A 102154-nucleotide genomic window follows, 5' to 3' on the forward strand; every position below is an offset into this window, starting at 1 on the left:
ATATTAAACTTAATATGGGGCTTCCAGGAGAATGGAATGTCTGCTTTACCAATGATCCACCACCCCAATCACATTTTGGCTAAAACCACTTGCATTGGCAGCTGGGTTTTTTTTGGAGGGAGGGCAGACAACCACCCCCCACTGCCGGTTGGATCACCTGCTCCCCCGGGGGACTCTTATGGTCATCCAGCCCCACACTTACCCCATCTAGGTTGCTGGCAGGCTGCGCTCCTATGGGCTCCTCCTCTGCATCATGGCAGCTTCCGCTGTGCGTCTCCTCCTTCCTCCTCCTAGGCATCCAAAAGGGTCACCTGTCCTTTCAGCCATTCAAGTGACGTCTCTCAGGGCCCGCTTCCTGATTGGCTGGGAGGAGGATCAGTGTGACAATAGTGAATATTAATTTGCTATCATCACAAAACTGGGTGGGCTCGGGGCTCAGTGCTCTGCACCCCAAGCCCTACCTTTTTTTGGAGCCTATTAGAGGTTCTGGCTCTAATCACGTGGTTCAAAACCCTCCCTCCCCATTGTAATCCATGTGTCTGGCACCCTTCATGTAGATTAGGGGCCGGGCGCATGGATGGGGGGGCACTGACCACTTGTCAAAAACAAGTTGCATTTTTCTAGAAAATAAGTGTTTTTTGGGTCTATCAGTAAAGTTGACCTTTTTTTATGGAAGGTTGATTTTAAGGCTTGAACACAATAAATGATGCTCCAAGTAGAATATTTTCCTTTTGCAATGTTGCACCACAGGCATGCATACCATTTGTAGTGTTTGTTTTAACTTTTTAAGTTAATAAACTTGTTCACAGTTAAAAGATGTAAAACAGATATCTTCAATGATTTTCTTGTTTAATATTTGTATTGAAGTATTTGCATACAAAGTTGGGAAATATGCAACATGGAGGAAAAATAATTCTTGCCACCATGCAGGGAGGACCAGTGGGCAAGAATTACAGCTTATAACAGATATCGGTACATTGACTATTAAAATCAGCAGAATCATGTGGGTGAAACAAGATGCCTTCCCTGGAAAGGCCCAGGGTTAGCATAAAAGCATTAAAAACCAGGAGATGGGAGGGAGGCAATAAACACAAAGAAGAGTAAAGAAGTAGTAGATAGATTCAGTCAAAAAAACAATGGTAGTTGGAGCGCTATGGCTGATGAGAGGACACCTCTATTGGGGGATATGGCATGTATATCACAATAGAAATAGGTAAAAAAATGCGCTATACAATTCAAATTAAATTAAAGTTCATATGTGTATCAAACAAATGATACATGTTAAAAATAGTCCAGATTAACGTGACAAAAGTGAATAGTTCCATATCCGTTTCCATCACCAAATAGCCCAGTGAATCCACCACCAACTATGGAAAGGCTTACCAGCTCCAGTGGACCCCTTGTCACAGGGGGTCAGTGAACACCTGCAGCCTAAACCCAGCCAGGACCTCTCTCCACACTTTAGGATCACTCCACACTCTGGATGGTATCAAATGGAAATGTATAGAGGGTTGCCACCGAAAAAGAAACCAAAACGGTTCCACATAGTGTAAATTATCCTTTAGGTTTATTAGGGATCTCACTCACAACAATACACAATGAGCTGACATCTAAAAGCCTTAAGTTTAGTGTGTTGGTCAGCACACATCTAAACAAACCCGATCGTTGGGAAATGAGAAGAGAGATGGTGATGTCAGCACATCACTTCGCCCACAATTGGACAGATCAATCCAGATACAGGGTAGGAGGGGAGGAGGGAAAGTCCATATATTCTAAAAGTCCATATGTCCTGGGGGCACATGGGCTCCGCCCCCAATACATACATCCGGCCCCCCAGAGGCTCCAATGGGCTTCAAAAAAGGGTGGACTCGGGGCGCCAATAGCGAATGAATATTCGCTATTGTCACACTGATTCTCCTCCCGGCCAATCAGGAAGTGGGTCGTGAGACTCGTTTCCCGATTGGCCGAAAGGAGAAGCCATCCTATTGCCCTATGAGGAGTAAGGGGAGGAGGAGGAGGAGGGAGGAGACATACGGCTGAGGAGATGCACCAGATCATCAGAGATGGGACATGGAGGAGACTAAGGGGGGAAGCCGCCACCTGCCAGCACAGGGTGAATGGGCTGGCGACCGGGGCGGGTGTGGGTATGGTGTGCGGTGGGGGCTGGAGTAACGGGGGGTCCGTTAGGTCTGCCGGCATCCCTACCGATGGAGCACCAGTCACTGACACACTTGTGCACACACTGGAAAGGCAGCCCGCTGAAGGGCAGAAGAAACTCTGTAGGTACTGAGATACAAGGAGAAAGGAGCATTACCAATCTGAGTGTAGCAATATTAAAAAACAAGTTTATTTAAAGGTAATGCACTTATTAGACAATGGTGATTCTGGGCACACTGTAACTGTCAGCGCGGTGTCATCATACCTGGTGGCGCCGGTGGTTTCCGGTGTCCCAGGCCAGCATGCGTGCTCCTTCATCGGGCAATGCTGTTGGACATCTTTGATGTGGCTAAATAGAGCTGGGTAGGCAGGCGGGCCAATGAGGGAGGGCAGCCGCCACCCTTCTCTGCACTAGACACACCGCTGGCAAGTGGGCGGGCAGGATACAAATACGAGTGTCAGATGGTATATAGGAAAAATTAATGGGTGGATCACAGTATATACAGAGGTTAAAATTAAAAATAATAAAATATGATTGGAACTAGTAAAATATAGACAATTAAACAATTACACAATTGAAATAAAGGTGTGTGGGGAAAATACATATATGGAAAATACTGCATGTGGAGATACTTACTGAGGAACGATTCTATATGAGAAATATTATTATTTCTTAAGACCATAAGGGTCCTGTGGAAAAAAAATATATAAAAAAGGGGGAGATATTAATTATTACAATTATTGGCCATGCCTAATAGGGATGGGCCGAATACCCCCCCCGGTTTGGTTTGCACCAGAACACTAGCAAACATGCAAACCCTATTAAGGTTTATGGGACACGAACATGAAAAATCTAAAGTCCTCATTTTAAAGGCTTATAGGCAAGTTATTGGCATAATAAAGTGTTTGGGGACCCGGGTAATGCCCTAGGAGACATGTATCAATGCAAAAAATATTTTTTTAAAACAATTTTTCGTTTTTAAAGGAGCAGTGATTTTATTGATGCTTAAAGTGAAACAATAAAATGAAAAATTCCTTTAAATATCGTTCCTTTACATTGGCACATCTGTACAATGTGTAGAACCTGCTGCAGGAATCCTGACATTTGTAAAGAAAAAAATGTCATTTAAACTTGCTCACGGCTGTAATGTATTGCCGCATTCTGGCAATACAGATTAAAAGAAAATGAAAAAAAAAAATGTTGTGGAGTCACCCCCAGCCCATACCAGGCCTTTCCGGTCTGGTATTTATTTTTAGGGGAACCCCAACACCAACATTTTTTAAAAAATGGCTTGGGCCCCCCCAAAATCCATACCAGACCCTTATCCGAGAATGCAGCCTGGCAGGCCAGGAAAGAGGGGGGACGAGCGAGTGCCCCCCCCTCATAAACCATACCAGGCCACATGCCCTCAACATGGGGGGGTTTAACAACTCCTTTATTGAAAAATAAAAAAATAGTGTCCCTCGATGTACAACCATTGTCAATCACGATGCCCGCCGACCCGAAAAATTGAAAAAAATAAAAATGCTTTCACCTCTGGGGAGGCCTCCGGCAGTCTGCGCGCTTTACCATTACTTATATAGACAAGGTGCCACTGCCCCCTTATTAAGCAGATGGGGGTGCCACCGAGTGATGTAGCCGGGTGGCCCAGCCCCTTGCCTATATAAGAACTGGCAAAGCGGAGAGGAGTCAGACGGCCGGAGACCTCCCAAGAGGCGACAGCGGGTTGGCTTTTTTATGCTATTTTTCTGGTCCGGTGGGTGTCGTGATTGACGATGGATTACATTGAGGGACACTACTTTTTTATTTTTTTAACAGTTCTTGCCAAGAACTGTTTCTTGTGGTTCTCACTTTTTAAAACTTTTTTGGTGAATGGGAAGGGGTACGGTACCCGATACCTATTCATCTGGGGTCCCCCTTGTTAAAAGGGGCTTCCAGATTCTGATAAGCCTCCCGCCTGCAGACCCCAGGGTTGTCAGGAAGAGGCCCAAAAAAAAAAAAAAAAAAAACATTTTATTTTCATTTCTGTTATAAAATTTTGCAAATTAGCAATTTTTGTTCATAAATTTGGGCCAAAATTTATACTGCTACATATCTTTGGTAAAAATAACCCAAATTAGTGGATATCATTTATTCTGTGTGAACGTTATACAGTCTGCAAGCTATTAGACATGCACACTGTCGAAAAATATGTTTGTTTCTCTTTCATTCATTTTTATTTTTAGTTTTTCGGGTTATTCGTTATGATCAAAATTCGATATTTCGAATAAATTCATAACTTTGGAAAAGTTCAAATTTCGCAATTTGAAAATTTGGAAATTCGAAAATTTAAAAATTCGAAAATTCTAAAATCCACAAATAAGAATGAAAATCATAACATTCAAAAGAACGAAAATCCAAAAATCTGAAAATCCAAAATAATAACTAACTAATTATCTAATAATAACTAACTATTTTAATTATAGGTTTTGGAATTTCCTTTCAAATTTGGCTGTTAGTGAACGTAACAAATACAAATTTTTTTAAAGTTACGAATCATCCGAAAAAACGAATGCCGTATCTAAAGAATGGAAAGTAACAAACTAATAATAATAAATAATAATAATAATAAGGTTTTATTATTATTAATTATTATTTTGTTACCTTCCATTCGTTTATATGTGGCATTCGTTATTTCAGATAATTTGTAACTTCGGGTTAATTTGTTACGTTCACTACCAGCCAAATTTGAAAGGAAATTTCAATACCTATAATTTAATTGTTATTAATAGTTATTATTAGTTAGTTATTATTTCGGATTTGGGGATTTCGGAAAAATTTGTTTACCAGGTTTTTGTTAATTGGAATATTTCCAAATGAAGGAATTTTGTTGAATTTAGTCAAAAAACGAATCCGGAGCTAAACTAATTACACATGTCTACAAGCTATGGTGCAAATCATAAAATATTGATCACACCTGATGTACTGACGGCCAATGTCATTTCTTGAGGCCCTGAAATGTCAGGACAGTACAAATACCCCTCAAATTACCCCTTTTTGGAGAGTAGACAATCCGAGGTATTTAGTAAGAGGTATAGCGAGTTTTTTGAACTTGTAGTTTTCTTCCAACAATTCTTTGGAAAATGAAGAAGTATATATAATTTTTTTTACACAAAATTGTCATAAAAACAAGTTATTTCTCACACACAGCATATACATACTTCCAATTACACCCCAAAATACATTCTGCTACTCATCCTGAGTATGACGATACCACATGTGTGAGACTTTTTCACAGCCTGGCCACATAGAGAGGCCCAACATGCAGGGAACACCATCAGGCCTTCTAGGACCATAAATTACACATCTAATTAAATTCCTACCTATCACACTTTTGAAGGTCCTGGAGCACCAGGCCAGTGGAATTACCTACAAAATGACATCATTTTGGAAAGACAACACCCCAACATATGAGGCATGGGCTGCAGATAGTTACTCGGGTACTCTGATGGGCTACAGATAGGTACTTGGATATTCTGATGGGCTGCAGATAGGTACTCGGGTACTCTGATGGGCTGCAGATAGGTTCTCGGGTACTCTAATGGGCTGCAGACAGGTACTCGGGTACTCTGATTGGTTTGAGACAGGTACTTGGGTACTCTGATGGGCTGCAGATAGGTAATCCGGCAGTGGGGTCCCCCACGCCAATTTTTCCCCATTTTTTAAAAATGTATATATTTTTTTACAATTCTTTTTTTTAAATTCAGCTGTGGGTACCCACTGAATGCTGAATTTTTTTTTAAAAATAGTAAATTTTAAAAAAATGGGGAAAAAATGTCGTAGGTGGACCCTTTGAATCTGGGAATTTTAACCACTTCCTGCAGCCCACCAGAGTACCCAAGTACTGTGTGCTCAGTGGGCGAACATCCCGCTGAAAGTATGTGCCCAGAAAGTATGGGTTTTAGGTGAGTACCTGAATGGGCAATGTTCAGGCCAAACTTATGCTCGGCCAAAACTGTTCGCCCATCCCAAGTGGTGCCTGAACACTGTAACCCCTCACAGTTACTCTTGCCGGGCACAGGAACGGGCCTTCTGTTAAAGACTAGAAAACATTTTAAATTACATGCACCAGTCAAACAGGTGCAGAAAAATTGGGCCTTGGGTGTTGGTGGTGCCTTAAAACTGTAAACCCTCACAGTTACTCTTGCTGGGCGCAGGAACTGGCCCCGCTGTTAAAAATTTGAAAATAAATTTGAAATTACATGCACCTATCGAACAGGTGCAGAAAAATTGGGGCTTGGGTGTTGGTGGTGCCTGAACACTGTAACCCCTCACGGTTACTCTTGCTGGGCACAGGAATGGGCCTTGCTGTTAAAAATGTGACAAAAAAATTTGATTGGGTCTTAGGTGTTGGTGGTGCCTTAAAACTGTAATCCCAACCTAGTTAAGGAAATAACCTTTAATTGTAACTGCACGCATACAATAATCAATAATTCCTATGCTTAGAAAGTACGATTTGTGATTCTATAAGTGAATATCACAAATAATCCTCTACTATCACAAATAATACTATATTCATAAGGAAGCATACGGTTTAAAAGTAATAGGAATCATTTACTGTATAATGCCAATTTGTAACTTAAAATGTTGGTGTACTCTTCTTTGCTAAGAATCTATATCCCTGTATATGCTTAAAACTAATAAAAATTTTCAAATGTAAAAAAAAACAAAAAACAAAACTGCAATCCCTCACAGTTACTCTTGCTGGGAATAGGATAGGCAGCATAGGCAGTAGGGATGAGCCGAACACCCCCCTGTTCGGTTCCCACCAGAACTTGCGAACAGGCAAAACATTTGTGCGAACACCGTTAAAGTCTATGGGACACGAACATGAATAATCAAAAGTGCTAATTTTAAAGGCTTTTATGCAAGTTATTGTCATAAAAAGTGTTTGGGGACCTGGGTCTTGCCCCAGGGGACATGAATCAATGCAAAAAAAAGTTTTAAAAACGGCTGTTTTTTTCGGGAGCAGTGATTTTAATAATGCTTAAAGTGAAACAATAAAAGTGTAATATCCCTTTAAATTTCGTACCTGGGGGGTGTTTATGGTATGCCTGTAAAGGGGCACATGTTTCCCGTGTTTAGAACAGTCTGACGACAAAATGACATTTCAAAGGAAAAAAAGTCATTTAAAACTACTTGCGGCTATTAATGAGTTGCCGGTCCGATAATACACATAAAAGTTCATTGATAAAAACGGCATGGGAATTCCCCACAGGGGAACCCAAAACCAAAATTAAAAAAAAAAAAATGACGTGGGGGGTCCCCCTAAATTCCATACCAGGCCCTTCAGGTCTGGTATGGATATTAAGGGGAACCCTGGCCAAAATCTTTTAAAAAATGGCGTGGGGTCCCCCTAAAAATCCATACCAGACCCTTATCCGAGCACGCAACCTGGCAGGCCAGGGGAAAAGAGGGGGGACAAGAGAGTGCCCCCCCTCCTGAACCGTACCAGGCCACATGCCCTCAACATTGGGAGGGTGCTTTGGGGTAGCCCCCCAAAACACCTTGTCCCCATGTTGATGGGGACAAGGGCCTCATACCCACAACCCTTGCCCGGTGGTTGTGGGGGTCTGCGGGCGGGGGGCTTATCGGAAACTGGAAGCCCAGTGACATTGTCAGGAACTACCTCCTCTCTGCCACGTACAACTCCTGGGGTTTCTGGGGACTGAAAACCATTCCTTAAAGACTGCTGTATGTTATCCTCTACATCCATGCTGACACAAACGTCCTCCTCTTCCTCCTGTGTGTTTGGTGGCCCCGCAGGAATGGTATCTGCATAAAGGGGGCCTTGAGAGGAAAGGAAGTCCTTCTCTTTCTCCTGTTGTTTTGCCTCAAGTGCCCTGTCCATGATTTCACAAAGCATGTGCTCCAGCAGGAAGACTAGAGGGATAGTGTCATTGATGCTTGGGTGCAAGCACCTGTGGCACCCATTGCTATACCATTATTCCTCTCAGTGGAGGTTTTTGAGAAGACTTGAGGTATAGTAGAGGTAGAGATCCCAGATGAGGAGCAAGGAGAAGTCTGCATTTTTTTATGATGTGGGTCTTTCAGGTGCTGTTGCCAATGGACTGCATGGCAGGTCGTCATGTGTCTTGTAAAGCATGTGCCCAAGCGGCTGGTGTTCTGGCCATGCTTCATTCCAGAGGTTGTCTTTGAGAAATAGACATATGAGTGCTGCCAGCATTGCTGCAGAGGTTGAAGGGGTGGAGGGTAAGCCTGTCAGTGCTCAGACAATAGACCACACACTGCATCAAATTGGTCTGCATGGCTGTCGTCCAAGAAGGAACCCTCTTCTAAAGGTGATGCACAAGAAAGACTGCAAACAATTTGCTGAAGACAAGTAGACTAAGGACATGGATAACTGGAACCATGACCTGTGGTCTGATGAGACCAAGATAAACTTATTTGGTTCAATGGTGTCAAGCGTGTGTGGCGACAACCAGGTGAGGAGTACAAAAACAAGTGTGTCTTGCCTACAGTCAAGCATGGTGGTGGGAGTGTCATGGTCTGGGGTTGCATGAGTGCTGCCGGCACTTGGGAGCTACAGTTCATTGAGGGAACCATGAATACCAACATGTACTGTGACATACTGAACCAGAGCATGATCCCCTCCCTTCAGAGACTGGGCCGCAGGGCAGTATTCCAACATGATAACGACCACAAACACACCTCCAAGATGACCACTGCCTTGCTAAAGAAGCTGAGGGTAAAGGGCATGGACTGGCCAAGCATGTCTCCAGACCTAAACCCTATTGAGTATCTGTGGGGTATTAATGAGCTTCGAGTTTGAGTCGAACTCATGTTCGACTTGAACATCGGCTGTTCGCAAGTTCGCCGAACAGCGAACAATTTGGGGTGTTTGCGGCAAATTCGAATGCTGCGGAACACCCTTTAAAAGTCTATGGGAGAAATCAAAAGTGCTAATTTTAAAGGCTTATATTCATGGTATTGTCATAAACAGTGTTTGGGGACCTGGGTCCTGCCCCAGGGGACATGGATCAATGCAAAAAAAAGTTTTAAAAATGTCCGTTTTTTAGGGAGCAGTGATTTTAATAATGCTTAAAGTGAAACAATAAAAGTGTAATATCCCTTCAAATTTCATACCTGCATGTTTCCCGTGTTTAGAACAGTCTGACAGCAAAATGACATTTCAAAGGAAAAAAGTCATTTAAAACTGCTCGCGGCTATTAATCCATTGCCGGTCTGACAATACACATAGAAGTTCATTGATAAAAACAGCATGGGAATTCCCCACAGGGGAACCCCGAACCAAAATTTAAAAAAAAAATGACGTGGGGTGTCCCCCTAAATTCCATACCAGGCCCTTTATGTCTGGTATGGATATTAATGGGACCCCGGCCAAATTTTTGTAAAAAAATGGCATGGGGTCCCCCTTAAAATCTATACCAGACCCTTCAGATCTGGTATGGATTTTAAGGGGAACCCCGCGCCAAAATTAAAAAAAAAAATGGCGTGGGGTCTCACCAAAAATCCATACCAGACCCTTATCCGAGCATGCAACCTGGCAGGCCGCAGGAAAAGAGGGGGGGACGAGAGAGCGTCCCTCCTGAACCGTACCAGGCCACATGCTCTCAACATTGGGAGGGTGCTTTAGGGAAGCCCCCAAAACACTTTGTCCCCATGTTGATGGGGACAAGGGCCTCATTTCCACAACCCTTGCCAGGTGGTTGTGGGGGTCTGCGGGTGGGGGGCTTATCGGAATCTGGGGACCCCCAGATCCCGACCCTCCCCCCCTGTGTGAAATGGTAAGGGGGTACTTGTACCCCTACCATTTCACAAAAAAAGTGTCAAATATGTTAAAAATGACAAGAGACAGTTTTTGACAACTCCTTTATTTAAATGCTTCTTCTTTCTTCTATCTTCTATCTTCTTTCTTCTATCTTCTATCTTCCTTCGGTTTCTTCCTCCATCTTCTTCTTCTTCTTCTGGTTCTTCTGGTTCTTCCTCCGGTGTTCTCGTCTGGCAGTGCCGGCGTCTTCTTCCCTTTGTCTTCTCGGGCCGCTCCGCATCCAGCATGGTGGGAGGCTCCCGCTGTGTGATGCTTCTCCTCTTCTGACGGTTTTTAAATAACGGAGGGCGGGGCCACCCAGTGACACAGGGACTTGACGGGACTTCCCTGTTGCATTCCCCGTGACGTCAAAGGGGGGCAGACAGGGAAGTCACCATGCGTCAGAGGGGGGCATGGTCACCGGGTGGCCCACCCTCCATTATTTAAGAACTGTCAGAAGAGGAGAAGCGTCACACAGCGGGAGCCTCCCATCATCAAGCCTTTAAAATTGGCACTTTTGATTATTCATGTTCGTGTCCCATAAACTTTAACGGTGTTTGCGTGTTTGAACAAATTTTTTGCCTGTTCGTATGTTCTGGTGTGAACCGAACAGGGGGGTGTTCGGCTCATCCCTACTGTGGGGTATACTCAAACGGAAGGTGGAGGAGCGCAAGGTCTCGAAATATCCACCAGCTCCATCATGGAGGAGTGGAAGAGGACTCCAGTGGCAACCTGTGAAGCTCTGGTGAACTCCATGCCCAAGAGGGTTAAGGCAGCTGGAAAATAATGGTGGCCACACAAAATATTGACGCTTTGGGTCCAATTTGGACATTTTCATTTAGGGGTGTACTCATTTTTGTTGCCAGTGGTTTAGACATTAATTAGACATTTTGAGGGGACAGCAAATTTACACTGTTATACAAGCTGTACACTCACTACTTCCCATTGTAGCAAAGTGTCATTTCTTCAGTGTTGTTACATGAAAAGATAGAAGAAAATATTTAAAAAAAAATGTGAGGGGTGTACTCACTTATGTGAGATACTGTATATATACGCACACATGTGTGTTTGAGCTTTGGGGTGCACATCCTAATGCAATAGGCTGCACACACCTATGTTATTCACACTACACTACACTGACTCTAAACTGCGTGAACGCATTATCCACTAACTACCTGCCTAATCTCCACTAACATGCCACACAAGGTTTCCGTGTAAGCAGCCTTATATAGTGTGGGCCGTGGATTTAGCTCCCGAGCCATGATTGGCCCAAGGCACCCTGCTTTGGGCCAATCCTGGCTCTCACAGTACATTGTTCTGTGATTGGCCAAAGCATACAGGTCAAGTGCATGCTTTGGTCAATCATCAGCAATCAATGCACTGCGAGATTACAGTGCATTATGGGGCGCTCGGCGGTGGGCGAACTTCCCGCCGAGCATTCTGTTTGTTAACGTGTTCAGCAAACACACGAACACCTGATGTTTGAAATGAACTTACGTTTGACTCTAATATAAAGCTCATCACTACTCATAAGTATAAACATGTAACATCCCACAATAGTTTGCTAGCAGACAGACAGAAACAATAGATGAGTTAATTAGCACAAATAACAATGGGCGAGACATACTTAGCAGAATAACACATAACATCTCAATAAACAGACTAGCAGGAGACCACCAGCAACAGGTGGCTTCCTGATGATATTAACATCTGTTATGATCCTCACAGTGTGAAGCAGTCAGTGTTGGTAATGGGGCAACTAGGCCCAAAACATGGATCCTGGGCCTAGATTTCCAGAGTCTGTGTATTTTGGGGAGACATGAATTGAATCAGAAACAATACCACTTTAAGGGTCCCCAGGCATACACCTCTAAAAGAGTAGTGTTCCCTTAAAAGCCAGGGACCATAGTCAGTGGGTAAGAGGCTTGCCCCTAGTCCTCTCCAAAAGCCCCTTTCTTGGTTAGGTCTGTCACATGGCTTAAATCATGAAGTTCATGGGAGGAGCAAAGAGTTTGGCGTTGAGCTGAAAAAAGGCACAAGGCAGGGTTGTCCAATAGATCAGACAAGGAGCTGTCCAGCATCTCAGGTGGATCAGCAAGAATAGACATTGGCAGATCAAGCAGAGGTCAGAGGTTCAGGCCTGGGCCCTGACAATACCTCTAACGAAGAGAATAATCTTTTTGGTTTTCTCAAAAGATAGTAGGTTCTCCTCTGGTTTCTGGAACCAGAGGAGTTTTGAGTGGGATAGATTCTTCAAGTTCTTTTGTGTGCGAGCTATTTGAGAAACAAGACAACTTGCAGGAAAACTGTGTACAGACATATAAGGAGTATAAGTCTGTGTATTGACTAGGACATTTCTTGTAAAAGAGTTGGTGTCTTTGCTGAAACAGAGAGAGGGTCTAACCAAAACTTAATAGACAGAAGGCTTTGTTTTGTTCCCCATTCTGAGTGTTGTTGAAACCCCTGCTAGAAAAACCCTTTGTTAAGGAACATTTTTCTTTAACATGAATTGATAGCACTTGCACCTTGCACACATTAGTATTTACACTAAGCAATTGACACTTTAAACTCTGATTTTTATTATTTTTAGTGAGAATATAATATAGGGATACACAGAGTGTCACACAGTTACAACCTAAGTGGAATGTAAGTGCAAGTGTTAAATAAGAAAAGGTAGATGTGGCGCTGTTCTAGGGTACAATAATTGCATGCCCCTGTGTGACACTCTGTGTACAATAATTGCATGTCCCCTGTGTGACACTCTGTGTATCCCTATATTATACTCCCACTAAAACTAATAAAAATCTGAGTTTAAAGTGTCAAATGCTTAATGTAAATACTAGTGTGTGCAAGTGCTATCAATGCACGTATGCAAGAGTAAATGAGTGTGTTGTAAAAAAAAAAACTAAAGTGATAGGTGCTCTTCAAAACCGTGCCTTAGTGAGTCTCATATATACCAAAACATTATTTTCATGCAAAAAAAAATATATATATATATACGCTGTGATCATAAATAGTCCATAATTCATTTCAAAATAAAAAAAGTAGTAAAATATATAAGAATGAAAAATGAAAAAAGTGACAGGTGCTCTTCAAATCTGTGCTCTGTGCTCCTTATAGATCCCCTATAGGTATTGCACTCACCCGAACTACTCACCCCATATAGGGGTATTTCACTTTTACAGTATCTGCCACTGTGCAGCAATCATCAGATCCTTATCTGCTGTGTCAGCTATATCTTTCTGTGCTTGTGGTATTAGGTGTATCTTTCTTCTTTAGATCCCCCTCCGCAACTCCCACATATAGGAAAGAGACATCTTCATAGTGTGATTCTGTTTTAAATAACATTTATTGTTACATAAATGTGGAAATGTACTCACATTGATTCAAATGCATATGTTAAAAAACACAGGAAGCCGGGACGATTCACGCTCAATGGCCCGAAACCAGAAATGATGCAAAGATGCTAGATGCTCCGCCCTATGCGTTTCGTCATCAAGGCATCATCTTGCTACACCATCCGGTTTAAATAGCATGTGGTGATCCCTGATTATTAGTCATGTGGCCGTGGCCATTTTTGGTTAGTCCATCGATAAATGAATACACGTGCCATCTATTATGTTATTATCCTTCCTATTGTATTAGCTTTTTTTGATGAAAATAATGTTTTGATATATATGAGTATCACTAAGGCACGGTTTTGAAGAGCACCTGTCACGTTAGTGGTTTTTTTTATTACAACACACTTATTTACTCTTGCATACGTGTATTGATAGCACTTGCACACACTAGTATTTTCACTAGGCATTTGACACTTTAAACTCTGATTTTTATTATTTTTAATGGGCGTATAATATAGAGATACACAAAATGTCACACAGGGGCAAACATTATTGTACCCTAGAACAGCGCCACACCTACCTTTTTTCTTATTTAACACTTACATCCCATTTAGGTGGTTGTACCAGTAGGGGCAACAGTTCATTTTCCATCCCATTCATTGCCAAAAGTGCAGGGCCGCCAATATATTTTACATTAAATTTGTTCTTCTCCTCAGTTTTCACAAAGGAATCGGGGGGCTTCAGTAACCAAAACTGCAGTGTTTATCCTCATGACACATCACAGGAAGCACCCTCATGGCTAACAGAGGACAGAATTAGAGAAGTCACCGGAACCAGATGGCTTGCATCCGAGGGTCCTTAGGAAACTCGGTCAAGTAATTGCCAAACCATTGTTCCTAATTTTTACTGACAGTCTACTAACGGGAATTGTACCACCTGATTGGAGAAAAGTCAATGTAGCACCAATATTTAAAAAAGGGCCAAAATAAATCCCTGGGAAATACAGACCAGTTAGCCTAACATCAACAGTATGCAAGCTCCTGGAGGGGATAATAAGGGACCATATATATGTAGATTATAAGATTTTAGTAAAGAAAATGGTATCATTAGCAGTAATCAGCATGGATTCATGAAGAATCGTTCTTGCCAAACCAATCTATTATAGGGCGTACACACGGTCGGACTTTGTTCGGACATTCCGACAACAAAATCCTAGGATTTTTTCAGACGGATGTTGGCTCAAACTTTTTTTGTCTACACACGGTCGCACAAAGTTGTCGGAATTTCCAATCGCCAACCATGCGGTCACGTACACCACGTACGACGAGACTAGAAAAGGCCGGTTCAGAACCAAGCGCGGCACCCTTTGGGCTCCTTTTGCTAATCTCGTGTTAGTAAAAGTTTGGTGAGAGACGATTCGCGCTTTTTCAGACTCGTGGCTTTCAGATCGTTTTCTGCCGTTCAGTTTGTGCTTGTGGGTTTGTATCTGCTCTTCAGTGCGTGCAAGCAAGTTCCGCGTGACTTAGTCATTGTATTCTTGTTCGTTCATTACTGTTTTTCAGGTCGCTCTTCACAGGCCTTGCTGTTCTTCAGTGCGTTCTGTTACTTCGTTCTGAGCAGCCGACCGTTTTCTAGCCATGTTTCGTATGCGTACTCCTCGTAGAGTTCGTGCTGTGAGGGGGCTTGGTGTTGGGGTCCTGACCTTGACACAAGTCCAGTCCATGAACAGGGTGGGAAGGAGTTCATGGACCAAGAATTGGTTGCTTCAGCGTGACCAGTTCTCTCATATGCCTTTGCTCCGTGAGATCCGTGAGAATAATCCTGATGATTTCAGGAACTCTCTCAGGATGACGGACCCCGTGTTTCACCGTTTGTTGGCTTCGCTGACCCCCTATATTAGCAGGCAGGATACCTGCATGAGGCAAGCCATCACTCCGGAGCAGAGGTTGGTCGCTACCCTGCGGTATTTGGCCACAGGGAGAAGCCTGCAGGACTTGAAGTTCTTGACAGGCATCTCCCCCCAGGCTCTGGGTATCATCATCCCAGAGACCTGTTCTGCCATCATACAGGTCCTGCAGAAGGAGTATATGAAGGTAAGATTTTTATCCTTTTATATCACATTTTATTGTATTTAATGTTTGCTAATATATTGTATTTCTTTCCTCATTCAATAATTACCATGATTGTAATATGCTGTGAATGTCCCCTTTGTTCTCATGCATGCTGGATTTTTATGTAATTATTATTTTTAGGTCCTTCATACATATTTGCCCTTCACTAACCTCCCCAGCATGGTGTCTCCTGGCCTATATTAACCTCATGTAGTCACTTAACAATGTATTTTATCAGCTCTATAGTAGTGCTTTACCCCAAACACCCCCTAAAATGTTTTGAAATGTTATTTTTGATTTAAATTCAGGCAGAGTGCCAGAGGCTTTTTTTTGTTGGTGTCCCCAAATAATTTTTAGTAACCCTCCCTCCCCCAACTGCTAAGTCAACTGATCCCAATTCTCTATGTATCCTCAATCATCTATCTGGTGACTGTGCCAAACCCATACACACTATACCCACCTCTTTACAGGTCAGATTTATGGATGAATTGCCCAAAGCATGTAGTGCAAGGGCCTGCCTGTATACTTTCCAGTGGTACTGTTTCAAGTTTTTGTATTCTATTATTATCTTGATAGGTAATAGCAGAATGTCCAAATGTCCTCAAATGTGTACAATGTGTATTTATATCTTTGTATTATGACACTTCTTACCTGTCCAGTGGTCTGCCAATAGCGTAACTAAGGAGGGGCTGTTCCAAGTAATACCCATTATTTAGGCATTCAGCTCTCAATGAAGTAAAGAGGGTTACCTGTCCAAGATTCCCCCCCCCCATAATGTTAGAAATGGCCCATGAGAGGAGGGGAGGGGGAATATGATAGTTGTACCTTATACTTTGGCCTTGTTAAATTCCCCTTACTAAATGCTATCTGGAGGTTGCCACATAATGTTTGTGCCTAATCTGCTTGCCATGTTTCTGTGAAAAAATAATAATGTTTATTGTTTTTTCCTCAACAGTTTCCTTCCACGCCACAGGAATGGCAGACTGTGGCCTCCCACTTTGCCCAGCGGTGGGACTTTCCTAACTGCGGAGGGGCAATTGATGGGAAACACGTCCACATCATCCCACCACCCAACTCGGGGTCGTACTATTATAATTACAAGGGGTTCAATAGTATAGTGATGTTGGCGGTGGTGTCGGCTAATTACGACTTCCTGTATGTGGACGTGGGGAAGAATGGCCGGATGTCCGATGGTGGAGTCATCGCCCAGATGGAGTTTTACAGGCGTCTCCAGAATGGCAGCTTGGACTTGCCAGCTCCAGAGGACAATGTTGAAGGACTCCCATTTGTGTTCGTTGCTGATGAAGCATTTGCGCTGGGGGACCACCTGATGCGGCCATTCCCAATGAGGACCCTCACCCCGGAACAGAGGGTTTTTAATTACCGGCTGGCCAAAGCCCGAAGAGTGGTGGAGAACACATTTGGAATCCAGGCCAGCCGGTTCTGACTATTTCTGACACCCATCCATATGGCAGAGTATAAACTGAACCATATTATACTGGCGTGCTGTGTTCTCCATAACTTTTTAAGGAAACATTCGGCCAACTATGCTGGCTCAGTTGGGCCTGAGGCCGGAATCCTACATCAAACCGCACTGACGGCGCTTGAAAGTGGCCGTCCTGGCTTGCCCTCCCTGAGTGCCCTTGATGTCCGGTTACGCTACTTGGAGTTCTTTGCGGGTAGGGGGGCTATCAATATGCCAGAAAATCTGTGAAGCCTTTTTATAATTAAAAAAAAAAAGAAATTCTTGGTGGACATTTACTACTTGTGTTTGTTTTAGCTGACCCTGACAGAAATGTGTTGAGTCCAGAAAATGTCGTAATTGTGTAACCTTATACAAAGCACTGTTGGCTGTTATTTCCTAAATGCAAAAACACATTTCACTACAAGTGCACTTGCAACTGCACTGAAACTGCACTTGTAGTGCAAAGAGGATTTGCCCTTAGGAAATAACACCCATTTTTTGCTGAAAACAGCAATTACATCACCCCAAAAGTGTTGTATTGTAGTGTTGAGACAATAATCCACACATTCTTGAGTAAGCAACTTTTTTATACCTGCACAATCACATGTGCATTTACCAAAGGGTTTTAAAAAAACCAACATGTTTGTTGTATAACAGTTTTTGCAGTAGCATTATCAAAAATCGAAATGTCCATTTCAGATAAAACAGGCCTGTGTAAAACCAACAAGAAAGCCAAAAAACTTGAACTTACAAAGTTCACATTAGGTAAAACCTGAAGGCTATATCAGACATCAGTATTTAGGAACTGGGTTTGATATAGCGTTCAGATGGGGGGAAATCACCCCTGGAAAAGCCAAATTTGGAAGATGCACACCAATTTACGAATGTCAACATGTGCTATCTGCCATCAGGGGGGATCAGGGGACGTGTTTTGGGGGAGCAAGCCCTTCCTCAACGCTACTTTATAATTGAGGAAGGGGTTGCACCCCCAAAACGCGTCCATTGATCTCCCGTGATGGCAGATAGCACATGTTGGCACACTGTGTGCATCCTCCAAATTTGGCTTTTCAAAACATTGCAAAAATATTTAAAAGATTGGACCACAATCCAAAAAGTGATTTTGTGGGGTTTTAAATTCGCCCCAAAACATCAATGATGTTATTATTTTTTTAATAACATCATTGATTTTTTGCTGTATGTTTTGCAGTTCGACATTACACCCCATGATCTCCCCGATCAGGATCTGGGCACTTTCTGATGTGAAACGTTCTGGATCCCTCACATCACGATCACCTAAAAAGAGAGAAAGAAAACAAAAACAGGTCTCAAAAATCTGCCAGCATCCATCTCTTTTACCTGAGCCTGTGGTCGCAGACACTCACCTGTTGTGGTGCCAATCTCCACCACATCTTCTTCTTCCTCCTGCTCTTCTTGGGTTGTGTTAGTTCCCCTTCTTCCAGAGGTGGAGGGTCTGTGGTCTCCTCGGATGAGGGGTGTCCCCCGAGTCTTTTCTCCCCTATTTAAAACAAAAATGGTATAATTAGCACACAGATATTTGATGGCAGAACTAGAAATAGGAAACATTGCTTGGAAGTGGGGTACAATTGTCTATTTTAGTCGAGTTCCAAGATGTATTTTTTTTATTGGCCTTTGTCAAGCTGCAATACTTTACCTGTTTAGTACAAGCTTCACAGATGGAGACCCCCCTATAGTATACACTGGAGCACCTGTGTGGCCCCCTAATAAAAATGGTGTTCTTGTGTCCCACACTAGTGCTCCAGTGTCCTGATGTGAAAACAGCTGCTCAGTGTCCTCTCCTTACACACAATCTAGTTGGCATTTCATTCTAGTAACAAACCCATCTACACAAACAACTATTTGGCATCCAAGTAGGCCCAAAAAAAATGTGGGAAAATGCATATGGCCTAAACAATGGTGTTTTAGAGGCCGAAAGAAAAATGTTTGATACGAACGAATAATGGGCCCATGAACATTAACGTTGCCCTTTTAAACTGTACAATTAAGAAAAGCATATGGAGCAGCACGAACGCAATAAAGACAGAAAGAATAGGAACACAGCACAACTACTTACTTTTTTGCAGCACTCTCCGGATCTTTCGGTACTGCTCTGGCTCTCTCAATTTCAGGTCCGACCACCGCTTCCTGAGCTGATCTTTCGATCGTCGTACCCCGAAATTCTTCTGCAGGCTTTTGATCACTTTCGCCATGATCTTGGCCTTTCTGATATTGGGGTTGGGGTAAGGCCCATACTTTCCGTCATAGTCGGACTTCTTCATGATGTCGACCATCTCCAACATCTCCCCAAAGGACATATTTGTGGCCTTAAAACGTCTCCTTCTGGATCGGGACGTGTCCGGATCCGGGCTTTCCTCCTCCTCCTCCTCGTTCCTGCAATTAGCACGCACCTGCTGTGACTCCACCATGTGCTCTTCCCCCACTGCGCCGAACGAAAAGGGGCGGGGAATAGACTAGAAAAAACGTCAGGGGTGGGCAGAGTTACACGCATGCGCAGTGTGTATAAAGCGTAACACGCGTGCGTATTACGTACGATCTGTGAGCGGAGGATGGAGCATTGGACGCGCCGATCATAAGAACGAAGGTAAGAGACAAACTTGTGCCTATACTGCTTCTACATTGAAGCCTATATTGTAACAAGATTAGGAGAGTTTTGTCTGACATTAGGCTTTGTCTTGTGTTGTGTCTTGCAGTGAACATGGATATCTTAGTGAAAGACAATGACTTCATGTCAGTATTCATAGATATCTTAAGGGAGCTGCCCTGTGTGTGGGATATTAAACACCCCCATTACAAGAACCAAGCAAAGAGGAAGGCAGCACTGGTGCAATTGTGTGAAATTGTGAAGCAGGTGATCCCCACGGCAGACATCACCTATTTGAAGATCTTAATTGGTGGCCTGAGGAGCACATATCTAAGGGAGCGCAAGAAAGTCCTGGATTCACAGAGATCCGGAGCAGCAGATGACATCTATGTCCCCAGGATGTTGTACTACGACAGGCTGCATTTTCTGGCAGGCCAGACTGAACCCAGGCCATCCCTCTCCAGTCTTCCTTCCACGCTTCCTTCCCCCCCGGCTGAGGCTTCTGACGCCCAACCTGGGCCTTCCAGGCAACATGTGGAGGAGCCCAGATTGAGCCAGGTATAGCATTCCTCTAAATATTTCTGCTTGTCCAATCAATGATGTTAACTAGATGTTAGTTTGGAGTACTAATTTAGGATTGTGATTGATGAAGCAAAACATTACAACCAAGTCCCTTTTTCATACACAGGAAAGTCTCAGCCAGGAGGTGGCCGGGCCGAGCCGGCTGCCTGATCTGCAGGTCCCTCCACCCCCCCTGAAAAGAGAAAGTGGCAGTAGGAGGAGTGCCCTAGAGGAGGCTACCGGAGGACTCTTTTGGAGGGCTACAGAGGTCCTGGGAGCACGACAGACCATGGAGGAGGACATTGCTGCCATCATTGCATATAAAATGCAGAGGATGGAGGAGGGCCAACAAGTCTTGTGTGAGGCGCTCATATTGGAGGCTCTTAACAAAGGTATGAGGGGCCAAATGACAGCTCAGACACACCTTTGCGATGGTCCTCCTCCTCCTCCTGCAGGTCCTCCTCCTCATCCTCCCTCTCCTCCAGGTCCTCCCAGTCCTCCTCCAGGTCCTACTCCTCCTCCTGCCACATCTCCAACTGCACAGCCACAGCCCGGAAGGAAGCGTGAAAGGAAGACCAGAAAGTGAGGACCCTGGATCCAGTCTGGTCGGCCAAAAAATGCAGCCTCTTGTGGTACCACAGCCTGGGGACACAGATGTCATCTGCTGCTATCTGGATCTCTGCGAATTCTGGACCAGACTGCCCTCCCTTACATATGGACTCCTCAGGCCACCAATTTTGATGTTCAAGAATTGATGTCTGCCGTGGGGGTCCCAGGCTTCGCTAATTTCTCCTGTTGATCCAGTGTTGCCTCCCTCTTTGTTTGGTTCTGAGCCCTTTATAAAGGATTTTTTTTTTCAATTATACTCTCCTATGTGTTTTACTTCAAAAAGGACAGTTAGTTTGTGAGGATTCAGGTACATTTCAAATATACAATGTGAAATGAACAAGGGACACCAACAACAAACAATCTCCTTGAGATTAAATAATAAAAGATATCAATGGTGTTGGGGTAACTTGACACACAAAACACACAAAAAAATATTCTGGAGTAAAAATAAAAATAACATTGAACAAAGATCAGCCTTTGAAAAAATTCAAACATTAAAAAAAAAAAGCTTAAAATCCCCAAAAAATTAAATAAAAAAAAAAATTCTGTCAGATGTGACAACTAATAACAATATATTCAGGGAATCCCAATAAAAAAACAAAAATAAAACTTTGTGAGAAGTGTGTGTGAATATGAGCAGCAAAACTACTTCATTCTTGTCACATTATAAAGAAGAAGAGAGTGCGCTGTATTAAACCATTTTTAACATTGCAGCGTGACGAAAGTGCTGTATCCATTGCGAACGCTAAGTTTACCAGAACAAGCTGTTCCGTCTTGGAATTTCTTCTGAGCATGCGTGGCACTTTGTGCGTCGGAACAGGCCACACACGGTCGGAATTGACGCGATCGGATTTTGTTGTCGGAAAATTTTATCTCCTGCTCTCCTACTTTGTGTGTCGGAAAATCCAATGAAAAATGATGGAGCCCACACACGGTCGGAATTTCCGACAACACGCTCCGATTGGACATTTTCCATCGGAAAATCCGACCGTGTGTACGGGGCATTAACGTTCTATGAGGAGTAAGGATGAGCCCCCCGGTTCAGTTCACACCAGAACTTGCGAACAGGCAAAACATTCGGACGAACATACGAAGCACCGTTAAAGTCTATGGGACACGAAAAATAAAAAGTGCTAATTTTAATGGCTTATAAGCAAGTTATTGCCATAAAAAGTGGGGACCCGGGTCCTGCCCCAGGGAATATGTATCAAAACAAAAAAATTTAAAAAAACCGTAGTGGGAGCAGTGATTTTAATAATGCTTAAAGTGAAACAATAACAATGAAATATTACTTTAAATATCATACCTGGGGGGTGTCTATAGTATGCCTGTAAAGTCTCACATTTTTCCCGTGTTTAGAACAGTACCGCAGCAAAATGACATTTCTAAAGGAAAAAAAGTCATTTAAAAATGCTCACGGCTGTAATGAATTGTTGGGTCTTGGCAATATAGATAAAACTCATTGAAAAAAATGGCATGGGTTCCCCCCTAGTCCATTACCAGGCCCTTCAGGTCTGTTATGGATATTAAGGACAGTTTTAATGAAGCCAAATACATCACCTTCAGCATGCTGGTGTTCTGCAGTGTCTGGATTGCCATGATCCCAGCCTATCTGAGCACCAAAGGGAAATATATGGTGGCTGTGGAGATTTTTGCCATCCTGACCTCAAATGCTGGACTTCTAGTTTGTATCTTTTTTCCAAAATGTTACAAAATTCTTTGTCAGCCCAACTTAAATTCAAGGAAGCATTTGCTTGACAACAGATACAAATAACTTTTTAGGCTGGATTCACACTATTGCAAAATGGTTGCTGGTTTCCCTGCATCCAATTCACATGTCAAGAGATTGTGATGAGATCTCTAGGGAGCAGCTCCGGTGTGAATTGCACAGGAGTCCCATGTTTAAATAGGTAAGAAAGAGGGACGGGATTTTTACGGTGCAGATTACTCAAATAAAGAAAAGAAAGCTATATATTTTATCTCTTTTTCTTAAAAAGAACAATTTTATTGTTTTACATTAAAAACAGACACATATGCCAGTTAATTATACCAATACAATTAAAACAACGTGGTCAAAAAATGGGGAATAACATGTAGGATATACACTGCAAATTCATAGATGGTAGTTATTGCATACTAGCCCGACATGTTTCGCATTAGTCGCTTTATCAAGGGGTATGCAATTAAGTAGCAAGTCATCCAATACTTTTAATGATTCTACAAAGAGAAAAGGGATGGGGAGAAAAAGGCTATTACATATAAGAAAACATTTTGCAATAATGATATACCGTAAAAAAAAAAAAAAAAGAAAAAACATAATAAAATATGTGCTGTCACTCCGAAGCATCCATAAAGGCTTACCCCCAAAAAAAAGATTGACCCTAGATGAACTCGTCAAAACCAGCGTGTACAGACGCAGCCAAGCGAGACAGCAAGAGGGCTTGAATTGCAACCACAGGGAGCAGTAAGGAGAAGCTGTTATACAGATAGAAAGTATTCAATATTGAAGAGAGAATATCATTGTGCAAAGGGTTAATTGAAATTGTAGGAGGCATAAAATTTAAATGAATATCACTTACGCCAAAAAATACTTGCAGCTGCAACCAGAGAAGTGCAGTTGAACAGCAGAAATGGTAATTGCCAAAATAGATGGGTAAAATGTACGTTAGAACTAGAAAATAAAAAATAAAAAAATAAATAATAAAATTAAAGTGAAAATGGGAGGTATTGCCAATTTGCACAAAAGATGGAGGTAGATAGTCAAGGTTAAGGACATACTCCATAGAAAGGTGTTAAAGATGATGTTTTCAATCAACATCGTAATATGAATATGCTCAGAGTATAAGAGTTTATACGGGGGATATGTAGGTAAAATTAAGACTCAACCAGAGTTCAACAAATATACATAAAACGAAAACATAAGAGCATAACTATGGAGTATGGAGCAAGGTATGGTGAACACCACCAGTCACATTACCTGGCTTAGATCTTAGCTTGCATCTTCCGGCGCTGGCAGACATGGCTGTCAGATCAGCCGGTTTAAAAACTGCTCCCCATCGGGACGGCGTGTGACGTCGCCGGCTCGATGCGGACGTGATGGCGCCACTGCGCATGCCCGAAGGACCGAACCTAGCCAGACTTCAATCCCCACAAATCACCGCGCCGGTAGAAGCGCATGTCGGCTGCTTCTACCGGCGCGGTGATTTGTGGGGATTGAAGTCTGGCTAGGTTCGGTCCTTCGGGCATGCGCAGTGGCGCCATCACGTCCGCATCGAGCCGGCGACGTCACACGCCGTCCCGATGGGGAGCAGTTTTTAAACCGGCTGATCTGACAGCCATGTCTGCCAGCGCCGGAAGATGCAAGCTAAGATCTAAGCCAGGTAATGTGACTGGTGGTGTTCACCATACCTTGCTCCATACTCCATAGTTATGCTCTTATGTTTTCGTTTTATGTATATTTGTTGAACTCTGGTTGAGTCTTAATTTTACCTACATATCCCCCGTATAAACTCTTATACTCTGAGCATATTCATATTACGATGTTGATTGAAAACATCATCTTTAACACCTTTCTATGGAGTATGTCCTTAACCTTGACTATCTACCTCCATCTTTTGTGCAAATTGGCAATACCTCCCATTTTCACTTTAATTTTATTATTTATTTTTTTATTTTTTATTTTCTAGTTCTAACGTACATTTTACCCATCTATTTTGGCAATTACCATTTCTGCTGTTCAACTGCACTTCTCTGGTTGCAGCTGCAAGTATTTTTTGGCGTAAGTGATATTCATTTAAATTTTATGCCTCCTACAATTTCAATTAACCCTTTGCACAATGATATTCTCTCTTCAATATTGAATACTTTCTATCTGTATAACAGCTTCTCCTTACTGCTCCCTGTGGTTGCAATTCAAGCCCTCTTGCTGTCTCGCTTGGCTGCGTCTGTACACGCTGGTTTTGACGAGTTCATCTAGGGTCAATCTTTTTTTTGGGGGTAAGCCTTTATGGATGCTTCGGAGTGACAGCACATATTTTATTATGTTTTTTCTTTTTTTTTTTTTTTTTTTTTTTTTTTTACGGTATATCATTATTGCAAAATGTTTTCTTATATGTAATAGCCTTTTTCTCCCCATCCCTTTTCTCTTTGTAGAATCATTAAAAGTATTGGATGACTTGCTACTTAATTGCATACCCCTTGATAAAGCGACTAATGCGAAACATGTCGGGCTAGTATGCAATAACTACCATCTATGAATTTGCAGTGTATATCCTACATGTTATTCCCCATTTTTTGACCACGTTGTTTTAATTGTATTGGTATAATTAACTGGCATATGTGTCTGTTTTTAATGTAAAACAATAAAATTGTTCTTTTTAAGAAAAAGAGATAAAATATATAGCTTTCTTTTCTTTATTTGAGTAATCTGCACCGTAAAAATCCCGTCCCTCTTTCTTACCTATTTAAACTCTGCTTGGGATGTGGTGCCTACTCTGAGGGTGTTCCCCATTTCGGAACCAAAACCTGCATAATTTAGATTCAGTGTTTTAATACACACTTATCTAAGGTTTCCGATATGGGTAACACAACAACGATTAATATGTGAGATACCTAGTATCAGATCTACAATCTTTTTCCCCTTTTTTGTTCATTAATTATTATCTTCACCAATCTTGTTTTTGTTAGAGGGACGGGTTTTGTCCTTCCCCTTCCCCTCCATTGCCTCTTTCCTTTTTCCCCCCCAACACTCCCTCATGGCAGCTTTCAGTGGCGAGGCCTGGTTAGGCCTCATGGACAAGATCCAACAAACCCATAGTTCGGGAGAGATGAGTGACAAGGATCTAGAATATATCTTCCTAAGACTTCAACGTCTTTTGGAACGCAAAGCAAGAATACACTGGCATAAGAAATATTTTATTAAATATATCGATCACAAAATTGTGCCTTGGGGATTGAGAATCCAAATCTTCCCCAATGTACGCAAGATTGACGACCCTTTAAAGGTCCAGTGGGAAGAGAACCTGCAAACTTGTTCCTTTGGGATGATGAATCTATTGTGTAAACAATATGAACAAGAACTTATCACTTTAGATGTATCCATTTTACAATGGTACAATGACTACAAACTTATATCAAACAATGCAAAATTTAAGAAAAAAGAAAATGAATTAAAGGTTCATCTAGAAAGATACACCTTGGATATCATCCGAACAAAGGAAAACAAGTTTGCACGTGATACCAGTGCCCATTCAAATGGGTCAGCCTATAAATGGGCACAAAATATCAATACCAGATCCTACAGATCCACTAGCCAACGTAACACTAGAAATGGCAATGATATGACTAACCTTTCACCTTCTTCTTCCCTATCATCTAGCCAGTCAACGGTCTATCGAGATCTGTCCGGAGACAGACTGCCAAAGCGACGTAAAAGTAACTCTGATACGGCCTCCTTGGAGTCCCTTAAAAACCGAACCGGCACTCCTGCACCTTATCGGTCACAGTCCAATCACCCCAAAGTGGCACCACCTCGCATTTCGAGTATACCCCATTCTTCGTCACAAACGTCACGTGGTCCACAGTTGTCGGCCACCCACACTATTGTATCCACAGCACCCTCCACGGCGGTCACTGCCCCTCCTCTTAACCTTAATACGGTTACTAAGGTAAGCAACACTAACACTGTGATTTCTCCTTTAGGCACACCTGTAACAGCGGACATGAAGCTAGCTCCCATTTTTTTAGGGAAAGACCAAGAAATAGCACAAACCCAGAATCTAACTTAATTTCCTGTAATTCCGATCTCACATCTAACCCATCTGAACTATCTATCATTAATCTTTCCTCGTATGCCCTAAATGAGTATGAAGAACAAGTCCTCAAGCTGGGTCTCACCTTCTGCCCTGACTCCCAGCTTGATAAGTTCCATCTCATCAAGGACCTTCATCTGTTTGCTCGCAGACTCTTATACAAAGTCATTTTTGACAAACCTCAATCAGATATATGTCCCAATGATAAAACACCTAATCTCCGGATTAATATAGAAGAACAGAGAGCCTACGAGGACTTGATGGCACTTTGGGAGGAGGGACACACGGACGACGACGCCTCCGGGTGTTTGCATTTGCCGGAGCTGTCGGTCGCCGGTGTGTCTTTCCCCCCCCACAGTCCTATAAACCAAAGTCAAAAAATTTTCCCCTCTTAAATACGAACCCCAACATCTGGGCCTTTGTTACACAGACCTCAAGAGCAATCGAAGAGTCCAACCTTCGCCCCTTTGTATCATCTAATTTAAACGCAAACCAAAAAGCTGCTATTAGATCTCTTGAATCCAATCAAAAAATAATAATTAAGCCTGCCGACAAAGGCGGGAATTTGGTTATTATGGAAATACCTCAATACATCAATATGTGCAAAAAAATTTTATCCAATCAGGATTGGTACCGTCCCATTTCCAAAACTTTAATACAAAATTTCAACACTGAATACTACAATATCATTTTTAGGGCATACCATAAAGGCATCATTGATAAGAATACGTGGGATTACCTCAATGTGAGGGACCCACGAATCCCCACGTTTTACGCCCTACCAAAGGTACATAAATCCATCGTTGACCCTCCAGGACGCCCCATAATATCGGGCTGCCTGTGTCTTACGGAAAATGCTAGCTGTCTAGTTGACAACTATCTACATCCTCACGTTACCTCCCTCTTCTCATATATTAAAGACACTATAGACCTATTAAAAACTATCGAAGATATGTCTCTCCCACCAGGCACCTATCTAGTTGCACTGGATATCGAAAGTCTTTACAATACGATCCCCCATAGCAAGGGTATCGAAATCGTAAGTAACCATCTACAAGAGAGAGGTCCCTCGTTTGAAAAATATAATGACTTTGTCCTAGAACTTCTCAACTACATACTAAGACACAATGTCTTCATGTTCAATTCTTCCCACTACCTCCAGGTGCAGGGGGTTGCGATGGGGACTAAATGTGCCCCATCGTATGCCAACCTGTACCTGGGGGGGTGGGAAAAAGATTTGTTTTCCAGGGACGACCTGACCCACTTATTGGAAAAGGTCGTCTCCTGGTATCGATACATAGACGACGTTCTGTTATTTTGGTCGGGGTCAGAAAGAGAATTATTTGAATTCTTTGAATTGATCTCTGTTAACAATTTTAATTTACGTTTTACTATGGAACATAGTACAACTGCAATTAACTTCCTCGATCTCACCATTTCAATTGATACCAATGGTAAACTAAACTCATCACTTTTCAGAAAACCCTCGGCAGGGAACACCATCCTTCACGCAGCCAGTGCACACCCTGGCCCGTTGTTGAGGAGCATTCCCTACAGTCAGTATTTGCGCTTAAGACGCAACTGTAGTAGGGACACTGATTTTCACTTAGCAGCAAAAGACCTATACAAAAGGCTATTGTCCCGAGGATACAGCCATGCGTGTCTCAAAAGGGCATATAACAAGGCAAAAATACAGAATAGAGACCCCTTATTATTTTCAAAGAAGCCCCCAAAAAAATCCGACACGGTTAGATTGATCACCCGATACTCTAGCCAACATAGAGAAATCAAAAATATTATAGCAAGATTTTGGCCTCTTTTGTCTGCCGACCCAGCAGTCAGCAAACATATCAACTCCTTCCCTGAAATAACCTACAGACGTGCCCCGTCATTGAAGGACCGTCTGGTTCACAGCCATTTTCAAGATACCCTAAATAACAACAACTCCTCCTACACAGGTATCTCCCCTTGTGGTAGATGTGATATTTGTCCCTATGTGGAAAGTACATCACAATTTTTACTTCCCAATGGTCAGTGGTATTCAATAAAATTTAGGGCTACATGTCAGACTCCAGGCATAATCTATCTAGCTCAGTGCATCTGTGGTGGATTTTATGTGGGCAAAACAAAACGACCATTTTACAAACGAATTAGAGACCACATAAAGCCAATTTTGAAAAAACAGATGGACACAGCCATTGCCAGGCATGTAGGATTGTATCATAATTTCAATCCCAGAACTATAAAGTTCTATGTTCTGGAGCATATACCACTAGACGAAAGAGGGGGAAGTGTTGATCGGACACTTCTCCAGCTTGAAGCCCGCTGGATTTACAGTCTCCAAGCCACTCACTTCCCAGGCTTTAATGAATGCCTTAGCTACAGACCCTTCCTCTGATTTAGCTGCTCATGCAATGTTCCCTGATGTCAACCCACATCTCACACCATCCTCGTCCACTTTTTCACCCACTTTCCCCATTCCCCTTCCCTTACCTTCACCCTCCCTCCCTTCATGTCTTTTTCATTAAATGACTTGCTGTTTGCATATATTTATGTTAGTTAATTTTCACATTCTATTCTGTATAACTTTGTGAAATCTGTAACTGTTGTCTAATGATGTCCCATCTAATTATGTCTTTTATTGTATTTATGACTTGATTGATATACTATGTGTTGTCCCTCAGTAGCACCGATCGGGATCGGTTGTTGTGTGGTCCTTCCGACCCGACCGGTTACTCCTTTGACCCCTCCCAGTTAGGCCGTTCCAGTCCAGTCTCGCTATGACAGCTGTAGGGGGGCTTGCCGCATCCACACGGACGCCCGGGGCACATCTTTTTGATGTGCCCATTCCGCGCCGTGCATCCCCTCCAAACCAGCTTCCTTGCTGGTTACCATCGCTACCCCTACCCGCCTCCCTCGCTCCTACGCGATCGCTGTGCGGGAGGAGCTCCCTTGCGCAGCAGTGCGCATGTCGGCTGCTTCTACCGGCGCGGTGATTTGTGGGGATTGAAGTCTGGCTAGGTTCGGTCCTTAGGGCATGCGCAGTGGCGCCATCACGTCCGCATCGAGCCGGCGACGTCACACGCCGTCCCGATGGGGAGCAGTATTTAAACCGGCTGATCTGACAGCCATGTCTGCCAGCGCCGGAGGATGCAAGCTAAGATCTAAGCCAGGTAATGTGACTGGTGGTGTTCACCATACCTTGCTCCATACTCCATAGTTATGCTCTTATGTTTTCGTTTTATGTATATTTGTTGAACTCTGGTTGAGTCTTAATTTTACCTACATATCCCCCGTATAAACTCTTATACTCTGAGCATATTCATATTACGATGTTGATTGAAAACATCATCTTTAACACCTTTCTATGGAGTATGTCCTTAACCTTGACTATCTACCTCCATCTTTTGTGCAAATTGGCAATACCTCCCATTTTCACTTTAATTTTATTATTTATTTTTTTATTTTTTATTTTCTAGTTCTAACGTACATTTTACCCATCTATTTTGGCAATTACCATTTCTGCTGTTCAACTGCACTTCTCTGGTTGCAGCTGCAAGTATTTTTTGGCGTAAGTGATATTCATTTAAATTTTATGCCTCCTACAATTTCAATTAACCCTTTGCACAATGATATTCTCTCTTCAATATTGAATACTTTCTATCTGTATAACAGCTTCTCCTTACTGCTCCCTGTGGTTGCAATTCAAGCCCTCTTGCTGTCTCGCTTGGCTGCGTCTGTACACGCTGGTTTTGACGAGTTCATCTAGGGTCAATCTTTTTTTTGGGGGTAAGCCTTTATGGATGCTTCGGAGTGACAGCACATATTTTATTATGTTTTTTCTTTTTTTTTTTTTTTTTTTTTTTTTTTTTTTTTTTTTTACGGTATATCATTATTGCAAAATGTTTTCTTATATGTAATAGCCTTTTTCTCCCCATCCCTTTTCTCTTTGTAGAATCATTAAAAGTATTGGATGACTTGCTACTTAATTGCATACCCCTTGATAAAGCGACTAATGCGAAACATGTCGGGCTAGTATGCAATAACTACCATCTATGAATTTGCAGTGTATATCCTACATGTTATTCCCCATTTTTTGACCACGTTGTTTTAATTGTATTGGTATAATTAACTGGCATATGTGTCTGTTTTTAATGTAAAACAATAAAATTGTTCTTTTTAAGAAAAAGAGATCAAATATATAGCTTTCTTTTCTTTATTTGAGTAATCTGCACCGTAAAAATCCCGTCCCTCTTTCTTACCTATTTAAACTCTGCTTGGGATGTGGTGCCTACTCTGAGGGTGTTCCCCATTTCGGAACCAAAACCTGCATAATTTAGGAGTCCCATGTGTTTTCTGGTCCGTTTCAGGTCCAAATTCAGCCAAAGATCGGATCTGAAGCGGTGAACAGGGATGCATCGAACCCCTGCTGTGAGCCGCTCCATGCGGCAGTGTGAACCCAGCCTTATAGTGATATTTAAGAGTTGTACCTACATATTAAACTTAATGTGGGGCTTCCAGGAGAATCGAATGTCTGCTTTACCGATGGTCTACCACCCCCCTAATCACATTTTGGCTAAAACCACTTGCATTGGCAGTTGTTGTTTTTTGGGGGGGGAAGACAACCACCCCCCACTGTCGGTGGATTTTCTGCACTCCCTGGTGTGGGTCTTGCAGTCATCCAGCCCCACACTTACCCCATCTAGGTTGCGGGCGGGCCACGCTCCTATGGGCGATGGGCAGCGGGTGGTAGGTGGAGGCTTCTATTGCGTCCCCTCCTCATCTGCATCATGGAGTCTTCCGCCATACATCTCCTCCCTCCTCCACTTAGGCATCCAATAGGATCGCCTGTCCTTTCAGCCAATCAAGGGACAGCTCTCAGGGCCCGCTTCCTGATTGGCCAGGAGGAGGATCAGTGTGACAATGGCGAATGATGATTCGCTATCATCACACAACTGGGTGGGCTCAGGCTCAGTGCTCTGCGCCGCAAGCCCACCCTTTTGTTGGAGCCTTTTAGAGGCTCTGGCTCTAATCACGTGCTTCATTGTAATCCATGCGTCCGGCACCCTGCATGTAGATTAGGGGCACATGGAAAGGGGGGGTGGCGCCCGTGTGCCCCTAATGGATGGGCTGCCACTGACCACTTGTCAAAAACAAATTGCATTTTTCTAGCAAATAAGTGTTTTGGGTCTGTCAGTAAAGTTGACCTTTTTTTTCATGGAAGGTTGACTTTAAGGCTTGAACACAATGAATGATGCGCCAAGTAGAATATTTTCCTTTTGCAATGTTGTACCACAGGCATGCATACCATTTGTAGTGTTTGTTTTAACTTTTTAAGTTAATAAACTTGTTCACAGTTAAAAGCTGTAAAACAGATATCTTCACTGATTTTCTTGTTCAGTATTTGTATTGAGGAATTTGCATACAAAGTTGGGAAATATGCAACATGGAGGAAAAATAATTCTAGAGAAAACATTTTAGAAAATATTTGCATCAAAACATTATTCCCATATTCTATGCAATGCATCAGCAGAATCATGCGGGTGAAACAAGATGCCTTCCCTGGAAAGGCCCAGGGTTAGCAGTAGAACCATTAAAAACCGGGAAACAAATATCATCATTCAGTGTAATGAAGGGTCAGTTATCGGGTTCTACTCTGTCCTGGGTTATATGGGGATCCTGGCTGCTTTCAGTTTTATTACAGCGTTTTTAGCCAGGACATTACCGGACAGTTTTAATGAAGCCAAATATATTGCCTTCAGCATGCTGGTGTTCTGCAGTGTCTGGATTGCCATGATCCCGGCCTATCTGAGCACCAAAAGGAAATATATGGTGGCTGTGGAGATTTTTGCCATCCTGACCTCAAATGCTGGACTGCTTGTTTCTATCTTTTTTCCAAAATGTTACAAAATTCTTTGTCAGCCCAACTTAAATTCAAGGAAGCATTTGCTTGACAACAGATGCAAATAACTTTTTAGGCTGTGTTCACTCTATTGGGAAATGGTTGCTGGCTTCCCTGCATCCAATTCACATGTCAAGAGATTGTGATGAGATCTCTAGGGAGCAGCTCCGGTGTGAATTGCACAGGAGTCCCATGTGTTTTCTGGTCCGTTTCAGGTCCAAATTCAGCCAAAGATCGGATCTGAAGCGGTGAACAGGGATGCATCGGACCCCTGCTGTGAGTCGCTCCATGCGGCAGTGTGAACCCAGCCTTACAGCAAGAAACACAAAGAAGAGTAAAGAAGTAGTAGATAGATCAATCCGAAAAACAATGGTATTTGGAGCGCTATGGTTGATGAGAGGACACCTCTATTGGGGGGGTATGGCATGAATATCACAATAGAAATAGGTAACAAATTGCGCTATACAAATCAAATTAAATTAAAGTCCATATGTGTACCAAACAAATGATAAATGTGAAAAATAGTCCAGATTAACGTGACAAAGTGAATAGTTTCATATCCGTGTCCATCACCAAATAGCCCAGTGAATCCACCACCAACTATGGAAAGGCTTAACAGCTCTAGTGGACCCCTTGTCACAGGGGTCAATGAACGCCTGCGGCTTAAACCCAGCCAGGGCCTTTCTCCACACTTTAGGATCACTCCACACTCTGGATGGTATCAAATGGAAATGGATAGAGGGTTGTCACTGAAAAAGAAACCAAAATGGCTCCACATAGTTTCAATTATCCTTTAGGTTTATTAGGGATCTCACTCACCGCAATACACAATGAGCTGACATCTAAAAGCCTTAGGATTAGTGTGTCGGTCAGCACACATCTAAACAAACCCGATCGTTGGGACATGAAAAGAGAGATGGTGATGTCAGCACATTGCTACGCCCACAATCGGACAGATCAATCCAGATACAGGGTGGGGGGAGGAGGGAAAGTTCATATATTCTAAAAGTCCATATGTCCTGGGGGCGCATTGGCCCATACATACATCTGGCCTCCTTATCTTCATGCAGGGCGCCGGACGCATGGATTCCAGGGGGGGTTTGAAGCATGTTATTAGAGCCAAAGGCTCTAATGGGCTTCAAAAAAGGGTGGGCTTGGGGCACTCCAAGCCCACACAGTTGTGTGCCAATAGCGAATGAATATTCGCTATTATCACACTGATTCTCCTTCCGGCCAATCAGGAAGTGGGTCATGAGACCCGTTTCCCAATTAGCCAAAAGGAGAAGGCCTATGAGGAGGAAGGGGAGGAGGAGGGAGGAGATGTACGGCTGAGGAGTCGCACCAGACCATCAGAGCCAGGACATGGAGGAGACTGAGGGGGGAAGCCTCCACCTGTCAGCACAGGGTGAATGGGCTGGTGACCGGGGGGGTATGGGTATGGTGCGCGGTGGGGGCAGGAGCGACGAGGGGGGTCTGGTGCGTCTGCAGGCATCCCTACCGATGGAGCACCAGCCACTGACACACTTGTGCACACAATGGAAAGGCAGCCCACTGAAGGGCAGAAGAAACTCTGTAGGTACTGAGACACAAGGAGAATGGAGCAGCACCATTCCAAGTGTAGCAATATAAAAAAAACAAGTTTATTTAAAGGTAATGCACTTATTAGACAATGGTGATTCTAGGCACACTGTAATGCCCTGTACACATGGTCGGATTTTCCGACAGAAAAAGTGCGATCGGATTGTGTTGTCGGAAATTACGATCGTGTGTGGGCTCCATCAGACTTTTTCTGTTGGAATTTCTGGCACACAAAGTCTGAGAGCAGGCTATAAAATTTTCCGACAACAAAATCCGATTGGTTAAATTCCGATCATGTGTACACAAATCCGACACACAAAGTGCCACGCATGCTCAGAATAAATTAAGAGACTAAAGTTATTGGCTACTGCCCCATTTACAGTCCCGACATACATGTTTTACGTCACCGCGTTCAGACCAATTGGATTTTCCAACAATTTTGTGCGACCGTGTGTATGGAAGACAAGTTTGAGCCAACACCCGTCGGAAAAAATCCATGGATTTTGTTGTCGGAATGTCCGATCAATGTCCAGTCGTGTTAACAGGGCATTACTGTCAGCCAAGTAATAGCAGAGATATGGGGTGGCAGCTGGAGGGCGCGGTGTCATCGTACCCGGCGGCGCTGGTGGTTTCCGGTGTCCCAGGCTGGATGGAGGAGATGCAGGAGGAAGCCGTCAGCAGGAATTCTCTGTGTGAGGGAGGCTGAGTCCATGCATGCGTTCAGAGCATGTGTGCTCCTTCATCAGTCAGTGCCATCGGACATCTTTGATGTGGCTAAATAGAGCTGGGCAGGCATGTGGGCCAATGGGGGAGGGCAGCCGCCGTCCTTCTCTGCACTAGACACACCGCTGGCAAGCGAGCAGGCAGGATACAAATATGAGTGCCATATGGTATGTAGGAAAATATCATGGGTGGATCACAGTATATACAGAGGTTAAAATTAATAATAAAATGAATAAAACATGATTGGAACCAGTAAAATAAAGACAATTAAACAATTACACAAATAAAATGGGGAATGGAGTATGTGGAGAAAATATATATAGAAAACACTGCATGTGGAGATACTTACTGGGGATGGGGAACCATTTAATATGAGGGATATTATTATTATTTCTTAAGACCATAAGGGTCCTGTGAAAAAATATATAAAAAAGGGGACATGTTAATTATTACAATTTTTGGTCATGCCTAATAGGAATGGGCTGAACACTCCCTCCCGATTCGGTTCGCACCAGAACACTGAGAACAGGCAAAAGTTCTAGCGAACATGCGAACCCTATTAAAGTCTATGGGACACGAGTATGAAAAATCTAAAGTCCTCATTTTAAAGGCTTATAGGCAAGTTATTGGCATAATAAAGTGTATGGGGACCCAGGTACTGCCCCGGGGGACATGTATCAATGCAAAATATATTTTTTTAAAACAATCTTTCGTTTTTAAAGGTGCAGTGATTTTTTGATGCTTAACCACTTAAGCCCCGGACCATTTGGCTGGCCAAAGACCAGAGTACTTTTTGCGATTTGGCACTGCGTCGCTTTAACTGACAATTGCGCGGTGGTGCTATGTGGCTCTCAAACAAAACTGACGTCCTTTTTTCCCCACAAATAGAGCTTTCTTTTGGTGGTATTTTATCACCTCTGCGGTTTTTATTTTTTGCGCTATAAACAAACAAAGAGCGACAATTTTGAAAAAAAAGCAATATTTTTTGCTTTTTGTTATAATAAATATCCCCAAAAAAGTATATAAAAAACATTTTTTCCCTCAGTTTAGGCCGATACGAATTCTTCTACATATTTTTGGTAAAAAAATCGCAATAAGCGTTTATTGATTGGTTTGCGCAAAAGTTATAGCATCTACAAAATAGGGGCTATTTTTATGACATTTTTATTTATTTTTTTACTAGTAATGGCAGGGATCTGTGATTTTTATCGGGACTGCAACATTATGGCAGGCACATCGGACATTTTTGACACATTTTTGGGACCATTGTCATTTATACAGCAATCAGTGCTATACAAATGCACTGATTCCTGTGTAAATGACACTGGCAGTGAAGGGGTTAACCACTAGGGGCCTAGGGAGGGGTTAAGTATGTCCTGGGGAGTGTTACTAACTGTGGGGGGGCATGGCTACGTGTGACACATCACTGATCTCTGCTCCCGATCACAGGGAGCAGAGATCAGTGACACTGTCACCAGGCAGAACAGGGAGATGCTTGTTTACATTAGCATCTCCCCGTTCGTCCTCTCCGTGCCATTCTGTCAACATTTTTGACACATTTTTGGGACCATTGTCATTTATACAGCAATCAGTGCTATACAAATGCATTGATTTCTGTGTAAATGACACTGGCAGTGTAGAGGTTAAGTGTGTCCTAGGGAGTGATTCTAACCATTGGGGGGAGGGGCTGTGTGTGACACATCACTGATCACCGCTCCTGATTACAGGGAGCTGTGATCAGTGACAGTGTCACTAGGCAGAATGGGGAAATGCTTGTTTACATCAGCATTTCCCTGTTCTTCAGCTCCGTGAGATGATCGTGGGTATCCCTGTGGACGTCGAGTGCCAGCAGCGTGCACCCAACCACACGGCGGCAAATTCAAAGGGACGTACAGGTACGCCCATTTGTGCAGCCGTGCCATTCTGCCGATGTATATGTACAAGCGGTGGTCGGCAAGCGGTTAAAGTAAAACAATAAAAATGAAAAACTCCTTTAACCACCTCAATACAGGGCACTTACACCCCCTTCCTGCCCAAGCCATTTTTCAGTTTTCAGCGCTGTCGCACTTTGAATGACAATTGCGCGGTCATGTTACACTGCACCCTAATTAAATTTTTATCATTTTTTCCCCACAAATAGAGCTTTCTTTTGGTGGTATTTGATCACCTCTCCAGTTTTTATTTATTGCGCTATAAACAAAAGAAGAGGGACAATTTTGAAAAAACACAATATTTTTTACTTTTTGCTATAATAAATATCCAATTTTTTTTTTTTTTTTTAACAAATTTTTTCCTCAGTTTAGGCCGATATGTATTCTTCTACATATTTTTGGTAAAAAAAATTGTGATAAGCGTATATATTGATTGGTTTGCGCAAAAGGTATAGCGTCTACAAAATAGGGGATAGATTTATAGCATTTTTATTATTTATTTATTTTTTACTAGTAATGGCGGCGATCTGCAATTTTTAATGTGACTGCGATATTGCGGCGGACACATCGGACACTTTTGACACATTTTTGGGACCACTCACATTTATACAGCGATCAATGCTATAAAATTGCATTGATTACTGTGTAAATGTGACTGGCAGGGAAGGGGTTAACACTAGGGGGCACTCGAGGGGTTAATGTATGACCTAAGGAGGTGATTCTAACTGTGGGGGGAGGGGACTGACTGGGGGAGGTGACCGATCGCTGTCCCTATGTACAAGGGACACGCCATCGGTCTCCTCTCCTCTCTGACAGGACGTGGATCTGTGTTTACATGCACAGATCCACGCTCCTGCTCTGTTATCCGGCAATCGCGGGTGCCCGGCGGACATCGCGGCCGCCGGGCACGCGCACCGGGTCCCGAGCGACCCGGCTCGGGAGGGCGAGGACGTCATATGACGTCCTCCCAGAACAACAGAAGCATCGTCCCGCCGTCATATGACAGTGGGCGGTGGCTTAGTGGTTAAATATTGTTCCTTTAAAGTGGCACATCTGTACAATGTGTAGAACCTGCTGCAGCAATACTGACATTTGTTAAGGAACAAAAAGTCATTTAAACTTGCTCATCGCTGCAATTTATTGCCGCATTCTGACGAGTGAGTGACCACCCTCCTGAACCATACCAGGCCACATGCCCTCGACATGGGGGGGTTTAATAAGTCCTTTATTGAAAAGTAAAAAAATACTGTCCCTTGATGTACAACCATTGTCAGTCACGACACCCGCCGACCCAAAAAATAGAAAAAAATAAAAGCGCTTTTGCCTCCAGGGAGGCAATCCGGCAGTCTCCCCGCATTGCCAGTTCTTATGTAGGCAAGGAGCGGGGCCACCCAGTTATGTCACCAGGTGGCACAGCCCCCTCATGAAGGCATATGGGGGGTGCCACCGAGTGATGTAGCTGGGTGGTCATGCCCTTTGCCTATATAAGTACTGTCAAAGCGGAGAGGAGGAAGACGGCCAGAGGCCTCCCAAGAGGCAACAGCGGGGTTTTTTTTGCTTTTTTTTTCGGGATCGGTGGGCTTCGTGATTGATTGACGACAAATGTGTTCGTTTTTATTTCATTCATTTTTCTTTTTCGTTTTTCGAGTCATTTGTTATGATCGAAATTCGTTATTTTAAATATATTCATAGCTTCGATGAAAATTTGAATTTCAAAATCTGAAAATTCGGAAATTAGAAAATTAGAAAATCAGAAAATCTGAAAATTCGGAAATTCGAAATTTTTTAAATTTGAAAATCCAAAAATTCTAAAATCCGCAAATAAGAATGAAAATCAGAAAATTCGAAAGAATGAAAATGTGAAAATCCAAAAATTCTAAATAATAACTAACTAACTAATAATAACTAACTATTAAATTATTGGAATTTTTTCTTTGGCTTTTTTTTCTCCTCACGCTAACAGCCAGTTACGACAGCTGATCATGTGGTAAGGAGTCAGGATTGGCCCCCTACTCCGATCTATGATCTGTCCAGTCTCGTGGACTCAGCTGATCACAGAGCGTGCCGCGTGCAAACAAAGCTGTGGGGTCATGCCCATATTTAGTCAATGACATCACCTCGGGGAACCCGCCCCTTGGTTTACAATCTGTAGCAGAGCCCAGGAGTTTTTATTCACAATGAGTGAGTGATAGGATCAGATGAGTCAGTGAATTTTATAATGAGGATCTGCATCGCTGGGCAATGTGATTTTCAATTGATATATGTCATGAGATATATATATTTTTTTTTTTTTTTTAAATTAAGGACTTGTCAAAAACTGTGTCAAATTCTGATCAGTGTCACATCCTGCATATCCCCACGAGGAATGTGTACTCAACAAAATGGAGACAAGGTTCTTTGCTAGGAGGGTTTCCCCCTGGCAGAGTATCCCTGTCATGCTGAGGGTATGTGGCCTGGTATGGTTCAGGAAGGAGAGGCATACGCTCATACTCCCCCTTTCCTGCTCTACCAGGCTTCATGATTTTGGTGGGGAACCTAATAAAGGATCCTCAGACCCTTACAACCATCGTGCCAGGGTTGTGGAGAAGGCAAGGTATCCCTGTCATATTAAGTATCAAGTTTGAGTGCAAGACAGTGCTGGACTGGTGCCGCTCAAGGCTAATTGCGGCAAGTTACTGTGTGAAGGGTAGAGAAGTAATTGCTTCCAATGGGTTGTATCCCAATTGTAGGTGGGGTCTAGGGCTGCTACCTTTCTCATAATGACAATGGAGGAATTACATTAGCACGGTTTACACTTGGGTGATTGAAGAGGAGTGCCCGATGTCCAAAAAAAAGTCTCACTTGATGAGTTTTATAGTTGTTTATTGAAGATAAAAGAAAACAAGTAAAGTCAATGTGTTTTTTGGGGGAATTGCTTCCCTCTTCCTCAGGGCTGTATTTTTTGGAGAATGGTAAGACTTTGAGAAGATTATATTCGATCAGCGACTCTGCAGTATGCCGGTGTTGTGGAGAAGAGACAGCTTCAACTCATCAATGTGGGGACTAGGAATGAGCCGAACACCCATCTGTTCGGTTTGCACCAGAACATGCGAACAGGAAAAAAGTTCGTTCGAACACGCGAACACCGTTAAAGTCTATGGGACACGAACATGAATAATCAAAAGTGCTAATTTTAAAGGCTTATATGCAAGTTATTGTCATAAAAAGTGTTTGGGGACCTGGGTCCTGCCCCAGGGGACATGGATCAATGCAAAAAAAAGTTTTAAAAACGGCAGTTTTTTCAGGAGCAGTGATTTTAATAATGCTTAAAGTCAAACAATAAAAGTGTAATATCCCTTTAAATTTCGTACCTGGGGGGTGTCTATAGTATGCCTGTAAAAGGGCGCATGTTTCCTGTGTTTAGAACAGTCTGATAGCAAAATGACATTTCGAAGGAAAAAACCCATTTAAAACTACTCGCGGCTATTGCATTGCCGACAATACACATAGAAGTTCATTGATAAAAACGGCATGGGAATTCCCCACAGGGGAACCCTGAACCAAAATTTAAAAAAAAAATGACGTGGGAGTCCCCCTAAATTCCATACCAGGCCCTTTAGGCCTGGTATGGATATTAAGGGGAACCCCGGCCAAAATTTTAAAAAAATGACGTGGGGTTCCCCCTAAATTCCATACCAGACCCTTCAGGTCTGGTATGGATTTTAAGGGGAACCCCGCGCCAAAAAAAAAAAAAAAACAGCGTGGGGTCCCCCCAAAGATCCATACCAGACCCTTATCCGAGCACGCAACCTGGCAGGCCGCAGGAAAAGAGGGGTGGACGAGAGTGCGGCACCCCCCCTCCTGAACCGTACCAGGCCACATGCCCTCAACATTGGGAGGGTGCTTTGGGGTAGCCCCCAAAACACCTTGTCCCCATGTTGATGAGGACAAGGGCCTCATCCCCACAACCCTGGCCGGTGGTTGTGGGGGTCTGCAGGTGGGGGGCTTATCGGAATCTGGAAGCTCCCTTTAACAAGGGGACCCCCAGATTCCGGCCCCCCCTGTGTGAAATGGTAAGGGGGTACTTACCTCTACCATTTCACTAAAAAACTGTCAAAAATGTTAAAAATGACAAGAGACAGTTTTTGACAATTCCTTTATTTAAATGCTTCTTCTTTCTTATATCTTCCTTCATCTTCTTCTTCTGGCTCTTCTGGTTCTTCCTCCGGTGTTCTCGTCCAGCATCTCCTCCGCGGTGTCTTCTATATTCTTCTCCTCAGGCTGCTCCGCACCCATGGCATGGGGGGAGGCTCCCGCTCTTCTCTTCATCTTCTTCTCTTCTTCCTTCTTCTCTTCTTCTCTTCTTCATTTTCTTCTCCGGGCCGCTCCGCACCCATGCTGGCATGGAGGGAGGCTCCCGCTGTGTGACGGCGTCTCTTCGTCTGACGGTTCTTAAATAATGGAGGGTGGGGCCACCCGGTGACCCCGCCCCCCTCTGACGCACGGTGACTTGATGGGACTTCCCTGTGACGTCACGGGGAATGCCACAGGGAAGTCCCGTCATGTCCCGTGCATCAGAGGGGGGCGGGGTCACCGGGTGGCCCCACCCCCCGTTATTTAACAACCGTCAGATGAGGAGACGCCATCACACAGTGGGAGCCTCCCTCCATGCCAGCATGGGTGCGGAGCGGCCCGGAGAAGAAAATGAAGAAGAGAAGAAGGAAGAAGAGAAGAAGAAGAAGATGAAGAGAAGAGCGGGAGTGCCCCCCATGCCATGGGTGCGGAGCGGCCCGAGGAGAAGAAGATAGAAGACGCCATGGAGGAGATGCTGGACGAGAACGCCGGAGGAAGAACCAGAAGAACCAGAAGATGAAGGAAGATAGAAGAAAGAAGAAGCATTTAAATAAAGGAATCGTCAAAAACTGTCTCTTGTCATTTTAACATTTTTGACAGTTTTTTAGTGAAATGGTAAGTACCCCCTTACCATTTCACAGGGGGGGGCCGGGATCTGGGGGTCCCCTTGTTAAAGGGGGCTTCCAGATTCCGATAAGCCCCCCGCCCGCAGACCCCCACAACCACCGGCCAGGGTTGTGGGGATGAGGCCCTTGTCCTCATCAACATGGGGACAAGGTGTTTTGGGGGGCTACCCCAAAGCAACCTCCCAATGTTGAGGGCATGCGGCCTGGTACAGTTCAGGAGGGGGGGCGCACTCTCGTCCCCCCCCTCTTTTCCTGCGACCTGCCATGTTGCGTGCTCGGATAAGGGTCTGGTATGGATTTTTGGGGGGACCGTTTTTTTTTTTTTTTTTGGCGCGGGGTTCCCCTTAAAATCCATACCAGACCTGAAGGGCCTTGTATGGAATTTAGGGGGACTCCCATGTCATTTTTTTTTTTAATTTTGGTTCGGGGTTGCCCTGTGGGGAATTCCCATGCCGCTTTTTATCAATGAACTTCTATGTGTATTGTCGGCAATGCAATAGCCGCAAGTAGTTTTAAATGGGTTTTTTCCTTCGAAATGTCATTTTGCTGTCAGACTGTTCTAAACACGGGAAACATGCGCCCCTTTACAGGCATAATATAGACACCCCCCAGCTACGAAATTTAAAGGGATATTACACTATTATTGTTTGACTTTAAGCATTATTAAAATCACTGCTCCTGAAAAAACGGCCGCTTTTAAAACTTTTTTTTGCATTGATCCATGTCCGCTGGGGCAGGACCCAGGTCCCCAAACACTTTTTATGACAATAACTTGCATATAAGCCTTTAAAATTAGCACTTTTGATTTCTCCCATAGACTTTTAAAGGGTGTTCCGCAGCATTCGAATTTGCCGCGAACACCCCAAATTGTTCGCTGTTCGGCGAATTTGCGAACAGCCAATGTTCGAGTCGAACATGAGTTCGACTCGAACTTGAAGCTCATCCCTAGTGGGAACAAGGTGCTTTGTCAGGAGGTTTCCCCCATGTTTAGGGCATATGGCCTGGTATATTTCAGGTGGGGGGGCGCCCACTCATCACATAGACTTTATGCATTTTTTTGTGAGGTGACCTCCTTAAAATCCACACCAGACTCAAAGGGTAATTTTTTTAAATTGTTGCTGTGAGTTGTCCAGGTAGGCAACCTTTTAGAGGTTGAGATCTACCTGGACAACATGGAAGAAATCAAAGGTCCCCAGGGGGGAGCGGTGCCCTTTTTAAAGACACCAAAAGAAAAGCCCCCAATAAATGACGGCATGAAGAACACATAGTGTGTCACAATAGTGTCCTCTGTCCTCTGCCCTGCTTCACCTTACTCCCCCCAGTAGTATCCTCTGCCCCCTTCACTTCCCATCACCTCCCACAGTAGTATCTTCTGCCTCCCTTCAGATCACCCCCCCTACAGAAGTGTCCTCTGCCCCTCCCGTAGCAGTGTCCTCAGCCCCGGTTCACATCACTCCCCCACTGTAGTGTCCTCTGCCCCCCCATTGCATTGGTCTCTGCCCTCTTCACATCACCTACCACTCAAGTGTAGTGTCCTCTGCCCCTATAGCAATGTCCTCTGCCCTGGTTCACATTACTCCCCCACTTTAGTGTCCTCTGCCCCTTTACATCACCCCCCACCTAAGTGTAGTGTCCTCTGCCCCTTCCGTAGCAGTGTCCTCAGCCCCGGTTCACATCACTTCTCCACTGTAGTGTCTTCTGTCCCCCATAGCATTGGTCAATGCCCTCTTCACATCCCCCACCCACTCAAGTGTAATGTTCTCTGCCCCCCCTATAGCAGTGTCCTTTGCCCTGGTTCACATCACTCCCCCACTTTAGTGTCCTCTGCCCCTTTACATCACCCCCACTCAAGTGTAGTGTCCTCTGCCCGGGTTCACATCACTCCCCCACTGTAGTGTCTTCTGCCTGCCCATAGCATTGTGCTCTTCCCCCATTCACATCACCCCCCACAGTAGTTTCCTCTGCCCCTCCCATAGCAGTGTCCTCAGCCCCAGTTCACATCACTCCCCCACTGTAGTGTCCTCTGCCCCCCCACCATTGCATCGGCCTCTGCACTCTTCACATCACCTCCCACTCAAGTGTAGTGTCCTCTGTTCCCCTATAGCAGTGTCCTCTGCCCTGGTTCACATCACTCCCCCACTTTAGTGTCCTCTGCCCCCCATAGCATTGGCCTCTGCCCTCTTCACATCAACCCCCCACTCAAGTGTAGTGTCCTCTGCCCTGGTTCACATTACTCCCCCACTGCAGTGCCCTCTACCCCCCATAGCATTGGCCACTGCCCTGTTCACATCACCCCCCACTCAAGTATAGTGTCCTCTGCCCCCTATAGCATTGGCCTCTGCCCCCCGTTCACATCACCCCTCAGTAGAGTCCCCTGACCCCCCCATAGCAGTGTCCTCTGCCCTGGTTCACATTACTCCTCCACTGTAGTGTCTTCTGCCTCCTATACCATTGGCCTCTGTCCTCTTCACATCACCCCTCACTCAAGTGTAGTGTCCTCTGCCCGTTCACATCACACCCCCACTGTAGTGTCCTCTCCCCTGCCCCATAGCAGTGTGCTCCTTCACATCTCCCCCCCACTCCTGTGTAGTGTCCTATGCTCCCCCATAGTAGTGTCCCCTGCTCCCTCCCCCACAGTTGTGTCCTGTGCTCTCCCAAAGCAGTATTCTTTGGCCCTTATAGCTGTCTTCTCCCCCTCCCCCCATAGTAGTGTTCTCTATCCTCCATAAGTAGTGTCTTTTGCCTCTTTCACTTCTTCCCTCACATACAGTAATGTACTCTGCCCCCCACATACAGTAGTGTACTCTGCCCCGCTATTGCAGTGTTTTATTCCTCCTTTACATCACCACCCCCAAAGCAGTTTCTTCTGGCCCCCATAGCAGTTTCCTCTGCCCCCCAGCCACAGTAATGCCCCCCCTAACATCACCCCCCTGACACAAACATATCCCCCCATATCATTTGTTTGATCATCCATTGCCTATTAACCAAAAATTGTCCATTACTGTTTTCTGACATTTGTTTCCCATTGAGTTCGGGGGGGTTCAGAACCGGCACCTGAACTTAAGAAACGTTCCACAAACCGAATGGGGGGGTACCTTCATTTCATTACTAGTAGTGAGGAGGGGTTCTGTTAATTCAAAAGTCCCCCAGAGCAATGCCCAGACCACCCCATGCCAATTGTTTGACCTTCCATTGCCTATTAACCAAAAATTGGACATTTACTGTTTTTAACATTTGTTTTCAATTGAGTTCGGAGGTGTTCAGAACTGGCACCTGAACTTCTGTAACATTCCCCAAACTGAACGTGGGGTGCCTTTATTTCATCACTAGTAGTGAGGAGGGGTTCCATTCATTTGAATGTCCCCCAGGGCAATGCCCATACCCCCCATGTCAACTGTTTGACCATCCATTGCCCATTAGCTGAAAATTTACTGTTTTTATTAACATTTGTTTCCCATTGAGTTTGGATAACACTGGTTTAGGAACAACTAATTTTAATGTCTGCTGATAACATTTAAAAAAAAGACTCACCTACAAATGTTTGTCATTTATTTTCTTCTCTTTCTCTTATTCAAAGATAAAGTCTGATATTAACAGAAAATAAAATTATTATATGTAACCATATTGCAGCTGCACAGCACTCTATATAAGAGAATGCAGTTTTATTCCATAGACATGATTTGTAGCCTTGTGTATTCCCAGATAATGTTATACCGGGTTATAGAGACCTCCCTTCATCTCCTTGCTGTTGTATTGTGTAGAATTATACTGACATCTCATACACAGATTGGAGAATTGTGTGTGCTCCTTCTGTATGTGACACCTTGTACTGCTGACACTGAAAACCCAAGACCGGCACTATCCTACATAACAGAGGAAGCCGCCGTATATGAAGACTATGAGTATTATCAGGATGGAGACGTTATAATCGGAGGGGTCTTCACTGTCAATAGTCTTTTAAGAGGAGCCATCGATGACTCTCTAACTATGCTCAGAATTTTTTTTATAATGTGGTGTTTGAAGTGAGTATCCTGCCTCATATGTAAAAGAGAACCTATCTCAAAAAAAGTTAAAATGTGTGACAATGCAGGAGAAGAATTAGGAGACAGGAACAGATCTCTCCACCCCATAACACCCTGAGCAAGGACCTCCATGGCAGGATCACCAGGCTTTATTTTATTGAAAGCTGCAGATCTACAAAGACTGAAAATGACTTTTGACATTAACATGTTAAAGCTTCTATGAGATTTTAGTGATTGGGATCACGTCTATTTTAATAGCAGGTTACGTCTGATTGCTTTCCTGTGTGTGAAGTCTAAAACCCCATACACACGGTCAGATTGTTGGCAGGGGATTGTATGATGACAGACTGTTGGCCTAAAATCCAACCATTAGTATGCTCCATCAGACAATTGTTGTCCAACTTTTGGCCAACAAATGTTGGATTGCAGGCTAGTAGATTTTTGGCAGGCAGCGGTCTGTTGTTAGATTTTCATATCGTCAATACACAAGTCCGTCACACAAAAGTTCAAAGTACAAACACTCATGCTCGGAATCAATGCTCACCAAACAAGACATTAGCAGAAGGTGCCCAAAGGGTGGCGCTCAAGAGCTGAGATTCCATGTAGTACGTCAATACGTTCGTGTTTGTTGGCCAACAATTGTGTGTCGTTAGTATGCAAGACACGTTCCTGGCACACACCCTTTTGACAAAAGTCTGACGCTCTGTAAAGCCAACAATCCGATCGTGTGTACGAGGCTTAACACTGGGGAAAAATAAATTTGGAAAGCTGGATTTTGACGGCTGCCACTGCAATCCCAATAGGGAAGAAAGTACTCGATAATGTATAAAAATTGCAAAGTGTATTCAAACAACATAAAAACATTACATTTTGAATTTAAATGTTCTATGTTGTTTCAATAAATTTTGTAATTTTTATACATTGTCGAGTACTTTCTTCCTCAATGGGATTGCAGTGGCAGCCGTCAAAGTCCAGCTTTCCAAATTCATTTTTTCCCTATACTACATAATTTTGGATGTGGTGCCACAAAATGTGGGTTTGTGTCTCAGATTTTCTCTATGAAGTCTAACACTGCATTGCTCTAGTTTCAGCTCCTACATTGTATCCTCAGTATTGATCCCGGCTTTGTCTGCTTTGTCTCTGATCTCACAGTGTGAGGGATTCCCGGGTACGGCGAAGACCACGCTGGCAGCAGACCGGTGTCATCCCAAACATACGCAGACACCTTTGTAGGGGTTTTGGGTTGCAGAAGGTCGGAATTTCATTTAGATCGTAAGCCTTTCTGTCAAACAGTGCACCCAGTAACAAAGTTGGGAGACAGGAATCCTGCACACTGTGACAAAGCAGACAAAGCCGGGATCAATGTAAGAGCTGAAACTTGAGCAATGCAGTGTTAGACTTCACACACAGGAAAGCAATCAGACGTAACCTGATATTAAAAATAGACGTGATCCCAATCACTAAAATCTCATAGAAGATTTAACATGTTAATGTCAAAAGTCATTTTCAGTCTCTATAAATCTGCAGCTTTCATTAACCATTTAAGGACCACCCCATGTACATTTACTGTGGCAGGGCAGCCTTTAAGCGCAAAATAACGTACCTGTACGTGATTCCTGTATATAGAGTGACTGGTGCTGCACTGCTACTAATAGAATAAATACATAAACATTAAAATGTGAAAAAAAAGTGAAATTTAAAAAACCGTAACCGCTTGCCGACCAGCCGGCGTCAGGTCGGCACGATCCCACGAACCGTTGTAGCCATACGTCGGCTCGCGGGATCGGGATAGCAGGCACGCGCACACTGCACAGCGGGAATGCCGATGCTCATGGCCGACGGTCACAATGACCGCCAGCCACGAGTGATTACGAGCACGAGAGGCAGAACAGGGAAGTGTGTGTAAACACACAAATCCTTGTTCTGTTCTAAGAGGAGTGACAGGTCGTGTGTTCCTATTTTTATTTATTTATTTATTTATGGTACTTATATAGCGCCGTCAATTTACGCAGCGCTTTACATATATATTATACATTCACATCAGTCCCTACCCTCAAGGAGCTTACAATCTAAGGTCCCTAACTCACATTCATACATACTAGGGCCAATTTAGACAGGATCCAATTAACCTACCAGCATGTCTTTGGAGTGTGGGAGGAAACCGGAGTACCCGGAGGAAACCCACGCAGACACAGGGAGAACATGCAAACTCCAGGCAGGTAGTGTCGTGGTCGGGATTCGAACCAGCGACCCTTCTTACTGCTAGGCAAGAGTGCTACCCACTACACCACTGTGCCACCCTATTAGTTCATATTAGTTAGGACCACGATCCGTCACTTCCTCTCTTCAGTCACCTCCCCCTACAGTTAGAAACATGTAGCAAGGAACACATTTAACTCATCACCCCTAGTGTTAACCCCTTCCCAGGGGCATAACTAGAATCTTCAGGGCCCCGGTGCAAGAAACCATGAAGGGCCCCCACCAATGGCATTGCTAGGTCTACAAAAGATCTCAGGCTAGAGCCCATAGCAGCTAAGTAAGGAAAGTCATACACTTTGGCGGGCATACACATATATATAATATATATGTGTATGTATATGTATATATATATATATATATTGTTACATATCTGAATGCAGATCCCCCACTTACATCAGTGTCCCCAGGGATCCACCACCTACATCAGGGTCCCCAAAGAGCCCCCCCTTACATCAGGGTCCTTAGAGAGCCTCCCCCTATATTAGGGTCCCCAGAGAGCCTCCCTCCTTACATACAGGTCCCCAGGGATCCCCCCTTACATCAGGGTACCCAGAGAGCCCCACTTACATCAGAGTTCCCAGGGAGCCCCTCCTTACATCAGGGTCCCCAGAGAGCCCCCCTTACATAAGGGTCCCCAGACAGCCTCCCCTTACATCAGGGTCCTTAGAGAGCCTCCCCCTATATTATGGTCCCCAGAGTTTCTCCCCTTACATCAGGGTCCCCAGAGAACCCCCCTTACATCAGGGTCCCCAGGGAGCCCTCCTTACATCAGGGTCCCCAGAGAGCCCCCCCTACATTAGGGTCCCTAGAGAGCCTCCCCTTACATCAGGGTCCCAAGAGAGCCTCCCTACTTATATTAGGGTCCTCAGAGCCCCCCTCATTATATCAGGGTCCCCAAAGAGCCCCCCCTTACATCAGGGTCCTTAGAGAGCCTCCCCCTATATTAGGGTCCCAGAGAGCCTCCCTCCTTACATAAGGGTCCCCAGGGATCCCCCCTTACATCAGGGTACCCAGAGAGCCCCACTTACAATAGGGTTCCCAGAGAGCCCCCCTACATTAGTGTCCCCAGAGAGCCTCCCTTACATCAGGGTCCCCAGAGAGCCCCCCTACATCAGGGTCCCCAGAGAGTCCCCTCCTTACGTCAGTGTCCCCAGAGCAATGGCGTCCCTAGGGGGGGCAGAGGGGGCCCTGACCCCCCCAACCTTATGCTGTGCCCCACCATGTGCCCCCCAATTAAAAAAAATTTTTTTTTTTTTTTTTTTACAAAAAATCAATGTCTAAGAGGGAGAGAGTACCCAGTCAGCTCCTGCGGGTGATTCCTCCCCCCTCCCTCTGCTCGCTGACACTGCATAATGCGAGCGCTCACACAACCACGGCCGCCCGATCTGCTTCTTCCCCTGCATCCTCATTGGCAGGGAGAAGAGCGAGTTGCAGGAAGGACTCCACCGGGACTCTCAGTTACTGAAAAAACAGACTGATTTGTCCCATCCTTAGGACAGGAGAACCAGCCTGTAATTTCCAAGAGATGCCAGACCAGCGCTGTCAATAGCAGGGGCAGGACAGCAAGAGGAGGCTGGGGAACCCCACAGTGGCAGAACACCAGGGCCCGGAGGCAAGACAACCTTTGCAACCCTGATAGTTCTCCCACTGCTTTGGACCCTTATATTTTCTTGGTATGCTGGTGACATATATCTCTTGTTTTCTGCCACCCTGGGGGACCCCAATACAGTAAGAAGGGAGCGTACTGCAGAACATGTGAAAGGGCCCATTGTGGGGTCATAGTAAAGGGCCCCAGGATATATATACATATATATATATATATATATATATATATATATATATATATATATATATATATATATATATATATATATTTGCATTTTATAGTTGCCCCCCTACTTTTGTCCCTGTCCCCCCATGTGCCCCCCCTAAATATGAAAGCTGGAGACGCCACTGCCCCAGAGACCCCTTTCATTACATCAGGGTCCCCAGAGACCCCTTTCCTTACATCAGGGTCCCCAGAGAGTACCCCTAACATCAGGGTCCCCAGAGAGCCCCTCCTTACATCAGGGTCCCCAGAGAGCCCCCCTTACATCAGGGTCCCCAGAGAGCCTCCCCTTACATCAGGGTCCCCAGGGAGCCCTCCTTATATCAGGGTCCCCAGAAAGCCCCCCTACATTAGGGTCCCTAGAGAGCCTCCCTCCTTACATCAGGGTCCCCAGGGATCCCCCTTACATCAGGGTACCCAGAGAGCCCCCCCAAGACATCAGGGTCCCCAGAGAGCCCCCCCAAGACATCAGGGTCCCCAGAGGGCCCCCCCATACATCAGGGTCCCCAGAGAGCCCCTCCTTACATCAGGGTCCCCAGAGAGGCCCTCATTACATCAGGGTCCCCAGAGAGCCCCTCCTTACATTAATGTCCCCAGAAAGCCCCCCCCTTACATCAGGGTCCCCAGACTGCTGACCCCCCCTCCTTCAAGAGGTTCCCCATGTACCTGGCTGGTGGAGGTGGGAGGCGGCGATCAGCAGCTCTATGGTGTCCACAGGCAGGGGAATCTCCATGAGGCTTGTAGTTCTTCTCCTGAGTGTATACAGTGGAGAGGGGAGGGGCCTCTGACCCAGGCAGGTATCAGCAGCAGTGTACAAGTAGAGCCGACTCGCTGAAAGTGAAACTGATACCTGCCTGGGTCAGAGGCCCCTCCCCTCTTCTCTCCACTGTATACACTGACACTGGGGAAGAACTACAAGCTGCAGGGAGATCCCACCGCCCACAGGAACAAGAGAGCTGCCGATCGCTGCCTCCCACCTCCCCCCACTGCATTCCAAATGGCAAGCCAGAGATGCAGGGAGAGATGCCGGGTCTTGGGCCCCCCCACAGCGGCAGAATGGCAAGGCCCAGTCGCAAGTGCGACTGCAGTGACCCCTATAGTTCCGCCACTGCCCCTTCCCTTCCAGTGACATTTTTACAGTAATTAGTGCATTTTTATAGCACTGATTGCTGTATAAATGTCAATGGTCCCAAAAAATGTGTCAAAAGTGTCCAATGTGTCTGCCATAATATCGCAGTCCTGATAAAAATCGCCACCATTACTAGTAAAAAAAAATAATAATAATAAAAATGCTATAAATCTATCCCCTATTTTGTAGATGCTATAACCAATCAATATAAACTTATTGCAATTTTTTTTACCAAAAATATGTAGAAGAATACATATTGGCCTAAACTAAGAAATAATTAGCTTTTTTAAAAAAAAAAATGGGGATATAGCAAAAAGTACAAAATATTGAGTTTTTTTCAAAATTGTCGCTTTTTTTTGTTTATAGCGCAAAAAATAAAACCCGCAGAGGCAATCAAATACCACCAAAAGAAAACTCTATTTGTGGGAAAAAAAGAACGTAAATTTTGTTTGAGTGCAGCGTTGCATGACCGCGCAATTGTCAGTTAATGCAACGCAGTGCCGCATCGCAAAAAATGGCCCGGTCATTCAGCAGCCAAATCTTCCGGGGCCGAAGTGGTTAAAATCTTCAGTAATAGTAGTGATATCTTATAAAGGTGAAAGGTCTCTTGTGCAAAATACAAATATCGAGGTGACATAAAGGTGGGTGTCTTTTCTTTCTTGTGCCGTGACACCTAGGTGCAAGGTGGCCTCTTACCTTATGGCTGTAAGAAAACTGCATGTAGAAAACAATAGATGTCCTGGACGATCTTGTTACAAGCCTTTATGGATAGATACCAATGGTTTCGTCTAGGTGGCGTTTAATCGAAAATCCCCCCAGAGATAGGGTATAAAGGTGTACTTCTTAAATCTAGTGTGTTTTGAGTACCCCTCCCGGGTTCACCCATAAAGATATGTGAAGAGAAAGGGGGTTCCAAATAGTGTGATAACGTAAAAACAAAATGTACTTTATTCAGCTTCCAGCTGTGGTACTCACATGACCAAAGCAAGTTAAAAGCATGTAAACTACAAGCGGTGAGCTTGTGCACAAAGAATGTCACGTCCGGTTTGCCTGTCTGTCCCAACGGCGTAGTGTCACACTCACGTGACTTCATCAGGGGGACAACGTGATCCCTGTTGTGATTGGACACAGCAGGAGCCAATCAGCAGATCCGGTGGCTGCAATGCCCACCCGCGATCATTCGTAGGAGAGGCAGAACGGCGCTGTAAACAAGGCAGACCATCGTTCTGTCAGAAAGGAAGAGAGAGATCTTGTGTTCCTGCTAATCAGGAACACAGATGTCTTGCTTCCTCCAGTCTGTCCATCCCCCACACAGTTAGAAAGCACCCCCTAGGAGCACACTTAACCCGTTGATCACCCTTGATAATAACCCTCTCCCTGCCAGTGTCATTTATACAGTGACAGTGCATTTTTTTTATTTAGCACTGATCACTATATTAGTGTCACTGGTCCCCAAAAAGTGTCACTTAGTGTTAGAGCTGCAGGATTAATCATTAAAAAATTGTGATCTCGATTCAACACCCCTTACGATCTCTATAGAGAAATTCACGATATTTTCATGTAAAAAGTGTAGAGAGTTCTCTGCTCACTCAGCTGTCAAAAGAAAAAACCCGGGCAGCCTGCCAAGTTTTTCACAACATTGTCCAGGCTAGTAGATTAACTATAAACATTGTAGCTTTTGGTTGTTAGATCAAAGGGATGAACTTCTGTGTGTAGATGAGGTCAGTTTAACTCCTTAAAGACTAAACCTTTTTCTGACACTTGTTTCTTACAAAGTTAAAATCAGTATTTTTTGCTAGAAAATTACTTAGAACCCCCAAACATTATACATATTTTCATGAGAGAATCGTGATCTTTTTGTTAAGCAAAAAAAAAATTTTGATTCTCATTTTAGTCTTGAATCGTGCAGCTCTACTTAGTTTACAGATTTGTCTGCCGCAATGTCGCAATCGCACTAAAAATGGCTGGTCGCCACCATTACTAGTAAAAACAATTAAAAAAAATCAAAGGTCCATACATCTATCCCAAAGTTTGTAGACGCTATAACTTTTGCACAAACCAATCAATATTTTTGCAATCTTTTTTACCAAAAATATGTAGCAGAATACATATTGGCCTAAATTGAGGAAGAAATTTGATTTTTTTTTACATTTTTTTAATTGGAAATGTCTTATAGCAGAAAGTTAAAAATATTGTTTTTTTTCAAAATTGTCGTTTTTTTTTTTATTATAGTGCAAAAAAAAAAACTGCAGAGGTGACCAAACACCACTAAAAGAAAGCTCTATTTGTGGGAAAAAAAGGACATCAGTTTTATTTGGGTACAGCACGACCGTGCAATTGTCAGTTAAAGCAAAACAGTGCGGTATCACAAAAAATGGCCTGGACAGGAAGGGGGGTAAACCTTCCGCAGCTGAAGTGGTTAAAATAATGCCTGGAGGTCCTTGCTCAGGGTGTTATGGGGTGGAAAGCTCTGTCCCCATCTCCTAATTCTTCTCCTGCATTGTCTCCCCTTTACACATTTCAGTGAAGAAGTGGCTTTGATAAGCTATGAATTGTCCTCACCATTACATGAATGAATGTGACTATGACGAGCTATACCGTGACCTGGATAAATGAGAACCTTCATAAACCTATTACCCATAGGATTCAAACATCTGAGATGTACAAATATTAAATGAAGTCTTTTTGCACCTTAGGCTGGGCTGCTGATTCCTGACAGTGACACTGGTACTGGCAGGGCCAGACTGGCCTACCGGGATACCGGGAAATTTCCTGGTAGGCCGCCTGCCCTGGGCCCGCTTTGAGTTGCGGCTGCAGCACTCCGCTCTCCTCCTCCTGTGTATCATGGAGCTGGCTGGGTCTGTGTTCGACGACCGCGCTGTAACAAGGTCCCGCCTCCCTAGACCAGCTCGTGTAGATTGAATCAGTGTTCTGCCTATCACACAAGCCGGTCTAGGGGGGCGGGACCTTGTTACAGCGTGGCTGCTGAACACAGACCCAGCCAGCTCTGTGATACTCAGGAGCAGATGCCCGCTGTGTGTGTGTGTTACCAGGCAATGGTGAGTCTGTATTAATTGCCACAGTGAGACTGCATTCATGGGCACAGTGCGGCTGTAATGGTGGGCACAGTGAGGGTGCAATGGTGGACACAGTGAAGCTGCAATGGTGGGTACAGTGAGGCTGCATTCACGGGCACAGTGAGGCTGCAATGGTGGGCACAGTGAGACTGCATTCATGGACACAGTGAGGCTCTATTTGATGGGCATAGTGAGGCTGCATTCACGGGCACAGTGAGGCTCCATTCATGGGCACAGTGAGGCTCCATTCACGGGCACAGTGAGGCTGCATTCACGGGCACAGTAAAGCTGCATTTGATGGGCACAGTGATGCTGCATTGATGGGCAGTGAGGCTGCATTGATGGCCACAGTGAGGCTGCAATGATGGGCACAGTGATGCTGCATTCATGGGCACAGTGAGGCTGCAATAGTGGGCACAATGAGGCTGCATTCACGGGAACAGTGAGGCTGCAATGGTGGGCACAGTTAGACTGCATTCACAGGCACAGTAAGGCTGCATTCACTGGCACAGCAAGACTGCAATGATGGGCACAGTGATGCTGCATTCATGGGCACAGTGAGGCTTCAATAGTGGGCACAATGAGGCTGCATTCACGGGAACAGTGAGGCTGCAATGGTGGGCACAGTTAGACTGCATTCACAGGCACAGTAAGGCTGCATTCACTGGCACAGCAAGACTGCAATGATGGGCACAGTGATGTTGCATTCATGGGCACAGTGATGTTGCATTCATGGGCACAGTGAGGCTGCAATGGTGGGCACAGTGAGGCTGCATTCATGGGCACAGTGAGGCTGCAATGGTGGGTACAGTAAGGGTGCAATGATGGTCACAGTGAAGCTGTATTTGATTGGCACAGTGAGGCTGCATTGATAGGCACAGTGAGGCTGTATTTGATTATCACAGTGAGGCTGCATTGGTGGGCACAATGATGGTCACAGTGATGCTGCAATAATGGGCACGGTGATGCTGCATTCTTGGACACAGTGATGCTGCATTCTTCAACACAGTGAGGCGGCTTTTGATGGGCACAGTGAGGCTGCATTCACAGGCCCAGTGAGGCTACATTTGATGGCACAGTGAGACCGCATTCATGGGCACAGTAACACTGCATTGATGAGCACAGTAAGGCTGCATTTATGGGCACAGTGAGGCTGCAATGGTGGGCACAGTGAGGCTGCATTGATGGGCACAGTGAGGCTGCACTGGTGGGCACAGTGAGGCTGCAATTGATGGGCACAGTGAGGCTGCAATTGATGGGCACAGTGAGGCTGTATTTGATTGGCACAGTGAGGCTGCATTGATAGGCACAGTGAGGCTGTATTTGATTATCACAGTGAGGCTGCATTGGTGGGCACAGTGAGGCTGCAATTGATGGGCACAGTGAGGCTGCAATTGATGGGCACAGTGAGGCTGTATTTGATTGGCACAGTGAGGCTGCATTGATAGGCACAGTGAGGCTGTATTTGATTATCACAGTGAGGCTGTAATTGGTGGGCACAGTGAGGCTGCAATTGATGGGCACAGTGAGGCTGTAATGGATTGGCACTGATGAGGCTGCATTTGATGGGCACTGGTGAGGCTGCATTGAGCTCTTGTATCATGTCTGCAGTCTCTGACCATCTCCTGTATCATGTCCACATTCTCCGTGGGAGTCTGGAGAGGAGTCAAGAGTGGGAGCACCGCCGGGATGGGGGTCATGGGAGAAGTCAGACGTGTGTGGACTGTGGTGAGGAGTAGGTGTATGGGGTAAATCCGCGCTATGAATTGGGTATTTTAGTTGTGGATATGGCTGCTGCCTCTACACATACAATACCGCCTAAGTGGAAAGTATTAGAAAATGGTAAAAAAGCAGGAGTAGTATGGCGCTGCCCTTATGGAGACAAAAAGATATTTTTCTTCTTTGTAGTAAATGTGTTACTTAGTGACCTTATTCCTAAAGAATTGCTTCTAAAACCTGTATGTGTCAAAAGGTTGAATAAAAACTGTGACTGGTGACGATTTTTTCTATTAAAAGTGAAAAATGCAACATATGGTGCTCCAATTATTCAGCAAAGGTGCATTGTGCGCTTTAAATTAGGTAATAAATTAGGTAAATAGTTGTGGATATGGATACAATACCACCTAAGTGGAAAGTATAAAAAAGGATACAGGAGTAGTATGGCGCTGCCCTTATGGAGACAAAAGGACTTTTTCTTTAAAATAAACAATAGCTCTATAATTCCTAAAGTATTGCTTCTAAGCCTGTGTGCGCCAAATGATTAAATAAAATCTGCGACTGGTGCTAAGTACTTACTATTAAAGGTACAATTGCAACATAGGGTGCTTCAATTATTCAACAAAAGTGCATGGTGCAACATCACTCAAGTGACCAGTGTTAAACCATAAAAATTTATACAAAATTGTGCAAATTATCCATCATATATAGTGACTGATGTGCTGTGACCAGTAATAGTTGGATAGGAAAAGTTCCGTTTATGAAAAAACAAGTTCTTTTTAAAATTGTTTTGAAGTGTTCAATCCCTGAGGGTCAAATATCTGTAGGAAAGCTTCTTATCCAGGAGCTGGTTTCTTTAATTAGTGCCTTGTCTGCATGCTCTGACAATGCTTGCACTCACCAGATTTTTCTTTCCCCTGCAGGGGATAAGAAGTTTTGTTTTGATGTGTTCAATCCCTGAGGGTCAAATATCTGTAGGAAAACTTCTTATCCCCTGCAGGGGAAAGAAAAATCTGGTGAGTGCAAGCATTGTCAGAGCATGCAGACAAGGCACTAATTAAAGAAACCAGCACCTGGATAAGAAGTTTTCCTACAGATATTTGACCCTCAGGGATTGAACACATCAAAACAATTTTAAAAAGAACTTGTTTTTTCATAAACGGAACTTTTCCTATCCAACTATTACTGGTCACAGCACATCAGTCACTATATATGATGGATAATTTGCACAATTTTGTATACATTTTTATGGTTTAACACTGGTCACTTGAGTGATGTTGCACCATGCACTTTTGTTGAATAATTGAAGCACCCTATGTTGCAATTGTACCTTTAATAGTAAGTACTTAGCACCAGTCACAGATTTTATTTAATCATTTGGCGCACACAGGCTTAGAAGCAATACTTTAGGAATTATAGAGCTATTGTTTATTTTAAAGAAAAAGTCCTTTTGTCTCCATAAGGGCAGCACCACACTACTCCTGTTTTCCTTTTTTATACTTTCCACTTAGGTGGTATTGTATCCATATCCACAACTATTTACCTAATTTATTACCTAATTTAAAGCACACAATGCACCTTTGCTGAATAATTGGAGCACCATATGTTGCATTTTTCACTTTTAATAGAAAAAATCCGTCACCAGTCACAGTTTTTATTCAACCTTTTGACACATACAGGTTTTAGAAGCAATTCTTTAGGAATAAGGTCACTAGGTAACACATTTACTACAAAGAAGATAAATATCTTTTTGTCTCCATAAGGACTGTGGTGAGGAGACTATAGGATAAAACCAGAGCCACCGAGCTGGAGCCGATTGAGCCCTGCACGGTGCACCTGAGAGGAGGTCAGTGACAGCACCGCTAGGCGAGTCTGAGGGGGTCACTGATGTAAGGGGGATGAATACGATAATGTAAGGGGGCACTGATAGGTTTCCCCCTTATATCAGTAACCCACCCCCCTTACCTTAGTGCATTCTTTCTGCGGAAGGTCCCCCCCCCCCACGTTCTGAGTTCCTGGGGTCCCCCTTGATGATTGACCACTTTTAACTGGAATTTGCTTATATATATATATAAAAAGCCCTATGTGATTTCATATCTGTATTATCTATATATAATACACTCTTCAAATGTGCTTTATGTGTTTTCCCTTTCATGAACAAGAAAATAATGATGTTATGCTGTTGGGCTGGTATAATTATGCTATGGGGCTGGTATAATTTTTTTTCCAGGGCTGTTTTTTATTCCCATTCCAGACCTGGCTACTGGTGTGTAGGGCAGCCATCAGAAATTTTTGGACCCCTCACACAGCTTTAGACCTGGGTCCCCCGCCCCCCCGAGCCTGACCTCCAACATTCCCCAGGGCTTGCCTATGTGTCATCCTACCGAATCCGCACACCGGCCAACTCCCCTGTACGCCCCCCCTCAATCCTGTATATATGTCAGCCCCCTCACACCTGTATATTTGTCAGCCCCCCAAACCTGTATATTTGTCACCCCTCCCACACACATCTGTATATATGTCGCCCCCCCACACACCTGTATATATGTCGCCCCCCCACACACCTGTATTTTTGTCCTCCCCAAACCTGTATATATGTCAGCCACCCTCACACCTGTTTATATGTCAGCCCCCCCACACACACCTGTATATATATGGCAGCCCCACACACACACTTGTATATATGGCAGCCCCCCACACACACCTGTATATATGTCAGCTCCCCATAAACACACACACCTGTATATATGGCATCCCTTCTTACACACACCTGTATATATGTCAGCTCCCCCACGCACCTGTATATATGTCAGCCCCCCTCACACAACTGTATATATTTCAGCCACCCCTCCACACACCTATATATATTTCAGCCCCCCATACACACACACCTGTATATATGGCAGCCCCACACACACACTTGTATATATGGCAGCCCCCCACACACACCTGTATATATGTCAGCTCCCCATAAACACACACCTGTATATATGGCATCCCTTCTCACACACACCTGTATATATGTCAGCTCCCCCACGCACCTGTATATATGTCAGCCCCCCTCACACAACTGTATATATTTCAGCCACCCCTCCACACACCTATATATATTTCAGCCCCCCATACACACACACCTGTATATATGGCAGCCCCACACACACACTTGTATATATGGCAGCCCCCCACACACACCTGTATATATGTCAGCTCCCCATAAACACACACCTGTATATATGGCATCCCTTCTCACACACACCTGTATATATGTCAGCTCCCCCACGCACCTGTATATATGTCAGCCCCCCTCACACAACTGTATATATTTCAGCCACCCCTCCACACACCTATATATATTTCAGCCCCCCATACACACACACCTGTATATATGGCAGCCCCCCTCACACACACCTGTATATATGTCAGCCCCCTCACACAACTGTATATATTTCAGCCCCCCCACCCACACACACCTGTATATATATCAGCACCCCCACACACACCTGTATATGTGTCAGCCACCCCTCCACACACCTGTATATATGTCAGCCCCCCACACACTTGTATATATGTCAGCCACCCCTCTACAAACACCTGTAGATATGTCAGCGCCCTCCCACACACCTGCATATATGTCAGCGCCCCCCCACACACCTGCATATATGTCAGCCACCCCCCCACACACCTGTATATATGGAAGTCCCACATACACAAATCTGTACACACACAAGCCTCTGGCCCCTCCCTGTACACAAACAGCCCCCTCCCTTTCCTTCACAGCCCCTACTTCCTACCTGGTCCCAGCTCGTTTTTACAAAGCTGACATGTTGGTGAGAAGCACAGTACAGGCAGATCACTGTTACACGAGGAGTGCACATGCACATAGTAGCCAGAGGTGGCTGTAAAGAGCTTGATGTCTAAAATCAATGAGAACTGCAGAAACTGTGAGATTGTTTCTATACTGCACACCACGGATCCCCTTCACACATCCTGCCTTCTTCTGGCATGGGCAGGCCCCTTACAGTTGTAACGGCTGAACCCCCTGATGGTGGCCCTGCTGGTGTGCAAAAGGATCAAGGAAAGAAGAACCCATGGGGTACCCCCAGGGACCACAGCGTGCAATCTAAGTTGCCCCCAATGCAGGTGGCAAGGAAAGAAGGCCAAAAACCAAAATAAAGATAAAAATAAAATGGTGTAAGAATAAACTGTGAACTGTGACAATGTGAACACACAGAATTAAAGAGGTTGTAATCTCAGAAAAAAAAAACCCTGTAAGACCAAGGCTCAATATCAAATACTTACCTTAGATCAATGCTGTGGCAGCAGTCCACTGTACACCGCTGTGACCGGCGACATGTCTCCCGGAGTTATTTCCGGGTTTGAGGGCTCCGATGCTGTGATTGGCTGGAGCCGCAATGCCGTCACTCCTGCGCAATGCTCGAGGGAGCCGCTGGTCATGGCACGGCTGCTGAAGAAATGGCACGAGCGAGCCATTTCTTCAGTGCACATGCGCTGATGACGTTGGTGCAAGTGTATATGGTAAATATATTTACAGTACCTACAGGCAAGCCTTATTATAGGCTTACCTGTAGGTACAAGTGGTGTAACAAGGTTTACAACCACTTTAACCACAATAACAAATGACACAAAGATAAAGGTGGGCAGCTCAAAACTAAATGGCAGCCAACTACTCTACCTATGTAAGTGATGATACTGGGTATACAGGAGCTGGTGCATGCAAACAAGGAGAGAAAATCACAGTAATAAAAGCATATACATTTATTAAACAATAAAACTGCACTTACAAAGATGACAAAGTACAGGTGGGTATTGTGAGCTACGGTGGAACATAAAAGTCTCACAAGGAAAGTCTCTCCAGCTTCGGCCACAGGCATGGGAAAGCCTGGAAGGTGGGCACCGATCCCATTGTGGAATCCCCTGGGTAACGCACGGGAACTGAAAGAGCCACCATGGACACAAGGAACTCCCTCATCTGACATCACATTCTGGGCATGCGCAGTAGAAATGCGTTTTGAGGCATGCTAACCTCTTCCTCGGCCTACTATCACTTTTAATGTGCAAAGCAAGGATGAAATGTACTAAAGTCAAGGAGCACAGCTTGGGGTTTTACTACAAGGATTAAGATACTGTAGAGCAGTGGTCCCCAACCTTTTTGGCACCAGGGACCGGCATTGTGGATGAAAATTGTGCCAAGGCCCAAGGTGGGGGGGGTGGGGGGCTTGTCTGGGTGATAATGCGTTTTTTCACAGCCAATTTGTCAGGAAATGGCTGGTGTTAGCACTTTAATCTTCACAACACCATGGTTAATATGGTGTCAGGATGATTGAAGCGCAATATTTTTATTATTATATTGTAATATAAGATTAAATAGTTCAACTCACCATAATGCAGAATCTGCCACCAGATGCAGCTTGCCACCAGATGCAGATTGCCACATGCCACCAGATTCAGATTGCCACAGTCACATGCCACCAGATGCAGATTGCCACATGGCACAGTCACATGCCACCAGATGCAGATTTCCACATGCCACAGTCACATGCCACCAGATGCAGATTTCCACCAGATGCATATTGCCACATGCCACAGTCACTTGCCACCAGATGCAGATTGCCACATGCCACGAGATGCAGATTGTCACATGCCACAGTCACATGCCACCAGATGCAGATTTCCACATGCCACAGTCAGATGCCACCAGATGCAGATTGCCACATGCCACAATCATATGCCACCAGGTGCAGATTGCCACATGCCACCAGATGCAGATTGCCACATGCCACCAGATGCAGATAGTCACATGCCACCAGATGCAGATTGCCACAGTCACTTGCCACATGCCACCAGATGCATATTGCCACATGCCACAGTCACATGCCACCAGGTGCAGATGGCCACAGTCACTTGCCACAGTCACATGCCACCAGATGCAGATTGCCACATGCCACCAGATGCAGATTGCCACAGTCACATGCCACCAGATGCAGATTGCACATGCCGCTGTCTCCTGCCACAGAGGCAGTGCACTGGAGTGGTGGGTTCCGTGTGAGGGAGAACAGCGGTGATGTGGGGCGGGCGGTGAGAGATGATGTCATCTCTCTGCTCACCGGCTTCACCTCCAACAGTATACTGGCTGGGCTGTGTGGGCGGAACAGCGGTGATGTGTGTGGGTGATGGGAGATGATGTCATCTCTCTGCTCGCCTGCTTCACCCCCAACAGTGTAGCTGCAGGGCTGTGTGGGCGGAAGTGCAGTGATGGCGGTGATCTCTCTGCTCACCCGCCACCACACCTCAGATAGTTCAGACTTCGCAGCCCAGCTGCAAACAAGCTGCGGCCTGGTAGTGGGATGCGGCCCAGGGGTTTGAGACCTCTGCTGTAGAGGATACCGCAGAGTAAAATTGGGCAGTAGAACAGTTTGAGTTAGGGATAGTAGGCCTAACTGCTATATGCCTAACTTTTATTTTCTCTATTGGGACAGAGGGTGCAATGAATGTGAGTGATAAAGTGTGAGATGGTAAAAGTGTACACTACTTTTACATTTTCTTTCAAATAATGTAGCGGTGTGCGGCGAACAAAAGACACTGTTGGGGGTGAAGCAGGCGAGCAGAGAGATGACATCATCTCAAGAAAAGATGGTAAGTAACATGTGAATGCTTTGCTTTGACCACCCAAACTTAAATAAAGGCCCTATCAACATAAAATTTTAAAAAAGTGTACTCTAAAATAAAGGTCCTTTCTCACAAATAAAAACCAATATACCCCCCAAATAACTGAAAAGTCCAAATCATACGTTTTTGTTTTTTGTTTTGCAGTCCTCAGCCACACTTTTATAAGGATCTGTTGACTTTTTTTTATGCCATTGATGAAATTAACAATAACCCTACAATGTTACCAAATATTACTCTTGGATATCACGTATATGACTCCTGTCAGGAGAGCAGAAAGGCGATAAAAAACACATTGCAGATTTTATCTGGACCAGGAAAGATGGTTCCAAATTACTCTTGCAGAGAACGTAAAAAAATACTGGGCTTCATTGGAGACCAGAGCTCTTCAACCACCACATCTATAGCACAGATATTGGCTTTATATCATTATGCGCAGGTCAGTAAGGCCTTTTTTCTTTTAGAATTTAAGTTGACTTCATTAAAACAGTTTATTGTGAGACGGTCTAAATTTCATTTTCAAATGTTCAGATCTGATCATACAGCAATGGCCTTACCAGCCAGGACCATTGTTAATGGTCTTCAATACCATCTGTCACCTACATATAATATCATTTTAACAATTCTACACCGGCAATTTGATAATGATTAACACTTGTTAATCATTGAGTAACTATTACCTGTTCCAGATGCCATGGCACCATGGGGTTTGGATTATGTAATTAGAACACAAACACGTCCCAACATATTCTGGGACAATCAGCATCTGTATTGACACCCTCCATGGTGTTTGATTCTGGGTGATTAAGTGATTAAGTTAAGTGATTAAGTGATTAAGTTACGTCCCATGTGGAAATAAATGATGGGGCTTTATTCTGTCACTCATTAGAACAGAGGAAGCTACTTGGATAAGTGTCAAAAGCTCTTTAGTGTTATAGAACAGGTCCAGCTCAATGTGGTCAATTAATACTATGTAAGTGTAGCAAGGTACCAGGCCTCCTATGGTCTAAAGAGAACCTCCAGGGCCAGAGATAGCTGACATCCTTCTGAATATGGTGGGTTGCATGGCATAGTGAGTGTAATGCAAGGTAGATTGATTGGGCACCAGATACTTCTTGAATGCAAAAGAGATTTTATTTCTCTTAACAGAACTTTGGGAGAGAGGGTTAGGGCCAGGACACCCTTGCAAGAATAATTGGCAGACTCCGAGACTTCAACAGGAGAACAGCCATTCAGGGAAAGGCATCCAGCAAGACACCACATCTGCATGTATAGGAATGCTGTCTCCCATGGCAACCATCTTTATCAGTTCCTAACAAAAAATGTAACAGTTTCTTCGCTTCCACTACAATCACTTCTTGTAGTACTTCAGCCCACTGAGCTCCCAGTCTCTCACTAGACTAGATGATTTACTGTCACTGAATCCCTTGAGCTCCTCCAATCTTCATGGTGGTATCTTCCTCAAGCGTCACCCCCACCTCGCTGCTGGGTCCCTAGCTTGGCACTCGAGATACTTCTCAAGCTTCACTCCACTGGCCTGCCTGGTCCCTAGATTGACACACAAGGCTGCTCTGCAAGCGTCACCTCCGCTGGCTGGGTCCCTGGCATGATACCCACTGAAGTTTCCTGATTCTTGGTGAGAATACTGCTCTGGTACTTGCTTCAGCTACTCACTGTGGTCCCTGATAATAAGGTGGATGATCCCTTGGTCCCGACCATGACAGGTTCTCCGGCCGTCACTTCTGGTTGGACTGCAAGCCGCAATCCCAATCCTGCCCTATTCTCTTGCTTCTGGATAGGCCCTCAGACAGCCTAGCAGCCATATGTGCCCGGGATAGGCCCAAACTCTGGCCTAGCAGCCCAGGCAATACAACACACATCCACTCAGACTGCCGTCCAGGTGGCACAGAACATTGATCACCTGACTCCACCCAAATATATAGGTTCTCCGCGCAGGCCAAGGGATTCAAGAAAACCCCTGCCCATTGGCTGGGATACCCCATACACCTATAATCTGACCTTGCATTGCCCTTCCCATATCTATTACCACCAAGTACCCAGCCACCTAGCAGCAAAAGAGTGAAGTGCAGCAATTACAGACTTAACGTGAAATCAATTGATCCTTAACAATTAGCCAAGCCAGCTATACCTGGCAGGTAAATTTAAGAGCAACCCTGCCTAAACACCAGGGTGCTACATAAGTGGTCCATATAGTGAACTTGCAGATGAGTTATTCAATTTCAGGGTCATAACAGAGAACAAGGGGGCATTCTTTACGTCTTGAGGAAAAGAGATTAAATCTCCAAATACAGAAAGGCTTCTTCACAGTAAGAGCTGTGAAAATGTGAAATAGACTCCCTCAAGAGCCGGTTCTGGCCAACTCAGTAGATTGCTTTAAAAAAAAAAAAAGCCTTGATTATTTCCTAAATGTACATAATTTAACTGAATACTAATATTTATAGGTAAAGTTGATCCAGGGAGTATCCGATTACCTCTTGGGGGATCAAGAAGGATTTTTTACCCCGCTGGAGCAAATTGTATCATGCTTTATTGAGTTTTTTCACCTTCCTCTACTGTGGGTACAGAATAGTATATATGGAGGTTTTCTATTGTGTGTGTGTCTTTTTTTTTGGCTGATTAACCTGGACTTGTGTCTTTTTTCAACCAGATCAACTGTGTAACTGTGTAACTGTGTAACTGTGTACTACCTACAAAAAATAATGAATGGAAACTATTGGAATTTTATTTTTGCCTTTTTTATTTATTGTTAAACAAAAAAAAAATACAAAATATATAAATTAGCTTACTTTTTGGGTTATTTATTTTTTATGGTTTTATCACATCATCTGTAATCATGATCAGTAGAAAAAGTGAAATTGGAAAACAGACTTTAAGGGCTGCCACTATAATCCCAATGGGGAAAAAAGGGGGTACTCAAAAGTATAAATAAAATATTAACATTTATTTAATATCATCTTAAAAACATGTCACAAAGACAAGTGCATAGATATGTCACTGTACATATACATTCTCCCATCTATTACAGCTATGGCTAAACAAGGAGACCTGTACAGGTGGCCTCAAAAATATTGAGTGTATTCCTTTACAATAGTCTTCTATCTGAAGGCCAACCAACGGGATCACAATACCAGCACCAATAGATCACTACGCGTTTCACCCAAAGCGTCCTCAGGAGATCTAATTGGGACATGACCAAAATATGGGAAGCGCGAGGCATCCAAGCCACTGTGAAGGAGAAGAGGGGAAGGGAGAGAGAAAATCTTGCTTGACCGGCTCCAAGGGGGGTATAGAGAGGCACTAAACAGCCAAATGAAGGGCCTCATTCATGAATAGTAGCTTTTAAATGCACTTTTTAGTAGTGATATGGGATAGGTCACAGATGGTGAGCCCAAAGGCTTTCGTCCCTTTAACAAGTCGGATAGTCCAAGTTACTAAATAACTTGGACTATCTACTTAAAAAGGGATCATTTGGGGGTATTTGTACTGTACTGGTATTTTTTGGACCTCAAGAAATGAGAGGATTGATCGATTTTCAGATATATATCCCATAGTTTGTGGATTCTATAACCTTCCTACAGACTAAATAATATACACTGATTTGGGTTATTTTCACCAAAGAAACGTAGAACAATTTGTTATTTGCAAAAAAATTGTAATAGAAATTAAACATTTTTTTCAAACTTTCCAGCCTTTTTTTCATTTATTTAGCAAAAAAAGGCAGTGGTGATTAAATATCACCAAAAGAAAGCTTGAGTTATGTGAACAAAATGATAAAAATTTAGTTTGGATACAGTGTTCCATGACCGCGCAATGGCCATTCAAAGTGTGACAGCGCTGAAATCTGAAAATTGTAATGGGCAGGAAGGGGGTAAAAATGAAAAATACAATTTTAAAAATGGTGTGAGGTCTCTCAGGAATTCCTTGGTCTTGAAGTGAAGTCCATGCAAAAAAAAAATGTGTGAGGTCCCTCTAAAAATTCACTTCGGACCCTAAACCTGAGCATTCAGCCTGACTGGCCAAGAAAGGTGGGGACAAGAGTCACATGCCCTCAACATGTGGATTGAGCTTTGCCAGGGAGGTCCCTCTCTGCAAAGCACTTTGTCTTTCTATTGGTAAGGACAAGGGCCCCATTCCCACATTCCCTGTCCAGATTAATGTAATTTCCCAAATTTAACCATGTGGCCATATAAAGGTAATGATATCACCCGCTCCATTACCCGCCCATTTGCTTACATGGCCGTGGACTGTAAATTAATGGGTTATGACAGTGGTTGGTATGGAAACAGCGGGTGAAAGCAGCTTCTGGTTCCTTAGCAACCACTGAACGCCCATCCACTCTGAACACCCTAAATGTTTGACTTTTGCATGAACGTCTGAATTAGCGTTCAGACCAAACACTAAGCTCATCCCTAATTAGAACTCATCACTGATTACAAAAACGCTTCTGCTGAAATCCAGAATGTAATCTTTGGCCAGCCAGGTCCACCATGTTTTTATAGATCATGCAGCTTTGTAGCATTGTCAATTCATGTTTTATAGATCAGTTATGGTGCAACCAGTCCATCACTGAAAGACAAGAGGGTTTTCCCAACCTTGTTCCGGATGCTTCAAAATGATTTTGTAATTTATTCTAACTTGGCTCAAATGCTGAAGTATTTTGGGTGGACCTGGATAGGAATTATTAGATCTGATGATGACAGCGGGAGAGAAGAGTATATGGTTTTGAGGGAAGTCATGAATCTCTATAAAATTTGCATTTCCTTTAAAATAGAAGTTGCTGTGCGGGAATCCATGTTTAGAAAGTTAGATGAACAAGCACATTCCTATAAAAAAGGATCTGTCAATGTCATTGTAATCTGTGGGGCGTTGTTTGATTTTGACACTGACTTTCTACATTTTATAAGAGGTTATGTAGAAGACGGAACAATCATCCTTAGTCCTGTCTGGGCAGCAAACGTTGTCCTCATTGGTAAACACCCAGAAATATTTAATTGTAGTTTGTCCTTTGGGGCCAAGTCCACAAGTATTGCAGAATTTCAGAATTTTGTTAATGAATTCCAACCTCAAAAAAAGCCAGCCGACAAATTACTTGAAGATCTGTCGATGATTGAATTTGGTTGTTCTTCTGTAGATAAAGACAAAAATCTTCTCTTTGAAAAGATTTATAAAAGGTCACTTCATGAGTGCAATGGCACAGAACATATTACTGATATCCAACACTTCTTCCATGGCGGTAATGCCCACCAAGTGTATCTCGCGGTTTACTCTATGGCAACCGCCTTACATGATATGCTTGGATTCATGAAGACATCTGGAAGCCATTTATCTGACTTTAATCACCAGGTGAGTGCAGCCTACGCATGCCCTGTACACACAATAGGATTTTCCGATGGAAAATGTGTGATAGGACCTCGTTGTCAGAAATTCCAACCGTGTGTAGGCTCCATCACACATTTTCCATAGGAATTTCCGACATACAAAGTTTGAGAGCTTGCTATAAAATTTTCGAACAACAAAATCCGTTGTCGGAAATTCCGATTGTGTGTACACAAATCCGACACACAAAGTGCCACGCATGCTCAGAATAAATTAAGAAATTAAAGCTATTGGCTACTGCCCCGTTTATAGTCCCGATGTACGCGTTTTACGTCACCACGTTCAGAACGATCAGATTTTCCGACAACTTTGTGTGACCGTGTGTATGCAAGACAAGTTCGAGCCAACATTCGTCGGAAAAAATCCATGGATTTTGTTGTCAAAATGTCCGATCAATGTCCGACCGTGTGTACGGGGCATTAGAGTAAAGCATATCTGAATCACTTTTTCCCTTTTATCTTTGTAACCCAGCAAATAACTCACACTACTTGTCCCTGGGTGGCTTCACTAAGTTCTCCACTGTATCTATGGAGGAATTCATGCTTGCCAGCCAGGCTGGACTTGAAACACGTCTGTCTATTTTTTGGGAGTAATGGGAAAGATAACATTGTTTCACTTCCAGCTCAGTTCATGAGAAATTACAACAACATCACATTTCTGGCAAGATCAAAAGGTTTTTTTTTTCTTGCTGAAAATCAAAACTAATGCAGCCACCACATCCAAGGACTGTTAAACTGCAATACATTTAATCTATTGATATATTTTAATGTCCTTAACAATGCATGTTACGTAATGTGCAAGTGTGCAAGAGTGAAAACAATTTGTTTCTTTTTGATTTATTATTTAAATAATTGAATTCAATTTGTCCGAATTTGAAAAATTTGAATTGGCATTCAAATTTATTCTATTCAAAATTTATATTTTGGAAGACGATTATATTCTTTCTATTTTATTCTATTCTATTCTCTTTTTTTTTCTATTTTATTCTATTTTTTTCTTTAATATTCTATTCTTATCTATTCTAATCTATTCTATTTGAATTCAAATTTATTCTATTTAAAATTAGAATTTTGGAAGGTGGTTATATTCTTTCTATTTTTATTCAACTCTATTCTAGTTTAATGTTTTTTTATATTCTATTTTTCTATTCTTTTATTTTTTTATTTTATTCTTTTCTATTCTAAACTATTCTATTATAAGCTATTCTATTTTTTAATCTATTATTTTCTATTCCGTTCTAGTCAATTCTTTTCCATTCTATTCTAATCTATTTTATTCAAATCTATTCAATTCAAAACTTAAATTTTGGAAGTCAGTGCTGTTTACAAAGAAAGATAACATTGTTTTGCTTCAAGCTCTGTTCCTGAGAAATGACAACGACATCACATTTCTGGCAAGATCAGCAGGCTTTTTTTTTGTTCTTGCTGAAAATGAAAACTAATGCAGCCACCACATCCAAGGACTGGTAAACTGCAATACATTTCATTTATTATTTTAATGTCCTTAACCATGCATGTTAACTAGGCCCGGAAGAATTTGCCCCCATAATGACCAGGCCATTTTTTCGCGATATGGTACTGCGCCGCTTTAACTGACAATTGTGCGGGCGTGCGACGCTCTACCCAAACACAATTTATGTCCTTTTTTCCTTCAAATAGAGCTTTCTTTTGGGGATAATTGATCACCTCTGCGGTTTTTATTTTTTGCCCTATAAACAAAGACCGACAATTTTGAAAAAAAAAATATTTTTTTACTTTTTGCTATAAAAAAACAAATGTATTCATCAGTTTAGGCCACTATACAGTATTTATCGGCATATAACATGCACTTTTTCCCCCTTAAAATCAGGGGGAAATCGTGTGTGCGTGTTATATGCCAATCCCTGCTGCCTTGGAGTGGAAGTAGGGGACGAGCGCCACTGGATTACACACAGCCGCAATCTCCTGTGTATCCGGCGCTCAGTCACATACAGTCCCGCCCCCCTGGCCCGGCATTGGACCACTGTTCTGTCCATCATATGAGCCGGGCAGGACTGTGAGTGACTGAGCGCCGGATACACAGGAGATAGGCGGATCTGTGTCATCCAGCACTGGCGCGGCTGCAATCGCCTTGGCAAAGGCGAGTCTACAGATGTGTACTAAACAGGCTGCAATGATGGGCACATTAGAGGCTGCAGATGGGCATAGATCAGTCTGCATTGATGGGCACTGGTGAGGCTGCAGAGCACTGACCCTTATTTTAAGATTTAAGGTTTTTCGCAGAAACTTCCCTCTTAAAGTTAAGGTGCGTGTTATACGCCAATAAATACTCTTCTACATATTTTTCGTTAAAAAAATCGCAATAGACGTATATTGATTGGTTTTCACAAAAGTTATAGCGTCTACAAACTATGGGATAGATTTAGGGACTTTTATTTCTTTTATTGTTTTTACTGGTAATGGCGGCGATCTGAGATTTTTAGTGGGACTGTGACATTGTGGCGGACAAATCTGACCCCAAATGACACTTTTTGGGGAACAGTGACATTATTACATTGATCAGTGCAATAAAAATGCACTGATCAACTGGCAGGGAAGGAGTTAACACTAGTGGGCAATCAAGGGGTTAAATGTGTTCCCTGGGTGTGTTCTAACTGTAGGGGGGATCGGCTGGCAGGGACATGATAGAGACCACTGTTCCCGATGACTGGAAACAGTAGATCTCTGACATGTTCCCTGTCAGAATAGGGATCCACCTTATTCACAAAAGCAGATCCCCATTCTGCCTCTATACTAGGAGATTGCGGGCCGCCAGTGGACATCGAGTCCGCCCAACCAGCAGGCAAACGTGCGCAGTGTGCATGTGCGCATGCCCCGCGCAACTGCGCCTGCACGAGCCGCCGTACAGCTACGGCGATTCACGCAGGAGAGCCCACCTGTTGCCGTATAACGACGGCGGCTGGTCGGCAACTGGTTAAGTAATATGCAAGTGTAACTAGATGTGGGCAGAACATCTACTCTTTTCTATTCAAATTTATTTAATTCAAAATTCAAGTTTCGGAAGTCCGTTATATTCTTTCTATTCTATTCTATTCTATTCTGTTGTTTTTCTATCCTATTCTTTTTACATTCTTTTCCTTTTGTTTTCTATTATATTTTATTATATTCTTATATTTTCTTCTCTATATGTTCTTTTTTACTGTATTCTATTCTTTTCTATGTTATTCCTCTATTTTCTATTCTATTTTATTCTATTCTTGTTTTCAAATTCAATTTTAAATTCATTTTTAGATTCAATTCAATTTGAATTAGAATTTCGGCTGAATTTCGTTTAATTATTTTGGATTAATTTAAATTTGTTCCTATTGTAATTCGGAAATTCAGATACATCTGAATTTCCACATAACGAAAACATCTTCATAATTTCGATTCGGAACTAAATGAATTGCGCATGCCTAGATATAACACTTCCAGGTATTGATCACAATATCCCCCCTGACAATGTCATACCAGACCAACTTTAGCACGCTGCCTGGGTGTCCAGGGAAGGGAGGGGCAGTGAGCTTGCAGCCTCCACTCCCTCTTGAGCCATACCGATTTGCATGCTATCAACATTGCATGGGTACCTTGCTAAGCTCCCCTGGAAGTGCACCCAGCCCCCATGTTATTGGGAGAAAAGGCAGGGTAGATGTGAGGGTCTGCAGAGGAGATTATCAAAATCTGGATGTCCCTTTAAGATGGGGGGAATTTAACATTTTGGGACCCCCTATGTGAGTGAGGAGTGCATAGTACCCCTTGTTTATCCTTCACGGTAAAAAGTAAAATGGTAAATAAACACAGAGAAAATGTGAAAAATCCTGAATTAAAAAAGTACAAAAATAAAAAGCATCATCCCTCAATGTAAATTCAATGCCATTTATACCATCCAGCTATGTAGACCCAACATTCATCACAATAAATGATGCCCTGATGACCCACCAATAATCCTTCTGCTTCTCTTGTTGCATATGACAGCTCCTAGGCCAGCCGCTGAATGTCAACCAATTGGAAGGGTATCCTGAGTGATGTCATTGACCAAATATGGTCACGATCATGCTTGGACACTTGACCAGTTGGTTGACATTCAGCAGCTGGCCAGGGAGCTGTCATTTGTGATTGGAATATCAACAGGAGAGGATCATTTTTGCACGGGACATATTGTCTGGCAGGTCATCAGGGATGATGTATCTACATTGTTGGGCAATGCGTTTAATGTTGGATTTACATCAGGGGCAATTGTATTTTTTTGTGATTTATTTATTAATTAACCACCTGCCAGCCGCCCACTATACATTTACGGTGGGCGGCCGACATGGACAGCCTGGATCACGTACATGTACATCAACCAGCCCTTTTCTGGGTTAGGGGCATGCTGCATACTACTTCCCTGGACACAGAAGATTGTGGATCCCAGTCCCGGAATCACTATGCGATTACCTGATCACAATGCCAACAAAGCTATTGTGCATGAATTTCATTCTTAACAGCTGTGTTTCCTGCAGAGTGATGAGTGATTGGCACACAGCTATCATATGGTACCTGGGCCAATCACAGCACCCTGTAACATGTGATTAGCTGTAGCCAATCACAGATCCCTAGTATTCACAGCTGTCATGCATGTAACCCATTCATGACAGTTGAAAATATTACTCTTACTGTGATCACCATTGTAACAGTAATCAAAGTGTAAAAAAGAAAAAAAAATGCTTGATCACCTCCCCAGAGTAGTACAGTGTTACTATGGTGACACTGAACTACTCTGATGAGAGTATGTAAAAAAAGAAAAAAACAAGAAAAAAATGTTGAATAAAAGGCTTTAAAATAATTGAATAAAAAAATGATTTACATTTAACAACTGTCACCAGTCAGTATTCCTAATCACAGCCACACAGTGGTGTAGCAACAGGGGTTGCAGGGGTCGCAATGGCTCTGCTCTGGGGGGCCCGTGCAACTGGTAGAGAGAGGCGGTAAAACAAAACTCCCCATTGTGTATCGGCATTGGGAGCTCCGTCAGACAGTGAAGACACTGCAAAGTGAAAGCAAATGAAGTGTGCTGTGTTCTCTGCCTTCCCCTACAGCACAGTACCTGGCTGTATGATTGAAGGTACTGTACTGCTGATTTTTTGACAGGCTGTATATATACACTACAGTGCCATGCAAAAGTATTGGCTTTTTACCTATTTTGTTACATTACAGCCTTTAGTTCAATGTTTTTTAATCTGAATTATATGTGATGGATCAGAACACAATAGTCTAAGTTGGTGAAGTAAAATTAAAAAAATATATACATAAAACTATTTTTCAGAAATAAAAAACTGATGATTGGCACGTGTGTATCTATTCACCCCCTTTGTTATGAAGCCCATAAAAAGCTCTGGTGCAACCAATTACCTTCAGAAGTCACATAATTAGTGAAATGATCTCCGCCTGTGTGCAATCTAAGTGTCACATGATCTGTCATTACATACACACACCTTTTTGAAAGGCCCCAGAGGCTGCAACACCTAAGCAAGAGGCACCACTAACCAAACACTGCCATGAAGACCAAGGAACTCTCCAAACAAGTAAGGGACAATGTTGTTGAGAAGTACAAATCAGGGTTAGGTTATAAAAAAACATCAAAATCTTTGATGATCCCTAGGAGCACCATCAAATCTATCATAACCAAATGGAAAGAACATGGCACAACAGTAAACCTGCCAAGAGACGGCCGCACACCAAAACTCACAGAATGGGCAAGGAGGGCATTAATCAGAGAGGCAGCACAAAGACCTAAGTTAAGTATCTGGAGTATCTGGACATAGGACGACAATAAGCCGTACGCTCCATAGAGTTGGGCTTTATGGCAGAGTGGCCAGAAGAAAGTCATTACTTTCAGCAAAAAAAAAAATGGCATGTTTTGAGTTTGTGAAAAGGCATGTGGAAGACTCCCAAAATGTATGGAGGAAGGTGCTCTGGCCTGATGAGTTCAACTAAAATTGAACTTTTTGGCCATCAAAGAAAATGCTATGTCTGGCACAAAACCAACACATCACATCACCCAAAGAACACCATCCCCACAGTGAAACATAGTGGTGGCAGCGTCATGCTGTGGGGATGTTTTTCAGCAGTCAGGACTGGGAAACTGGTCAGAGTTGAGGGAAAGATAGATGTGCTAAATACAGGGATATTCTTGAGCAAAACCTGTACCACTCTGTGTGTGATTTGAGGCTAGGACGGAGGTTCACCTTCCAGCAGGACAATGACCCCAAACACACTGCTAAAGCAACACTTCAGTGGTTTAAGGGGAAACATGTAAATGTGTTGGAATGGCCTAGTCAAAGCCCAGACCTCAATCCAATAGTAAATCTGTGGTCAGACTTAAAGATTGCTGTTCATGAGCGCAAACCATCCAACTTGAAGGAGCTGGAGCAATTTTGCAAGGAGGAATGGGCAAAAATCCCAATGGTAAGATGTGGCAAGACTCATAGAGACTTATCCAAAGCGACTTGGAGCAGTGATAGCCGCAAAAGGTGGCTCTACAAAATATTGACTTTGGGGGGGGTGAATAGTTATGGACATTGACTTTTTCGGTTATTTTGTCCTATTTGTTGTTTGCTTCACAATAATAAAAAAAAATCTTCAAAGTTGTGGGCATGTTCTGTAAATTAAATGATGCAAATTCTCAAACAATCCATGTTAATTCCAGGTTGTGAGGCAAAAAAACACGAAAAATTCCAAGGGGGTGAATACTTTTGCAAGGCACTGTATATCGCCAAAAGTATTGGGACGCATGCCTTTAGAGGCACATGAACTTTAATGGTATCCCAGTCTTGGTCCATAGGGTTCAATATTGAGTTGGCCCACCCTTTGCAGCTATAACAGCTTCAACTCTTCTGAGAAGGCTGTCCACAAGGTTTAGGAGTGGTGTGTCTATGGTAATGTTTGACCATTCTTCCAGAAGTGCATTTGTGAGGTCAGGCACTGATGTTGGACGAGAAGGCCTGGATCATAGTCTCTAGTCTAATTGATCCCAAAGGTGTTCTATCAGGTTGAGGTGAGGACTCCGTGCAGGCCAGTCAAGTTCCTCAACCCCAAACTCGCTCCTACATGTCTTTATGGACCTTACTTTGTGCACTGGTCCAAATCATTTGGTGGAGGGGGGATTATGGTGTGGGGTTGTTTTCCAGGTGTCGGTCTTGGCCCCTTAGTTCCAGTGAAGTGAACTCTTAAGGCGTCAGCATACCAAGACATTTTGGACAATTTCATGTTCCCAACTTTGTGGGAACAGTTTGGGGATGGCCCCTTCCTATTTCAACATGACTTCGCACCAGTGCACAAAGTAAGGTCCATAAAGACATGGATGAGCAAGTTTGGGGTGGAGGAACTTGACTGGCCTGCACAGAGACCTGACCTTAACCCGATAGCATACATTTGGGATGAATTTGAGCTGAGACTGTGAGCCAGATCAGTACCTGACCTCATAAATGCGCTTCTGGAAGAATGGTCAAACATTCCCATAGACACACTCCTAAACCTTGTGGACAGACTTCCCAGAAGTGTTGAAGCTGTTATAGCTGCAAAGGGTGGACCAACTCAATATTGAACCCTATTGACCCCAGGCACTGCTTTCCGCTATGCCATCAATGTTTGGGAATATTTTTTTCTAATGTTTACATACCTTAGGCATCCTGAAGCGCTGCACTTCTGTATTACCTTGCCACAGCGAGGTACGTCATATCCTCCCACCCATTTGGGATTGATGACACACATATCCCAGTAGCTATCGGTCAACTGGGATCTTCCGCACCTTGCCGAGTGTGCCTCACTTTCTTCACACTGTGCAGGCGCATGATTAGGAGGTGAATGCTGGGTAGTCAGCTGCACTGTATCCTTGGAGAAAGTCCAACCGGGCTTCAGATGCACACACTGATGATGGATGCCTACAGAATTGAGAGGAGACAGTGAGTCACATTGCATTTACAAGGAACACAAACAATTGCATATGCAGCTTATGCCAATTTGAATGGCATAAGCTGCAACTATCATGGGGGTGCTTTAAAAAAAAAATGACTGGAGCTGTGCTTTAAGTGGGGAATAAGTATATATTGTCCAGTGGAAGAATATCATGAGAAACTCTACCAAAACTATTGCTGTTCACAAAAAATTGGAATGTTAGGTTGGGTGGATTTTAGAGTAGCTTGGCAACCTTCGTACATACTGTAAGGTGGCACTTGAGGTATTAACAGCATAGATAGTGACCTCATGGAATAAGTCCAGCCCTCCAGAAAACACGAGGTCCATGGCTCAACAAGTGTCCATTAAACTGCATTATAGTTTCAATCAAATTTTGTTCTCCTGCAGAAGTTGCACCGATATATACAAGCTTCATACTACTTTTCCGAAGACACTTCACATCAATACTTTAATGAAGACGGAGAATTTGTTACACAATATGTAATCCAAAACCATTTATTAGTCAACAAAACTATTCTCACTAACGATGTTGGATTATTTGAGCAATCTATTTCCAGAGGACAGAGCATTTTTATCAATGCAAGTTTAATAAAATGGAAGAATCACCAAAAAGAGGTAAGATTAACCACTTCACTGGAAGCAGTTTGGAAGCATTTACCCCCTTCCTGACCAAGCCCTTTTTTGCGATACGGCACTGCGTCGTTTTAACTGACAATTGCGCGGTTGTGCGACATTGTACCCAAACAAAATTGATGTCCTTTTTTCCCCACAAATAGAGCTTTCTTTTGGTGGTATTTGATCACCTCTGCGTTTCTTTTTTGCGCTATCAAAAAACAAAGAGCGACAATTTTGAAAAAAAAAAGCAATATTTTGGGATATACTAAACTGCCTATTGGGATGATGGGGTGATTGGATTATTGGCTGCAATACTCAGAACTCTCACTAGATGTCAGTGTAATTTATACACACACATATATATATATGGTAATAACTCTGTTGTTTCTCAAGTTATGGTATTCTTTTCTGCAGTGCTTGATACAATGTTGCAAGAAGCAGTTGCTAATGTTTAACTGTTAACTTGCTGATATATACACAGCTGTACAACAGGTTCATAATAAATTATACAGAACTAATGGAAAATTAAATTTGACCTGTTTTTGATGGAAATATGGGTAGAATTATTATTTTTTGGGGGGATTATGGGTGGAATATCATGTTAACACCTAACAATGAACATATTAAAGCTATTTCTGATAAGAATATGCATATAATTATTTTTCTACATGCGGATTATGGGTGGAATATTACAGTTAAACATTCCTAGGAACATATTTAACCACTCCAGCCCCAGAAGATTTGGCTGCTCAATGACCAGGCCATTTTTAGCAATACAGCACTTAATACAGCACAATACAGCACAATAACCACTTGCCCACAGGGCACTTTCACCCCCTCCTGCCCAGACCAATTTTCAGCTTTCAGCGCTCTCACACTTTGAATGACAATTACGGTACTCAGTCATGCAACACTGTACCCAAATGAAATTTGCGTCCTTTTTTTCACACAAATAGAGCTTTCTTTTGGTGGTATTTAATCACTAGTGGGTTTTTTTATTTTTTGTGCTATAAATAAAAAAAGACTGAAATTTTGGTGGAAAAATGCCTTTTTCTTTGTTTCTGTCATAAAATTTTGCAAATTAGTAACATTTCTTCATAAATTTTGGCCAAAATTTATACGACTACATATCTTTGGTAAAAATAACCCTAATTAGTGTATATTATTTGGTTTTTGTGAAAGTTATAGAGTCTATAAGCTAGGGTGCAAATCATTGAAAATTGATCACACCTGATCACACCTGATGTACTGAAGACCTATCTCATTTCTTGAGACACTAACAAGCCAGGAAAGTACAAATACCCACAAAATGACCCCATTTTGGAAAGCAGGCACCCCAACTTATAATCTATGAGGCATAATGAGTCTTTTGAACTGTTCATTTTTTTCCAGAAGTTTTAGGAAAATGTGGGAAAAAAAGTGAAAACGCATTTTTTTTCCACAAAGTTGTCCATTTTTAAGATATTGCCAACACATAGCATATACATAGCAAAAATGACACCCCAAAATACATTCTGCTACTCCTCCTGAGTATGGCGATACCACATGTGTGAGACTTTTACACAGCCTGGCCACATACAGAGGCCCACCAGGGAAGGAGCACCTTCAGGTGTTCTACAAGCATAAATTGCACATCTCATTTCTCAACCACCTATTACAGTTTTGAAGGCCCTGGAACCCCCGGGACAATGGAAACGCCCCCAAAATGACCCCATTTTGGAAAGCAGACACCCCAATGTATAATCTATGAGGCATAATGAGTCTTTTGAACTGTTCATTTTTTTCCAGAAGTTTTTGGAAAATGTGTAAAAAAAATGAAAACGCATTTTTTTCCCCACAAAGTTGTCCATTTTTAAGATATTTTCAACACATAGCATGTACATAGCAAAAATGACACCCCAAAATACATTCTGCTACTCCTCCTGAGTATGACGATACCACATGTGTTAGACTTTTACACAGCCTGGCCACATACAGAGGCCCGCCAGGGAAGGAGCACCTTCAGGTGTTCTACAAGCATAAATTACACATCTCATTTCTCAACCACCTATTACAGTTTTGAAGGCCCTGGAGCCCCATAGGACAATGGAAATGCCCACAAAATGACCCCATTTTGGAAAGCAGACACCCCAATGTATAATCTATGAGGCATAATGAGTCTTTTGAACTGTTCATTTTTTTCCAGAAGTTTTTTGAAAATGTGGGAAAAAAATGAAAACGCATTTTTTTCCACAAAGTTGTCCATTTTTAAGATATTTTCAACACATAGCATGTACATAGCAAAAATGACACCCCAAAATACATTCTGCTACTCCTCCTGAGTATGGCGATACCACATGTGTCAGACTTTTACACAGCCTACCCACATACAGAGGCCCACCATTGAAGTAGCACCTTCAGGCATTCTACAAGCATAAATTACACATCTAATTTCCTGACAACCTATTATTTTTGAAGGCCCTTATATTTCTAACACATAGCATTTACATACCAAAAATTACACTCCAAAATAAATTCTATTGAGGAAAGGGTATAAAAAAAGTATTACCTGTGGTTTTAGTAGTGTCTCCAGAGGAGAGAATTGGTGCAGGCAGAAGGCAGCAGGCAGGGATGTGCTTAGCAACAATAGTAATTATCCAGGCAGCAGGCATTAATATTGTCTATAGTCAGCACAAGGATATCGTCAGCACAGCCAAAGCATTTGTCCATAGAAATTGTCCAGGCACAGACAGCCAGCACAGCCATAATATTGGTCCTGGTACACCGTTACCTCCCTGCACTCATTATTGTACAGCTCTCCAGCCCTTCATAAACATACTGCCTCTTGCTACAGCTAATTTTTTTTTTTTTTTTTTTTTTTTTTTTTTCAATCTCAATCATTTTTATTGCACATATGCCAATAAATTATAACAATATAAGACAAAAGCCAGGTCGACCCACACAGGGGCTATGTCTGGCAAAAAAAGGAAAAGCATAATTTCAATCATTCACATTATATTGTAAAGCAAAACATGGTATAGAGTGTGTAGTTTATGTAGTCCTATTCTCGTGTTCCCGCCCTTCCTCCATACAAAATCATATCTCTATTGCTAGTTCGTTCCTCCTTTTCCCTTCATTTTATTCCAACCCTCCCCTCCACCCCTCCCTGTCCCACCCCCCCTCCGTCACAACAAACCTTTCATATTACCTTTGATGGTTCTTGCACCACCTATACAACTACCGCGGGTTTCCCTCCTATCCAATGTTCTTATTTATCTGATTTTGTTATCATTAATTTTACAGGCCATCTTCCTGTTCCTCCTTCTTCTCCCCCCCCTATGTACTTACTCTCGCTTTCCTTCCCCTCGGGTATCTCAATCTCGTTCTTCCTCTCTGCATCACCCCCCCCCAGTCACTACATCTGAAGCCTTTCTACTATCAATTGATGTGGGGCCAGGTCCGCATCCCCCAGCCATGGGTACCATATCTTGTTGAATTTACTCTGATCGCTTCTACGGGCGTAGGCCAGTCGTTCTCTGGGGAGAAACGAATTGACATAGGCAATCCATTGCTTAGCTGTAGGGACAGTTGAAGCCATCCAGTACTTTGCAATAAGTTTCCTGGCAAGATACATCAGTCTAGATAACATGAAGTACTTTCCTCCCGGGTACATCTTTACACTTATAGCTCCGAGCAGGTATACGGTCGGATTAAGGGGGATGGGGACCCGCGCCAACCTTGAAATATGTTGGGAAACCTCATCCCAGTACCTATGCAGCTTTGGGCACCTCCAAATTAGATGAATAAAGTCCCCTCTGTGTACCTTACACTTGGGACACAGTGGGGAGTCTCCTCGACCCCATTTATAGAGCTGTACTGATGTCCTATAGGCCCTGTGAAGAATGAGTAATTGTGACAGTCTTTGGGTTGCGGAGAGTGACACCACTGGAATAGCCTCGAGCGCCATTTCCCATTGTTTTTCATCTATTTCTCCTATGTCCTCTACCCATTTATTTCGGCACTTTAACAATGTATGATCCTGGACTGACCTCAGCAACTCCTTATATATTTTGGATATTAACCCTTTCCTTGTATCTGCCAAAAAGATCTCATTCAGAAATGAAACTGCCGGTACTGTCTGGGAGTGTGTTATTTGTTGTGCCTGTATCGCATGGCGTAGTTGGAGGTACTGGAAAAAGCCCCTCGGATTCAAGTGGAATTCCCTACATAATTGTTCGTATGTCTTCAACGCCTCTCCCTCATATAATTGTGGGAAGAACTGAATCCCCTTTTCTTGCCATTGTGTGAACCCCTGTAATCCCTGGATCTCAGAGTATCTACTATTGTGCCAGATCGGCGTGAATGAAAGCACGCCTGTTATTTTTAGGATTTTCCGAACCTCACCCCATACCTTTTTAAAAAGCGTACTTATTGGATCTACCCCCTTCATGCTTGGCAAATCCATTTCCAGATGAGAGGCCGCTTCTAGTGTGGGTTCCATCATAGTCACCAATTGGTATGTAGGGTCCTCATTTCCCTTTCGACCCCATCCTGCCATTTGTTGAAATTGTGATGCCAGGAAATATAGCCTAGAGTTGGGTATTGCAAGCCCTCCTCTATCCTTTTCGTATTGCAATGTTTCTAAGCTAATTCTGGGTGTCTTTTTTTTCCATATCAATTCCCTCATTAGTGTGTCAATTTGCTTAAACCATTTTTTTGATATCCATATCGGAGAGTTGTGGAAGACATATAATTGCTGTGGTGCCCACACCATTTTTATTAGGTTTGCTCGTCCTATAACTGATAGGGGGAGCCTGCACCAGCTGTTGCTTTTTTGTTTCTGCCTGGAGAGCAGTGGTTCCAGGTTCAACCGGAGATACTCGGCCGGGTTTGGGGACACCATCACTCCCAAGTACTTAAAACTATCAACTATTGTTATTTGTTCCGTTCCCATTGGTAGTCGGTCCCTCTGCTGGTCTATAGGCATTAACGTTGATTTTGACCAGTTAATGACAAAACCTGAGAAACTGCCATATTCTCTCACTATCTCCATCACTGCCCGCAAGGATGAGGTCATGTCACCCAGATATATAAGTGCATCGTCTGCATATAAAGATATTTTTTCTTCTCTCTGATGTCTACGGAACCCCACCACCTCCATTGAATTCCGGATCTTTATAGCTAAAGGCTCTATTGCCAAAGCGAACAGTAATGGAGACAATGGACAACCCTGTCTCGTCCCCCTATGCAATTCAAATGGAGGCGAAAGGTCACCATTAATGCGTATTCTGGCTCTGGGTTTAAAATAAAGTATCTCTACCCAAGCTACAAACCTACTTCCCAACCCGAATCTTTTCAGTGTTTCCATGAGGTAGGGCCACTCAACACTATCAAACGCTTTTGAGGCGTCGAGAGATAGAATGGCCCTACTCCCCGGGTTATCCACTGGCATCTGAAGGTTCATGTAGAGTCTCCTTATATTATCTGATGTAGATCGGGTAGGTATAAAGCCAGACTGATCACGATGGACCAACTTGCTAATCACTCGAGATAACCTTTTGGCCAGGACACTTGCGAACAGTTTGACATCCGCATTTAGTAGCGATATTGGACGATATGAGTCTAATAGAAAATTATCTTTCCCAGGCTTTAAAATTACTGTTATTATTGCCTCACGCATGCTATCCGGTAGATAGCCCAGTTCCTCAGCCTCCCTTATAGCCTGCAGTAATGATGGTAAGAGGTCCTCTCTATAATGGGAGTATACCTCTGCCGGAATCCCGTCTGGGCCTGGTGATTTATGGTGACCTGTCCCCTCCAGTGCTTCTCTTAATTCCACTAATGTGATTGGGCAGTTCAACAGTTCCCTGTCCGCTTCCGATAATTGCGGGAGCGGACAGGTCTGCAAAAACTGCATCAACTCAGACGGGTTATATCTAGTTTTGCTGGAGTACAAATCCCCGTAGAACTGCTGAAAGCTACTCAAGATGTCTGAACTACGGGTCTGCCTCTCCCCGGATTTAGCCCTCACAACCTGGATAGTAGTAGGATCTCTTTGCTCTCTGGCTATAAGGGCCAAAAGGCGGCCAGTGTTTTCCCCCTCTTCAAAGTAGCTTTGTTGTTGAAAGTATCTTCTCTTCTCTGCTGCTGATAACCAAACCGAGCTGTATATCGCTTGTACCTCTCTCCAGGATTCTTGATTAGATTTTGATGGATCCCTTATCAAAACCTGTTCCCTTTCTATCAGTTCTATCCGTACCTTGTTTTCCCATTCCCTGGAGCGTGTTTTAATTCCCGCAATTTGTTTAATAAGACATCCCCTCAAGAATGCCTTAAATGTATCCCATATTACCATGGCGCTTGCAGACCCCCTATTAAATTGCAGGAACTCCCGTAGCGCCTCTCTTGTACTATCTACTTGGGGAAACAGAGATAACCAGTAGGGGTTCACCTTCCATAATGGTCGCCCCAGCTTTCCAGTGGTGCCTAACCGCACCCAGAATGGGGAGTGGTCAGATAATAAACGTGGCTCATACGCTGAGTCCTCCACTAACTGCAGGAGTGCCTCATTCCCTAAACCCAGGTCGATACGGGAGAGGACATCATGTGTTGCAGAATAACATGAATAGCATCTATCCTCTTCGTGTCTCTCTCTCCATACATCCCGGAGTCCTATTTCCATAATCAGGGCTGCGAAAGCAGTCCTGCCGGTTGACTGTTTCATAGTTCTAGATGTCAGAGACATTCTATCCTGGGAGTTGTCTAAAATGTTATTGTAGTCACCCAGTGCTAATACCGGGACATCCGGGTATGAGGCTATGAATTGTGATAGACACCCGAGAGAAGCTGGTGAGAATGGTGGTGGAATGTATATTGATGCAATTATGCACGTTAGACCGTTAATTTTACATAGCAAGAAGACAAATTTTCCTTCCCTGTCCACCCTCTGTTCTATGCATTCAAAGGAGACATCCGAGGAGACCACTATACTGACTCCTCTTGAGTGTGAGGTGTACATGGAGTGGAACTGAGTCGGGTATCTCCTTGAGCGCAGTAGGTGGACAGAGTTGGAACACAAATGCGTTTCCTGTAAACAGATTATCTGAGGTTTCATTATATCAAAAAATCTAAACATTGCCCTTCTCTTGTCGCTATCCCCCAACCCTCTCACATTCCATGTCATCAAGAGTAGGCCTTTCCTTTTCCCAGTTTCCTTACTCATATAGGGGATCATACCAATTCAAATAACTATAAGGCAAGAGACAACAACATGAGCAGGGAATGAGAATACAATTGTCCCTCAGAATTTTACCTGCCCCTTGGGTCCCCTCAATGAGTAATACATAACAGTCAGCATTCCTCCTAATCCCCTTACCATCCTTGGTGGAACATAGGAGGTATTTGTATATGATTTTATATTTGTGGTGTTTTTCATTATTTGTTTGAATTGTGACTTTCCCACCCACCCCTCCCCATCCTCCCCCCCCCTCCCACCCCACTCCACCCCCCCTCCCACCCCTCTCCCTCCTGTCTCCCCCACCCCCTCTCCCACCCACCTCCTTCCTTCCCTCCCTGCCCAGCTGGGCCTACCCTAGGGGCTATGTTCCGGACCTCCCACTTACACTCATTCCCCATACTACACTGGCATACCTTGCCAGTGCCAAACATTTACGATACCTCTTTGACCCGAGGGTCCCTATCCCACCCCCTCCCCCCCTCCCTGACCATTTTAGTGCTATTCAAGTGTTCTAATTTATTATACTTGTAAACAAAATCGTTTATCGTAGCAGCTCAGTGTATTCTAAAAAGTGAATATCCCACTAGTGCTAATTTATAATCCTGTTCCTTCAACCTTATTAGTGCTATTCATATGTTTTTAATTTTTTGTGTTCGTATAAGAAATAATCTGTCGTGTCAATCCAGTGAATTAAGTAAGTGTATACTAACCTTTACTACTTTATGATCTATCCCTGTACCTCTTTCTCAACTCTACCTGCAACACATCATTTACTTAATTCTTTAGCGTGTTACTCATTGTTTCACCCTCCCCTCTTCTCTCCCCCCTCCCTAGTACCACAGAAGGACGAGAGAGGAGAAAAAAAAAAAAAAAAAAAAAAAAAAAAAAAAAAAAGGGGGGGAGGGAAGAGAAAAAGGAGGGACCCAAGGAAACAAGAAAACAAAACAAAACAACCCCCCCTCCTTGATCTAATCAGTCTCTAGTCTCTCCTCTCCTTCCTTCCGTGTTATTCTCTCTGCATTCTCCAGCCAATCTTCCACTTTGCGGGGAGAGTCAAAGAAGAATGTTCCATTCCTGGTAGTTATTCTCATACGGGCGGGGTACAGTAGTGCATAATCCATCTTTTTTTGCTGAAGCACACGTTTAGTTGGCATGTATGCCGCCCTGAGCTTTTGCAGGTCTGGGGAGAAGTCTTGATATAGTGAAATTCGCGCTCCCCTATACAGGATTTCTCTCATTTCTCTCGCTTTCCGAAGCAAAGACACCTTATCTCTAAAGTTGAACATTTTCATAATTATAGGTCTTGGGTACTCCTTGCCCTGCCGAGATTTATTGGGGATTCGATGGGCGCGTTCAATGCCAAAGAAAAGAGAAAAAGATGTGGCCCCAAATGTCTCCTTGATCCATCCCTCCAAAAATTCAATAGGATCAGGTCCCTCGCTCCGTTCAGGCATGCCTATTACTCTTATGTTGTTTCTTCGATTTCTATTTTCTAGTTCATCTATTTTGGCGGATTGATTTTCTATGCGTTTCTTCATATCAGTCATATCTTGTCTAAGCGGAGATAGAATATCTTCCACCAGGCTTAATCTTTCCTCTAGGACTGTTGTTCTTCCCTCCGTTTCTTTCAATCTGCCTCCCAACGCAATCAGATCTTCTCTTATGCTTTTTAGCTGAACATCCAAACCAGAAATTGATTCCTTACATGCAGTAATCGCATACAGGAGGTCCCTCATTGATGGCTCTTCCGCTCCTCCACTTTGGCTACTCTCCATCCCGGGCTCAGTTGTGTTGGGTAGCCTTTTAGGGTCTGTGTCACCGCTTATAGGGGCAAGTTTTCCTGCTTCGTGACTTTTTGAGGGCGGAACTGCGAGTGGGCTTGTTGCGGCCGATATTGGCCCGCTGCTTTGACTTTGACTTTTCCTACTCGCTTGGGTACTCGCTTGAGTTAGCTGTTGGGATTTTACTGGTGATAGGGATGTCCTGGAAAAACGCTCTAATTTTGTTGCTGCCGCTACTGCAGCTGCTGCTGCGACTTTCGCTTGGTTTGTCTGGTTTCTGGCCGAGCGTGTAACCTGGCCTCCTGCTTGATGCGGCTGATTTTGTAACTGATGCTGGTTTGATTTTTCCTCTGCTGTCCGCTTCCCAGCCATGCTATTATGCCATGGGGGAGGGAGAGAGAAAAAAGAAAAAACAAAAAAAAAAGAGGGGGGGGGTAGGAGAAAAAAAAAAAAGGGAAATTCTTTTCCTTTTAGCAAATTGAGATATGAAATTGTTGCAGTCCCGGACTACTAGTTTTGCATGGAGAAAAAAGAAAAGAGGTATCACCAAGATAGCTCTCCGTATAACTCTGCCAGCGTCAGATCAATAACTCTTGGGACAGTGAACAAGTACTTAAGCAACGCCGTTACACTTACAGCTGTTGATTATAATAAGCAGCTTACATCACACAGTTCCACTGGTTCTATTATTGCTTTAAAAAACAAAAAGGTGAAACCTCATACGCCAGTATCCCGTCCGTCTCCCACTTCGGACTGGGGTTACTATTTTCCTCTGTCTATTTCAGATGTTACTTCAATAGGATAAATAAACTCAGAAAGTAATAAGGCAGCATGTTTCTATTTAACCCAGGTTTCACATTACAGACTCAATTAGGTTTCTTCAAGAACCAATCAATCCAAGGCCAACTCACAGTCCAACTCTTTGGCCAGGGACCAGGGAAAAAAGTCATCCGCCACAAACATAGTATATATAATAAAAAAAAATAGGAAAGTTTTCACCTATGTCTGGGGTCTTCTTAGCAACTCTCCAGATTCACAGTGTTGCGATATTGATTCTGATGGTTTACTTCGTTCACTGCCCCGCTGCTGCTGCTGTGTTCGGCCAAATTTGATTGCTGCTGATAACCCGGAGGGGGGGCCTCTCACACCACCCCTATGGCTCCGTCTTCCTGGCTCACCACCACCACACTCACTGACGCCGCCACTGCTGGTGCTGCTATGGCCGCCACCGGAGCATCCCCTCACCCGGCCGTTAGCACGCCACAGGGGTCTCTCACACCCCACCTCAGCTCCATCCACCGCGTCTGCGCCGGGGGACCGATCTGCTCAGTAGTGCTATAGTTAGCCGGACAACGCTGCTTACACTGCCGCTTGTGCTGCTGAACACACCGGTAGTCTCCTCAGCCCGTAGCTTAGCTGGTCAGAGCGGAGGGAGAGGAGATCTCACACACCCTCTCACTCCCACATCCGGTCACGCCCCTGCTACAGCTAATTATTTCCATAGTCCAGGTAGCAGGCAGAGGTGTGGTCAGTTTATGCTGCAGGCAGGTGGATGGCGGCAGTAAGTCAGCAGCAGGCTGAGGGCCGCAATCAGGTAAGACCTGTGCACAGGGGTAGATGCTTCGACCCACCTAAATCTCTATGAAGCCTCCGGACTCCAGACCTTAATCCGGAAATTACGAAACCCGGAGACAACAAAAAAAATTGTTTTCTCCATCCGGAAAAACATTTCTGGAGCCCTTCACATGTGAGACCCCTGTGTCCTACAGTAGCAGGGCAACAGATCAGTCCAAGCAGGAGGCAAAAGCATAGTCCATAAAACAGGCCAGGGTCAGATAATGTGGAAGCAGTCCAAATGGTAGGCAGAAGCGTAGTTGGTAAAACAGGCCAGGGTCAGTTCACATGTAAGCAGTCCAAACGGTTGGCAGAGGCATAGTCAAAAAACAGGCCAGGGTCAGTTCACATAGAAGACAGTGGCATGATTATTTGAGGAAGCATGAGAAATGGTAAGCACAGATGATGAAAATGGGGAGATGGTTAAGAATATGGGCTAATATTTTAGGGATGTGTGATATAGTCTGAAGCATTCACCAATGCAAAGGCTGGGTTCAAGGGGACACTGGGGACAATGGTAGCTGGTATCTCTTCGAAATCCTTTACTGCTGCATACTCAACTTTTTTTGGCGTCCTCGGCCTGCTTCAGATGGTGGAACGTGGCCTGGGAAGTGGCATTCATGAAGTCGGCTAACAGCATCAGAGCGAAGGTTTTCTGGGGGGGTCTTTGATGGTAGATGAGGGACGTGACAACTTCTTCAATGAATTTTAGAAAGTGGGCAGGGCTTTCGGTGGATTTGGTGTAAATTATGTAGGCATTATAAATGGCCAAATTAATTAAATAGAGTGCTACTTTCTTGTACCAGAAACGGGACCTACTTATTGATAATAGGGCTGAAGCATTTGGTCGTTGAAATCCACCCCCATGTACAGATTGTAATCTTGTACACATTTTGTCTTTACAATGGGACCTCATCTTCTCTGAACTTCAACTGTAGTGTCGTCGTCATGGATGGTGGACATCATGTACACATTCCTGGTATCCTTCCACCTCAAGGTCAGCACTTTGTTGCATCTCAAAGTTGCTCTTTCTCCCCTTTGCAATTTCCTATTTACTATGGCTTGTGGGAAGCCTTTCCTATTCTTTCTGGAGGTTCCACAGGCCAGGGTTTGTGCGAGGTATAGGTGTTTGAAAAGAGGCAGGCTTGTGTAGAAGTTATCCAGGTATATGTGGTAACCTTTCTTCAGCAGTGGGTATGCCAGGTCCTATACAATTTTACCAGTTGTGCCCATGTAGGCCGGGCACTCAGGGGGCTGGAGCTGGGAATCTCTTTCTTCGTATATGCGGAACGCATACAGATATCCCGTGACTCTCTCACAAAGCTTATAAAATTTCACTCCGTATTTGGCCCTTTTGCTAGGAATGTATTATTTTATTCCTAGCCGGCCTGAAAAGGGTACCAGGGACTCATCTACACATATATGCTTATCGGGGACATAGAGTTCTGCAAATCGTTAGGAAAAGAAATTAACGAGTGGGCGAATTTTATATAATTTATCGTAATTTGGATGATTGCGGGGAGGGCACTGGGTGTTGTCACTGAAATGAAGAAAGCCCATTATCATCTTGTATCGGGACCTGGACATTACAGAAGAATAAATGGGCATGTGGTGAATGGGGTGGGTGGACCAATAGGCACGTCCTTCATTTTTTTGTAAGCCCCATGTTTATGGTGAGGCTCATAAACATTTTGAACTCCTCCAGTGTCAAATCCTTGCACTCGAATTGACAGGCGTATGAAGATTGGGGGTTGTTGGCAATATGCTGCTGGGCATATAAATTGGTCTGGTCCACGATGAGTTGCAGCAAAGTGTTGGGCAAAAATAAATTAAAACAATCAATTTCAGAAAAATTTTGGGTATTGGCCTGCACACCTGGCTGTATGGTGAAAGGTGGAATTCTTGCTGATCCTGAGTCGAAAGGCAGCCCTGTTGGATTGGCAAGACAATCTGGGAGATATGTAGCGGCCCTGGCTCTTGGGGGACGTGGCACTCCAGTGCTGGTAGTTGGAGTTCCTGTGCTGGCATTTGGGCGTGATGCTGCAGAAGTGTTGGTACTGGGCATTTCTTGTGGCCTTTTGCTGGCAGCATCTCTGGTACTGGGCCTTTGGTTTTGGGGTCTATCGCTGGTAGCAGCGCTGGTACTGGGCCTGGGAATTTGATCCTGGGGTATATTGCTGGTGGCTGCCTGATTTCCAGAGCACCGTGCTCTTTTAGGAGGGATCCATTCTTCCTCTGATTCGTCTGCCGATCCACTACTATCGGTCAGTTCAAATGCTGAATTTGATTCACAATCGGAGTTGGCATTTGAATCTGATGAGAACACGCCGCTGCTCTAATCAGTCATGGAGAGGATCTGGAATGCCTCCTCACTTGTATAGAATCTTTTGGACAATTTTTCTGATGGGCTGTGTGACAGGTGACAAACTACGGTTACTGATGGGTGACAGGTGATGGGTGACAGCTGACGATCACTGATGGGCGACAGGTGATCGGTGACAGGTGACGGTCACTGATGGGTGACAGGTGACGTGTGACGGTCACTGGTGGGTAGCAGGTGACGTGTGACGGTCACTGGTGGGTGACAGGTGACAGGTAACGGTTGACAGTCTCTGATGGCAGTCTCTGATGGTGACTGGTGCACTTTATGGGACTGATAGGTGACAGGTGAGGGTCACGGATGGGTCACTGATGACGGTCACTGATGGCGGTCACTGATGATGGTCACTGATGATGGTCACTGAAGGGTGACAGGTGCACCACTGACGGCAGTCTCTGACAGTGACAGATGCACTTTGTGGGCACTGATGGGTGACAGGTGCACTTTGTGGGCACTGATGGGTGACAGGTGCACTTTGTGGGCACTGATAGGTGACTGGTGCACTTTGTTGGCACTGATGAGTGACAGGTGCACTTTTATAAGCACTGTGTGGGGACTGTTGGGTGACAACTGTAATGGGGGGGGCGATGTGACAGGTTCTCTTTGTGGTGTTGGTGCAGTACACTACAAAACACACATAGATCGGTCACTCACTGCTCCTGGTTCTTCTCTCCTCACACTGGAAAAGGTGTGTGAGGAGAGAAGAGCCGGTAACAGCTAGTAACTGGTCTATGTTTACATTTAGTGATCGGCTGTGAATGGATCACAGCCGATCATGTGGTAAACAGCCGCCATCCATTGGCTGTTTACCCTTGTTGGTGACGAGCAGTGTTCCTGGGAACACGCCGCCACCGACGTGACTGCGCTACACGCTCCCGATCGTGTGCATGCACGGTCTAAAGCGGGGAATACCCCTTTGTGATCGGCCGTGACGTAATCACGGCCGATCACATGGTGAACAGCCATGCCCAATGGCTGTTCACCCCTGTCGGTGACGGGCTGTGTCCCGGGGACACGGCGACACTGACAGAGCAGGTCTGCATGCCCGCGATTGTGCGCATGCCCTGTGTCAATCAGCCGCCCAGAACAAAAGCCACACCGCTCCCATCATATGACGGTGGGTGGGCGGTAACAGGTTAACAGACAATTGCTCGGTCATGCGACGCTGTACCGAAACAAAATTTTTTCCCACAAATAGAGCTTTCTTTTGGTGGTATTTGGTATATAACGTCTGTGGTTTTTATTTTTGCGCTATAAACTACGGTGATGACGGTGATAAGCGATTTTTATTGGGAATGCGATATTGCGGCAGAAAGGTCTGACACTTTTGACACATTTTTGAGACCAGTGACAATTATACAGCGATCAGTGCTATAACAATGCACTGATTACTGTATAAATGTCACCCGCAGGGAAGGGGTTAACACTAGGGGGCGATCAAGGGGTTAACTATGATCCCTAGGTGTGTTCTAACTGTGGGGTGATGGGACTGCCTAGGAGGAGAGAGAGATCAGTTTCATACTTAGTATGAACACACGATCTGTCTCCTCTCCCCTGAGAGAAACAGGATCTGTGTGTTTACACACACAGATCTCGGTTGTCGCTCTATCAGGAGCAATCGCCAAGCGGGTGCCAAGCGGTCATTGCGCTCGTCGGACACTCACATCAGCTCCAGCAACGAGATGCGGCCGCAGCGCACATGCCATCAGTGGAACGTGCGCGCCCCTAATGGTCAAGCATCGAACCGACATAAGGTAACGTTGGTTCGGCCAGGGGAGCCAACATGCCGGAGTACAACTCCGGCGGCTGGTCGGGATGGGGTTAACTCATTTCTGATAAGAATATGCATATAATTATTTTTCTACATGGGGATTATGGGTGGAATATTACAGGTAAACATACCTAGGAACACATTTAACCTATTTCTGATATGGTAATAATATGCATATCATTATTTTTCTACATCGGGAATATGGGTGGAATATCATACTTAAACATACGTAGGAACATATTTAACCTATTTCTGATAAGAATATGCATATAATTATTTTTCTACATTGGGATTATGGGTGGAATATTACAGTTAAATATACATAGGAACATATTGAACCTATTTCTCATAAGAAAATGCATATAACTTTTTTTCTACATGGGGATTATGGGTGGAAAAATACCGTTAAACATACATAGGAACATATTTAACCCATTTCTGATAAAAATATGCATATAATTATTTTTCTACATGGGGATTATGGGAGGAATATATTTAATCTATTTATGATAAGAATAAGCATATCATTGATTTTCTACATGGGAATTATGGGTGTAATATTACAGTTAAACATACATAAGAACATATTTAACCCATTTCTGATAAGACTATGCAGATAATTATTTTTCTACATGGGGATTATGGGTGGAATATTACAGTTAAACATACATAGGAACATATTTAACCCATTTCTGATAAGACTATGCAGATAATTATTTTTCTACATGGGGATTATGGGTGGAATATTAGAGTTAAATATACATAGGAACATATTTAACCCATTTCTGATAAGAATATGCATATAATAATTTTCTACATGGGGATTATGTGTGAAATATTACAGTTATACATACATAGGAACATATTTAACCCATTTCTGATAGGAATATGCATAAAATGATTTTTCTATGTGGGGATTATGGGTGGAATATTACAGTTAAACATACATAGGAACATATTTAACCCATTTCTGATAAGACTATGCAGATAATTATTTTTCTACATGAGAATTAAGGATGGAATATTGTAGTTCCACGGTTATTTTGAGGGGACAGCAAATTTACACCTCTTAAAATGTGAGAGGTGTAAATTAACCCATTTCGGGAATGACGCAGCAACGTATGGGTACATTGTTTTGCGCACCTGTGCCACTTTGCCGATGTATATCGGCATGAGCCATTCAGCGAATGGTTAACAAGGACCTGTATTATGTAAGAGGCCTGTGATCTTTCCCTATCACTGGCTTATCCCGCTTTGTCAGGTCTCTGTAAAGGTAGCCATCTTGGTAATGGAGTAGCATTTTGCTTCGTAATGTCAGAGTTACCCACTTGATGAATGTTGGGAAATGTTTAGAAAGAAGTAGTAGATGCGGAGGAAGCAAAGATCCACAGAATAGACAAAAAAGAAGCAGGGGGATCCCTGCACTGCAGGCCCTCATGTACAGCTTTCTTTCCAGCAAGAAGAACAGTGATCAGCACAGTAGTGACATCATCAAATCTCACTTCAAATCATCTAGTGAGACCATCAGTCAGAGGCAGCAGCACCTTAGATGATATTACACTGCAGATATACAGTTCTGAAGAGAGAAAAACAGGAAACAAAAGGCTCATTTTCAGGGTGTTATGAAGGTGCAATTAAAATTTCTAGATGCATTTTAATCTCTTCAGCCCCGGAAAGATTTACCCCCTTCCTGACGGGGCGATTTTTTGCGATATGATACTGCGTCGCTTTAACTGACAATTGCGCGGTCATGCGACACTGTACCTAAACAAAATTTACGTCCTTTTTTCCCCACAAATAGAACTTACTTGTAGTGGTATTTGATCACCTCTGCGGTTTTTAATTTTTGCGCTATAAACAAAAAAGAGCAACAATTTTGAAAAAAAATCAATATTTTTTACTTTTTTCTATAATAAATATCCCCCAATTTAAAAAAAAAATCACATTTTTTCCTCAGTTTAGGCCGATATGTAATCTTCTAATTATTTTTGGTAAAAAAAAAACAATCGCAATAAGCGTATATTGATTGGTTTACGCAAAAGTTATAGCGTCTACAAAATAGGGGATAGATTTATGGCATTTTTATACATTTTTTTTTACTAATAATGGCGGTGATCTGCAATTTTTATTGGGACTGCGACATTGCGGCACACAGATCGGACACTTTTGACACTTTTTTGGAACCACTGACATTTATACAGCGATCAGAGCTATAAATAGCCACTAATTACTGTATAAATGTCACTGGCAGGGAAGAGGTTAACACTAGGGGGCGATCAAGGGGTTAAATGTGTCCCCTCTGTGTGTTCTAACTGTGGGGGGATGGGACTGCCTGGGGAGGAGACTGATCGGTGTTCCTATATACTAGGAACACACAATCTGTTTCCTCTCCCCTGTCAGAATGTGGATTTGTGTGTTTACACACACAGATCCTCGTTTTGGCTTTGTCAGGGGCGATCGCGTGTGCCCAGCGGACATCGCGGCCTCTGGGCACGCGCATCGGCCCCCTTACTACCGCGGCGGGCGCGCCCCCTATACCCCTTAAAGTGCCCACCACACAGCTACGGCGATTCAGCAGGGGAGTCATTTTTTTATATAAGCGAAAAAAGAGCAAAAAAACAAAACAAAACAAAAAAACAATATTTTCTACATTCTGTTTTTTTTAAATCCAACAAAATCACATTTCATCATAATTTTAGGTCAGAATGTATTCTGCTACATGTATTTGGTAAAAAAAATCCTGATAAGTGCATGATGATTGCTTTGTTTAAAGCTATAGTGCCTACAAACTAGGCTACGTATCATTTAAAATTGATCAATCCTGATATACTGTTGGCCTATCTCATTTCTTGAGGCCCAAAAATGTCAGGACAGTACAAATACCCCCCAAATGACCCTGTTTGGAAAGAAGGCAGTCTAAAGTATTTAGTAAGAGACATGGCAAGTTTTTTGAAGTTGCAATTTTTTCCCACAATTGTTTGGAAAATGAAGAAATTTTTCCACAAAATTGGCATGTTACCAAGTTATTTCTCACACATGGCATTCCAAAAATTCAAAAGAATGAAAATCCAAAATAAACGAAAATGTAAAAATTCCAAAACCCAAAAATCTAATAATAACTAACTAACTAACTAATAATAATTATTATTACTAACTATTAAATTATAGGTACTGCAATTTCCTTTAAAATTTGGCTGTTAGTGAACGTAACAAATTTATCCGAAGTTACGAATTATCCGAAATAATGAATGCCGCATCTAAACAAATGGAACGCAAAAAATTATTAATATAAAATAAGAATAATACAAACTTTTTTATTATTATTATTTATTTTTTATTAATTAATTATGTTCCATTTGTTTAGATGCGGCATTTGTTATTTCGGATAATTCGTAACTTTGGATAAATTCGTATTCGTTACGTTCCCTAACAGCCAAATTTTAAAGGAAATTCCAATACCTATAATTTAATAGTCAGTTGTTATGGGTTAGTTATTAATTTTCAAATTTTCAAATTTCAAATTTTTGAATTTCGATCATAACAAATGACCCGAAAAACGGAACCCCCCCCCCCCCAAAAAAAAAACAAATTAAACAAAAACCAGAATGAATTACCGTAATTTTTCAGCAGTGCACATGTCTACTGCTTGCAGTCCCATAAATTAAGAAGCAATGTGCTGCAGACGTTAACATTAAAAAGATTAAAGTGTAACTCAACAGGGTGGAAATGTGTTTTTACAGTTATGCTGAACAGAAGTTGGGCCTTTACTATGCAGCCTTAAATATCTAAAATCAATTTTTTTTTATTATTTACATAAAATATATATATATATATATATATATATATATATATATATATATATATATATATATATATATATACAATTAATTTGGGCACAGTGTGGCATGGCTATGTTAATTTTTAGTTAAGCTATCCTGAAAAGATGACATGGTATAAAGGGGTATATACAGGCTTGTACTAAAGTTGTTAAAGAAAAAGGGATTATATTGTTATTTAACCACTTAAGGACCGAGCCTCGTTTTGAGATTTGGTGTTTACAAGTTAAAATAATTTTTTTTTGCTAGAAAATTACTTAGAACCCCCAAACATTATATATATATTTTTCTAACACCCTAGAAAATAAAATGGCGGTTGTTGCAATACTTTCTATCACACCACTTTTGCGCAGCGGTCTTTCAAGCGCACTTTTTTTGGAAAAAATACACTTTTTTAAATTAAAATATAAAAATAAAAAATAAAATAGCCCAATTTTTTTATATTGCGAAAGATAATGTTATGCCGAGTAAATTGATACCCAACATGTCACGCTTCAAAATTGTGCCCACTCGTGGAATGGTGACAAACTTTTACCCTTAAAAATCTCCATAGGCGGTGTTTAAACATTTTTACAGGTTGCATGTTTTGAGTTACAGAGGAGGTCTAGGGTGAGAATTATTGCTCTTGCTCTAACGATCACAGTGATACCTCACATGTGTAGTTTGAACACTGTATTCATATGTGGGCGTTGCTCATGTATGCGTTGACTTCTGCGGGATGGGGCGCGTTAAAAAAAAAAAATTCTTATTTATTTTACTTTTTATTTTTAAACTTTAAAAAAAAAATGTGTCACTTTTATTCCTATTGCAAGAAATGTAAACATCCCTTTGTAATAGAAAAAAAGCATGACAGGACCTCTAAATGTGAGATCTGGGGTCAAAAAGACCTCAGATCTCATATTTACACTAACATGCAATAAAAAAAATGTTGTTTGAAAAAAAAAAAAGTTCCTTTAGGAGCTATGGGTATAAGTGATGTTTTGACGTTGCTTCTGCCCTGCAATGGTATGGAGCCGAGCGGGGGCCATCTTCTCCTCAGTCAGCTCCATACCACAGACCAAGAAGGATCCGATCGCCTCCGCCGCTACCAATGGCACTGGTAAGTGGCGGAGGGCACCGGAGCATGGGAGGGGGGTCTCTCCCGCCACCGATAAAAGTGATTTTGTGGCAAATCCGCTGCAGAGACCACTTTTATCTGAAAGCCGACCGCCCGCCTCAGAAGAGGTAGCTAGCTGCTGCCATAACAATGATATTCCTCTTCAATCAGCCGACGTTTAACGACGGCAGGCGGTCGGCAAGTGGATAAACCATTTCCGGACTATCAACCTTCGTTATACATCGCTACTTTGACATTAAATACCGTTGTTATACCGTTGTTATAGCAGCAGATAGCTGCCATAACCCCGGTGGGTGGTCCGCTCTAAGATAAAAGTGGTCTCTGCGGCAGATTCACCAGGAAATCACTTTTATGGGCGGCGGGAAAGGTGCCCCCCTCCCGCCGCATCCCGGGGATCCCCGCAGCTTTCCGGAGCCATTGGAAGAAACGGAGACATACCAATCCTTTTACCTGATGGACAGGAAGTCGAGTGAGGGCATGATGGCCCCCACTCGACTCTATATCCTTGGAGGACCGGAGTGGCATGAAAAATCACTTCCACCCAACGGCCTTAAAGGGACAATTTTTTTTAATTGAAAAAAAAAAATCTTTTTTTTTATTGCTTTTAAGTGTAATATCTGAGGTTATATTACAAGGGATGTTTACATTCCTTGTAAAAGGAATTAAAGTGATCCAAAATAATTTTTTTAAAGGGAAAGAGTAAAAATAAAAAAACGGAAAAATAAAAATGAAAATAAATTAGAAAAAAGTGCCCCTGTCTCTCCGTGCTCACACGCAGAAGCAAACGCATACATAAGTCACACTCACATATGTAAACGGTGTTCAAACCACATGTGACGGGAGTCACTTTGGGTGTGGTTGTATCCCATGGTTCTGTTGTGTCTGTCTGCCTTGGGAGAAAAGTATATTATGGGATGTATGTCTATGTGGAGGGGGGGGAATTCCTCCAGCAGCCCCTCCTAAGACTGTTTACTGATGAGAAGTTTGAATACACCTGACCTGTGTGTCTATTGTTATTGGAAAGTTTATCCCACCCTGAATCCAAGGGAGGGGGGGAGTGTGGCTGAGTTGTATATCTGTTGTTACATGTGTTTGAATAAAGAGTCTGATGTTTTTCACCCTACACTGAGTTACGGCTGGTGACTGGGTGGGCTAAAGGGTCTTGGATAGTGCTGGTTTTGGACAAAGGAAGCATTTACGGCGGACATAGTCCTGTTAAAGACAGGGTTTCGTCACACCACACATCTGAAGTATTACCCCAATCGTTACAGCGAGTGCAATAATTCTAGCCCTAGACCTCCTCTGTATGTCAAAACTGGTAACCTGTAGAAATTTTTAAACGTCGCCTATGGAGATTTTTAAGTGCCAAAGTTTGTCGCCATTCTGGGCGAAACTTTGAAGCTTGACATGTTGGGTATCAATTTACTCGGCGTAACATTATCTTTCACAATATAGAAAAAAATTGGGCTAACTTTACTGTTGTCTTATTTTTTTTTATTAAAAAATGTGTATTTTTTACAAAACAATTGCGATTGTAAGACCACTGCCCAAATACGGTGTGACAAGTATTGCAAGGATCTCCATTTTATTCTTTAGGGTGTCTGAAAAAAATAATATATATATATATATATATATATATATATATATATATATATATATATATATATATAATGTTTGGGGGTTCTAGGTAATTTTTTTAGCAAAAAAAAAATTTAACTTGTCAACAACAAGTGTGAAAAATAGGCTTGGTCCTTAAGTGGTTAAAAGTATTTCCTGAAAGTTGAAAGTAACAAAAAATTTTCTTTGTCTAGATCCCGAGATCGCAGTGTTCTGAGGACTGTTTACCAGGAAACAGAGAAGTGCCGAGCTCAGATGTACATGAATGCTGTCATGGTTGTGTCCCATGCTCAGAAGGAGAGATGTCCAATGAAACAGGTGGATTTTACTACTATTTTCTAAGACTTCTGTTGGTGGTAAAAGCAATGCAAGGAAACCCATAGCACCCCTCACATTTTTGTAAATATTTTATTCTATCTTTTTATGTGACAACACTGAAGAAATGACACTTGTCTACAATGTAAAGTAGTGAGTGTACAGCTTGTATAACAGTGTAAATTTGCTGTCCCCTCAAAATAACTCAACACACAGCCATTAGAGTCTAAACTGCTGGCAACAAAAGTGAGTACACCCCTAAGTGAAAATGTCCAAATTGGGCCCAATTAGCCATTTTCCCTCCCCAGTGTCCTGTGACTCGTTAGTGTTACAAGGTCCCAGGTGTGAATGGGGAGCAGGTGTGTTAAATTTGGTGTTATCGCTCTCACTCTCTCATACTGGTCACTGGAAGTTCAAAATGGCACCTCATGGCAAAGAAATCTCTGTAGATCTGAAAAAAAAGACTTGTTGGCCTAGGTTATAAGAAGATTGCAAAGACCCTGAAACTGAGCTTCAGCATGGTGGCCAAGACCATACAGTTGTTTAACAGGACAGGTTCCACTCAGAACAGGACTTGCCATGGTCCACCAAAGAAGTTGAGTGCACATGCTCAGCATCATATCCAGAGGTTGTCTTTGGGAAATAGACGTATGAGTGCTGCCAGCATTGCTGCAGAGGTTGAAGGGGTGGGGGATCAGCCAGTCAGTGCTCAGACCATACGCCGCACACTGCATCAAATTGGTCTGCATGGCTGTCGTCCCAGAAGGAAGCCTCTTCTAAAGATGCTGCACAAGAGAGCCAACAAACAGTTTGCTGAAGACAAGCAGACTAAGGAGAGTACACCTCTCAAAATGTGAGAGATGTACTCACTTTTATGAGATTCAGTACAGTACACAAAAACAGAGGCTAGGTACACAGCTAGCCCCATGATTGTCCTAGATATTTAACCCCTTCCCAGCCAGTGTCATTAGTACAGTGACCGTGCATATTTTTAGCACTGATCACTGTTTTGGTGTTGCTGGTTCCTGCAAAGTGACAAAAATATCAGTGAGTGTCCGATTGTCCACCGCAATATCGCAGTCCAGATATAAGTAGTTGATCATTACTAGTATAAAAAAGAATAAAAATTCCTGAAATATATCCCATAGTGTGTAGATGTTATAACATTTGCGCAAACCAATCAATATACGCTTATTGGGAATTTTTTATTTATTTTTTTTTACCAAAAACATGTAGCAGAATACATATTGGCCTAAATGAAGAAATTTGATTTTTACATTTTTTTTAATTGGATGTTTTAAAGCAGAAAGTAAAAAAATATTGTTTCTTTTTTTTCAAAATTGACAGTATTTTTGGTTTATAGTGCAAAAAAAAAATAAAAATGCAGAGGTGATCAAATACCACCAAAAGAAAGCTCTATTTGTGGGAAACAAAGAACATAAATTTCATTTTGACACAGCGTTGCATGACTGCGCAACTGTCAGTTAAAATAAAACAGTGCCGTATTGCAAAAAAATGGCCTAGTCATGAAGGGGGTTAAATCTTCCAGAGGTCAAATGGTTAATATGTATATTACGTTGGCTTTTTCCATATGAAAACGTTGTGGAGTTTTTGTCTAAAATACTTTTTAATCTGTGTAAATTAAAAACTAAGTTCAAACACAATTCAACAATTTTTTTTTTTAGGAAGTGATAACTGCATGAAGTGTCTGGAGCACGAATGGCCAAATGAGAACAAAACTGAATGTGATCCCAAGCTTATGGAGTTTTTGTCTTATACTGATAATCTATCTTTATTTTTCATGGTTATCTCTTTATTCCTTTGCATTTTAACTTTTTTGACAATGACTGTATTTATTTCATATGGAGATACCCCCATTGTCAGAGCCAATAACAAGAGCCTCAGCTTTGTCCTCCTGGTCTCCATCATGTTGGGTTTCCTCTGTGTGTTCTTGTTCCTGGGTCGTCCCATGGATACAACCTGCTGGCTACGCCAAACATCTTTTGGATTTCTTTTTACCATAGCGGTCTCTTCTGTGTTGGGCAAGACTGTGATGGTTTGGCTTGCTTTCAAAGCCACCAAACCGGGCAGCGTGTGGAAAAAAGGGGTTGGAGAAAAGCTGCCCAATTCTGTTGTCTTCATCTGCTCATCATTGCAAGCTTTAATCTGCATTGCATGGTTGTCGATCTCTCCCCCGTTCCAGGAGTTGGACAAAAGATCATATCAAACAAAGATCATCGTTCAGTGTAATGAAGGGTCAGTTATCGGGTTCTACTCTGTCCTGGGTTATATGGGGATCCTGGCTGCCTTCAGTTTTATTACAGCGTTTTTAGCAAGGACATTACCGGACAGTTTTAATGAAGCCAAATACATCACCTTCAGCATGCTGGTGTTCTGCAGTGTCTGGATTGCCATGATCCCGGCCTATCTGAGCACCAAAGGGAAATATATGGTGGCTGTGGAGATTTTTGCCATCCTGACCTCAAATGCTGGACTTCTAGTTTGTATCTTTTTTCCAAAATGTTACAAAATTCTTTGTCAGCCCAACTTAAATTCAAGGAAGCATTTGCTTGACAACAGATGCAAATAAATTTTTAGGCTGGGTTCACACTATTACAAATCGGTTGCGGGCTTCCCTGCATCCAGTTCACTTGTCAAGAGAGCTGCTCCAGTGTGAATTGCATAGGAGTCCTATGTGTCTTCTGGTCCATTTCAGGTCCGAATTCAGCCAAAAAGCCGTGAACAGGGACGCATTGGACCCCTGCTGTGAGCCGCTCCATGCGGCAGTGTGAACTCACCCTTACAGTGATATTAAAGAGTTGCATCTTCATATTAAACTTAATATGGGGCTTCCAGGAGAATGGAATGTCTGCTTTACCAATGATCCACCACCCCAATCACATTTTGGCTAAAACCACTTGCATTGGCAGCTGGGTTTTTTTTGGAGGGAGGGCAGACAACCACCCCCCACTGCCGGTTGGATCACCTGCTCCCCCGGGGGACTCTTATGGTCATCCAGCCCCACACTTACCCCATCTAGGTTGCTGGCAGGCTGCGCTCCTATGGGCTCCTCCTCTGCATCATGGCAGCTTCCGCTGTGCGTCTCCTCCTTCCTCCTCCTAGGCATCCAAAAGGGTCACCTGTCCTTTCAGCCATTCAAGTGACGTCTCTCAGGGCCCGCTTCCTGATTGGCTGGGAGGAGGATCAGTGTGACAATAGTGAATATTAATTTGCTATCATCACAAAACTGGGTGGGCTCGGGGCTCAGTGCTCTGCACCCCAAGCCCTACCTTTTTTTGGAGCCTATTAGAGGTTCTGGCTCTAATCACGTGGTTCAAAACCCTCCCTCCCCATTGTAATCCATGTGTCTGGCACCCTTCATGTAGATTAGGGGCCGGGCGCATGGATGGGGGGGCACTGACCACTTGTCAAAAACAAGTTGCATTTTTCTAGAAAATAAGTGTTTTTTGGGTCTATCAGTAAAGTTGACCTTTTTTTATGGAAGGTTGATTTTAAGGCTTGAACACAATAAATGATGCTCCAAGTAGAATATTTTCCTTTTGCAATGTTGCACCACAGGCATGCATACCATTTGTAGTGTTTGTTTTAACTTTTTAAGTTAATAAACTTGTTCACAGTTAAAAGATGTAAAACAGATATCTTCAATGATTTTCTTGTTTAATATTTGTATTGAAGTATTTGCATACAAAGTTGGGAAATATGCAACATGGAGGAAAAATAATTCTTGCCACCATGCAGGGAGGACCAGTGGGCAAGAATTACAGCTTATAACAGATATCGGTACATTGACTATTAAAATCAGCAGAATCATGTGGGTGAAACAAGATGCCTTCCCTGGAAAGGCCCAGGGTTAGCATAAAAGCATTAAAAACCAGGAGATGGGAGGGAGGCAATAAACACAAAGAAGAGTAAAGAAGTAGTAGATAGATTCAGTCAAAAAAACAATGGTAGTTGGAGCGCTATGGCTGATGAGAGGACACCTCTATTGGGGGATATGGCATGTATATCACAATAGAAATAGGTAAAAAAATGCGCTATACAATTCAAATTAAAATAAAGTTCATATGTGTATCAAACAAATGATACATGTTAAAAATAGTCCAGATTAACGTGACAAAAGTGAATAGTTCCATATCCGTTTCCATCACCAAATAGCCCAGTGAATCCACCACCAACTATGGAAAGGCT

At 43.3% G+C, this 102154-nt stretch overlaps 1 protein-coding gene across 1 annotated transcript; it reads left to right on the forward strand.

Annotated features, from left to right (window-relative positions):
• Window positions 1-25450: 25450 nt before the first annotated feature.
• On the forward strand, window positions 25451-100535 carry LOC141112905 (vomeronasal type-2 receptor 26-like). Its single transcript, XM_073606009.1, has 7 exons — window positions 25451-26362; window positions 26560-26810; window positions 62461-62752; window positions 66874-67677; window positions 76071-76298; window positions 97825-97948; window positions 99631-100535. Exons 1-7 carry the CDS (start codon window positions 25451-25453, stop codon window positions 100533-100535), a joined length of 3516 nt encoding a protein of 1171 aa, XP_073462110.1.
• Window positions 100536-102154: the final 1619 nt, after the last annotated feature.

The sequence above is a fragment of the Aquarana catesbeiana genome, linkage group LG11, assembly GCF_042186555.1.
Source record: "Aquarana catesbeiana isolate 2022-GZ linkage group LG11, ASM4218655v1, whole genome shotgun sequence".
In the NCBI taxonomy this organism is placed as follows: domain Eukaryota; kingdom Metazoa; phylum Chordata; class Amphibia; order Anura; family Ranidae; genus Aquarana; species Aquarana catesbeiana.

Coding starts and splice junctions, on each gene's coding strand:
- LOC141112905 (XM_073606009.1), top strand. CDS start 25,451: ATGGCAGCTTTCAGTGGCGAGGCCTGGTTAGGCCTCATGGACAAGATC. Junction 26,363..26,559: donor ACCTTAATACGGTTACTAAG/GTAAGCAACACT, acceptor GCCCTAAATGAG/TATGAAGAACAAGTCCTCAA. Junction 67,678..76,070: donor TATCTGACTTTAATCACCAG/GTGAGTGCAGCC, acceptor GTTCTCCTGCAG/AAGTTGCACCGATATATACA.